General features: G+C 62.8%; 3 protein-coding genes and 1 long non-coding RNA gene across 20 annotated transcripts; 3 read left to right on the forward strand and 1 right to left on the reverse strand.

Annotated features, from left to right (window-relative positions):
* The first annotated feature begins 522 nt into the window (after positions 1 to 522).
* Positions 523 to 64,762, forward strand: PACS2 (phosphofurin acidic cluster sorting protein 2). 8 transcript variants are annotated; one of them, XR_003507559.1, is made up of 25 exons: positions 523 to 679; positions 36,568 to 36,655; positions 39,341 to 39,430; positions 40,716 to 40,841; positions 41,803 to 41,965; positions 42,457 to 42,530; positions 42,882 to 42,962; positions 44,023 to 44,082; positions 47,517 to 47,674; positions 49,142 to 49,232; positions 49,520 to 49,594; positions 50,526 to 50,668; positions 51,847 to 51,979; positions 52,178 to 52,282; positions 52,408 to 52,514; positions 52,607 to 52,761; positions 53,007 to 53,117; positions 53,801 to 53,909; positions 54,513 to 54,545; positions 57,985 to 58,027; positions 59,387 to 59,429; positions 59,728 to 59,863; positions 60,601 to 60,685; positions 60,880 to 60,993; positions 61,688 to 64,762. XR_003507559.1 is itself a non-coding variant. In XM_027521942.1 (25 exons), the coding sequence occupies exons 1-25, from the start codon at positions 561 to 563 to the stop codon at positions 61,804 to 61,806; spliced, it is 2,703 nt and encodes a 900-aa protein (XP_027377743.1). In that variant the 5' UTR covers positions 523 to 560; the 3' UTR covers positions 61,807 to 64,762. The 8 variants fall into 8 exon arrangements, 6 of the variants coding, with proteins under 6 accessions (XP_027377743.1, XP_027377744.1, XP_027377745.1 ...); XM_027521942.1 differs by having other exon boundaries at positions 60,459 to 60,685; XM_027521943.1 differs by having other exon boundaries at positions 44,026 to 44,082; positions 60,459 to 60,685.
* A 333-nt stretch (positions 64,763 to 65,095) lies between these two features.
* Positions 65,096 to 80,041, forward strand: TEX22 (testis expressed 22). Of its 3 annotated transcripts, none has more exons than XM_027521956.1 (4): positions 65,096 to 65,688; positions 65,933 to 66,173; positions 79,613 to 79,762; positions 79,843 to 80,041. In XM_027521956.1, the coding sequence occupies exons 2-4, from the start codon at positions 65,988 to 65,990 to the stop codon at positions 80,020 to 80,022; spliced, it is 516 nt and encodes a 171-aa protein (XP_027377757.1). In that variant the 5' UTR covers positions 65,096 to 65,688; positions 65,933 to 65,987; the 3' UTR covers positions 80,023 to 80,041. The 3 variants fall into 3 exon arrangements, with proteins under 3 accessions (XP_027377757.1, XP_027377759.1, XP_027377758.1); XM_027521958.1 differs by having other exon boundaries at positions 65,125 to 65,516; XM_027521957.1 differs by having other exon boundaries at positions 65,128 to 65,562.
* Positions 80,042 to 83,155: 3,114 nt separating this feature from the next.
* LOC113880005 lies at positions 83,156 to 85,673 on the reverse strand. The gene is made up of 3 exons (XR_003507562.1): positions 85,134 to 85,673; positions 84,672 to 84,820; positions 83,156 to 83,931 (listed from the first exon to the last, which is right to left on the reverse strand). It is a non-coding gene; the product is annotated as an uncharacterized LOC113880005 (long non-coding RNA).
* Positions 85,674 to 86,153: 480 nt separating this feature from the next.
* MTA1 (metastasis associated 1) lies at positions 86,154 to 120,119 on the forward strand. Of its 8 annotated transcripts, XM_027521948.1 has the most exons (22): positions 86,154 to 86,308; positions 98,528 to 98,595; positions 102,065 to 102,158; positions 104,575 to 104,625; positions 105,027 to 105,153; positions 105,326 to 105,389; positions 107,196 to 107,313; positions 110,878 to 110,980; positions 111,626 to 111,725; positions 112,092 to 112,280; positions 113,339 to 113,413; positions 113,495 to 113,553; positions 113,939 to 114,054; positions 114,286 to 114,437; positions 114,542 to 114,731; positions 114,805 to 114,894; positions 115,594 to 115,746; positions 115,869 to 115,904; positions 117,590 to 117,601; positions 118,968 to 118,999; positions 119,264 to 119,415; positions 119,502 to 120,119. In XM_027521948.1, exons 1-22 carry the CDS (start codon positions 86,281 to 86,283, stop codon positions 119,650 to 119,652), a joined length of 2,160 nt encoding a protein of 719 aa, XP_027377749.1. In that variant the 5' UTR covers positions 86,154 to 86,280; the 3' UTR covers positions 119,653 to 120,119. The 8 variants fall into 8 exon arrangements, 7 of the variants coding, with proteins under 7 accessions (XP_027377749.1, XP_027377750.1, XP_027377753.1 ...); XM_027521949.1 differs by lacking the exon at positions 117,590 to 117,601; XM_027521952.1 differs by lacking the exon at positions 104,575 to 104,625.
* The last annotated feature ends 3,239 nt before the right edge of the window (positions 120,120 to 123,358 follow it).

Below are 123,358 nucleotides of genomic sequence, written 5' to 3' on the forward strand. Positions count from 1 at the left end.
GCGGGCAGACTCAGGGATGCGTAGCTCTGGGGGTCGGGGACTCGCGGAGGCCGGGCCGGGGGCTGTGGGGCTCAGGGTCGCGGGCGGATCCTGGGGTCTCTCCAGCCCCTCCCTGCCGCTCCCGGGGGGCGGGGCGCGGCGCTCTGGGCGGGGCCTGTGCGCAGGCGCGGGGGCGCGCTCCCGCGGGCCGCGGGCAGGGGGTGGGCGCCTTCTGGGTCGCCGGCGGGAGGGGGCGCGCGAACCTCACTTCCGGTGAGCCCTCCGCGCGCCGTGATTGGGCACGAGTCGGCGAGAGCGCGCGCGCCCAGCCAATGGGCGGCGGCGGCGCGGCCGGGGGCGGGCGCGCGCGGCGGGCGCGCGCGCGGGCGGGGCGGGGCGGGGCGGCCGCAGCCTGGTCGCCGCCCGCGGGCCTGTCCGACGCCCGCCCGGCCGGCCCCACCGCCCGGCAGCCATGTGACCGCGCCGCCGCCCTCCGCGCGCCCGGCCCGCCCGCCCGCCCGCCGCGCGTCCGCGGCCCGGCCGCAGCCCAGGCCGCCGAGGGAGCGGCGGGGGCCGGCGCCATGGCCGAGCGGGGCCGCCTTGGCCTGGCCGGCGCGCCCGCCGCGCTCAACACGCCGGTGCCCATGAACCTGTTCGCCACCTGGGAGGTGGACGGCTCCAGCCCCAGCTGCGTGCCCAGGTACGCCGCCCGCCCGCCGCTTTGTTCCCGCGCGCACCTGCCGGCCCCTGGGACCGGCCCCCGGGGACCTCGCGCCCGGGCCCCCGCCCGGGCCTGCACCCTCGCCCGGCCTCCCGGGACCTGCACACCGGGCCCGCCCAGCGGGCCGTGCACCGGGACCGTACACCCTGGGGTCCCCGCTTGGGACCGACCACCCTGGGACTCCCACCGGCGGCCTGCCCCGGGGGCCGTCCGCTCCGGGATCCCCACCCCGGGCCGTGGCCTTGGCGCCCCACGTCGGGCGCGCGCTTTCTTTGCGCGCGAACCCGGACGCGTGGATGGTCCCTGAGGTCTCGGTCCAGTGCAGCCGAGGAAGCGGCGCCGGCTTTCTCAGGCCCCGCGCGGTCCCCCGGGCTCTCGCGGGCGCTCACCTGGCTCGCGCACGTCCGGCATCCTTGCACCTGCCTACCCGTGCGGTGCCGGTGGAGTTGACTTAGGGTGTGGTGTCTCCTCTCTCCACCGGGTACCATAGATTTCCTTTTGCGTCCGGCCACACTGTCACGCCTGAGTGGCCTGGGAGTCACTCTCGGGGTGCGCAGTGTCCAGAGGACACGCATATCTCGAACCACAGCTGTACTGCTTCGTCCTTCGTCCTTCTGAGGGTCTGGCCCTACCCCTCTATCCTGCTGGCCGGAGTGTCCGCCCTTTCTCTGTTTGCTCTGTGCTTTGTAATTTGGGGACTTTCCTGGACATAAACACTGCTCCTTGCATCATGCCATCGCCAGAGACGCTGCCCTCTTTACTTGGTGGGGAAGCGTCCTGTCCCCAGCAGTACAGCTGGAGGAGGCTCACCCACGGGGCAGCGCTGTGGCCAGCCCCTGCTTCTCCTGCCAGCTGGAAGCTCTGTGGGTTTTTTCCCAATCAGTGGTCCTTCCTGAGGAAGCTCCCAGGCTGACGGGGAGAGAGACAAGAGTCATGCCAGGGCCTGGTTCTGCAGTGGACACCAGGCCACGAGGGCTGCGGGCGGGCAGCCAGGAAGAGCTCTCCCTGGGGAGACCTTCCAGCAGGACTGGAGGACGTGGCCGTGTGTGTGGAGGGGTGCGCTCTGCCGCGGTGCCTTCAACAGGTGTGCAGGGCAGGTGCTGGGCACGCAGAGGTGCCGGGGTGCCCTCCAAGCGCGGGGCCCGCAGCTCAGGGTGTGGCTGTGCCCAGTGGAAGACTGGGTGCTTCCCGGCCTCTGTGGGCCTCTGGGAGGGTGGGGTGTTCACAGGACGTCTGCCTGCTTGCCTCCTCTCTGGGAGGTCTCACCTGCCCAGGCCTGGTCTCCACCCTCCTCTCTCCCATCTTGGCTCTGGGCCCAGTGTCGGGTCATGCTGGACCCCTCCCCCCCACAGTGCTGCTTCTCTCTGCTGTCACCGTCAGCACCCCCCCCACCAGACCTCTTGCTCTCCCTGGGGGCACAGATGCCCCCCTCCTGGCATGTACATACACCCTTCCTCCCCCCAGAGCTAGGAGTGCAGCCTGCCTTTCCTGCACCTTTCAGCAGCCTCCTGGGGCTCTGAAAAGACCACTGAGGTTTTAACCAGAGTGAGGAGGGGGAGGCGGCGGGGGTCTGGGGCATGGAGCTGGTCTAGGACGCCCACCCTGCTGTGTGTGTGGGGGGAGGGGCGGGATAGGGGGTGGGGCTAGGCAGCGCCAGGGGTCGGGGTTCCACAGCTCTGCGGGGGCTGGGGGGGCAGGGCAGGCAGGGTTGTTCTGTGGGCGTGGGGCCCAGCGGCCGTAGGGTGGGCAGGCACAGAGCACCCCTGCCCGTCCCAGCGCAGCCCTCCCCACGGGTACTGCTGGCCCCACTGCCCTCCGGAGCCGGCAGGCTGTCCACCCTGCCTGTTTGGAGACTGGGCGCAGAGGCGCTGCTCTGACCGTGTGCTCGGCGCGTGCCCGGTTCTAACCGCTGGAGCTGCCGGCTGTGGGTGCTTGCTGGTCCCGATGAGACAGCGGTGCGTCTTCGCTCTGTCTGGGCACTGTGGCTGGCCCCCGGTTTGGACTAGTGATGCGCCCACCCTGGGCCTTCTCGCACTGGCAGTAGCGTTTGGGGGGGGGGGCGTGTGCTTGGTGTTACTACCAGGAGGCTTCCCGGAGCGGCTGTGCCAGCTCACCCCCACTGGCGTCCCCGCTGCTCTGCATTCTTGCCAGCACTGCCTGACTTTTAATCACTGCCAATCTGGTGGGTGTGAAATGGTATTGTGGTTTTAATTTGAATTTCTCTGATTACTGATGTAGGCCACTTGTACTTCCCCGTCAGCGAAATTCTTGTTCATTTCTCTTGCCAGTTTTTTCCTCCTGCTTTATCCCCCGACTTGAGCCTCAGTGGGTTTTTAAGGGCTAGTAATTCCTTTTCAGCGCTGTGTTGAAAGCACCCTCTTCTCTGCAAGGCCATGCTGCCACCCAACAAGGTGCGCCTGGTGTTGGCCTTGGTCTAGTCCTGTGGTCTGTCCTCCCCAGGGCTGTTGGGAGAGCTCTCTGCTCTCCCTGGGAGCTGGTGCTTGGTTTCCTGGATTTCCTTGGGGGCACAGACCACACCCCCTGCAGTGACCTTCAGCCCTGGTGTCCCGCTGCCCCTGCCCCTGCGGGGATTCCCTGAGCAGCCTCCTGCCGCACCCCCCACCCACCCCTCCACCCGCTTCAGTGGGGTCTCGGGCATTTTGAACCCTTGTACTCATCCCCTAATTTTCTGTCCCGTTGAGGTTTGTGAGTTGACGTCACAGGGTCAGATCTCTGCAAGCTTACTGAGTGCTCACGTTCCTGTGCACCCTCCTGTCGGCCTCCTCTGCCTGGCTCACCCTCCGGAAGGGGCTGCAGCTGGAGTGTAAGCTTTGGCGTCTGCGTGCTGGGTCCGCTGCAGCCCACGGCAGGGCGAGTGCCGATTGCCCGGGCCGTGGCCGCCCTGTGGGCCACGTGCCCCAGGCGTCGCCCGCCTGCCATTCTGTGCGGGTCCTGTGTTAGCCCGTCTTTTCACCTTCAGCCACTTTGGAGGCTGCACTGGGTTTCTCCGTGGGGGCGCGCCGGGCGCTTGTAGTGTGCGGGCGCTGGGTGTGATCAAACACGCAGAGCCGGATGTCATCCTGCTCCTTTCCCTGCTGATGTGGCTCTTCCAGCATTAAACCTGCCTCTCCCTCTTGGAAACATAGCGGTGTGCCAGCGTGCTGGTGCCCTGGTCCCCTTCCCGCAGGCAGGCAGATGGCATCAGACTTTGCTCAGGACTTCGCATCTCTGCCTGGGGTGTGTAATCTGCTCATCCGCTGCCCTTATCCGATTTTGATGCCAAGACACCTGCAAAGTGAGCTGCCCCACGCGTGTCTGTGCGAAGCAGGAGTTGTTTGTTCCCTGAACGTCCAGGCGATGGTGAGATTGCCGGTCAGGGGACCTGACTCCAGGTTCCTTTGGGCCAGGGGTAACTCCTGACTTGACCGCTTTAATGGTTGTAGGACCCCCATCCCTGCCTTTCAGTTAGCTTTAGAAATACATTTTTCTGTGAATTTGTCCATTTTTTCCTGATTTTCAACTTGATTGGCAAAAAGTTGTCCCTAATGTTCTTTTTCTAAAAAAGTGCCTGCAGGACTTGTAGAGCTGTCCCCTGTGATCCCTCCCATTGACCGAGTGGGTGGGCGTCCACGCGCTGATCCATCTCACCAAGGGTCCATCAGGTTCCTTTTTAATGAACATTCACATCTTCCTTCCTGTTTACGCTCTTTGTTTTCGTTTCGTGTCCGTGTTCTCATCTCTTAGGATGGATACGCAGCTCCTCCTTTTCCCTCCTTTCCTTCTGTGCTCAGTTTTCTAATCACTCGTGTTTTCATTTGCCTTTGGCCTCGCTGGGCCCTCGTTGCCGTGGGGGCTTCCCTGGTTGGGGTGTGCGGGGCTCCTCTGCACCACGGCGCGCGGGCCCCTCTCTGCAGTGGCCTCTTCTGGCGCCCAGTGCGGGCTTCGTCGCTGAGGTGCTCAGGCTTAGTTGGCCCGCAGCAGGTGACATCCTCCCAGACCAGAGATCAAACCTGTGTCCCCTGCATTGGTAGGTGGATTCTTAACCACATAACCAGGGAAGTCCCTTTTGTAAGATTTTAAAGCTGCAAAATAAGTAATGTTTTGACTGCATTTCACAAGCTTTTATGTGTAGAGTTGTTGAGTTTAAAATCTTCAAAAAATGTTCCGTTTTTCCTTCTTTAACGTGGTGGGATGGATATCTCAGAGTTTCTTCACATCCAGACTTCTCTTATTTTTCCATTGGTGAGTTCATTTCTTCTCCTTTGATTGTTTCTAACTTACTTGTGTTGTGGTCACAGAGGGTGGTCGGTGTGACACCAGGTCCTCAGAATGTTAGGACTTCCTCTGGGGCTCCGTTTGAAGCCAGCGTCCATGCATGCTCTGCTCGTCCTGAAAAGGGCCTTGTGTTTGGCACTTGGTGGTGCCACGTCTGATGCCTGTCCCTGTGGGTCACGCTTGGCTTATAGTGTCTTCAGGTGTTTTACCTTTCTTGTCTACTTGGAAAGCACAGAAGAGTCTCCGAGCCTGGAGGGTTGTCTGTTTCCCCCGGAGCTCTGTCTTTAGATCACACGGCTGCGGAATCACAGGCCCCGAGTGGTCAGGGCTGACCGGCACCCAGTGGGGCTTTTCCTCCAGACAGACTTGGTGACAGTGTAGCGCTCCGCTGTCTGTTGGAAACACCTGCCTGCTATATCTTTCCCCACCTTGTTGCTTTAAACTTTCCTGTGTCCTCACAGGTTGGCTGTGTGTTTTTTATTTGGCACCATCTAGATTTCGCTTTCATTTAATCTGACAGTCTTTATTTTTTAACCAGGACGTTCAGTCCCTTGTTATTTGTCTAAGTTACTGATAGTTGGGTTCGTGTCTGCCACTTTATTTTTGTCCTCATCATCCGTTTATTTTCTAAGTTTCGCTTTTTCATTGTGCCTTACTGTGCATGGGTTTTCCCTTCTTCCATTTCTTACTAGTTTGAAACTCGTCACTATTCCTAGTCCTTACGTGGTTACCGTGTAAATTGCACGCTTGCTGTTGTGGTTTGGACTTAACCGTACATTCTTTTCCTGAACAACAGGGACCTCAGACCACGTGAGTCCGACCTGTCCCTCCACGTCTGCGTGCTTTCGTGTGAGCATTTTAACGTCTTTTTAAGCCCGTATGAGATTATTGTTATTACTTTCTATTGTTAATAGTTGATTAATCTCAAAACTCACCACTTTTTTATTCTTTTTGCATCTCAGAAGTGTGAAGTGAAAGTCGCTCAGTTGTGTGTGACTCTTTGCAACCTCATGGACTCTACAGTCCATGGAATTCTCCAGGCCAGAATACTGGAGTGGGTAGCCTTTCCCTTCTCCAGGGGATCTTCCCAACCCAGGGATTGAACCCAGGTCTCCCGCATTGCAGGCAGATTCTTTACCAGCTTGCCACAAGGGAAGCCCAAAAACACTGAGGTGGGTAGCCTATCCTTTCTCCAGTGGGTCTCCTGCATTGTAGGCCAATTCTTTACCAGTTGAGCTACTAGAGAAGCCCCATCTTCCCTCCTCCTTCTGTCTGAAAGTACATCTTTAGGCTTCTCTTCAGTGAGGGTCTGCAGATAACTCACATTCTTTCAGGGTGTCTGAGATGCTTTCCACTGTCCCAGAGGGTGTCCTGCCGGTTGTGGGGTCCCAGGTGGCGTCTCCCCAGCGTGGCTCTCAGTTTGGCTCTTGTGAGGTCAGCGTCAGTCGGGTGTGACTGGCTTGAAGGTCTGTCCTTTCTCCCCGGTGGCTCTGTGGTCATCTCTTTGGTGTCCAGGGGAGGTTTCTCTTGTGTGCCTGAGTTGGGGTCACTGGGCTCTGGGGTGGGTGGTTCTCCTGAGTTGGGGTCACTGGGCTCTGGGCGAGTGGTTCTCCTGAGTTGGGGTCACTGGGCTTTGGGCTCTGGGGTGGGTGGTTCCCCTGAGTTGGTCTCGCTGGGCTCTGGGGTGGGTGGTTCTCCTGAGTTGGGCTCACTGGGCTCTGGGCTCTGGGGTGGGTAGTTTTCCTGAGTTGGGGTCACTGGGCTCTGGGCGGTGGTTTTCCTGAGTTGGGGTCACTGGGCTCTGGGCTCTGGGGTGGGTGGTTTTCCTGAGCTGTGGTCACTGGGCTCTGGGGTGGGAGGTTCTCCTGAGTTGGGGTCACTGGGCTCTGGGGTGGGTGGTTCTCCTGAGTTGGTCTCGCTGGGCTCTGGGCTCTGGGTGGTGGTTTTCCTGAGTTGGGCTCACTGGGCTCTGGGCTCTGGGAGGGAGGTTCTCAGGACTCCCGGGAAGTCCTCAGGCACTCTCCTCCTCCCAGCTCTCCCCTTGCCTCTGGACTCGGTGGACGTGCGGTTGCCCTCTCCTCTGGCATCACAGACTGGCCGCCGGGCAGGCTCTGCTCCTCCCTGTTTCAGCGGCCAGTCCTCAGTCCTCCTCCCTGCGGAAACGTGCCCATGCGGCTTGGCACCCCAGCCTGCAGGAGGGCCTGCAAGCGGGTGAGATGGGCCATCCCCTCCGCTGGCAGAGCCGTGATGGAGCGGTGCTGGGCAGGTGCCTGTGGCTGAGCATGAGGCCGAGTTTGGAGTTCCTGGGAGGCCGTGGATCTGTTTGGTGGGCATGGATTTAGCTGGAGGCTGAGGCGGGTTGGGTGTGGGTGGGGTCGGGAGGGCAGGTCGGGGTTGAGAGTGGGCTGGGCTTTTGGGGCTCTTAAGAGGCGAGAGCTGCGCTGAGGGAGAGACCGGGGCTTGTGACCTCAGCCGTCTGAGCCTGTGGACTGTGGTCTCAGGGGGAGGCCTGGCCCCTTGCTGCGGTCACCACCTTTCCTGCCCCCACGATGGCAGTGTCAGGCCCCGTGCACACCTGGGCGGTGGGCTGCTCCCCCAGCAGGTGGCAAGGTGGGCTCAGCGCCGAGAAGTGCTGCCTTTGAGGGTGAGTGTGGACGGAGGCAGCTGCTTGGGGCAGGTGGTGCCTCCCGTGACGCTTTGTTCCGGGCAGTCAGCTGCATGGGCCCCGCTCACGGGCACACTGCCCTTCCTGTCTTCCCAGGATCCAGGCACCAGCCCTGGCTCCCCCTCCCCACAGCGAGGTGGGTGAGGGGGGCCTCAGTGCGGGTGGACGGGGCCAGGGTCTGCCCCAGAGAGCAGTCTGGAGAGTTGGGGGCTCTGCACGTGGAGACTCCAGTTCGGGTCTTGGGGATCCCTCGGGAGCCTGAGCGTCACTTGCTGTGGCCAGAGTGACCCATGGCCACCGAGGTAGGGGTGCTCGGGCAGGTGGGTGGCAGGATGGGACCCTCTGAGGCCGTGTCCTGGCACCGCTGCCCAGCCAGACCCCACCGGCCCGGCGTGGCCCCTGCGGGCACGGCCTGGACCCGTCGGACATTGCAGTCCGGCCCCTGGGCTTCCGGCCTCGGTGGGAATTGGCTCACAGCTGTTCCTGCCGGTGCTGGGTATTTTGGGCTCCAGGATACGGAGGGCGGTGAGTGCGTGAGCTGCTGGCTCCTCCCAGCACCTGTGCCTGGTGCCCGACAGTGGCCGAGAGTGGACCCAGAATAGCGCGGGCATCTGTGGAAGCTGAGTCCCGTTCTGCCCCCACGCGGCCTCGGCTGGGGGGCTTTGCGGAGGCCCAGGACGCGTCGCGAGGACCTCCCTGCCTGTGAAACGGGGTTTCTAGTGAAGCTCTGTGTACTCCACGTGGCCCCCGCCCGCTGCTGTGCCCCCGGGGTGAGAGGTTCGTGTCCTCTGGGAGCCCCTCAGTGTGGTGGGCACGCAGCAGCCACTCTGCTGGGCTGGTCTTTCTCCCCCTTGGAGGTCAAGCCGAGGTCTAGGGTCTCCTGCATGGTCAGGCCAGCCTGGGTCCTGACAGCACCTGGAGCTGCGCGGTGACGGGGACGCTGTGCACGGGTCTGCCCTTCTTCCCGTTGGGCCCGTGGCAGCTGGCCGGTCCCCACTGCCCCACTGGCCTTCCGTCCTCTCCCCAGCCAGGCCACGGCGCCTCCCTGCTGCGGGGCCGCCCCCAGCTCCGTTCTCAGGAGGCTGCTCCTGGTGGCCTGCACCTTTGTCCCACTGGTGGGGCGTGGGGAGGCAGCGGAGGGGCTGGGACAGGTGAGGTCTGCAGGAGGGGCTCCTGTCTCCAGCAGCGAGGGCCCCCAGTGCAGAGTGGGGCGCCCTGGCCTGGCCTTTTCTGCTCAGGCAGACATGCCGGTCTCTCAGCCTAGTGGCCGCACGTGTCCAGTCTCCCATCCCGGCTCTGTTTTCAGCATTCATGGGGTGATTCCTGCCCAGCACGGGCAGCCCTGTACGCGCTCGAGGCCTGAGCAGAATCGTGTGGGCTTGGGCGTTGCTGCCCTCGAAGGCAGAGCACTGTAGGCGGGGGTGCCCCTCGGAGGCACTGCCCTTTGCCCAGACGTGGCTGTGACCTTTGGTGGCCTGGGTTCCGGCTGCCTCTGCCCCAGGCCACTTGAACAGGCCGCGTGCCACCTCCTGTTGGCACTGGGCTCCTTTGTCCCCGCCTGCTTTGTCTGTGGGGCACGCGTCCCCATCCGAACAGTGGTGACGCCCCCACAGGGAGGCCCTTAGTGAGGAGCCGTGGACCCACAGCAGCTGGGACCTCGGGCCCGTCTCTTCCCAGAGCCTCGCTGCCCAGCCCTGCAGCCACCCTCGAGGCGATGGTGCCATATCTTCTGTTGGGTGGTGGCCAGTCCAGACCTTTCTGCCTTTGCATGCAAAGGGATGGGATGGGATGGGCTCTTCCGTCACAGTTTGCATTCCGGGGCCTTAGCTTGGGTTCCAGATGTTCTGCTCCATCTGGTCGCGACGTGGTTTAAGTGCTGTCACGCTCTGGCAGGTGAGTGGACCACAGTCACCACCTTGAACCGTGTGCCCTCCTGCCAGCCCAGCTCTGGTGGGAGACGAGCTGTTTGTGGAGCGTGTTCACAAATACCGTTGCTGTCCATGCGGTGCTGGGGTGCACACCAGCCGGCCCCCCCAGAGGAGTGTGGGTGGGACGGGGCCCATCTGGCAGCTGGTGAGGGGGCTCCACTCGGCATGAGCCCCCAGGAGGCTTTCCGGGGTGGGGCTCGGGAAAGGCTGAGTGTCCGGCGCTGATGCCTGAGACGGTGGAGGTCGTCTGGGCCCGTTACTGCCAGCCGAGGCCTGCCCAGGGTGGGGCTGTCATGGAAGGCTTCAGGGGTCTGTTAGTGAGTGACTGAGTTGGGGGGGGCTGCTGCACCCTCGGGGCCATGCTGGGGTCACCACAGCCACAGTGTCATGCTGGCTTTGGGGTGATGGTGGAGGTTGTTCAGGGGAGCGCTGGCACAGAGGGGGGACCCCCCCTCCCCCGCCTCTGTGGGCAGAGGAGCAAGTCTGTAGGGAACCCACGGTGAGCCCGGCTTTCCTGACCTTGGTCCCCTTTCACAGCCTCCTCCTGGGCACCAGCTCCCCGGAGAGAAAGCTGGCCGCCCTCCCCAGGGCCTTGGGCTTGGCTCAGCCAACGGCCAGCGCTCCATCTGCAGAGGCCACACCAGCCGCTGCTTGGGACGGTCATCGGGGGCTGGGGCGCCCTGTCCTGCACGTGCTCTGGGCCCGATGGGAGCCCAGAGCTGCCGTCCACACGTGGAGGAGGCTCTGGGGCCGCCCACGGGCAGGGGGCCAGCTGCGTAGGCCCCACTGGGCCCTCCTGCTGGAGACGGCTCCTTGGGGGGCCCAGTGGGGTTTCCCGTTAGGTTATTTGCAACAGGAGTAAAGAGGAGACGGGAATAAAGAGGAGACGTGTTGGTCAGACCTTTGAGGAGAGCACTTTCGAGTTCCCTTTTGGAGGAGAGCAAACGCAGTCTTCCTCAGGGCCCGCGACACAGCCCCGGTGACTCGGATCAGTGAGGCTCGGTACAGCGGGCTCCTCTGGGGCTTGACTGGGGGTCTGCAGGCTGACCTTGCCCCCACCCCCGTCAGGTGGCCTGGCGCTGGGCCTGTGCGTGCTGCAGAGCAGCGGCGTGCCGGCCAGGCCTCTGGGAGGCGCTGTGGGTCGTGGGGGGCCCAGCGCGGCTGCGGGCTGCACCCCCCCCCCGCCCCCCGCCCCGCCGGGCCCTGGCTCTGACGCGCCCCTCCCCCCACCTCCACACCCCTGTGGCTGGCGCGCAACTCCATTGACGTTGGGGGATTGCCTGCGGTGTCTGCACGTCCTGGGACTGGGTTGGCTGGTGGCCCAGGAGGGACACTGGGCGTCCAGGGGTGTCCAGGGTGTGCGGACCCCCCGCTCACCTGACCCTGGGGCTCTGGGCCTGGGCACCTCCTTGGGACTGCTGCAGGGCAGACGAGCAGAGACAGAGCCTGTGCTCGCTCCGGGGGCTTCTCTGTGGCTGCGTGAGGTCTAGGTGGGCCAGGGGACACCTGCAGCGCCTTCCCACAGATGCGGACCAGGTGAGCAGCAAGGCCTGGCGTGCCTCGCTGAGAACGAGCCTGCGGGTCCATGGTGCGTTCTCTGGGTTCATTCCCCAGGAGCAGGCGCACCTGGCACCCCGTCTCGGGGAGACGCAGGCTCACGGAGCAGGGCAGGGGCCCTGCGGTGGGAAAAGGGAACTTGTCGTGAAGCACCCCAGGGTCCCGGGGCCCCTCTGTGGAGGACAGGCCGTGAGGTGGGGCCCGTGAGCAGATAACAGTGGTGGCTTCACGCCAGGCGAGCGGGGGCCCCGGGCTGACCCTGGGTCTGTGGTGAGAAGCGGCCGAGCCCGGGGCCCCCGCTCAGTGACCCTGCTCTCCCCTGGCTTCAGCCCCGACAGGCCGTCCCCCTCCCAGATGGAAGGCAGTGGTGTGGCTGAGAAGGGGGATGGACCCGGGGTGCCAGGACACAGAGCAGCGGGCAGTCATGCCGCACGGCAGGGCCGAGTGGTTCCAGGAGGGCCGGTGCGGCGGACTGCAGAGGGGCCGGGGCCGGGGGGAGTGCCCTTGGCAGGGGGCGCGGTGGGGGACCTGGTGCCGTGATGGAGGGGCTGGGGGGCAGTGGGGGGTGCCATGATGGGGGCCCTGAGGGGGAATTTGGGGGGGTGTGCCGTGATGGGGGCCCTGGGAGGGCAGTGGGGGGCCAGGGTGCTGTGATGGGGGGCCAGGAGAGAGCAATGGGGGGTGCCGTGATGGGGGCCCTGGGAGGGCAGGAGGGAGCAATGGGGGGTGCTGTGATAGGAGCCCTGGGAGGGCAGTCGGGGGATGGGGTGCATGATGAGGGGCCAGGAGGGAGCAATGGGGGGGTGCCGTGATGGGGGCCCTGGGGGGAGTAAAGGGGGGGTGCCGTGATGGGGGCCCTGGGGGGAGCAATGGGGGTGTGCCGTGATGGGGGCCCTGGGAGGGCAGTGGGGGGACGGGGTGCTGTGATGGGGGACAAGAGGGAGCAATGGGGGGTGCCGTGATGGGAACCCTGGCGGGGCAGTTGGGGGGGATGTGCCGTGATGGGGGTGCTGGGAACCTCTTGTGAGAAGCTGCTCTTCTCGGGTGGCCCTGCTTCCCAGCAGTGATGGAGTGAGTGAGGCTGGGGCTGTGAGCTATCGGTCCAGGGAGGAGGGGGTCCCCGGGAAACCGGGGGGCTGGACGTCTGTGTCTCAGACCTGCATGGCCATTTGGTGCCAGGGGTTCTCTGGGGCCGTGCCCCGTGTCTCTGGTGCAGAGTCTGGGTGAGTGGGAGCCCCAGGAGGGGCCTGAGGAGGGCACACGGGCTGATGATGGGTCCAGTGTGGGGGTCTGAGCGGAGGTGGAGGCACGGCACCTCCTGGGGCTGGGCGGTGCAGGGCGCTCGTGGGCATCTGTGGGACCCTGGGCGCACTGCGTGGGCGTCACTCCAGCTCAGGTCACGGCGGGGACAGGCTGCCCCCCCCCCCCCCGCCTCCGACTCCCCGTTGGGTGCTGGGCTCAGGTCACGGCGGGGACGGGCTGCCCCCCTGCCTCCGACTCCCCGTTGGGTGCTGGGTGGGACGGGCTGCCCCCCCGCCTCCGACTCCCCGTTGGGTGCTGGGTGGGACGGGCTGCCCCCCTGCCTCCGACTCCCCGTTGGGTGCTGGGTGGGACGGGCTGCCCCCCCCGCCTCCGACTCCCCGTTGGGTGCTGGGTGGGGGCCCGCAGCACCCCTGCTCTCCCACTGGCCCCTCCTGAGCACGTGGGGACCTTACAGTGTGGGGCCCTGTCCCCCTGGCCTGGTCCCAGACCCCTCCTCACAAGGGATCAGCCTCCACACGCCCGCCCCCCCAGCTGACGTGCTCTGGCCCTGCACCCGGGGACGGGGGACCCTGGGGGCGGCTCTGACCTGCTTGTGATAAGCCGCCCGCCAGTGGCTCCCCGCGGGGCGTGTGTGCTCTAGCTGCTGGGAAGCACGTCCGGAGTCTGGCTGCCTGGGGTCTGCTGCCACCTGGTTGCTTCCTCCTCCCTGGGACCCCGTGTCTGCCCGGCTCTTGGAGGAACTCTCGTCTGAGGGCCACTTGGACGCCCTGCTTCCTCCCGTCTCTAGTTCCCTTCCTGGACAGGGCCGCACCCTGCAGTGTCCAGTGCCGGCCCCGAGTGCAAGGGCCAGGCGGGCACTCCCAGGGCCCAGGGGCACCCCTGAGCGGAAGCCCTGCCTTTGCTGAGCCCCCTGGGCGGCTGTGGGGGGCCCAGTGGACGCCGCACCCAGCCCTTGGTGGGGGCCTACTGGGCTCCCTGGGGGAGGCATCTCAGCAGGAGCCTCAGGGCACAGGCGGGAGGAGGTGTGGGTAGAGGAGCCCTGGGTATGGGTTCCGGGCTCAGCGTCCTGCTGGACCACAGCCCGGTGACACCCCCTGCCCCCGCCCCCACCAAGCTGGGGCCATGACTCCTGAGTGAGTTCAGTCCTGGGCACACCTGCCTGCTTGGGGCAGAGGGGAAGTCCTCCTAGGAGACTCACACCCCATGTCCACCATAAGCTCAGCGAAGCACCCCGATGTGCGGCTTGGACCCCAGGCCCCTAGTTGTCAGGCTCTGGGGCTTGGACCCCAGGCCCCTAGTTCTCAGGACGCTGGGGTTTGGACCTCAGGCCCCTAGTTCTCAGGACGCTGGGGCTTGGACCCCAGGCCCCTAGTTCTCAGGTTTTGGGGCTTGGACCCCAGGCCCCTAGTTCTCAGGCTCTGGGGCTTGGACCCCAGGCCCCTAGTTCTCAGGTTTGGGGGCTTGGACCCCAGGCCCCTAGTTCTCAGGTTTGGGGGCTTGGACCCCAGGCCCCTAGTTCTCAGGCTCTGGGGCTTGGACCCCAGGCCCCTAGTTCTCAGGCTCTGGGGCTTGGACCCCAGGCCCCTAGTTCTCAGGCTCTGGGGCTTGGACCCCAGGCCCCTAGTTCTCAGGCTCTGGGGCTTGGACCCCAGGCCCCTAGTTCTCAGGTTTTGGGGCTTGGACCCCAGGCCCCTAGTTCTCAGGCTTGGACCTCAGGCCCCTAGTTCTCAGGACGCTGGGGCTTGGACCCCAGGCCCCTAGTTCTCAGGCTCTGGGGCTTGGACCCCAGGCTCCTAGTTCTCAGGTTTTGGGGCTTGGACCCCAGGCCCCTAGTTCTCAGGCTTGGACCTCAGGCCCCTAGTTCTCAGGCTTGGACCTCAGGCCCCTAGTTCTCAGGCTTTCGAGGCTGGAGGCCCAAGGCCACGGCGCCCGCAGGTTGGTTCAGTGTGTCTCTCTGTTGTGTCCTCACAGAGGGGTCTCGAAGGAGCCCCCTGCAGTCCCTCCACAAGGGCGCTGACCCCCTTCACCAGGGCCCCACCCTCCGCCCTCATCATCCCCAGAAGTCCCTTCTGACAGCATCATGTAGTCTCACGTGGATTTAGGGGGAACCAGAGTCGGAGAAGGCAATGGCACCCCACTCCAGTACTCTTGCTGGAAAATCCCATGGACGGAGGAGCCTGGTAGGCTCCAGTCCATGGGGTCGCTAAGAGTCAGGCGCGACTGAGTGACTTCACTTTCACTTTTCACTTTCATGCATTGGAGAAGGCAGTGGCACCCCACTCCAGTATCCTTGCCTGGAGAATCCCAGGGACAGAGGAGCCTGGTGGGCTGCCGTCTATGGGGTCGCACAGAGTCGGACACGACTGAAGCGACTTAGCAGCAGCAGCAGAGTCTGCAGCCCCTCTGTGCCCCAGAGTCCTTGCGGCGCTGGAGCCTCCGGGCAGGGGGCCGCAGCGGTGTGTGCTGGGAGAGGCTGGGTGTGCCCCCAGCCTGGACCCGCGCCTGTCGGGTGTGAGGACCAGCTGCTGTGAGACGTCAGAGAGGCCTGGGCCCCCGCCCTGCCCTCTGGCTCCCGGACCCCTTCTCATCTGACCTGGAGCCCCCTGACCACCCCAGACAGCCATGTCCCACAGCTGGCAGGGCAGGGTCTCTCCTCCCGGGAGCCGGCCTGAGGCGGGGGCGGGGCCTGAGGTGGGGGCTGAAAGTGGGGCGGGGCCTGAGGGCGGGCCTGGGCGGGGCCTGGGCGGGGCCCACAGCGGCTGCGCACGCTGCCGTTCTGGGGGAGCCTGTCACCGAGGACCGTGCTGCCTGGCCTCGGGGTCCCCAGAGCCGGCTGTGGGTCCTCGCTGGGGAGGCCTGGGTCGTGCCTGGACTGTGGGGAAGCCCAGGGTCGTCGCTCTGAGCCCTGGGGAAGCCGGATGCTAAAGGGGCTGGGACGCGGTCCCCTCCTCACCGCCCCCATGGGAGGTCCCGCCGGGGTACGGTACAGGCCGGTTCTGAGTACGTGGCTGGAGGCGGCCATGGGCTTCAGCCGGTGCAGGCAGCGCTCCCGGCCCGCTGGGCTCGCGGTCCCCACATGAGTCTTGCTGCCTGGAGGTGGCCTCCTGCGCCACTGATCTGGCCCTGAGGTGCCTGAGGTGCCCAGCTCGCCTCCACGCCCCACGTCCCTTGCTGACCCTGCCGTCCCCCCAAGTAATGCTGCTTGCCTATAGGGATGTGCTGGGCTCGGGCTCTTCCTGACAGGGCCCCTTTGCCCTCACGCCCGGGGTCTCTGGTCGTCACGGCCCACGGATGGGTCCCGATGGCCTTGTTGCTCGCTGGGCACAGGCCCCATGCTGAGATGGCGCTCTGGTGTCTGCCCAGCCCCTTGGGGGCCTCCCGGCTTCGGACATGGGTGCTCTCTCTGGATGGCTGGGCCTCTGCGGCTTCTGCGCGGCCCCCATGCCTGTCCGGGCCATCCTGCCACAGCCGGCTCCTCCTGTGCGTGGCTCCTCTGACTTTACACCCACCGCCTGGTGCCCCGGCCCCCATGGGGGCAGCCTGTGCTGCGGCAGGAAATGGGGCTCATGGTGGCCCCTGCCAGGGCCCCGGCCTTGGTGCTGAGGTGCCTGCCTGCCCCTCACTTCCTGCAAGGCCATCCCAGCCCCACGACAGCAGGCAGGGAAGCGGAGAAGGCACCTCTGACCTTCTCTCCTGATTAGCAGGAAGCAGCCGCGTCCTGAGGCCTGGGCACCGGAGACAGCCGACCTGGGCCAGCTAGAACTGGCAGTCGCCTCCGGCTGGAGCAGGCGACCAGCACTCGGGTGCAGAGGGAGCTGGACACTGCCTGAGGCTCCTGGCCCCGGCCCCGCCCTGGACTGTCCTGAAAGTAAGCGCCTCGGGGCACCCACGCTGCCCGTGTGCACCTGCAGCCTGAGCCCCCAGGGCGCTGCCTGTGGGCCTGTCCTGCCCCCGGGCTGGCCAGTCCCCGGGGTTCAGGCCGGGCCTGGGGTTGCCGGCCACTGCAGGGCCCCAGCCCCCACTGGGGCAGACAGTGACCGTGCAAAGAGGCTCAGCCCCTGGGGACAAAAGGCCCCCTTGTTTTCCCTCCCACTTACGCACAGTCAGTCCATTTGGGGCCACAGAGGTAGCCCCCCAGGTGGCCGCGGCTTGACTGCTGTGGTCTGAGTGCCGGAGGCGAGTCCTCCTGGGAGGCCAGCCCGGCACTGGTGTTTCTTGGAAGCCTAGGGAGCACTGTCCTTGTCCTTCATGGGCTGCACGCTGTGGGGGCTGGACTCACCAGCCCTGGGGACCCACATGGTCTGCCCTGTGCCAAAGCCTAGCGCTGCTGGTGGGACACGGTGGGGCAGCCTTTCAGAAGCCCGGTGCAGGGTCCAGTGGTTAAGAATCCACCTTCCAGGGCACGAGTCACAGCTTTGATCCCTGTTCAGAGAACTAAGGTCCTACAGGCCCTGGGGCATGAGAAGACTCCTGAGAGTCCCGTGGACTTGCAAGGAGATCAAACCAGTCCATTCTAAAGGAAACCAACCCTGAATATTCACCGGAAGGACTGATGCTTAAGCTCTAATACTTTGGCCACCTGATGCAAAGGGCTGACTCACTGGAAAAAACCCTGGTGGTGAGAAAGATTGAAGGTAGGAGAAGAAGGGGGCGACAGAGGATGAGATGGTTGGACGGCATCACAGACTCAGTGGACATGGGTTTGAGGAAACTCTGGGAGACGATGAAGGACAGGGAAGCCTGGTGTGCTGCAATCTGTGGGATCACAACAGTCAGACCCGAGTGAGCGACTGAATAGCCAGATGCCACAGGACAAATAAGCCTGCCTTCTGTGACTACTGAACCCACATACCGCAGTGAGGACCCAGCTCAGCCAAAAACTGTAAAGTAAAAAGGCCTGATGCAGCGTCCCCACGTGGGCAGCAGACCCCTGTTTGAGAGGAGGAACTGGGCTGGAGCCACACTTGCACACATGTGTTCATGGCGGCTGCCCAGACTGCCAAGTGTGTCCTGACTCCTGCCAGGTGGGTGAACGCAGGGCACGCTGCCCGGCAGAGGAGCTGGCCCCCAAGGCCATGTGTGTGATCCCAGTATAGATCATCAGACCACGCCCACCAGGAGAGCCCTGCTGCCACTGCGCGGTCAGGGTGGTGGGGAAGGGCAGGGACCCCGGGCTGGTGAAGCGGTCCTGGACTTAGAGGCGATGGTCGCTCAGCACCGGGAGCGTGCTGAGTGCCAGTGGCTTGTGCCCTTGGGCGTGGTTAGGCTGGCTGATTGCACGTTGTATGTGTCTGAGTGCAGCAGGGAGTATAACGAGGGTACCGGGACGGTTCTGGACCCAAGGAGACCACGCAGGCAGGCGGGCAGGGTGCCGGGCTCAGGTGTGGAGCGGGCGCCTTGGGAGACAGCCCCTCGCCAGCAGGCAGCGCCCCCTTACTTGGTCTCCTGACGCCCCGGGTTGCCCCCAGATGCCACTGGGAGGGGTCCCTGGTGGCTGGTGGGGGGTGTCTGCTGAGGTCTCGTCCCTTTCTGTGGAGCTGCAGCTTTTCCACTTGAACACCGGGGCGACGGGTAGGGTGGTCAGCGTGGGCCCTGCTGGCCCTGGAGGCGGGGTGCCACGGGCGGGGGCCCTGCCCCCCCGGAGCCGCCTGGGTGCCGTCGCCTGCCTCTGTGGGCCGATTGTCTCCCGGCGGCTCCTCTGAGGGCGCCTTTGTGCCGGGACATCAGTCCTTTGTCTGCCGTCGGCACCGCGACGCATCTCACAGCCGTGTCTGTCTCTGCTCACAGTAATGTCCGTGTTTCCGATTTCAGGAAGGGTTAGAGTCCTGAGGAGCAGGGCAGCCCCTGGGTTGGGTGCCTGGCCCCGTCCTCCAGGGACCTGGGCGCGCCCGGAGCTTTCCTCGGCCCGGGCCCAGTGCGTCTCCTGTGGAAATCAGCAGGCAGAATGGCCCCCAGCCCCACTGTCCCACGTTGGGTGAAGGTTCTGAGGGATTGAAAACAGCGTGTTCTCAAGTGTTCCCTCCCTGGGCTCCTTGAGGCATAGGTCACAGGAGCTGAGAGCGGACAGCCACCCAGGCTGTGTTGCTGTGTGAAGGGAAGAGCAAAGACACCAAGACCACACGGGGACGCCGACCCGGCCACGCGCTCGGTCCACACGGGGACGCCGACCCGGCCACGCGCTCGGTCCACAGGCGAACACTGACCCGGCCACGCGCTCGGTCCACACGGGAACACTGATCCAGCCACGCGCTCGGGCCACACGGGACGCTGACCCGGCCACGCGCTCGGGCCACACGGGGACGCCGACCCGGCCACGTGCTCGGTCCACAGGGGAACACTGATCCGGCCACGTGCTCGGGCCACACGGGGACAATGACCTGGCCACGCGCTCGGTCCACACGGGGACAATGACCTGGCCACGCGCTCAGTCCACACAGGGAGAGTGACCTGGACACGTGCTCGGTCCACACAGGGACGCTGACCCGGCCATGTGCTTGGTCCACACAGGGACGCCGACTTGGCCACGTGTTCGGTCCACACGGGGAGAGTGACCCGGCCACGCGCTTGGTCACATGGGGACGCCGACCCAGCCACATGCTTGGTCCACACGGGGAGAGTGACCCAGCCACGCGCTCAGGCCACACAGGGAGAGTGACCCGGCCACACGCTCGGGCCTCATGGGGACACCGACCCGGCTACGTGCTCGGTCCACACGGGGACAATGACCTGGACACGCGCTCAGTCCACACAGGGAGAGTGACCTGGACACATGCTAGGTCCGCACGGGGATGCCGATCCAGCCACGTGTTCGGTCCACACGGGGAGAGTGACCCGGCCACGCGCTCGGTCCACACGGGGAGAGTGGCCCGGCCATGTACTTGGGCCACATGGGGATGCCGACCCGGCCTTGAAAAGGAAGGCAGAGCTGATAGAGCCCACAGCGCGGGTGGACGTGCTGAGTGATGTGGCCAGTCGCGGAGGCCGGTTGTGTGCGATCCTCTTTCAAGGTCCTTGGCACGGTTGGATTAGTAGACTGGAAGCAGAATGGGGGGTCAGGGAGCTGGGGGCAGGGTTCCAGTTTCACAAAGGGAAAGAGGCACAGGTGGTGATGGGGCGTCACAGTGCCAGTGTGCCTGAAGCCACGGGGCCAGCTGCTTGAAGATTGTAAACTTCACATTACATGTATTTTACCACAGTAGAGAGAGAGGTGGACGTTGGCAGACTTCTTCCCCACAGCTGCAGCAGTTACAGCCTCCAGGGGTGAGGAAGCGTTGAAAGCAGATGCCTGGGGTCTCACCAGCGTGGATCCTTACCGCTGCCTGGCTGGACTCCCAGTGGGGACCCTGGGCGGGGCTTGGGGAGGTCTGCCTAGGGTCCTGCTCAGGGTAGAAGCAGCCTCCAGACCCCCAGGCCTGCCAAGCCCCTTGGAGAAGTTTCCTTGTTCCGCCCCTCACCCCCCTGGGCCCGTGGACCCTGCGGAGCTCCGTCCAGACCCTGCCCCACCTAGTCTCGCTCAGCCGAATGCAGCCCAGGCTCAGGGAACTTGGTCTAAAGGAGGTGCCCACCCTGCTCTGTGGGCACGCTCGTGCCCCTGGGCGGCTGGGCCGTAGGCTCCTGTGTCTGCTTGGTGCCCACACGCAGGATGAGGGGCAGTTGGTCTTCTATGGAGAACTGGCTTTGTGCCCTCTGCGGCGCCCACTGCCCCAGCATCAGAGCGCAGGCTCTGAAGCAGCTGGGACTCTGCGCTGGGAGTGGGCGCAGGTGCTGGCCAGGTTTGGGGGGCCTCGGGGGGACCCTCAGCCTCCTCCCTGCGGCGGGTGACTTGGGGAGGGCTGGACAGACTGCCTTACCCTCGCCCCTGGCGGGGGTTATCCACTCCCATTCTCATCCGTGGAAGCGTCCCATGGGCCTGTGTATAACAACGTCTGCGAAGCCAGGTCCCCTGAACTCTCTGCCATGGGCCTGCGTATAACAACGTCTGCGGCCTGCGTATAACAACGTCTGCGAAGCCAGGTCCCCTGAACTCTCTGAAACATCACTGGTTTTGTAACTCACAGAAACTGAGGGCGTCCGGACACGGGGCCCTCTCCTCACCCCTCCCCGACATTCCTTCCCTGACCTCGGGGACCTGCGTAGCCTGAACCCCTGGGCAGAGCCCTGTCCCTGGCGGTCGTGCTCTGCTCTGCGTGGGCCTTGTCGGGTGATCCGAGGTCCCTCTGTCCTGCTTTCCCATCCCAGGGCACTCTGATCACCTTCTGCCGCTGGCCTGCCTGCTTTCTGTTCCAGGGCCTGGTGTCCATCCACCCTGGCCCTGACCCCGACCCCGAGCTCAGTGACACCCCCCGCCCCGGCCAGGCCCGGCACCCTGTGTGCCAGGCCCCATGTGAGTCCTCCTCGAGTCAGCTCCAGAGAGGACGCGCCTGACCCTCCCCCAGGGTGCTCCCTCCCCTTTCTCTCCTCTCCCTCCACTTCCCCTCCACTGGCACCTCTCTCTTCCTCCGGACTCTGTCCAGAGCCCAGACAGGCCCTTGTCCTGGGCACGGGCGGCTCCATCTGGAAAGGGGCCACATGAGGACCAACCCCAGGAGGCCTGCCTGCCCTCCAGCTGGGTGGGCACCGAGCAGCAGCCCGGGAGCCCCATTCTGTGAGAATGCACTCTGCGGGGCCCACTGACCTGAGGGCACACGGAAACCTGAGCCCCAAGCGTTGCCTGGAGAGACAGAGGCCCCCAGCGTCAGGGGCTTGGCACTGCCTCCTGGGACCCATCTGGTGGCGAGAGGTGCTCTGAGGGGATCACACTGCCTTTAGCCCACTTGGAGCCCAGCCTGTCCAGGTGTCCTGGGCTGTGGGCAGTGCTGCAGCTCTGCTGACTCTCACAGCTGACTCCTGCATGCACTCCTTGGTTTCTGCTTTGCCAGTGCCCAGAGACATGTGTCGTCCCCTGGGTGTCTCCATGCTGGCAGTGGTCACGCAGGCTCAGCTCTGCCTGCACAGCTGGAAATAAAGACCCTGGGATTGGAGTGTGTGTCTGGGGCCATTTCATGCTCATCATGGGCATCCCCTTCTCGTGGGCAGAGATGTCTTCCACACCTGTGTTGAAGGTGGTCCCTGCTGGTGAAGAATCTGCCTGCAATGCCAGATACCTGGGTTTGTTCCTTGGGTTGGGACGATCCCCTGGAGGAGGGCATGACGACCCACTCTAGTGTTCTTGCCTGGAGAATCCCATGGACAGAGGAGCTTGGCGGGCTACAGTCCATGGGGTCAGAATGAGTCAGACACGACTGTGTGACGAAGCACCCCAGACATAGCGGCTCCCCCAACACCGAGCAAAGCCTGTCGGCTGGACAGCCTAATGAGATGCTGCAGGAAGGGGTGAGTGTGCTGTCCATCAACCAGCTGTGAGTCCACCAAATGCAGAAAGACGGAGCAGAAACAGTTGTTCTTCTGTGCGTCCACACTTGGACAGAAGAAGGGGCAGTCCTTCTTGGGACCCTCTGGATGAGGAGGGGCCTGGGCCAGACGGGCCAGGGAGAGACCGGGGGTGGGTAGGCTCAGAGCACGTCTGTGGTGGGGGCTTGTGAAATCAGAGTGCTGGGTGGGTGTTGGGGACCGCCCTTCCTGGGGTTAGGGAACCCTGGCATGGCAGTGCGGCTGCCCTGTGTGGAGGATGGTGGGTGGCCCTGTGCTGTCGAAACCTGAGTTGGTGTCGTGTGGGTTTGACGCTGAACACTGAGATGCCTCATTTTAAATGCAGATGTTAGAGAGTGAGAGACTAAGCCTTCTGCCGTGGGAGCGCCCAGCTCAAGCTGTATAGAGATCAGGGAGAAGCTTAGGATAAAAACAGAGGAATGGAGGTCGCAAGGACCAAAATTTAATGAAATAAAAACAGTATTAAATATTAACAAAAGCCGGAAGTCGACTGCTTGGGGAGACCAATAATATACCAAACTGGCAAAAGTAACGCCAGGCAGAAGCACACGTGCTGGGAGGAGCGCGCGGAGGCAGGGCCGAAGCCACCGAGAGTGCTGTCAGTAAACACGGGAAGTAAGGAGGAGGTTTTTCTAGAAATAATATGAATTACTTAGTAACTGGCTTAGTAAAGTAGAAGATGTGGAGAGACCAGTTATATTAAAATCCCTTTTCTTCTCCAGAGAACACCAGATGGTTTTATTTGTAAATTTTACCAGGTCTTCCAAGAATTAAGTTCTGTCTCATATGAAATATTCCAGAGATTGAAAAGATTTTTTAAAAGTGACACTCTCCGTTTTATGAGGACAATAGAATCATGGAAACACCCAGGGGAAGCGCAACAGTGGGGACCTCATGGACATAGATGTGAAAACCCTGAAGAAAATGACAGGAAAAAAATATCCCTACAAGATAATAAAAGGCAAAAGTATCTCATGACAGAAATTATCTCAGGAGTATGTGAATGATTTATTTAACCTTAGAGTACTAATTATTTTTATCACATTCAGAGTGAAGAGAAAACTCATATGCTGTATCCAGAAAAAGCATTTGATGGAATTTAAGAGACAGTACTGGGGATATGGGCTGCCCAGGTGGTGCTAGTGCTAAAGAATCCACCTGCCGATGCAGGAGACGCAAGGGACGCGGGTTTGATCCCTGGATCGGGAAGATCTTCTGGAAGAGGAAAGAGCAACCCACTCCAGTATTTTCGCCTGGAGAATCCCGTGGATAGAGGAGCCTGGCAGGCTCACATACAGTCCATGGGGTTGCAAAGAGTCAGTCACGAAAGAGCGTGTGTGCACACACACACACACACACACACATATGTTAGGAATATAGAAATAGATAGGAAGTTTAACTTGTCCATAGGCTTCCCTGGTAGCTCAGATGGTAAAGAATCTGCCTGCAAGGTGGGAGACCCAGGTTCGATCCCTGAGTTGGGAAGATCCCCTGGAGAAGGGAATGGCAACCCACAGTATTCTTGCCTAGAGAATTCCATGGACTAAGGGGCCTGGAGGGCTACAGTCCATGGGGTCACAGAGAGTCAGACACGACTGAGTGGCTAACACTTGTAGGTTACCTACTAAAAATCTGCAGACCTGCACGAATTTTAATATATTCACTTACATTTGGCTGTTGATTAATCCATGCACCCACATTAAGGTGTATAATTCAATTCTGTACTTGGCCAGCGTATTTCAAGTGGTAATTACTGACTACCGCATTAAACAGTGCAGTCATAGAACATTTCCATCATTGCAGAAAGATAACGACTTCACTGCTGTACACTTACCATCCTTAAACACTAGAAATATTATCTCTAAAACCAAGAAGAAAGGTGACTGTTATCCTTGAGGAGCTGGACAATGCAACAGGACGTGAAAAGCAGATCAGATGGACAATGCAACAGGACGTGAAAAGCAGATCAGATGGACAATGCAACAGGACGTGAAAAGCAGATCAGATGGACAGTGCAACAGGACGTGAAAAGTAGATCAGATTGGGTCGAAAGAAACAACATTGCCATTTGCGATGGCATCGTCGTTCTAATGGACAATGTAAGAGCCTGTAGAAGATGTCTGAACCAGTGACAGTTCCGGAAGGCCGGCTGACAGAAGATGCCACGCAGGACCAGCAGTGCTGAGACATGCACTTCGCTTCCCCTGGGGGCTTCCATGGTTCTCTTCCCCTTGTAAAATGGGCAGTGTCACGGTTTAGAAAACATCTTTTCAGTCTCTGGAACACTTTATATGAGGTCTGACTTAATTCTTGCAAGACCTGGTAAAATTTACAAACATTTGAAACGAAGAAAAACAGCATAAAAGCAGCTGGTAGCTTATCCATGGATAAGTTGGACAAAGGGCATGACTTTCACCAGAGAAAGGGCTGCCCACTTACTCAAGGACACAAAGCACCTGAGTAAGGAGGCACCAAGGCTCTGTGATGACCTGATGTTACCAGTTCCCCCTAAATGTAATTCAGTTTTATAAAATTCCACAATGGAATTGAACTTGGCAAGTTATGAAGTTTATATGAAGCAGACAAACAATTTTAAAGACAAAGGAGATGTGTTTGTGTTTAGGAAGTGTTTTGCTTAGCAGATGTTTAAGTAAGCTGTGCTCATTAAAACAATAGGCAGTTGGCAGAAATATAGACAGATTGACCCCTGGGACACAGGAAGACACAGAAACACACGCATCTTCAGAGACAGCCTTTAATCTGTAAGGAAGGAGTTTGCTCTTGCAGAACTGGTTGGGGGATAGGTGGGCATCCGTAGAGAAAATAATAAAGTCAGGTCCCTACCTCACACCATACACAGAACAGCTCCATGTAGATTAATGACCTCAGTGAAAAGAGTAAAAAAAAAACAAAACTTTGGGAGGAACGGTGTGAAATCGAAGAATATGATATCCAAGAACCATAAATCATAAGACATGTAAATAAACACTTCCTAGAAACCCCGCGTCCGAGGTCAGGGGCGGCGGCCAGGAGGAGATACCCCACGCCCCAAGCCCGAGGCCAGGGGTGGTGGCTGGGAGGACAAACCCCACATCCAAGGAGCCGTGGCTGTGTGGGCACAGGAGGGCCTAGAGAAGCTATCCCACGTTGAAGGCAGGAAGGGTGGCGGTGAGGAGATACCCCTCGTCCAAGGTAAGGAGCAATGGCTGCGCTTTGCTGGAGCAGCCATGAAGAGATACCCCATGCCCAAGGTAAGAGAAACCCAAGTAAGACGGTAGGTGTTGCAAGAGGGCATCAGAGGGCAAACACACTGAAACCATACTCACAGAAAACTAGTCAATCTAATCACACTAGGACCACAGCCTTGTCTAACTCAATGAAACTAAGCCATGCCCCTGGGGCAACCCAAGACGGGCGGGTCATGGTGGGGAGATCTGACAGAATGTGGTCCACTGGAGAAGGGAATGGCAAACCACTCCAGTATTCTCGCCTTGAGAACCCCATGAACAGTAAGAAAAGGCAAAATGATAGGATACTGAAAGAGGAACTCCTCAGGTCAGTAGGTGTCCAATATGCTACTGGAGATCAGTGGAGAAATAACTCCAGAAAGAATGAAGGGATGGAGCCAAAGCAAAAAGAATACCCAGCTGTGGATGTGACTGGTGATAGAAGCAAGGTCCGATGCTGTAAAGAGCAATATTGCATAGGAACCTGGAAGGTCAGGTCCATGAATCAAGGCAAATTGGAAGTGGTCAAACGAGAGATGGCAAGAGTGAATGTTGACATTCTAGGAATCAGCAAACTGAAATGGACTGGAATGGGTGAATTTAACTCAGACGACCATTATATCTACTACTGTGGGCAGGAATCCCTCGGAAGAAATGGAGTGGCCATCATGGTCAACAAAAGAGTCTGAAATGCAGTACTTGGATGCAATCTCAAAAATGACAGAATGATCTCTGTTCGTTTCCAAGGCAAACTGTTCAATATCACAGTAATCCAAGTCTATGCCCCAACCAGTAACGCTGAAGAAGCTGAAGTTGAACGGTTCTATGAAGACCTACAAGACCTTTTAGAACTAACACCCAAAAAAGATGTCCTTTTCATTATAGGGGACTGGAATGCAAAAGTAGGAAGTCAAGAAACACCTGGAGTAACAGGCAAATTTGGCCTTGGAATACAGAATGAAGCAGGGCAAAGACTAATAGAATTTTGCCAAGAAAATGCACTGGTCATAACAAACATCCTCTTCCAACAACACAAGAGAAGACTCTACACATGGACATCACCAGATGGTCAACACCAAAATCAGACTGATTATATTCTTTGCAGCCAAAGATGGAGAAGCTCTATACAGTCAGCAAAAACAAGACCAGGAGCTGACTGTGGCTCAGACCATGAACTCCTTATTGCCAAATTCAGACTTAAATTGAAGAAAGTGGGGAAAACCACTAGACCATTCAGGTATGACCTAAATCAAATCCCTTATGATTATACAGTGGAAGTGAGAAATAGATTGAAGGGCCTAGATCTGATAGATAGAGTGCCTGATGAATGATGGAATGAGGTTCTTGACATTGTACAGGAGACAGGGATCAAGACCATCCCCATGGAAAAGAAATGCAAAAAAGCAAAATGGCTGTTTGGGGAGGCCTTACAAATAGCTGTGAAAAGAAGAGACGTGAAAATCAAAGGAGAAACAGAAAGATATAAATAACTGAATGCAGAGTTCCAAAGAATAGCAAGAAGAGATAAGAAAGCCTTCTTCAGCAATCAATGCAAAGAAATAGAGGGAAACAACAGAATGGGAAAGACTAGGGATCTCTTCAAGAAAATCAGATACCAAAGGAACATTTCATGCAAAGATGAGCTTGATAAAGGACAGAAATGGTATGGACCTAACAGAAGCAGAAGGTATTAAGAAGAGATGGCAAGAATACACAGAAGAACTGTACAAAAAAGAGCTTCACGACCCAGATAATCACGATGGTGTGATCACTGACCTAGACCACACATCCTGGAATGTGAAGTCAAGTGGGCCTTAGAAAGCATCACTACGAACAAAGCTAGTGGAGGTGATAGAATTCCAGTTGAGCTATTTCAAATCCTGAAAGCTGATGCTGTGAAAGTGCTGCACTCAATATGCCAGCAAATTTGGAAAACTCAGCAGTGGCCACAGGACTGGAAAAGGTCAGTTTTCATTCCAATCCCAAAGAAAGGCAATGCCAAAGAATGCTCAAACTACCGCACAATTGCACTCATCTCACACGCTAGTAAAGTAATGCTCAAAATTCTCCAAGCCAGGCTTCAGCAATATGTGAACCGTGAACTTTCTGATGTTCAAGCTGGTTTTAGAAAAGGCAGAGGAACCAGAGATCAAATTGCCAACATCTGCTGGATCATGGAAAAAGCAAGAGAGTTCCAGAAAAACATCTATTTCAGCTTTATTGACTATGCCAAAGCCTTTGACTGTGTGGATCACAATAAACTGTGGAAAATTCTGAAAGAGATGGGAATACCAGAACACGTGATCTGCTTCTTGAGAAATCTGTATGCAGGTCAGGAAGCATCAGTTAGAACTGGACATGGAACAACAGACTGGTTCCAAATAGGAAAAGGAGTTTGTCAAGGCTGTATATTGTCACCCTGCTTATTTAACTTCTATGCAGAGTACATCATGAGAAACGCTGGACTGGAAGAAGCACAACCTGAATCAAGATTGCCGGGAGAAATATCAGTAACCTCAGATATGCAGATGACACCACCCTTATGGCAGAAAGTGAAGAGGAACTAAAAGCCTCTTGATGAAAGTGAAAGCGGAGACTGAAAAAGTTGGCTTAAAGCTCAACATTCAGAAAACGAAGATCATGGCATCTGGTCCCACCGCTTCATGGGAAATAGATGGGGAACAGTGGAAACAGTGTCAGACTTTATTTTTCTGGGCTCCAAAATCACTACAGATGGTGACTGCAGCCATGAAATTAAAAGACGCTTACTCCTTGGAAGGAAAGTTATGACCAACCTAGATAGCATATTCAAAAGCAGAGACGTTACTTTGCCAACAAAGGTCCGGCTAGTCAAGGCTATGGTTTTTCCTGTGGTCATGTATGAATGTGAGAGTTGGACTGTGAAGAAGGCTGAGTGCCGAAGAATTGATGCTTTTGAAGTGTGGTGTTGGAGAAGACTCTTGAGAGTCTCTTGGACTGCAAGGAGATCAGCCCTGGGATTTCTTTGGAAGGAATGATGCTAAAGCTGAAACTCCAGTCCTTTGGCCACCTCATGCAAAGAGTTGACTACATTAGAAAAGACTCTGATGCTGGGAGGGATTGGGGGCAGGAGGAGAAGGGGACGACAGAGGATGAGATGGCTGGATGGCATCGCTGACTCGACGGACGTGAGTCTCAGTGAACTCCGGGAGTTGGTGATGGACAGGGAGGCCTGGCGTGCTGCAATTCATGGGGTGGCAAAGAGTCGGACATGACTGAGCGACTGATCGGATCTGATCTGAGAAACCCACTCGAATGATGGCCTCCGCCTGGGAGATGACAGGCGTGATGCACGCAGGCCCATGATTGCACCTGGAATAAATGAGGCGCAGTAAGAAGCTGGCAGCAGCCCCCCAGGTTCCGAGTGCCCGGAGTGGACCCGGCAGCCCTTTGCAGGCTGAAGGTGCCGTGTGGCAGGTGAAGGCATGGCCAGGGCGGGTAGTGTCTGCTCACTGCAGCAGCCCGAACGGCCATCACGGGCTTGGGGGGTCAAGACACCGTGTGCCCCTACAGTGAGCAAGTCCACAGCAGGCGTGGGAGGTGCACACGAGTCATGTGAGCACGGCTCTTGAGAGTTGAGGAGGGAGGTCAAGATGCAAGGGCACACTCAGGGCAGTCAGTGTGACTTGAGAAACGTGAATGGGGGTCGCCTCGTCTGTGCAGATGGCGTGAGACTGGGACCTGCCAGTCAGGGCACAGCTGACGTCTCTGACGGAGAGACGTCCCCATCTATTTCCCAGGCTGACGGCTGGTCCAGGGCTGGCTGCCCCTCTGCGTCCTTGGCGTGTGGTTGCCTGGGTCCTGCACCTAGTGGGAGACAGCGAGCAAGGGGCCTGCCACCCGGAAAGAGATCCCTGCGGCTCCAGGGCCTGGCCCACCCGCCCGGGGCAGGACAAGGTCGCTGGCCAGGAGGTCCGCACCCAGCTGGCATGGGGGCGGGGTCTGTTATCAAGGGGCAGCTGGCAGCCTCCTGGAAGGAGAGCCTTCCTCCAGGCGGTGGGTGGGCAGGGAGAGCACACTGGATTTCCGTGGTGACGGGCGCCTCGTCAGTGCTCCTCTAAGGACGTCTGCAGCTACCGTGGAGAGCGCTGCTTCGTCTTTGTCGGTGTGGGTTTTGTGGCTTCACTCTAGCTTTTCTCTGATTTAGAAGACAGACCAGACCCTTGCTTCCCTGGGTCAGGTGTGGAGCTTGGCTGTGCACACACAGGCAGAGCAGAGGGAACTCTGGCTGTGAGCAAGGCCCCCCTCACGTGGAAGGAGCAGGTTTTCACGTTTTGCAGCAGGAGTCCCAGCCTCCGGGATCTCATGCCTGGTGATGCGCAATGGAGTTGATGTTATAATAGAGAGTGCGTGATAAATACAAAGCTCTTGAATCAGGCTGAAACCACCCCCAACTCTAGTCCGTGAAAAAAAATGGTCTTCCAGGAAACCGGTGCCTCGTGCCAAAAAGCCTGGGGACTGCTGTCTACAGGGAGGGCGAGACCCGCTGGGCTGCCTTTAGGGTCCTTGTGAACCTGCCGTTTACAATGCAGAGTGCTTTACGGAATAGCGGTCCTAGGTCGTGGTGAGTCACTGTTTGTGGGGATTTCGCAGTGTGTGTGTTCATGATTTCCTTGAGGGCCAAGCCTTATGCAATAAATCTCGTCCTGGGCTGCCTGTAATCCAGCCCTCAGGCCCGTCTCTCAAAGCCAACCTCGGATGAAACACAAGCAGCGTTTGTTCTGTTGGTCTGGCTCTGTCTCCGTGCAGGTCACCCTTTGATCCTTTTAATGCTGTTTGCACGGATCCCATCAGCTTGGAGGTGCCTTGGAACACACATGTGCACACACACAATCCCAAGTGGCTGCAGGTGTCACAGGCACCTGGGAGCCTCACAGGAAGTGAGTCCATCCTGGGTTGAGACGGGCTCCCTGCAGGCCACTGTGCTTGAGCCCCGTGAGCCCTTTCTGTGAGGGGCAGACGGCCTTGTGGGTGCCCGGCTCTGCTTTCTGGAGGGTGACCTCCACTCTGCGGTCTCTGAACACGGGATTCACCCCTCCCCAGCCACACATGGCATGAGGGATGTCGGCTTCTAGAAAGCCCTGAAACGAGATTGAGACCCTGAGGCCCCCACCCCCAGATAAGGGCTAGGAAGTGTTTTGTTTTATTTTTTATTTTTTTAGTTTTCTGAATGTTGAGTTTTTTTTTATTATCTTATTTTTAAACTTTACATAATTGTATTAGTTTTGCCAAATATCAAAATGAATCCACCACAGGTATACATGTGTTCCCCATCCTGAACCCTCCTCCCTCCTTTTTAATGATTAATTTATTGAAAGCAGGATCCGAATAAGGTGCTTGGTTTGCAACTGCACGCTACATGCTTTAGGTCTGGGTTTTTCTAACTCTTGAAAAGGTACTTTAAAGAGCATACCTGCAGGATAATTCAACCCCTGCCTCCTCTTCTGTCCAAACTCTGACTCCCGTCACCGTCTCAGGCAGGTCAGGACAGCCCAGCCGAGCCTCGCGACGCCCCTGCTGCTCTTTGCCCTGCACCCTCCGCCTGCCCCCCGTGAAGGCACACACGTGGGCAGATGCAGGGCGGGCCCTCTGCGCGCTGCCGCCTCTGGCTTCCCTCCCACACCGTGCGTGTGTGTGTTTCCCTGAACTCGAGTGCCCTTGGCGGTGCCTGGGCTCCGGTTCCCCAGGGGCACTCCCCGGTGTGGATGGCCCAGTGGCTTTGAGGGATGTCTCGGTTTCCAGTCTGGGGTGATGGTGAACTCAGCTGCTGTGGATGTTCATGTCTGAGTCCGTGGGTGGATTCCCAGCAGTGGGGTTGGGGGTCGATGGCCCCAGGCCCTCCACCTGCAGGGTCACGGCCCCGCCTCTCCACCCACTCCCCAGCAGCGGGCCTTTGGATCTTGTTTCCCTGCTGTAACGGGTGTGTGGCGTCTCACTCTGGCTTTAATTTGCATCTCCCTGATAACTAATAGGGACTTCCCGGGTGGCCAGGGGTAAAGAATCCACTTGCCACGCAGGAGACGTGAGTTCAACTCCTGGGTTGGGAAGATCCCCTGGAGAAGGAAATGGCAACCCACTCCATTCTTTACAAGCCAAGTACTCTTGCGTGGAGAATTCCACAGCAGAGGAGGCTGGAGGGCTCTAGTCCATGGGGTTGCAGAAGAGTCAGACACAACTTAGCGAGTAAACAGCAACAGCTAATAAGGTAGAGCATGTTCTAATGTGCTTGTTTATTAGCCACATGGCTTTTTTGGTGAAGAGTCTGTTAAAATGTTTTGCCCATTTTCACTGGACTATTTTCACATTATTGAGATTTGAGCATTCTTCACACATTCCAGATAAAACCCTTTGTCGAAAATGTGATTTGCAGGTATTTTCTCCGACTCTTATCTTGTCTTCTTGTGCCCTTGAGAGGGCTTTTCGCAGAGCAGAGGTCTGCGTGCTGACGCCGTCCGTTCACTGGGCTTGCTCTGCCGCTCCACGCGCCCGCCCTTGGCCACCAGCATGCTGTGTTGAGCTGTCGGTTTAGAGCAAGTCTCCGTCTCGGGGTGAGACGTGCCCGACTACGCTGTTTTTCTTTTTCAAAGTCACTGTGTTTTCTACTGAAGTGCAGTTGACTTACATTATCATATTAGTTTCAGCATAGCGATTCAATAGTGTCACAGATTAAACTCCGTTTAAAGTTGCTGTAAGGTGCTGGCTCTGCCCCGCCCTGTACAGCGCATCCTTCTAACTTGTCTCCTTTATGCCTGCCGGTTTGTGCCTCCGAGTGCCCTCCTGTCTCAGCCCTCCCCCTGTCGCTGCCCCACTGGTAACCACTGGTGTGTTCTAGCTGAATCTGTTTCTGTTCTGCTCTGTACATTCATTTATGTTATTTTTTAGATTTCACATATACGTGATACCTGGAGTATTTTGTTTTTCTCTGTCCGACTTATTTCTAGGTCCCCCAGAGTTGTAAGTGGCAGAATTTCATTCCTTTTTATGGCCTGGTAATGTTGCGCTTTACGCGCGCGCGCACACACAAACACACACACACACGCGCGCCAGGCCCTCTTTATCCACGCGTCTGCTGATGGCCTCCTTCACTGCTTTCATGCCTTGGCAGTTGTCAAGAATGCTGCTGTGAAAACTGGGATACATGTATCGTTTCAAGTTAGTAGTTTTGTCTCCAGCCAGTACGTGCCCGGGAGTGGGTTCCATGCTCACACGATAGCTCTGTTTTGGTTTTTGAGGAACCTCCGTTCCATTTTCCTTGCTAACTTCACCGGCTTTCCTTCCCGCCTCCAGTGCAGGCAGGCTCCCTTTCCCCACGTGCTCTTCAGCGTGTCTGATGTAGACGTTCTGACGGTGGCCTTTCAGACGGTGGGAGGCGGCGCCTCCTCCAGGCTTAGACTCGCGTTTCCCTGACGGTCGGGGCCGCTGAGTCTCCTCACGGCTGTCGTCCGTCTGGATGTCTTTGGAGAAATCTCTGTTGAGGTCTTCTGCTCATTTTTAATCAGATTGGTGGTTTTCTCAGTGCTGAGGTGTCTGAGCTGTTTGTGTATTTTGGAAGTTGAGCCCTCTTGGTTGCATCGTTTGTAAGTATTTTCTGCCACTCCACAGGTTGTCGCTTGTTTCGTCGGTGGTTTCCTCTGCAAAAGCTTTTAAGTTTAATCAGGCCCCATTTGTTTGTTTCTGTTTTCCTTTTTCAAAATTATTTCGATTGTTTTAGTTCCTTCACCTTTCCATATACATTGAAAAGTTACTTAACTAGTAATTATAAAAAAGCCTCACGGGGACTTCACTGGAACTGCACCTGGGGCCACATCTGCGGTCTCATTTGGGGAGAACGAATGTCCTGAGCCCGGCAGGGGCCCTGACAGCAGTCGTGTCCGTGAGCCCGGCAGGGGCCCTGACAGCAGTTGGGAGTGCCTAACATGCAGACCCAGCGTTTACTGTATTAGATTTAGGTATTTGGTTTTTTTGTAAATGCAAGGTTTTTTACACACTGACTCCGTTGCTCGTTGCTCGTATATGGAACTGCGCTGCTTTCCATGTTGGTAACCTCAGTAGTTCCTGGAGCTTGTTTCCACATTCTCCCACATTCCTTGGGACATTCTACATAACGACCCTACCCTCTGCCTCGCCTCCCTCGCCCTGGGCAGGCCTTCGGTGCTGTGTGGAGTGGCAGTGCTGCGAGGATGCGCTTGGCCTCGCTCCCAGCCTTAGGGGAGAATATGCCGTCTCTCACCGTCCAGCATGATGTTTGCTGGAGGCCTTTGGACATGCTCTTTATCACGTGGAAGGGGTTCTCATCTATTCCTGCTTCACAGATTCAGCTCAGTCATGTCCGACTCTTTGCGACGCCATGGACTGCAGCACGCCAGGCCTCCCTGTCCATCACCAACTCCCAGAGCTTGCTCAAACTCATGTCCATCGAGTCGGTGATGCCATCCAACCATCTCATCCTCTGTCGTCCCCTTCTCCTCCTGCCTTCAATCTTTCCCAGCATCAGGGTTTTTTCCAATGAGGCAGTTCTTCACATGAGGTGGCCAAAGTATTGGAGTTTTCAGCTTTAGCATCAGTCCTTCCAAAGAACACCCAGGACTGATCTCCTTTAGGATGGACTGGTTGGACTTTCTTTCAGTCCAAGGGACTCTCAAGAGTCTTCTCCAACACCACAGTTCAAAAGCATCAATTCTTCGGTGCTCAGCTTTCTTTATAGTCTAACTCTAACATCCATAAACGACTATTGGAAAAACCATAGTTTTGACTGGACGGACCTTTGTTGGCAAAATAATGTCTCTGCTTTTTAATATGCTGTCTAGATTGGTCATAGCTTTTCTTCCAAGGAGACAGCATCTTTTAATTTCATAGCTGCAATTACCATCTGCAGTGATTTTGGAGCCCAAAAATAAAGTCTGTCACTGTTTCCACTATTTCCCTGTCTATTTGCCATGAAATGATGGGACCAGATGCTATGATCTTAGTTTTCTGAATGTTGAGATTTAAGCCACTTTTTCACTCTCCTCTTTCACTTTCATCAAGAGGCTCATTAGTTCTTCGCTTTCTGCCATTAGGGTGGTGTCATCTGCATATCTGAGGTTATTGAAATTTCTCCCCGCAGTCTTGATTCCAGCTTGTGATTCATCTAGCCGAGCGTTTCTTATGATGTACTCTGCATATAAGTTAAATAAGCAGGGTGACAATATACAGCCTTGATGTACTCCTTTCCCGATTTGGAACCAGTCTAGTGTTTCATGTCCACGTCTAACTGTTGCTTCTTGACCTGCATACAGATTTCTCAGGAGGCAGGTCAGGTTGTCTGGTATTCCCATCTCTTGAAGAATTTTCCAGAGTTTGTTGTGATCCACACAGTCAAAGGCTTTGGTGTTAGTCAATAAAGCAGAAGTAGATGTTTTTATGGAACTCTCTTGCTTTTCTATGATCCAGCAGATGTTGGCAGTTTGATCTCTGGTTCCTCTGTCTTTTCTAAATCCAGCTTAAACATCTGGAAGTTCACGGTTCATGTACTGTTGAAGCCTGGCTTGGAGGATTTTTGAGCATTACTTTGCTAGTGTGTGAGATGAGTGCAATTGTGCGGTAGTTTGAGCATTCTTTAGTATTGCCTTTCTTTGGGATTGGAATGAAAACTGACCTTTTCCAGTGCTGTGGCCACTGCTGAGTTTTTAAAATTTTCTGGCATATTGAGTGCAGCACTTTCACAACATCATCTTTTAGGGTTTGAAATAGGTAAACTGGAATCCCATCACCTCCAGTAGCTTTGTTTGTGGTGATACTTCCTAAGGCCCACTTGACTTCGCATTCCAGGATATCTGGCTCTAGGTGAGTGATCATACCATTGTGGTTATCTGGGTCATGAAGCTCTTTTTTGTACAGTTCTTCTGTGTATTCTTGCCATCTCTTCTTGATATCTTCTGCTTCTATTAGGTCCGTACCATTTCTGTCCTTTATCAAGCCCATCTTTGCATGAAATAGTCCCCTGGTATCTCTAATTTTCTTGGAGACCTCTAGTCTTTGCCATTCTGTTGTTTTCCTCTGTTTCTTTGCATTGATCACGGAGGAAGGTTTTCTTATCTCTCCTTGCCTGCAATGCAGGAGACCCGGGTTCGATCCCTGGGTCGGGAAGATCCCCTGGAGAAGGAAATGGCAGCCCACTCCAGTGTTCTTGCCTGGAGAATTCCATGGACTGAGGAGCCTGGTGGGCTGCCGTCCAAGGGGCCACAAAGAGTCGGACACAACTGAGCGACTTCACTTTTATTTCTTTTGTGTTCCTAGAGTTTTTAATCAAGTCTATTGCTCTTTCCAAAGACCCAGATGTGGGTTTATCTTTTTCTAATTGTGTCTTTGTTTTCAGTTTCGTTGTTCTGCTTTTATTCTCCTCATTTCCTGCCTTCTCACTTTGGGCTAATTTGCTCTTTTCCTAGTGTTGTAAGGTGAAGCTTGGATCGTGCCCTGGAGAGTGTCTTTCTTTCCTCCTGTAAGCACTGAACGCTGTGAGCTGTCCTCTCGGCACCGCGTTAGCCGCGTCCCACAGTCCCTGACACTGTGTTTGTGCCTTTCATCCACACAAAATGTGTCCAATGTCCTTCCAGCCTCCTTTGTGTCCTGCTGGTGATTTAGCAGTGTGTGGTCGTTTCCCAAGTAGCTGATGGGTTCCAGTCGTCTTCCCATAGCTGATTTCTAGCTAACTCCATTCTTGTCAGAGAACATAGAGTATGTGATTCTGGTTCTTTAACGTGTGTGTGGAGCGTTGCTTCATTGCCCAGGATGTGGTCTGTTGTGGTGAACATTAACTCCTTTCGTGAGTCTCCTTCTCTAGCTTTTTCCCTGGCCCTGCCCAGTCAGAGCAGCCCCCGTGGGTGGAGGGGCTGGGCTGGGGGCTGCGAGGGGGGCCCTGCCACGTGTGGGGTCCTGCTGGGGTCCCCACCTCACTGCGGAGCGGCAGGGACTGTGGGGCGCGCTGTGTCTCCATGCTGGGGCGCGCAGTTGGAGAATTTGCTGCCGGGGGAGGCCTCGTGTCTGCCCCTTGGCGCCTGTGCACCGGGTGGAGGGCGGATGCATCTCCGTGCAGACAGCTGGGGCGGGCGGGACCCTACAGAGGAGAGGGCGGGGCCCAGGTGAACCCTGAGAGCAGGGTCCCCGGAATCCTGCAGCTGGGAGTGCATCCCTGGGGGCTCCCCGGTCTGTGTCTTTGCCGGCTCTCTGCCCTGCCCGTCTGTGGACCCTCTGCAGGGGGGTGCTTGGTCCAACAGCCTCCGCGGCCTGGCGGGGCCTGGGCAGAGCCCCGGGAGGCGCGAGGCCCGTCTCCATGAATGACCAGGGTGTGGGGGCCCGCGGGGTGGGCGCAGGGGCGTCCGCATGCACGGCCGCCGCTCTCCTCGAGTGACCGGGGTGCTGGGGGCCCGCGGGGTGGGACCAGAGTGTGGGGGCCCGCGGGGCGTCCGCGCGCGGCCGCCGCTGAGCCTGCCTGTGCTCTGGCAGGTTGTGCAGCCTGACCTTGAAGAAGCTGGTGGTCTTCAAGGAGCTGGAGAAGGAGCTCATCTCCGTGGTGATTGCCGTCAAGATGCAGGTGAGGGTTCCCTCTGGCGCCGCCCCGGGGCACTGCGGGTGTGCTTGCTGCCTGGGGACCAGACGGGGCCCTCCCCTGTGCAGACCCCCACCTGGCCGCCCTGGAGGAGGGGTCCTGTTAGCCCCGTGGGGCCCCTGGCCCTCTGAGGGGGCCGGGTCCCGCGTCCACTCTCAGGGCGGCTCTCGGCCCTTTGCAGACCCTGCGGCGGGGGCTGTGCTGGGCCCACCACCACGGCCCCTCCTGCCCCAGCGTGGCTCATGGGTGCCCACGGGCAGCTCCTTGAAAGGGGCACATACCCGGTGTGGCCTGTCCTCTGAGGACCTCGGAGGGTTAGCCCCTCAGGGTGGAGTCCGGCCTCACCCCCCGACCCCGGGCTGCTGGTGCCCGTGTTTGCAGCCGACCTGAGCACTCTGACCTTGAGGGTCTGCAGGGCCTCCCGACGGGACCACCGGGAGCACCTCGGGGGCTCGGGGCCAGGCCGCCCTCCAGACTGGAGGTCAGTGTGGAGCCCAGGGCCTGGGGAGGAGAGCCTGGCATCCAAGGAAAGGCTCCTGGCCTGAGGGGCAGTGGCACTCCCAGCTCAGGGGGCAATGCCCACGCAGGAACCGGCCCCGCCAGCCCACGGGTGGCCCGGTCTGCTCGGGGCCCCCTGGCCCGGGAACCTCTCTGGGTCAGAGCAAGGGGATGGACCCTTCCTGGCCCCCGATACCCGCGCCATTGACCTCTGACACAGCCAACCCCCCCCCCCCACGCTGGGGCCCCGTCCCTCCAGCTGCCCTCCCCGTGGTCCCGCCTGGACCCTGTCCCTACGGAACACTTGGCCCCTGGCAGGCCCAGGCCCCCTCGCAGCCGCCTCGCCCGTCCTGCCAGCTCACCTCGGCGCCCGCATTGCCGGCCTGACCCCACGCGGCGTCCTCCCTGGCTTATCCTCGGGCCTCCCATCCCGCTGGGTCGCCTGCCTTTCAGTCTGCTCCCGGCTCGTCTGCCACCCCCAGGCCCTCAGGGCACATGAGCTGCCCCACCGGCTGACCACTGTGGTCACTGCTGCCCCTGCCCGCGTCCTTGCTGGGACTCCTCTTCACCTGGCACAGGCCTGTCAGTTGAGGGCCTGACCCAGACGGGCTCAGGAGTACAGGGAGCTTGGGGGCATGGCTGTGATGGGCACAGGGGCGAGGCCAGGGGTGGGGAGTGCCAGGCCACGGGGGTGTCCTCCCTGTGAGCCTGGCACGGTGCCCTCCCGCTGCGGCTCTGTCAGCATCTTCTCCGGGGCCAGCACCTGCTCCCGCCCTCACCCGTCTCTGCACCCCTTGTCCCGGTTGCACGCTGGGGAGCCGATGTCAGCCACGGGGTGACCTCTGCTCGCCCGCCCAGCCCTGTGAGCCTGTGTCCTCGCGGTGCTCCCCGGACGCGGGGCTGAGCTAGTCCCGCTGTGTCTGCTTCCTGCACTCAGTGGAGCAAGCTCCCGAGGCTGTCTGCATTGGGACAGCTGTTTTTAAGATGATCCTATGGTGAACATCTTTAATCCATTTGGAACTTCATCTGGGCCAAGGTTTGAGGTCGGGACTGGGTGTTCTCTGCGGACCATCTGTCCACGTTATTATGGCCATTTAGTGAATAGCTTTTCCTGTCAGGGGCCTCCCTGATGGCTCAGCCAGTAAAGAAATCCGCCTACAATGCAGGAGACCTGGGTTCGATCCCTCGGTCGGGAAGATCCCCTGAAGAAGGGAAAGGCTACCCACACCAGTGTTCTGGCCTGGAGAATTCCATGGACTGTAGGGTCTGTGGGCTCGCAAGGAGTAGGACATGACTGAGTGACTTTCACTCTCACCTTCCCGGCCAGCCTGCAGGCTCCCTAGTGTGCTACCCACCGGGTCTGTCTCTGCCTCCATCCCTGGGTCCCCGGGTCTGGTTCCGGGGGGTGCTGCCCTCCCCGTCCTGCGGATGTGCTGCTGGGCTTCAGTCATTGACCACCTCACCCATTCTGCTGTGGGAGTCGGGGGAGGACACCCATCATGGTTCTGCCTTCCTGGGGACACGTGGCCTCTCGCACATCTGCTCATCCACCTTCATGTTCATCCCGCGAGTGCAGGGAGCTTGGCCGTGACCCATCTCAGTCTCGTCTCCTCAGGCTCTGGGACAAACCTGTAGAGGAGGTTGTCCAGTTGCTCAGTCGTGTCCAACTCTTTGTGACCCGATGGGCTGCAGCACGCCAGGCTTCCCTGTCCCTCACTCTCTCCCAGAGCTTGCTCAAACTCAAATCCATCAAGTCAGTGATGCCATCCAACCATCTCATCCTCTGGCGTCCGCTTCTCGTCCTGCCTTCAGTCTTTCCCAGCACCAGGGTCTTTTCTAATGAGTCAGTTCTTTGCATCAGGTGGCCAAAGTATTGGAGCTTCAGCATCAGTCCTTCAGTGAATATTCAGGGTTGATTTCCTTTAAGATTGACTGGTTTGATCTCCTTGATGTCCAAGGGACTCTCCAGAGTCTTCTCCAGGACAGGATGCGGGCTGTTTTAAGGCTGGGGATAAACCCCCGGTGGTGCCTTTGGGAGTCACATGCTCAGGCCTCCCGCCCCCTCCCCGTCGGCAGCTCTTCCGCTGACACTTTGAAATGAACTGACTCTGGCCTTTGCCGTTTCGCTGCAACGTGCCCTCTTCTGAGTCCGGCTTCCTTGTTCTGTGCCAGGGCTCCAAGCGGATCCTGCGGTCCCACGAGATCGTGCTGCCCCCTAGCGGACAAGTGGAGACCGACCTGGCGCTGACCTTCTCTCTGCAGGTGGGCCGCGCCCTCGCCCTGTGGCGGCACGGACCGCCCCTCTCCCACGAGGCGGGCTCTCCAGGGTTAGAAACGTGCTTGGGGTGTTAGGTCGAGTCTTTCCTCACATTCCCAAGATGAAGAGAGGGTGGTGAGGCCAAAATTCAGGTGCTCAGGTTCGGTCATCTCATCCGTGTTTAGAAGAGATGCGGGTTGGGGAGGGGCAGAAAGCAACTCGACATCTCAGACAAAAGGAGGCGGAGAGGGGGTGGGGCCGTGGACGGCCCGCGCTGTAAGTTCAAACCCCTCGGGTGTTCCGGGCTGCGCTGCTGGTGGGCTTTAGACCGGGACCCCCCAACCCTGTGTGAAACAGGGGTCTCCCAGGGGGGCGGGTGCTGGGCAGGCCAGCATTCCCCAGGCTCCTCCTCCCCCCACTTCTCTTTGCATAATTAAGACCCGAGTTGTTTCCATTCAGCCGGTGCAGTTCTGGCTGAGCACACCTGCTGCATTAGCATCAGTGGCTCCAAATCCCAGAAACCCCTGTCGCTGTGAGCCGTAAGATGGGGCTGTGCTGCAGCCAGTCTGCGAGAGCCCTGCCAGCCCGGCTACTGCCCGAGCCCCATGGCGCCTTCTGGGTTTTGTGTTGACTTTTCTTCGTGGGGGTGGTGGTGAGGAGAGTCAGGTTCTATTCTTATTTTATTTATTTATTTGGCCATGTCAAGTGGCTTCTGGGATCTCAGCTCCCCAACCAGGGACTGACACAGGCCCTCGGCAGTGAGAGCCAGAGTCCCGACCGCCAGGGAATGCCGCAGGAATCAGGCCTGTCGAGTGTAACTTCCAAAGCGTGCAGTCCGCTGTCTTCGGGCCTGTGGCTCCCCGGGCGTGGACGCGGCTGTGTCCCCTCCACCTCTGCCCCGGCGGAGCGCAGCCCGTGGCCCCCGGCTTTTACAGTAGGCTGTTAGTTGGGACCCTTGAGGAAACGTGCACGTCTGCTCTGTGCACACGCGCGCACCAGTGTGCACAAGCGCCCCGGTCCTGGGAGCGGGCGTGGCCGCCTGGGCCCGGAGTGCTGGGTGGGCACGGCGCCCTGGACCGCCAGGCAGGTGCCCCGCTGAGCAGTTACCCCAGATGCATGGGCCCCTCCTGAGAGCCTGACCATGTGGCACATGTCTGCCACCAGTGGCCGTTCTTGTGTGACCACGGCCTGCGATGACCAGCGGGCCGGGAGCCCCCGGGCTCAGGTGCGTGATCCGTGGGTGTCGAGGGGCGTGGCCGTCTGTGTCACCGTAGCCCCCCTCCCCCGCAGTACCCCCACTTCCTGAAAAGAGAAGGCAACAAGCTTCAGATCATGCTGCAGCGAAGAAAGAGGTACAAGAACCGAACCATCCTGGGCTACAAGACGCTGGCGGCTGGCTCCATCAACATGGCTGAGGTGAGGGCTGTGGCCAGATGGCCTCCTGTGCCTCCTGGTGGGCAGGGCAGGTGGGGGCGCGTCCCTGCAGGCACCCCGCCCTCACTGCCCCCCTGAGCCTCCTGCCCAGCGGGAAGGAGGCTGCCCGGGTGGGTGGTGGGCCAGGGGCGTTGCCAGCCCCCTTTGTTAACATGGCTTCTTTGGTGACAGTGATAGGAGGTGCTGCTTTTCTCAAAAGCCTCATTTTCTTCCTTGACGAAAGAGCTGGCCGCCCCAGCTGAGTCCCCCAAATTAAAAAATAATCTGGTCCCTAAAACTCCAGCATTAGGCTGGATTTGATCAAATGACCGCAAAAACAGCTTCTAAAACGTGGAGGCATTCATTCGCTGGCTTGTCCTGACAAGGCCCGTCCAGTGAACTGCTTGGGCACCTGGGGTCCTGGTGGGGGGCATAGGCCAGTGCCAGGCGGGGGTGTGGGGCTCTGCTGCCCAGAGAGAGGTCTGCTTGATTCTCTCGTGATCAGAGCGGCCCCAGGGCTTCCCCGTCCTGTTGGGCCAAACCCAGGGGGTATCTGCTCTGTGGCACCAGAGCTCCGGCTCACACAGGGGCCTGTCCTCCTTGGCCTCCTGGGGCCTGGTCCCTGGCATTGAGTCCTGAGGCTCGGGCCCCATCTGGGCTGGCCCTGGGGCTTCACACGCTGCCTGCTGCCACGCCGCTTCTCCTCGACGGCCTTCGGCGCTGGGGGGCCTTCGGCGCTCGGGGACTGGGCCTGGCACCGACTGCCCCGCTTGATGTGACAGCTCCCTCGTGGTCCGGCCACTGGCTCCGTGCCCTCTTGTCCTCCTGCCCTGTGCGCCCCCTGCCCCCATGCTTGCCTGGCTGACCGCGGCCCCTCTGGTCGCTGCCAAGAGGAAGGCCTGGCGGAGCCCCGCGTGTGCCCCCGGCGTGGGCCAGCAGGGTCTCCAGAGCCGCGCCCCCGCAGGTGCTGCAACAGCCGGCGGAGGGCGGGCAGGTGCTGAGCCTCTGCAGCAACATCAAGGAGGCCGCGGTCAAGGTGGCTGAGATCTGGATCTTCTCGCTGTCCAGCCAGCCCATCGACCACGAGGACAGCGCCATGCAGGCCGGCCCCAAGGCCAAGTCCACCGGTGAGTGCCACCTTGGGCCGCCTCTCTGCCATGGATGCCACCTCCCGGCTATGAGCCTGCAGGCGTGGGGAGCTGGGGAGGTGATGCGAGGGTCTGCAGGCGGCCCTTGGGCGGTGGGCGTCCCAGCCCCGCCCCCACACTGGGACCTAGCCACTGAGCGAGTCTCGGGAAGCTGTGGTGCCTTCTCGGGTCTGGCACCATACTGGGCCGTCTTCTATCACAGCTGGGGTCACTGTCTCCCCTGAGGCGGGGGTGGACAGGCAGGGACCGGTCCAGCAGAAGATCCAGGACCCTGTGGTGGTCAGGAAGGGCCAGACCATGGCGGGGGGGCACGTGGGGGTGAACCCTGTGAGGGGCAGGAAGACCACCGAGGGGGCACGTGGGGGCTGTCCACCTGCCGTGCCGGCTGTGGGGGCCGTGTCCTCGCGGCTCCCTGCACTCTGGGGGTCGGAATCTCAGGGTGCCCTCCCTTCTGTGTGCTCATTCCGCAGAGAACTACTCGGAGGAGGAGTATGAGAGCTTCTCCTCTGAGCAGGAGGCCAGTGACGACGCCGTGCAGGGGCAGGTAGGGGGCCGCGGGGGTAACGGGGTGGGGGCAGGGGCAGGTAGGGGGCCGCGGGGGTAATGGGGGAGTCCCAGGGGGCAGGTAGGGGGCTGAGAGGGTAACGGGGGGGGACAGGGGCGGATGGGGCCGAGTGGTAATGGGGGGGCAGGTAGGGGGCTGAGGAGGTACCGGGGGCAGTAGGGGGCCGGGGTCACTGGAGCCACGTGGGGCCCCTGAGGGGATGCCAGGACCCCCAGAGCCGCCAGCACGGTGTCCTGAGGCTTGGGCGCTGCCAGCAGGCGCTCTGACACCCAAAGTCCACGTGGGGGGTCCCTGGGCCGTGTAGGGCTCAGGAGCGGCCTGTCTTTGCAGGATTTGGATGAGGATGACTTTGATGTGGGGAAGCCCAAGAAGCAGCGGCGATCGATAGTAAGAACGCCGTCCATGACCAGGGTCGGTGGAGACTGGTTTTACTAACCTGGGGAAGTGGGGGGCGGGGGCCTGGGGTGGGGGCCGAGGGGGCGGGCAGGGTGTGGGGCGGCCGGTCCGATCGCATGCTGCCCCGGAAGCCCGGCTCTGTGGCTTCTCCTGAGGTCCAGCCTCTTCCCCGCAAACAGCGTGAAGGTGGGCGCGGCTCCACGCCATGGCCTCGCCTTGGGAGGAGGGCATCAGCGTGCCAACCCCAGGCTGCGGGCCACAGGCCCAGAGGCAGTGGGCGAGGCCAGTCCCTGAGCAGAGGCCAGTCCCCTAGCAAGCCTGCTGCTTGGCCCGGACACGCCCAGTGTGAGGCCGGCCCCTGTCTCGGCTCTAGGCAGGCGGTCGGGGGCTCGGAAGGGCTGGAGGCCCTTCCTCCAGCAGGGAGGTTCTGGCGGAGCGGAGGCCCGTCCCAGAGTGTCCACCCCTGGTGCCCGCGCTCTCAGGCCAGGCTGTGGCCCCAGGCCAGGCCAGCATGGAGGGCGGCCCAGGAAGCCCCAGTGCTGACCCCTGCCCCAGAGCCTGCCACCTGGCCAGGCTGGGCGGCCACGGGCTGGTTCCCGAACACTGAGTGAACCAGCTGTCTGGACCACAGTGCGTCCGGAACTGCTGGGACAGCATCTGTGTGAGCCTCGGGCCCAGGGCCCGACACCCGGCTTTTGTCGATGGAGCTGGGGCTCCTCCTATAGGGTCGGTGCCCAGAGCTGAGCCCTGTGGCCACGGCTGTACTGGGAGTAGATGGGCCCTCGCACCCTGGCCACCACCGCGGTCCACGGAGGCAGGGTGGGGCCTCACGCATGGAGGCTTCTGAAAGAGCCGTAGATCCCTCTCCATCCCCGTGTTTGGTCCAGACCACCAGCCTGTCGGTGGGCCCGTTTCCAGGTCTGAGCACAAGTGTGGTTTCATGCTTTGAAAACGCCTGCCGCTGCTGAAGTGCGGGCGGCTGGAGGTCACGGGTCTCTGCTGTCTGAGCCGCCCCTGCCCGCCGTCGCTGGGGAGCAGCCCCGCGTGCTCTGACCGCGCCCCGCTTCTCTTGCAGCAGCAAAACTTCAAGCAGAAAGTGGTGGCCCTGCTGCGGAGGTTTAAAGTCTCCGACGAGGTGAGGGGGCGGCCCCCCGCAGCCGGGGCCCTGGTGGGAAGAGGGCCCAGAGGCCAGCTCTGGGCGGGTCTCCAGACGGTGATGTCTTCATCCGGGAGTGTGCACGGTGGGGCCACCCCCAGGGCCGCTCGGGGGTGGGCAGAGGCCCGGGCAGTGCCCATGGTGCTTCCTGAACGATCGCTGGACAGACCTGGAGGAAAGCGGGGTGTTGTATTTGGGGGGGATGACCACAGGCTTTATTTTTTAGGGTAGTTTTAGGTTCACAGAAAAACAGTACAGTTTCCATGTGCCCCGTCACCCCACACGGCCTCCCTGGCTATCAACCGTGTGCTTTAAAATTTCTTCTTTTCGCTTTTTTCTAATCTCCAAATGATGAGTTTGTAGAACTTTGATAACCAGAAGAAAAATGCCTGGTTTTTCTTTAAATGTGATCAGAGGACAGTTCGTCCCCAGGCTCTGGACCCACCCAGGGCATGTGGCATGTAAGTGTCTGAGCCCCAAGGCCTTGTCACCACGTGGGTCCCAGCAGTGAGAGGTTGCTGCTGAGCCGTGAACGATGCTGGGATTCTTGGCCTCCTGAGGACAGGAATTCAATGCGGGGCCAGTGACGAGGCTTGATCGTTCACAGCTTTTGTGTGATAAAGATTTATTAAAGTATAAAAGAGAGAGAGACAGCTTCTGACATAGACATCAGAAGAGGGTAGAAAGAGGGCCCCCCTGCTAATCTTTAGGAATAAGTTACATGCCAATCAGGAGGCTGTTAATTAGAGAAAGGAAATGTCTCAATACTCAGAGACTGGCACCAGGTCTCTCACCCACAACATGCATTTTCAGATAACATTGACACAAAGTGAGTTATCCCGGGCCGTAAAATGATTGACGTGAATCTTGAAGAAAGGCAGGTTTCCAAGCAGATACATGGTCTGGATAACACAGCTTAAGAGAACACCTGCGTGGGTAAAACATACTGGCTTGTCAAGTCTGTTCTGAATCTTTGGTGGAACCGACTTGAAGACAGAACCTAGAGTAAATACATCGTTCATTAACACAGCTTAAGAAAAACGTTTCCATAAGAAAAACGCGTTGGTTAGCTCAAGGCATGAGAAAAGTTCAGGTGGAAGCAGGTGTCGTCATGGCGACACAGAATTTTAAAAGAAGCTTTTAAATTTGTACAGAGAAGGGAAAAAAGTCTGACGCTTGTAATCTGCTGCCTCCTGCCGCTTAAGAGAGAGCAAAAACGTCTGACCCTCGCAGCCTGTTTGCCCGTGTGGAGGCCCCTGGCCTTCCTGCCTGTCGCCCTCCCGACGGCATGCGTGATGCCCGGAAGCGGCAGCCGTGTGTCTGCACGCAGGGTGGCGCCGTCCCTTGCGGCGGCTCCTCACGTGAGCCGAGGTCCTCCCCACACTGGCCTCCAGGTTCACGCGATTCCTGGCAGACCTCCAGCTACCCTTCTGCAGAAACCAACCACCGAGTGCTGGAACTTAGACGTAAATGCAAGGGACCCAGAATCAAGAAGACAGTCGTTGAGGAGGAGCAGACGTGGAGGACTCACGCTGTCTGTCTTCAGAACTTAGCAAAAGCTACCATCCTCAGCAGATCAGTGAAGTGAGGTTAAGTCGTTCTATTAATGATCAGTTGATTTCCAGGCAGACCGTTCAGTGGGGGAAAATAGCCTTTTCAGCAGGTAGTGCTGGAGCAGTGGGATGCCTGGGCACAGAAGAGGCGCCTCCTCACAGTGCACACAAACACCAACCCCAGGCGACTCAGAGCCCTAAGTGTGTGGGCCCAAACTGTAGACCTCTTAGAAGAAAACAGGAGTATTTGTGAGCTCAGATCAGGCAGTGGCTTTTCAGATATGACACCAAAAGCACGCGCAAACAAAAAACAAGAAGGTGGACTCCATCAAAATGTAGGGTCTGTGCTCCAAACAGTACCAGCAAGAAAAGGAAGCAGCAGCTCACAGGGTAAAATACTGTGCAAATCACGTATCTGATAAGAGACCTGTAATCCAGAGCATAGAAAGAACACTTACAACTCAGAACAGCACAGTGAAAAAACCGCCCGCTTTAAAAACTGGGCACAGGATCTGAGGAGATACTCCTCCAAAGAAGAGATACAAAGAAGCCAGCAGGCGCACGAGGAGATGCTTGACGTCGCTAGTCATCAGGGAGTGCAGATCACAACCGCAGACCCCTCTCGATTGCCACTGGGCTGGCCGTCCCCAGGGACACGGAAGATACGTGTTGATGGGGATATGTGACCGTTGGAAGCCTCGCATGCTGGAGGGAACATCCATAGTGCCACCACTGCGGAAAAGAGGCTGAACGGGTTAGACACCCTTGCTAGGCACGCAGCAGTGCCCCGTGATTCCCCGTGAGGAGGAGACTCGTCCACACAGGCCGATGGCGTTACAGGAGCTTCCCTGTAGCCACAGAACCTGGGAGCATTGCCCCGTCCCCACCGGCCGACGGCAGACACGCTGTGACCCATTGTGAAGACACAGTGGCAAGGAGGAGCTGGCTGTGGGCGTACACACAGAGGCTCACACTCTGATACACACACCGCTGGGCTAAGGAGGGGACACTGCATGCCAAGTGGTTGCAGCGCGTGCACCCTCCTGGGAAAGGGCCAGTGTGCGGGCCTGGGGGGCTGGCGGGGGCAGGGGCGCCGGGGAGGGCAGCCTCTCGCATCCGGGTCCTGGGGGGCTGGCGGGGGCAGGGGCGCCGGGGAGGGCAGCCTCTTGCATCCGGGTCCTGGGGGGCTGGCGGGGGCAGGGGCACCCAGGGAGGGCAGCCTCTCGCATCTGGATCCTGGGGGGCTGGCGGGGGCAGGGGCGCCCAGGGAGGGCAGCCTCTCGCATCCGGGTCCTGGGGGGCTGGCGGGGGCAGGGGCGCCCAGGGAGGGCAGCCTCTCGCATCCGGGTCCTGGGGGGCTGGCGGGGGCAGGGGCGCCCAGGGAGGGCAGCCTCTCGCATCCGGGTCCTGGGGGGCTGGCGGGGGCAGGGGCGCCCAGGGAGGGCAGCCTCTCGCATCCGGGTCCTGGGGGGCTGGCGGGGGCAGGGGCGCCCAGGGAGGGCAGCCTCTCGCATCCGGGTCCTGGGGGGCTGGCGGGGGCAGGGGCGCCGGGGAGGGCAGCCTCTCGCATCCGGGTCCTGGGGGGCTGGCGGGGGCAGGGGCGCCCAGGGAGGGCAGCCTCTCGCATCCGGGTCCTGGGGGTGCCGTGGCACAGCTTCTGTTGTGGGAGCGCTGTCGAGTGCCCTGAAGGCCGTGCTGGCGGCGCAGGCTTCCCAGGCTGGGGAGAGAGCCGAGCCAAGCGCCCGGGTGACCGGAGGCCTCCGTGCGATGCCCGCAGGGACCGGCTGGAGGAAGGGTGCCGGGTGGCCGAGCAGTCTCCTCCCGTCTGTCCCGCAGCCTCACACCTCTGGCCTCACGTAGGTCCTGGACTCGGAGCAGGACCCCGCAGAGCATGTCCCTGAGGTCGAGGAAGACCTGGACCTCCTGTACGACACGCTGGACATGGAGAACCCCAGCGACAGCGGCCCCGACATGGAGGATGACGACAGCGTCCTCAGCACCCCCAAGCCGAAGCTCAGGTGGGTCCAGCTGCGCCAGCATCCCGGACGCGGGCACAGCCACCTGCCTTCAGAGCCAGCGGCCGGTAGGGGCGAGCCGCGAGGCGGCCCATCAGGTGGTCCTCGGGGCCGGAAGGGAAGGCGATGTGTGGGGCAGCAGGCCCTCTGGGGTGTGGGCTCTGGGGAGGGGGTGGACAGGAGGCACAGATCCCGAGGGGGCCCTGGGTCTGCGGGGCTTCCAGAGGTGGGGTGTGGCGAAGGGAGAGTCCAGTCTGGAGCCAGCCGGGGTCAGCCCCGCAGGAGGCCGTGTCCGGGAAGGAGGGGCGGGTGGGACGTGGACCTGGGAGGGACCAGTGGTGCCCTGGGGCTGTCCATCCTGTGGGGAGCCGGGGGGGGGCACTGGGGGCCCCCCAGGGGCAGGGGTGTGGGACAGCGCTGATGGCAGGGGGCCGGGGGCAGGTGGGGGGCTGCAGCCTGGCCTGGAGCCGGGGGAGCCTAAGTCAGAGGCAGGAAGGTCTGTGGCCTGGCTGATCATTAGACGTTAAACAAGCACAAGTCAGAGCCCGGGGAGCACCCAGGAGGGGGCTGGCATGCTGTCAACTGCCCCTCGTAGCCTCACAGACCTCTCATGGCAGGATCCCCCCGACGGCAGACCCCTCACAGTGGGACCCCCCTATGGCAGAATCCCCCTCATGGTGGGACCCCTCCACGGCAGCCCCCCCACGGTGTAACCCCCCCACAGCAGGACTCCCCCCACAGTGGGACCCTCCACCGTGTAACCCCCACCACGGCAGCCCCCCCCACCATGGCGGGACCGTGCCCCCACAGCGGGCCCGAGTCCTGACCAGCCAGTGACTGCTGACTTGGTCCCCAGCCTCCTCTTCCTGGAGGAGCTACTGCAGGCTCAGTTTAGGGGTCCCTCTTCCTTTCTGCCCATGCCGCCTCCACTTTCAAGGCCAGCACAGTGGACCCCCCACCCCTCTCTGCCTTCAGGGGGGCAGGTCTCTGCTTCTGTCAGCCACCGAGGTTACCTCCATGGCCCAGCTGACCCGCGCTGTCCCCACTGGAATCTGCTGCAGGGCGAGCCCCCAGCCAGCCCCCGTCCCAGTCCCGGGACACAGGTGTGGCATCTCGGGCCTCACACACTGGGATCCGGCCTCACGTTTCACGCCCGTGTGGCTTCATCAGCAGACGCTGCAGGGGTCCTGGCCCTCCTTACCTTGACCTTCAGCTCCTGCAGTCTGGCCTGGGGGGCCCAGGCCCCCCCACCCACCAGGCCTCCAAGTGTCAGATGCAGCTGTCGCGGGTGCCCCGGGCGCCCCCCGGGGTTGGGGGGCTTCGGGGCACAGGTGTGCTGGGCGGCTCTCAGGCCCGCGGTGTCCCCGCCTGTGCTGTGGTCCTTGAGGGTGGGGCCTGCTCTGTGCTTAACCCTGCTGGGCCCTGGGGGGTTGTGTGGAGGACAACACACTCTCTGTCCCCATTTCCCAGGCCATACTTCGAAGGCCTGTCCCACTCCAGCTCACAGACGGAGATCGGGAGTGTCCACAGCGCCCGCAGCCAGAGGGAGCCTCCCAGCCCGGTGAGCAGCCCCCGCTGGGGTCCTCGGGCGGGCAGGGGCCACCCTGATCCTCCCATCTGAGTCACTGGAGGCTCCGACAAGCCCAAGGCTCAGTGCCTCCCGGTTTGCGGTGTGATCTGAGTATCCTGCCCAGTGACTGTTGTGGGGTGGCCCTGAGCCCACAGTCCAGGAAACGCTGGCCAGTCTCCCCAGGCTGCCTCCAAGGCCAGAGTCCCCTGCCCAGAGGTGAGCCAGCCTAGGTACCATTGCCGGACACCTCCTGATTCCCTCCCGACTCATCCACACAGGCCGACGTGCCCGAGAAGACGCGGGTCCTCGGAGGCAAGCAGCCCAGTGACAGCGTGTCCGATTCGGTGGCCCACGTAAGCAGGCGTGGGGCCACCTTCACAGAGCTCACTTACATGTTGCCTTTCGGGGTCTGACCTGTGCCCTGGAGGTCCTCTTCCTCCCGACATCCAGAACCTGCACAGAGATATGATGAGGTTCCCCTGGACTCTCCCCACCCCGAGGGATGGTCAGGGTCCCCCCTGGATTCATCCCACCCCTGGGGGATGGTCAGGGCCCCTGGATTTACCCCACCCCTGGGGGATGGTCAGGGCCCCTGGATTCACCCCACCCCCGGAGGACGGTCAGGGTACTCCTGGACTCTCCCCACCCCCAGGGGATGGTCAGGGCCCCTGGATTCACCCTAATCCCAAGGGGCAGTCAGGGTCCCCTGGACTCACCCCACCCCTGGTGGATGGTCAGGGTCCCCCTGGACTCACCCCACCCCCAGGGGACAGTCAGGGTCCTTCAGGACTCACCACACCCCCAGGGGATGGTCAGGGTCCTTCAGGACTCACCACACCCCCAGGGGATGGTCAGGGCCCCTGGAGTCACCCTATCCCCAAGGGGCAGTCAGGGTCCCCTTGGATTCACCCCACCCCCAGGGGATGGTCAGGTCTCCCTGGATTCCCCTTACCCCAGGGGATGGTCAGGGCCCCCCTGCTTTCCTGTCAGGCACAGACCACCACGGCTGCTTCCTGCTGCTCTCGTGCAGGTTCTCAAAGAAGGGGAGGGCAGGGGTGGTGCGGGTCTCCCCACGGCAGGCAGGACTGGGAGCTCTGTGGTTGGAGGTAGAGGTCAGCTGGCTTCGCAGGGCAGCATGTGACCATGTCCACATGCATGGAGTCACCAGCCCAGGAGAGGCCTGAGCACCCTCACCCAAACCAAGGCAGCTTGGGCATGGGAGCACAGCGCCGGGAGGGGGCCCCGGGGGTGTGCGTTCCCGACCACTCCATCCTCTGCCTACAGAGCACGCCCGCTCCCGGGGAGCCGCCAGCACCGCCTGAGGAAAGCCCCGAGGTGGAGACCTCTGCCCTGGACCTGTTCGCCGAGAAGCTGCCACCCAGCGGGCGGATCACCAAGACGGAATCCCTGGTTATCCCCTCCACCAGGTGACCGGCCGCCCCAGGGAGGCCATGGCCCAGGCAGTGCCCCTGTGGGCCAGTGTGGAGTATGTGTGGGCGCCCCGTGTTGGGGGGCCTGTCTGGCTGCATGATGAGCATCACTCGGGGGGCCCACCTGGGACCCTCACTCACCCCCATCTGGAGCTGGCTGCCGGCTCCAAGGGCAGGGAAGGCCCGCCATCCCCTGTCCCCTGTCCTGGACCCTGTGGTGCCGTCTGGGCTGGGGCAGGCTTGTGCTCGGTGCCCATGATTCCATGGCGCCTGGTGTCAGCGTGGGCGGGGTGTGCCCGCTGGGCGCGGGCCATGCAGACAAGCAGAGCGGCTCTCACACAGTGCGCAGTCCAGTGCAGGGCCTCTGCGTGGCCGGGGGCAGCAGGCCGGGGTCCCGTGGACGCGGGAGCAGCCTCAAACGGCAGAGCCAGGCGCCCTCCTGGCAGAGGACAAGCCCTCTGTGTCCTCCACACACCCTCTCCCCCGCCCCCTCCACGCACCCTCTCCCCCGCCCCCTCCACGGTCAGACTCCCGGCTGTGCCGCAGCTCCCTAAGCATTGACCGGCCCAGTGCTCTCAGCCTTCTGCATGGTCCCTCCGCGAGGTCGGCCCCGGGCCCCCCACTGCTGCAGGGCCTCAGAGCCCACCCCTCGGCTCACTGTGCCCCGAGGGCCCCCTCCACCCTCTCCCAGCCTCCGGCCCCGTATGGCGGACACTGAATGCGCTGCTCCCCGATTTTCATCCTGCGGTCAGCCCGCACTGCCTCCCTGTACACGCCTCCTCCCAGAAACGGGAAGGGAGGCGACATGCACACGGCCTTTGGAACCGAACCTCCCGACCCAGGCCGCGCCTGGCGGGAGCCAGCAGACAGGCGTGTCAGCCGCTGGCCTCCGTGAGGCCTTGGCTTTGTTTGTTTCTGGGACAGGAGTCTTCCAGGAGCAGGGCTCTGGTGCTGGCACTACCTGGGGGGGCACAGGGGCCTGTGTCAGGACTGGGAGGGGCACCCTGAGCTCCAGGACGTGGGCATGGTCTGTGCCAGGCGCACCTGGCAGGGGAGGGGCTGGGGTCTCCGTCCTCGTGGCCTGTGGCCCAGCTGCCCGACCACCCCCAGCGCAGCCGTCTCACCGCAGAGAGGTTGGGCCCCCAGGGCAGTGAGTGCCCGCGGCTGCCCCACAGGTCCGAGGGGAAGCAGGCGGGCCGCCGGGGCCGGAGTACGTCCCTGAAGGAACGGCAGCCGGCACGCCCGCAGAACGAGCGGGCCAACAGCCTGGACAACGAGCGCTGCCCCGACACGCGGAGCCAGCTGCAGGTGCCTGCGGGCGGGGGGCTGAGGGGAGGGCCCGGCGGGAGCCCATGCTCCTGCCGCCCGGCCCCGTGGCCTCTGTCCACACAGGGGCTGTATGTCTGCGTGCACCAGGGGTTGGGCTCTCCCGCCTGTCAGCTGGGCAGGCGAGGGGCTGGGCACAGCTTGCCTCAGGGCAGCTGCAGATGAGCCCCGTCTCTCCAGATCCCCAGGAAGACTGTGTACGACCAGTTAAACCACATCCTCATCTCTGACGACCAGCTCCCGGAAAACATCATTCTTGTGAACACCTCGGACTGGCAGGGGCAGGTGGGGAGGGGCCGGGCAGGGCAGGGTGGGGAGGGGGCAGTGTTTACTCGGTGGGGCCCTGGCCAGCCCTGCCCACCGTGGACGCGAGCGGGGCGCGCGGCTGAGGGTCACCCCCGCCCCCCCAGTTCCTCTCAGAGGTGCTGCAGCGGCACACGCTCCCGGTGGTCTGCACCTGCTCTGCGGCCGACGTCCAGGCGGCCTTCAGCACCATCGTGTCTCGGATTCAGAGATAGTGAGTCCCGGGCGTGAGGGTCTCTGCTCCGCAGCGTCGCGGGATGGGGTGAGGGCCGCTCTCCTGAAGCTCTGCCCCTCGCCCGCCCGCAGCTGCAACTGCAATTCGCAGCCGCCGACGCCCGTGAAGATCGCGGTGGCGGGCGCGCAGCACTACCTCAGCGCCGTGCTGCGGCTCTTCGTGGAGCAGCTGTCGCACAAGACCCCCGACTGGCTGGGCTATATGCGCTTCCTCGTCATCCCGCTGGGTGAGGGGGTCCCCCGCCCTGGGGCCGCGCGGCTGCCCAGGGACGCCGAGGGCGCTGGCGGGGGCTTGCTTATTTATTAACCTTTCAAAGTTCTCAAGACCAAAACCCCCGTGTTTTGGCTTGGCTGAATGTCTGCGCTGGAAGGGGCGGAGTCCTCAGGGAGACCCCCGCCCCGGGGCGAGGCGGGGGGCGGAGAAGCGGGGGCCACGGGCGGGGCCGCGCCTGATGCCCCTCTCGGCCCCCAGGCTCCCACCCCGTGGCCCGGTACCTGGGCTCCGTGGACTACAGGTATAACAACTTCTTCCAGGACCTGGCTTGGAGGGACCTGTTCAACAAGCTGGAGGCGCAGAGCGCCGGTGAGGCCCCGGGCGCACGCGCGCCCACCTCTCCCGTCCCCCGCCCCTCCGGTTCCCGCCTAGGCCGCGGCGCCCCCCCCCCCCCCCCCCCCGCCCCCACGACCCCCAGCCCCCCGCCCCGCCCCCGCGACCCCGCCCCTTGCGCCCTTCCTCTCCTCCCCTCTTGTCCGCCCGCCCCGCCCCGCCCCCACCCCCACCCCCACCAGCCCTCCCGCCCTCGCGCCCACACCCCCCCCTGCAACCTGCAGCCGCCCCTGCCCGCTCTGTGCCCCCTTCTCCGCAGGCCCGGTCTGCCCTCCCGCCCACTCCCGCCCCGCGCCCCTCACCCTCGCGCCCCTGCCCTGCTGCCCAGCCCATCACACCTCGTTTTGAAAGTCAATGGTTTGCTTTGCTCTGAGACACACTTTATGTATCGGGCCTGAGCGCCGGGCAGGTAGCTGGGGTCAGCAGGCATGGTTAGTGGGGGATGGGCCAGGATGTTTCTCTTTGCCTGTGAGCTGCAAAGCTCTTTGGTGACCGGCAGGGGAGGGCTTTTCAGGATTTGGAGAGGCCTCACTGCCTTCCCCAGGATCCCATGAGGGCAGCAGCCAGAGGAGCCTCTCAGCCGTGCCCAGCCTGGCTGCCTGGACCCTGGGTGCTGGGGTGCGCCATGCCCACGGATCCCTTCTGGTCTTCTTCTGCAGTGCAGGACACGCCGGACATCGTGTCAAGAATCACCCAGTACATTTCGGGGGCCAACTGCGCCCACCAGCTGCCCATCGCGGAGGCCATGCTGACCTACAAGCAGAAGAGGTACCTCCTGGGGCCCGGGCAGGCGTGGGGTGGAGACCGCCATACTTCTGCAGTCTTGGCCAGGCGGCCTGCGTCCTCACTGTCCCAGCTCCTCGGGTCACTGACGGGCCAACGGGATGGAAAGAGACCTGGGATGAGGGAAGCCCCCAGCTCTCCTGACCACTGCACCTTTTCCGGACACAAATCAGAGTTAGGATTAGCTGGTCGATCTTTCTTTATCTTTGTACGCGCTGGGATTTTCTGTAACTGGAGTCACAAGAGCAGCAGCCCCGGTGCTGGCCCAGCAGGGACCTGCCTCCTCCAGCAGCCAGTCTCCAGCGGGAGGCCTGGTCCTCACCCTGCCCCGTGCAGGACGATGGCCAGGGGCTGGGCTGATGCCCGTTGGCATGGGGTGGGGCCTTGTGCAGTCTGAGGGGGTCGAGCGGTCCCCTCGCCCGTCTGTGAACAGAGGTGCGGTCAGGGGGTGGCAGGAAGAGGCAGACCGCAGCAGTCTGAGAAGCTCAGCTGCCTTGCCCCCGGCTCTGTGAGGGACCCCCAGTGGGTGCCTCACCGCCCGAGCGCCTAACAGCGTCCTGTCTCTCTCTTTGGCGGCTCTCTGAAAAGGAGAAAGAACTTTCACTTTGACTTTACCCTCAGGTACCGCTGCCCTTGGGTCTGGCCCCCCCCCGCCCGCTGGCTGGTCTTTAGGGCTGTTTGGCAGCCTTGGGTCTGGCCCCTGCTGCCCGCTGGCTGGTCTTTAGGGCTGTTTGGCAGTGTCGGCAGGTGGGGTGGCTCTCAGGTCTCCGTATGGGGGTCAGGAGGCACAGCCTCCATCAGGCAGGCTCCTGGCGCTGCCCGGTCCCTCTCGGGCGCCCACCCAGCCTCAGGGACAAAGTCTGCTGCCTGGCAGCGTGTCAGAGTGCGGGTTGGGAAGTGGCCGGCGGAACTCCTCTCTGAGTTGCTGCGTCTCTGAAGCCTGGCATTGCCACCGCTGTTAGCCACAGGGACTGGTTCCACCCCGTGAGCCACCAAGCAAGCACTGGCACCGCTCGGCATGGGCTTTGCTCCCAGTGCCCGCTGCCAGCAGCCAGGGAGAGTGGCTTGGGGCAGCTTCTTCGCAGCTCAGTTTTGGGGTTTACCTGGATGGTGGCCAGACCACTGGGACCTCTGCACACAGCGAGGCTCTTTTTTTTGCCCCCAAGGCGGCGTCTCCTCCGTTTGACCGTTTGTCGGAGCCTAGACCCATGGCCCTGCCTGATAGGTGTCTGGCACTGGGCCCCACGGGGCGTTGCTCTGCCTGAGCCTCAGGGCATTTGCTCTGGAAAAGCCCCAGGGCGAGTCCTTGGGTCCCAGGCCGCCTCTGTGCTGGGCCCCGGGATGGATCAGGAGGAGGGGTGTGAGCCTGTTCAGTTGTCCTGCTAAACAAGCCTCAGGGTCTAGAGAAAGACCAGCCGTGGTGTGCCTCGCTGACCCCGAGCTGTCCTGGGGGCCTGCGCTCGCTCCCCACCCTGCCCACCCCCGTTAGCTGCGCCCCGCTGACCCCGAGCTGTCCTGTGGGCCTGCGCTCGCTCCCCACCCTGCCCACCCCCGTTAGCTGCGCCGGGAGCGCAGCCTGCTTTGCTGCCTGGGCCGCAGCGTCTGTCTGTGCCAGGGTGGGCTCCCTTGAGCCACGCCTGTGGCCGGGGCTTGGGAGACCCCGAGCCGCCTCCGTGCTCAGCCCCCAGCCCCGCGTTGCAGTGGTAACACCGGCCCCGGGGTGGGGCTGGTCCCAATGTCCCTGCACCCCGGCTGGAGCCCCGTGAAAGCCAGTGTGCCATCCAGGCTCAGAGCCCAGGGCCGGAAGGGCAGCGGGCTAGCCTTTGTCTGCAGTGACACAGAACAGGCTGCTGTCCACCCGGAGGGGTCAGGAGACCCAGGAGAGGGTGGGCAGCGGGCACAGCCGTCCCAGGCCTCCTCCAGCTCCAGCCCCACGAGGGCGTCAGCAGGGAGGCTCCCATCTGCTCAGCACCAGCTCCTGGCCTGAGGTCAGACCCACTGGTGGTCCTCCCAGGCAACTGTGCGGGCTGCCCAGCACCCCCACCCTGGCCTCTTGGCTAGTGTGGGCTCCCCTCAGCTTCTGTGCCGCCGATGCCACATGGAGGCACCTCCCCCACACACAGGTCTCATGAGCCATGCCCAGGGGCCTTGGCACGGAGCCGTGGGCTCAGGCCTTAGGAGTCCTGATCTCTGTCCCTGCCAGGAGCACGCATGCCCTCCGCATGCAGGGTCCAGGGTGAGGGGTCCCAATGGAAGCCGGTGTTACCCCGTCTTGTGGGCATGTGCGTGTGGGTGTTGTCTGCATGTCCCAGGAGCACAGCTTGGCTTTGATGCTTGTGTTGTGGAGTCTCCAAGTCCCCTCTCCTTGGGGTTCTCCCCTGTCTGCCTCCCTGCGTGCCGATCATGGAGGGGTGGGCGTGCTAGCGGGCAGTGGCTCGCTGAGGTGGGGGCCCTGTGGGTCGAAGGCCCCCGTGCCCTGAGCCAGGGGCGCCGCACACGTCCTGCCTCCTCACGCAGGAGGCCCCCGTGCCCTGAGCCAGGGGCGCCGCACACGTCCTGCCTCCGCACGCAGGAGGCCCCTGTGCCCTGAGCCAGGGGCTCCCACATGTCCTGCCTCCGCACACGCAGGAGGAGGTCCAGGCACAAGGTCTGGGTTGTACCGTTAACGAGAACTGGAATGAAGGGAAGTTTTCTTTCTCAACCGTTTGCTTCTTACGATGGGAAGAAAGCCTGGGAATTTGGTAGGCTCCGTTGGAGGGACTGAACCTGGAGGTTCTTTCATCCAGTCGTTTGCCAGGTCTTTTGCAGAGATGGGGGTGGTGCTGGGTGGGTGGGTGGTTCATGGGTGCCCACGTCCAGGAGTGCCCAGGGGAGGGTGTCTCCTGCCAACTGCTGTTCCCTCACATGGGTGGCGTGCTGGGCACAGCACCTCCTGCCAAGACTGGGACCTGCATTCTGTACTGACCCCTGGGCCAGGGGCGCTTGTCCAGCTGGTGATCACACTTCACGGGAGCACCCCCAGCCCCAGGCCTCCATCTGCCACAGGGACAGGGAGGGGAGAGCCTCCTGCCAAGCTCTGGTACCCTGGGGCTCCTGGTCCTGAGAGCTGGTGCCCAGCGAGCTGGCTGAGCTGGGCCTGGGTCCCCACCGGCAGACCTGCCTGGTGCAGAGGCTTCTCCCTGGGTGGCACCCCCAGGCCGCTGCCCTGCTGGGTGTGCGTGTGTGGACTGCTCTGCAGAAGAGTCGCTCTGTGACTTCAAGCTCAGGTTTGGGAGGATGGCTTGGAGAGGGTGCCTGCCCAGGAAGCAGGGCAGGGGGCACCTGTCTGCCCTGTGGCTGGGGGAGGGACCACACAAGGCCCAGGACCAGTTCTGCCCGTGGGATCCAGGTGGAGGTGAGAAGGGGGTGCTCTCCCAGCCGCCAGTGGAGCACAGACCAGGGTGGATACCAGGGGGCAGAGCGGCACCAGCTGAGCCGCAGGACCAGCCCTGGCCCAGGAGGAGTGGGTAGCTCTCCCCTACCCAGGCCCGGGGACTCTGGCTGCCTTCTCCACCAGCGGTCAGGACAGGTGATCCTGGAGAGGCTGGGCTCTGCCAGAAGCTGTGCAGGGCCTGTGGGCGCAGTACAGCAGCATGCACACAGAGCCTCCCCCCGCCCCCGCAGTGGGCACCAACTTCAGACTGTTGAAGGGAAGTCTCAGCCTGATGGGACGGTCACCCCCACCCCCTGGCGGTGGCCCGGGCTGCTCCTGGGGCATCCTGGGGGCACAGGCAGCCCACCCTCTCCTGGGGCCCCGGGGGGCCAGCAGAATGGCTCCAGGATGGGCCAGCTGCCTGCGCGCCAGGCAGCCCAGAGGGAGGAGCGGATGGCCTCAGGCCGCCCCTCGGGGCTCTGGACCTCATGCGGAGACGCATTCAGGCTTCCTGCAGGTCGGCGGGCCCTGCGGTCAGAGGTCCAGGCCGGCACCCGCAGGAGGGCGGGCACGAGTCCGGGTGGGCCGGGCGCTGCAGAGGGCAGCCCCGCCCCTCAGGGAGGCTGACTGTGTGTTTCCCTGTCTCAGCCCCGATGAGGAGTCTTCCCAGAAGTTCATTCCCTTCGTCGGGGTGAGTACCGCCCAGGCAGCGTCGCCTTGCCCGCCGTCCTGCTGCCCAGCTGCTCTGCTGCAGGGCGGCCGCGATCCGCCAACGTGATCAGCGTGTCGTCGTCTTCATGCGACACGGTCCAGAACCTTCTTCAGTTGGAGCAGACGACTTGCCTTCGCATCCCTCCCGCCCTAAAGTCTCTCCTGCATCGAGTGGGGAGTGAGCCCAGGCGCTGCTAGGACTGGACTTGTGGAAGCAGGCGGCCTGCCTGAGGGCGCGGGGCCGGTCCTCAGCTCTGTCCTGGGCAGCGGGGATCAGCGTCAGGCTCGGCTCTTCAGGGGCCACCCAGGGCCGGCCGTCCTCAGGACAGGCCTCTCCTGGGGTCTGGGGCAGAGGACTGCCTCTGTCCTCTGGGAGCCTCAGGGCAGGCTTGCTTGGCTGGAGCGTGGCCTGTAAGTTGGAAGGTTTTACTTTGTCCCTTGGCCAAAGAGCCAGGGCTGCCGCCTGACGGCCGGCTGTGTGTCCACGGCCTGTGGCCCCACTGGGGTCTCCAGCCAGGGCATCTGCTGGGAGAGGCACGCGGCAGCCAGGCAGGTGGCAGGGCCTCTAGGCCGCTCGCTGTGCTCAGGCTAGGGGTGGCTGCTGGCTGTGCTGGGAGGGAGCGCGTCCGGGGCTGTCCTGCGGAAGCTACTGTGGTGACCGCCGGGCCTGTCCTGCTGGCTGCACGTGAGCCGCCGCCGTGTGACCAAGGCCGTGGCCGTCGTCGCGATCTCGTTCACTTGACACAGCTCCCACCCGGTCGGCGTGGGCCGGGAGCCCTGGCAGCCCATGGGGAAATGGAGCAGGCCCTGGAGCCACCTTGGTGCCCTGCTGGGCCAGGCGCCCTCGCTCCAGCACCTGACTCGCCGCTGCCTGTGCCTGGCCAGTCACACGCACGTGTATTTTGCTGAGGCCAGGGTGTGAGACCTGAGAGGTTCACTCAAGGGGAGAGGGTTCCTCTCCTGCCGGAGGCCATATGCATCCTGAACGCTGGTCACAGGTCAGGGCCAGGCCAGTGGCCAGCTGGCCGGCAGCCCAGGGCCTCTGGGGCCTGTGCCTTCATCCCGGGACTGCAGGATGGCCAAAGCAGGCTGCATCTCGAGGGCGTCTCCCAAACACACCATCTGCAGAGGGCGGGGCCTTCACCAGGGCCTGTGGCACAGCTGACCACATGGACGGTGGCTCCCGTGAGCCCAGCTCTGCCCCTCGCACTGAGGAGCTCGGCCCCGGCTCGGCCCCAGAAGTTCCGCGGGGCAGGGGGATGTGGCAAGTGGGCAGCGGCGGGGAGCAGGTCCCTACCAGGGTCTGGGGCCCCGCTCAGAAGCTCCTGTTGCCTCCTAGGTGGTGAAAGTGGGGATAGTGGAGCCGTCTTCGGCCGCGTCAGGTGACTGCGTTCTCCAGGCCCCGGGCTGGGGTGGGCTGGCGGCGGCGGGGGTGTGGCGGGTGGCAGCCGCGGTGCCTGTCTGCTGCAGGGCTTCTGTTCACCAGGAGTGGCCTCCCTTGTCCCTGAGGCCTGACAGCTCCTGCTCAGCTTTGGGGGAGGGGGTCCTCCGGCTTCCCACACGCGCTCCCCCAGCCCATAGCTGCCTGGCCTCCCTGCCATGTTTGGGTGCAGAGGGCCGTGAGCTGCCCAAGCAGAGCCGTGGGGGAAGCTCAGCACCGCCCCCAACTCCTCCCCTAAGGTGACTCAGATGACGCGGCCCCCTCGGGCTCCAGCGTGCTCTCATCCACCCCGCCGTCCACGTCTCCTGCGGCCAAGGAGGCCTCGCCCACCCCGCCCTCCTCCCCGTCGGTGAGCGGAGGCCTGTCCTCCCCCAGGTAAACGCAGCCACGCAGAAGTGCTGCCCCGAGCACAGTAGGGATGGGGCTGAGAACCAGATGGTTCCTTGGGGTCCCTGACCGCACCCCAGGCTGCCTGGAAGCAGAGGGTCAGGGTAGCCTTGCAGGGGACACAGTGGTGTCGACAAGGGCTCACTCAGACAAGTGAACAGGGGTGCCCTACTGTTCAGTCCTGGCCTGATGTCTCCCCACCTGGCCCCCTGCATTCCTGGGGCCGGAACTACAGAGTCTATAAATATAGGGTGCTCTGGACACAGGGAGTTTTGGAAACTTGGATGTGAGTAGCAGACCTGGGATACAGTGGGTGTGGTTATTGGCAGCCCCTCTCGGGTGTCCTCAGGGCTCTCCTGAGCAGAACCCACCCAGACAGGACTGCCACAGGGTCGGGGAGGCCCACCATAGGACCCCCTGGGGCCTGCACCTATGAGGGGCAGCTGGCCTGGGCCCTCCAAACAGAGGTGGTCCCCGACGTCGGGCAGCACAGGCACCAGAGGGCACCCGTTTGCCATGCCAGCCCGGGGTGCTGCCGTCCCCTCCTGAGGACGGAGGGGTGAGCCTCCCTCGTCTTTCACAGCCAGGGCGTCGGCGCTGAGCTCATGGGGCTGCAGGTGGATTACTGGACGGCAGCTCAGCCTGCAGACAGGAAGAGAGACGCGGAGAAGAAGGACTCGCCCACCACCAAAAACACACTCAAGTGCACCTTCCGGTCTCTCCAGGTCAGCAGGCTGCCCAGCAGCGGCGAGGCCGTGGCCACGCCCACCATGTCCATGACCGTGGTCACCAAGGAGAAGAACAAGAAGGGTGAGGAGGGGAGGCGGGCTGACCGTCGGGCCTGGGGGCCGCTTCGTTCCCACACCCCTGGGCAAGGGCCCGCTGGCGGGCGGGTGGTGGCGGTCAGGGTTAGCGTGGAAGGAGGGCCAGAGGAGCGTACAGCCTGCGCTGCCCCCAGCCCTGAAGGAGCAGCAGGAGCACAGCACGGCCCCCTTTCCTCCTAGTGATGTTTTTGCCCAAGAAAACCAAGGACAAGGACGTGGAGTCCAAAAGCCAGTGCATCGAGGGCATCAGCCGCCTGATCTGCACGGCCAAGCACCAGCAGAACATGCTGCGGGGTGAGCCGAGGCGCCCCCGCGGGCGGGGGCGGGGCCTGTGATCAGTGGGCGCGGCTTGGGGCGGGGCCTGTGTCCAACAGGAAACGGAAGTAAACCGGGGCGGGGCGGGGCCGCTTGTGGAAGTTCCCCTCCGGAAATGCTTATTTGGCTGTGATGTCATGTTACGTAGTCTGCGCTCAGAGCACACTGGGGCCAGCCCACCTGTGTGTGTGGAGTGGCTTTTCAAATTCTGAGAAATAATTTCTCAGTCCTTTCTGCTTTATGTCAGAATTTTTATAGAAGATATTCTGCGACTGAGTGGTTGAGAACACGGAGCTCTCGAGTTCTCTCTTTGCCGTGGGCTTGGGTTTGACTACAGTGGCCCAGAGCCAGCCTTTCTCTTGATTTTCTGGCTTAAGTGGAGGGTGTTTCAAACCCAGTCTGCAGACCCCTCCGAGGCAGACAGGCTGTGGACACCAGCTCCCCTGAGGTGGCTGGGGAGAGGCTCTCGGGCCATGGGGATGGGGTGGGAGCAGGCGGCAGGAAGGCCAGGAGGGGAGCTGGGGGTCCGCGACCTCCTCCCGCAGGGCCGGTGAGAACCAGCGAGTGTCTCCCGGGAGCCTGGGGGTTCCCACGGGTGTCAGCACCCCCCACCTTGTTCTCGGCCGCGGCCTGCAGCTAGGGGCAGGCGGGTCAGGCGGTCTTGTCCCCACAGTCCTCATCGACGGCGTGGAGTGGAACGACGTCAAGTTCTTCCAGCTGGCGGCCCAGTGGTCCTCCCACGTCAAGCACTTCCCCATCTGCATCTTCGGACACTCCAAGTCCACCTTCTAGCCCCGCCTGCCGGGGGGCCGTGCCAGTTTCTGCTCTGCAGCCCCACGATGGCCGCGGCCGGGAGGGCCCAGCTGCTTTTCTGTTCACACTTCAGTTTACCACAGAGACAGACCCTTAAAACCCCAGAGAGAAACAGTCTTAAGTATGAACGCGCTCACAACCTGGAGACTAACGGGGCGGCCCCCACCGGGAGCCCATAACTGCTCTGCTTATTAACCAGAATGTCCTGGCGGGGGTGGGAGGGCAGGCGGGATCACGGAAGGTGTGTTTTGGCCTCAGGACTACCCCCCCACCCCCACCCAGTCCCCCCAGCAAGAAGGGTTCTTGCCTTCGTGTCCTGTCCTTTCTGAAAGCCAGGACTACTCTGCTTCCTCAGGGAGCGGGGGTCCTGCGGGTGGCCCCGTGGACCCCAGGCTGCCTGTGCGCAGGCAGCGAGCTGGGGGGCCAGCCTTCTGTCAGGGACGTCCTGAGCGGAACACAGAGGCCAGTCAGCCCCGCCCTGGGCCCCCCGCCCACCAGCCGAGAGGGCCCCAGCGCCGCCGCCCACTCTGGATCCCAATGAACTCCAGCCGTCAGGGGCAGTGGAGGTTTTATAGTAGCGGATATTTTTAATGCTTTTAAATACATGTTATAATGTAGCTGCCAAACAGACGTTGCTCTTCTGAAATCCCAGCAGCCCCTGAGGACTGAGGCAGAGCCAGCCGTGCCGCCCCGGTCCCACCCCCGGTCCCACCCCCGCTCCCCGCGCCCTTCGCTGCCCCCGAGGCACCGCTTTGCTTCTGCGAGTCATCCTGCCCCGAACAAAGTTGCCGCCTCAGCTCCACCGCCTGCCCCAACACCGGCCCCGCCTGCTGACTGGGGGTGTCTGGGCCAGGCAGTCAGGTGTCTGTCACCTGCACCACTAATGTGGCCAGTGAGGCTCAGGCAAGTGGCCAAACCGTAGGGGCTCAAGCCCCGTTGGAGCCATGGGTGCAGCCGGGGCCCCGCCTGTCTAGGCTAGGCTCCTCAGAGCAAGGGATTTGGGGTTTGGGTCCCCAGGGCGCAGGGAGTTGGGGGTGAGTGGAGCACCCTGCCATCCCCCTCCCTGTGCAGTTAGGCAGTGGCTGTCCTGACCCGAGGCCCGGGTCCCTTCCAGTCCTCCTGCTCAGCCCCAGCCCTGCCCCCAGGACTCCCCAGGAAGAGCCCACCCTCTCCACCTGGCCACTGTGGCTGCAGGCCCGGGGTGCCCACCCAGGGGCTCTGAGCCCAGTTTTCTAGGGCTGAGAAACACACGGGCTGCGCTCAGAAAAACAGTGCCAAACGCAGCCAGGCTGCAGGTCTTCCCCGCTCTGTTGGAGGACAGGACTTCCAACAGCCCGTGGCAAGGAAGGGTCCCCCTTGGGGGTGGAAGACAGTCCATTTTTCTTACCTGTGACCTACCTGCTTACCTCCTCCCCCAGGTGGCTGTTCAGGGTGTGAGTGTCCATGGCCAAGAGCCCTGGGTCTAGCAGGTGGACAGATCTGAGCATGCCCTTGGACCAGGGTCCTTGGATGGGAAGGACCTGGGTGAGAGTGTAGGCCACTGAGCGGAGGAACCCTTGGACAGCTTGTGCAGTGTCCACCTGTGTCTACACCCAGCAGCTGCCTGGGACCCGTGAGTTTCCCCGCCCTCGTTGCCACCACTGGCTTCAGGGCCCTGAGTACTGCTCCTTGAGTTTCCTTTTCAGAGGTCACACTCAAAAGGAGGTGTGGCTGACATGCCCTTGACTCGGCTTTCCAGCTGCAGAGCTAGTTGTAGAGGAAGGGGCCGAGAGGGGCTGTCCCGTCCCATCCAGCTGTGAGCTGTCTTCATACCAAGCAGGAGACACCCAGCACCTCCACCCTGGGCAGGCCACACTGTTCCTGGGCCCCGGAGGTCATACAGACAGCCCCAGCCACCATGACTCACTTAGAGACCTGGGCTCCGGTGCCTTGGTTTCCCCATCATCTAATCGGGGATGTAAACACTTCCCCTGCCTACCTCATGGAGCTGTTTTGAGGACACAGATAAAAGCACTTTGTCCCTCAAAGGAAGATGACTCAGAAGCCAAAGCTGCCTGTGACTGAGGCGCAGCCCTGAGTGCACGGAGGGCAGTGTTGGGGCAGCTTGTGAGGAGTGCAGGGCCCAGACCGTGACCCCCAGGACAGGAGCAGCCCCTGCAGAGCAGGAGTTCTCCGCCCACTGGGTGACCAGAGGTCACTGGGACTCAAATGCTAAGCCACTCGTCTCGTTCAGGCAAGGCCAGGCTCCTCACAGGCCTGTGGCACAGTATGGGCAGGCTCCACCCTCACTCAGGCCAGATGGGAGGTCAGCTCCAGCCCTGTATCCAGGCCACTGCTTTCTCCCTCTTTGTGTCAAGTCCCTAGGGTCACCGTCTCCTCAGGGCACGCAGGCCAGTGTCCCGAGTGTCATGGCCGCAGCTCAGGGAGGAGAGGGGCGGCAGGATTAGAGCGGCCAGGGCCAGCTAGGCTGCGCTGTCCTCGCTGGCAGATACCAAGACCTGCCTGGCCTTCGTCCCAGGACGCGTTCCTCATGACAGGACTGCGCCGCTTGCTCCCAGAGGCCAGTTGCCTGACCCCTACATGTGTGCTTTGATCCCCTTCTAGAGACCCCTCCTATCCTGTGGCGGAGAGGAAGCTGAGTTCCTGGGGGAGGCCTCAGGGGCCGGGCTTAGGGGCCCCTTCCCTGGGTCTGGCGCTGCAGGCCAAGGGGCACCGCTGCGTTCCTGCAGACCCCGTCCAGTTTTTGTGCGTTGTTTGGTTTCTAGGATGTACGTGTTGCTAGCTTTTTTTTTTTTTTTTTTAATGGAAAACAGGATTAATGTAAATAGCGTTTTGGGAAACAGATTATAATCTGTCACGTATGTGACCACGTGGACTATTTTAAGGTGCTGATGCGACACTAATAAACCCGGGGAGCACTCCCAGGCCCTCCCTCGCCTGCTGTGTGATTCCTCTCGAGCAGCCTCGCCCCTCCATCCGTCCAGGCGCGGGCGCCGCCCGGTGTCCAGGCACCGCAGGCCGACCTTCCGAGGCCCCCACACGCCGCGTGGACCCAAGGGGACCGGGGGGTCGGGGCGCGGACAGCTGGGGGCATCCCCGAGGAGTGCCTCTCCAGGCAACGCGGGGCCGGGACTCCGCGCGGCCCCGAGATGAAGCTCCGGGTCATGGACGCCGGGGCGGGACAGCGTCCGCGTGGACAGCGGAAGCCCGGCCGGCCCCTGAGGATTGAGGCCAGAGCGCAGGCGCGCCCCGAGCCGGAAGCGGAAGCGGCCGGGCGGAAGCTGTCGAGCGGAAGTTTCCTTAGGCTCGGCTCCGCCTTCTCGGGCCTTCTGGAACCGCTGTGGGCCCCACCCTCTGACCCGCCCGCCACAATGGGCCCGCCCCGCTCCGCCCCCAGTGTGCCCGCCCCCTCCTCTCATCCCCTCCCCCGGGTACCCCTACAGAAGCCAGCGGACCCACCCATCCCCCGCCCCTCCCTACAGCGTGTGTACCCCGCCATGTGTGTACCCCACTTCTCCCTGTCTTCGTGCCCCCGATGTGTCCCGCGCCTCCCCGACGGTCGCTGCACCCCATGACTCCCTCCCCTTGACCCTCTCTCCTGTTCCCTGACCCCTGCCCTGCCATCCCTCCGCGGAGTGGAGACGGGCGGGCTGCCGTCCGCTGCGGCCCCTTCACGCGTAGTCGTGCAGGTGAAGGGCACGGATCCTGGGCCCTGGGGTGTGGCCTGGCGTCGAGGTGAGGTCACAGGGGTCCGAAAGAACAAGGCGGGGAGAGCTGCGGGGGGCCCCTCCTTTCTCCCCTGGTCGTTCTGCCCGCAGGCAGAGTCCCCAGAAGCTGCCCATCCGAGGAGCTGGAGCCACGGTAGGAGAGGGGACGTTCCTGGGGAGCCTGAGCGGGGGCAGGAGCAGGACGATGGCTGCAGCTGCCCTGGCCTGGGGTGACCATGTGGAGAAAAATGGATGCAGGAGCAGGGGGACCGAGGACACCCTAGGGGATGGACCCTTTGGGGGCTCACTGGCTGAGGTCACCCAGCACTGTCTGGCCAATGGCTGGAAGCTGAGCTCAGCAGACCCTAATGTGACCTTCCTCTGCCTGAGGAGCCCAGGTAGCTGTGGGGACTTCGCCCCAGAGGTGCAGGCCAGCCACCCAGGGGGCTGCAGATGGACAGCAGGGAGTGTTCGCTTAAGGTTCTCTTGAGGAAGAAGGCAGAGTTGCAGCCTTCCCAGGAGAAGGAGCAGCCTTCCCAGGAGAAGGGGCAGCCCTCGGGGCCACCAAGCCCAGCGATGGCCTGGGGCCCACCAGGTGCCCAGAGCAGCAGTCAGCAGGAGCCGCAGACTGAGGACTGGGTAAGCTAGAGGGGGCTCCTCTCTGTAAACCTGGGTCCTGGCGGGCGAGTGTGGGTGGAGAGAGGGCCTCTGGAGCCCGGGGAGGGCCAGAGGGCATCTGATAACAAGCAGGTGCTGGACTGGGGGCCACGCAGAGTGTCAGCATTCTCTCCCCAGAACCCTGGGTGGGCACCAAGGTGGGCGCGCCCCTTCCAGCCTCCCACAGCCGTGGGCGGTCCACCTCTGCGGGCCACCCCAACCCCGGCTGCCGCCACGTGGAGGGCGCCTGGTCGGGGGAGGCTCTGTGCACAGCCGGGACAGTGTCCTACTGACCAGGTAGGCGGGCAGTCAGCAGGAGACCTGTCAACCAAAGTCAGGACTGAAACGTTCCTGGAGGCCCTGCTTGGTGCTGGCCCCAATGTGGAGGAACCCGTCTCACCCCAGCCGGCCAGGTGGGCCGCTGTCCGGTCACCGTGCAGCCCCGCGTGCACAGGCCGCTGCTCCCCTGGCCCCGGGCAGCTTCCCAAGCAAAGGAAGCCAGGCCCCAGAAGTTCCGCACAGCTCCCTGTGCTTCAGGGTCAGAGCCAGGCCTGATGGGTCCAGGCTGAGGCAGGCCAGGCCCAGTGGAGCTCGTGCAGCCGTGTGTTTGGACCCGTCTGTGGGGGTGTCTGCAAGGTCCCGGGTTTCTGTGGAAAGGCCGTAGAGGAGGGAAGCGGGCTCTAGGTGCCGTACCAGCTGCGCCCCCGCCCGAAGCCAGCCACTGCTTGGTTTCTATGTTGGCTTCTATGAGGCCAGCTTCTTAGGACAGGCCATCTAAGACATAAACACACAAGCGTGTTGCCTGTCAGGGGCGAGGACTTCTTGGGAGGGGCCCTGCGGACGGAGGGGCTGGACGACGCCTGGAGAGGGGTGACCTCCTGCGTTTGCAGTTCCAAGAGGTGGAGGTGGCTGTGGGGGAGGGGTGCATGGGGACGAGGCCGGGAGGCGGCACAGCGGAGGGGGTTCTGGGGGAGGCAGAGAAGCGGTGCAGACCCCTCTCCACAGACTGCCAGGTTTCTGACTTGGGGGCAGGGAGTCCCACAGGGTCCCCCAGCCTTGGCCGCCCTGTTGTGCTCTCCTGCCTCATCTCTCTACTGCTCCCCGGCCGCGGGCAGCGTCAGCCGTTGGCTGTGGCCTCGAGGGTGCGCTTGCTCACTCTGACTGTCCTGCTGCGTCCGTCCTCTCTGTCCCTCCCTGCTGTGCCGTCAGCAGGGAAGCTCCTCCTCCAGTCTCCCCACATCGGGACGTCATCGTCTTTCAGGGACGAGCCTGGCTGACAGAGGTCAGCCTCCCAGTCCCTTCTTCTCCGGCCTTCCCGGCCCAAGCCCATGCTGGGGGACACATGCTCACAGGGCGGTCTCCTCAGGCTGAGGCCCGGGTCTGAGGAGACAGTCCCCCCCAGCGAGGGTCCCCAGACAGAGGGCCTCGCACAGAGGGCCAGGCACACCTGTGCCCGTTCGCCTCCCAGCAGGCCCACCAACATGGCTGCAGAGGACCCTGAGAAAGGCAAGAACCCGCGGCACCCGATTGGGTTGGATGACCGGCCCAGAGGAGATGGTGACCCCTGTCCAGTGTGGCCATGGGGCGGGCAGAACAGAGGGGTCAGCTCCCAGCTGCGCGGTAGGGGGCGGCTGAAACAGGAAGCTGCCCTTGCGGCCAGGGCCCAGCCCGCCAATGTTGCTATCAACTTAGTCCCTGGGGTAAACGTGAGGAACAGCTGAGGGCACCAGACATTCTGAGAAGATCTCTATCGTGAAAGAGAGCAAGACACCTGGAACAAAAAAAAAGAGAAGAGCCACAGTGCCAGGCGGGTCAGAGCAAAGCTGGAGGTGGGTCACCGTCCCCAGCGTGGCCTGCACCTTCTCAGAAGTGTTGGCCCAGCAGCCGAGCAGGGGGCACGGAGCCGGCACCGTGGGAGACGCGCCTGCGCCCCGTTGGTGCGGGGGGTGCACTGGAGCCCGTCCACAGCAGATGGTCCAGGAAGGGGGTGCAAGCGACCGCTTGGAAATAAGCAGCCCTCGCAGACAGATGCTGGGAGACAAACGAGTGAAAAAGGCACGTTTGACAACCGGAATAGACTTAACAGGAGATAACGCAGACCTGTTTGAAACTTTAAAACACCACAGAGCGTTACCAAGAGACTTGGTAATGGGAAGACACCATGTTCTTGGAGAGCACAACTCATTGGCACAGAGGGTTCTCCCCGGCATTTCACAGCCCACTCTCAGTAACGGTACAAACTGGTAAACCTACATCGTCCCTTTCTTCTTGGGCAAACTGGTCACGTGGAAGAATAAGCGTAGGTGTAGCTCTAACAGTTGTGAATTCATATCATAAAACTTCAGTTATCAAACTATAGTGTCCTGTCGTGTCATGAGTAACAACAGAGCTGAATAGGAGATCTAGAAACTTACTCCAGTGGGTGCAGACACTTAGTGTAAACTGAAGATGGCATCTCAAACCCATGGAGGGGGGCGTGGGGGGTGCAGGATCTTAGTCCCCTGACCTGGGGTGGGACTGGTGCCCCTGCAGTGGAACCATGGTGTGTTAACTACTGGACCACTGGGGAAGGCCCATGGATGTTTTGGTGAATGCTGAGACGGTGTGTAGCTGTCTAGAAGAAGAACTTGTAGGCATACCTCTCACTGAGTACCAGGATGGAGGTGTCAAAGTTTTAAATGTACAAAAAATAAAACCATAAAAATGCTAGAGACTTCCCTGCTGGTCCAGGGGCTAAGACTGTGCTCCCAATGCACGGGGCCCAGGTTTGATCCCTGGTCAGGGAACTAGATCCCACATGATGCAACTAAGACCCAATGCAGCCAAATAAATAAAAAAAATAATAATTTTTTTTAAAGTGGTAGAAGAAACCCTGGACAGATCCCTCTGGCCGTGGAGTGTTAGTCGCCTAGCCATGTCTGGCTCTTTGCGACCCCATGGACTGTAGCCCTCCGGACTCATCTGTCCATGCAATTCTCCTAGCAAGAATACTGGAGTGGGTAGCCATTCTCTTCCCCAGGGTATCAGACCTCATCCAGAGATCGAACTTGATTATCGTACATTGCAGGCAGATTCTTTACCATCTGAGCCACCAGGGAGACCTATGACCATGGAAGTAGAGGTGACCTTTCCAGTCAAGCCTTTGCGACCCCATGGACTGCAGCACACCAGGCTCCTCTGTCCTCTATTAGCTCTCCCGGAGTTTGCTCAGGTTCACGTCCACTGAGTCGATGATGCCATCCAACCATCTCATCCTCTGTTGCCCTCTTCTCCTTGTGCCTTCAGTCTTTCCCAGCATCAGGGGACTCGCAGTCTTCTCCAGCGCCATAGTTGGAAAGCGTCAGTTCTTCGACGTTCAGCTTTCTTTATGGACCAGCTCTTAAATCCATGCATGACTACTGGAAAAACCATAGCTTTGACTATGTGGATCTTTGTTAGCATAGTGATGTCTCTGCTTTGTAATACACTGTCTAAGTTTGTCATAGATTTCCTTCCAAGGAGCAGGCAGCTTTGAATTTCCTGCCTGGGGTCAGCATCCACACTGATTTTGGAGCCTAAGAAAATAAAATCTGTCCCTGCTTCCACTTTTTCCCCTTCTCTTTGTCATGAAGTGATGGGATCAGATGCCATGATCTTAGTTTTTTGAATGTTGAGTTTCAGGCCAGCTTTTTAACTCCTCTTTCACGCTCATCAAGAGACTTTTTAGTTTCTCTTCACTTTCTGCCATTAGAGTGGTATCATCTGCATATCTGAGGTTAATACTTTTCCTGGCAATCTTGACTCCAGCTTGTGATTCACCTAGCCTGGCATTTTGCATGATGTACTCTGCATATAAGTTAAAGAACCCTTAAAACCCAACTACAACAAAAAACCAAGAATTTGACTCAAAAATGGCCAAAGGGCTTGAATAGACACTTCTCCAAGGATGCACAAATGGTCAGCGAACACACGAAAAAAAGGCTCAGCGGCCTTAGTCCCAGGCCCAGGGCCAGGGCAGTGCAAATCAGAACGCAGTGGACACCACCTGAGTCTTGTTAGGATGGCTGTAACGATTTTTAAAAAGGACAAGTGCTGGCAAGAGTGTGGAGAAACTGGAACCTCGTGCTCTGGAGGGAGTGTGAAATGATGCAGCCGACGGAGTTTCCTCAGAAAGTGGAGCACAGAAGTATGGTGTGATCCAGCAATTCCAATTCCGGGTAAATAGCTGAAAAAAATCCAAGGCAGAGAAACAAACAGATACTTGTATATCCACGTTCCCGGGGGGATGCAGTGGAGAGTAACCAAAACCTAGAAGCAACCCAAGTGTCCTTGGACAGATGAAGGCGGTGAAAACAGAGCAGAGCATAACTCAGCCCTCAGAAGGAAGCACACTGTGACACACGGCACAACGTGGGTGGGCCTTGAGGACACAATGCTGAGCGAGATTTCGCAGAACACAGGAGGACAGACACGGGCCCACGCACAGGGTCCCTCGGGTCAGCTTCAGAGAGAGAAAGTAGAGGAGTGGGGTAGGGGCTGGGGGAGGAGTGGGAGCGAGTGTTTCGTGGGGACAGAGTCTCGGTTTGGGGAAATGGCAAGTCCTGGACATCTTGTTGGTGACGGTTGCACAACAGTTTGGATGTGCTTATGCCAGTGAGCTGTACACTTAAAGATGGTCAAAGTGGTCGATTTTACGTTACGCGCATTTTATCACAGTAAAAAAAAAAAACCAAAAACAAAACATAAAGGGAGGGAAAGAAAAGGAACAAGAGGTCATCTGATGGTGCATCATGTAGTCTAGCTGTCTGCAGGGAGCAGGGGGAAGCCAAAGAAGCTCCCCCAGGCCCAGAGGTGGAGCTTCCTGGAGTCTGTGCCCGCCCAGGAGGAAGGGCTGGTAAATGGGGTGGCCCCGGGGAGTTAACTGAGGACACAGCCCAGCGGCTCGGATGAATGGTGGGCGGGGAATTAGGGCTGGAGGCCGAGGTGAACTTGAGCGCGAGTTCCAGGACAGGAGAGAGGCTGAGTGAGGCCGAGCTGGCCCTGCAGGGCTCGGGGCCAGTCTGGGCTGGATGGATGCCCTGGGCAGCCGGGGCCAGCAGGTTGCAGAGGAAACAGCATGACCGCGAGGAAGCCCGAAGTCCATCCCTGCCCCAGCACCACCCCCAGACAAAGGACCCGCGTGAGGCTCAGAGGGGCACCTGACACAGCGGACAGCAAGCGGACCGTGGGCACACACGCGCACACATCACGCATGCGCACACCACACGCGCACCCATCACGCATGCGCACACCACACGCGCACACATGCCTGCAAGAGAGGCAGATGGTCCCCAGGATGCACAGGCTTTTCACAGAAAGGGAGCCAGAAAGAAAACGAAAAGATATTTGATATCAGGGAAATAAATTGATGAAGATGCGAGAGGCCAGAGTGTTGGACAAGACGCGCGGGGAGCCGGCGCCCCTCGGACGAGAGAGCCCTGGGGCGGCCCAGGCCGGGCCTGAAGAAGGCCAGACTCCAGCCACCCCGCAGGAGCGCGCACGCGGCCCAGACCCGCCTGTGTCCCTCCCCAGAGCGGGGGTGGTTCGGGTGAGGGCTCCCGCGGCTCCTGTGCTGCAAGCACAGCAGTGCCACTCGCGGGACGAGCCCCGGGAGCCCACGTGGAGATGTCTCGAAAGCAGGTTGCGGGAGCATCGCGGGGGAGCACTCTGTGCCCTGAGGCTCTGGTCACACAGCCCGGCCCTGCGTGGTGTGTGGGCTCGTCGAGGAGCCTGCCCGGGACCAGATCAACGCGGTTTCTTGGGGGAAAGACTGGGAGCAAGTATGGCACTGCTCATTTTGGATCATAGATTCCCAGGTTTTAAAATACACTTTCCTGTGCATGTTCTCACGTGGTTACTGTCCCAGTTTTGAACCAAACGCGTGCCTGAAGCCAGGCTGGGGCAGGACAGCCCTTCCACTGGCAGGGCCTGGCGAGCGAGGTCTCCCTGCAGTGGGCACAGGCCCCCCCTCACCTGCGGCGACTCGGCTGCCCCAAGCACAGCCAAGGCCATCGGGCCCCGAAGCCCCTGGCCGGCAGCACGCACAGGGCGGGGACGTCACCGTGCAGGCTCGCCTGGTGGGGAGATAGCAGAGACCCTGAACCCTGCTGATCTGAATCCATGTTACAGAGGGCTTTTCAGGACCCTGAAGAGACTAAGAGCAAAGGAAACTCTAAAGTGAGCCTGGATCTTCCCTAATGAGGGTTCGTGGGTAGGTGTCCCCACGCCCAAGAAGCGAGTCCTCTGCGTTGACGCGGTCCTCACAGCCCAGAGCATCACCCTGGCACCCGTGCCGGCTGACGAGGCGGGGAAAGGAGTGGAGCGATGCCCTCTGACTGAAGCACAAGTTGGAAAGTCCAGAAGTAAATCCAACCACACGGCAAACTCCACGACCACAGAGGGTAGCCTGGTGCAAGACTGCAGGGGCCCCGCCCTCAGCCCTGCCCCTGGCATCCAGGAGGGCACACGGCACATAGCAGGTGCTCAACGAGCATGCCCTGAGTAAGCGGACTTGCATGAATGCAGGAAAACTGTGGCCCATGGATGAAGTGATTGGAAATCTCCTAATTATGTTCACTGAACTTCCCTGGTGGCCCGGTGGTTAAGACTCTGCACTTCCACTGCAAGAGGCGAGGGTTTGATCCCTGGGTGGGGAGCCACATGCCCACAGTGTGGCCAAAAATATTTTTTTTTAAGCAAAAACATTTTCTTCATTAGCAAAAGAAGGAAGATCACATGATTATTTCAATGGATGTAGAAAAATAATGTTGATATATTCCAGTCTCCTTCCTTAGGAGAAAAAAATAAAAACTATCCATTCTTAATAGGTAGGAAGAAATGGACATTTCTGTAACCTGGTGAAGGGGAGCCGAGAGCCCACCGTGGTCGTGTTTCCCAAAGCCGCAGCTCGGCCGTCACTGTGATGCCGCTGAGACAGCGCATGCGGCCTGCGCCAAAGTCGGGGGAGTGGAACGGGCCGTGGAAAGACCCAAAGAGCAAAGATGAGCAGTCATTTGCTGTTTGTTCTTCAGTTGCTCAGTTGTCTCTGACTCTTTGCGACCCCATGAACTGCAGCATGCCAGGCTTTCCTATACTTCACCAGCTCCTGGAACTTGCTCAAACTCGTGTCCATCAAGTTGGTGATGCCATGCAACCGTCTCATCTTCTGTCGTCCCCTTCTCCTGCTGCCTTCAATCTTACCCAGCATCAGGGTCTTTTCCAGTGAGTCGGCTCTTTGCATCAGGGGGCCAAAGTATTGAAGCAGTCACTATCTGTAGCCAATATACTATCTACCTAGAAAGTCCATGCAGGCCAATTCAAATAAAAGATCACTAATCAAGAAGGCTGGATATATGATCACTGTTCAAAGCGTACTAGTTTTCTAGTACACTAAAAATAACCAACCAGGAAATGTAGTAGAAAGGAGGATCCATTCACTTTAGCAACAGGAACCAGGGTTTGTAAATTCTAGGAATAAGTCTTCTTGTTCTTGTTCGATGCCCACACAAAGGACACTGTAAAATGTGGCTCAACGGCAGAGAACTCCTAAGGAAAGTTTGTACCATGTCACTGCGTGGGAAGATTTAGTGTTTTCAACCTGCCAGACTGCCCCAAAATGAATAATTCAGGACAATCCCAACTTTAAAAAACAGTTTTCATGAATCTTGAAAATTGTATCTCAAAGGTATGCTTGTTTCTGGCAGTGTATTAGTTATCTGTTGCTGCGTAAGGAAAATCTCCAGGACCCAGCAGCTTCAGCTGGTTGAGTTCAGTTGTGTCCAACTCTGCGACCCCATGGACTGCAGCACGCCAGGCCTCCCTGTCCATCACCAACACCTGGAGCTTGCTCAAACTCATGTCCATCGAGTCAGTGATGCCATCCAACCATCTCGTCCTCTGTCGTCCCCTTCTCCTCCTGCCCTCAACCTTCCCAGCATCAGTAGCTTAGAACAGTAATAAATATTCTCATCCCAGTTTCTATAGATCAGGAAACTGGGAGTTGCTTAGTTGGGTGGCTTTGGCTCAGGGCCTCTTGAGGTTATTCCAAGACACCAGTGAGAGCTGCAGTCACAAGGAAACTCAAGAAAAGCTGGAGAAGGTGCCTACCCGGTCTGGCTGGCAGGTCAGTCCTTGATCCCTGGTGCTGACTGAGCAGCCCTTGGAGACCTGGGTGAGCGGGCACCACAAGTTTCAGTGGCATCACAAGACTGGGAAGTGAGCGCCTCTGAACAAGTGGAGGGGACATGGGCTAGAAACAACACCCGATTGAGCCAGAGGAAGGGGGCAGAGAAAGGCCCTGACACGGGCAAGGCCAGCAAAGCCGGAGACACAGCGGCAGGAGGGGCGGCAGACTCAGTCGAGTCAGAGGCAGCCGTCGTGAGAGTGGACTGAAAACGGCAACCGGCCCCGCCCCCCGCCCCGCCCACACGCAGCCGGTGCGGGGGGCCTGGGGCGCTCTCCCGGGCGGGAGGGGCAGGCGGCACACGGTCTGCCTTAGTTCAGAGGCCTGTCGCTGCCAGGCTCGGCCAGTGACCATGGGCTCCAGGGTCAGGGCGGGTGGGAGAGGAGCAAACAGTGGGGTGCCCGCATGAGGGGCTTCCTCTATTCAGGGCTCAGAAATGTGCAGAAGGAAACAGCATCGTTGCAGAGTAACACCACCATTTGAAAAATAAAGATTTAAAGTTTTTTTACTTGGAAGAGAAACCAGGCAAGAGTTTCAAAACAGGAGCAGGGCCTGGCTCGCCTGCTCTGAGCAGAGTCGTGTGGCGCTGGGACGGACGCTGGCCAGGAGGCCCGTAGCCCGCACAGACTACCCAGACACGGACCCCAGGCTGAATCTGGGAATTTAATCCCCAGTGGGGACACACTTTTCAGTGAATAGCATTGGGGTGGGTGACCGGCCATCCATCTAGAAGATCCCCCAACCCGTCAGACACACACAGACACACGAGCTGCAAGTTAAACCAATCCAGAAATGCCCGGAGAAAGGGGGCCGTGGTGAGAGTCCAAGGGGGAGATGCCCAGGCTAGGCCAGACCGTAGAGTAAAACCCCGACAAACCTGACTGCTGAGTGTGAGGCTGGCACAAAGACAAAGGGCGGCGTGGGACGGGCTGGGGAATGCCTGTAACACTTGGAACATACGAATGTCTCCCATCCAAACGTGTGAAGAGAGGCTTCAGAGCAAAGAGAAAACAGTTTTTAAAACTGAGGAGAAAAGTGTACTGAGTCTGTGGACATACACAGTTCACTAAGAAGCAGCAGGGACCGCCCTGGTGGTCCGGTGGCTGAGACTGTGTGTTCCCGTGCGGGGGGCCAGCTTCGACCCCTGGCCAGGGCTCTATTAATAGACGCCACAGGCCACAGCCGAAACTGGGCGCAGCCAGTGTAAACGAATATTTAATGGAGAAGAAGATGGGCACTAAACACGGAAAGATCGGCAAAATGACGAAGGTGGAGTTGACGACGTGAGGAAGAGTCGTTCTGCTTTAATGGTTTTTCAAAAAACCAGTTTTCGATCACGTCATTGTACTTTTTTTTCATTCTGATTTACTCACCAGTCTTTCCTAATTCTGTTTTGAAACTTTGAGAGTACCTCTTTCGTTTTTGTTTTCCTAGCTTCTTGAATTATTTGCTCGGTCTCTTGTTCCATGGCTTTTTCCCTAATTTTCCAGCATTTAAAGCTGCCTTGTGTCCTCAGAGGCAGCGCTGGCCTCCCTCGTGGCTGGCCGGAGTCCTTCTTGTCCCCTCCTGAGAATCGGGTCCCCTTCCGCTCCGGCTTCCGTGCCTGTGGGAGTTCCTGGTGCGGGTTCCCAGGCGGGCCCACGAGGGGTCTCCTGCCCACGGCCTGAGGCTTGGCCGCTGTTGGTAACAGTGATCCCGTCGGTGAGCACGTGGCCCCCGTGCGTGCCGTCAGGTCGCTCCAGTCCGTAATGCCCGTCTCTCCTCGTAAAGCTGTGCGCCACTCTCGATATCCCACGTGAGCACAGAGCTGAGAAGAGCTGCCCACCGGCCCGGAGGGCTCAGTGGAGCCTCCCACCCTGGGGACACGCATTTGCTGTCTTCCCCGCCCACAGACACCTGCCTCTCCGCAGGTCCTGCTGCCGCGCGCCTGCTCCCCAGCGACCCTGGCCCGGAGCCGAACATGGGCAGCTTCCCTCCGCTGTGAGCGTCACCTCTCAGACAGCTCCTGTGTCTCCTGGAGGTGATGATGGTGCCCTCCTGTCCCTTCTGCATCTTCTGATCCCTCCCAGACTTCCAGCACAGCTGTGGCCTTGTCTCACAAATGCGTGGCACCCCAGGCCCCGGGTCTCGCTCCCGCAGGGTGGGCTGGGCCCCTCCCCGCCTCTGGGAGCTCCTCAGAAGGCCCCGCAGGTGCTCAGTTCCAACTGGACGTCGCTGAAGACACTTTGTTCTGCCTGCACAGCTGAGTGATGCTTGGGTGGGGACACTTCTAGCGGGAAGCCACCTTCCCGCAGGACTTTGGGGCCGTGGGCTCTCCCGGCCCTGGGGACTCCTCACCCCCCACATGTGCCCGTTTCTCTCTGCCTGGTTCTCAGATGTCCCCCACTGTCTCCTCTCTCCGTCCTGTAGGAACCCTTCCAGCCTGGAGCCTTGCCCCTTTGTGGGGTGTGTGCGTGTCCGTGTCCATGTGTGTGTGTGCGCATGTGTGTGTATGTGTGTGCGCGTGCCCGTGTGTGTGTGCGTGCCTGTGTGTGCGCGTGTGTCCGTGTCCGTGTGCATGCGTGTGTGTCCGTGTGCGCATGTGCCCATGTGTGTGCGCGTGCCAGTGTGTGTGTGTGCGTGCCTGTGTGTGTGTGTCCGTGTCCGTGTGCATGCATGCGTGTCCGTGTGCGCATGTGCGTGTATGTGTGTGAGCGTCCGTGTCCGTGTGTGTGTGTGCATGCGCGCGTGCCCGTGTGTGTTTCGTGTCCGTGTCTGTGTCCGTGTGCATGCATGCGTGTCCATGTGCGCGTGTGCCCATGGTGTGCATATCCGTGTGTGCGTGCCCGTGTGCATGTGCGCGTGTCTGTGTGTGCGTGTGTCTGCGCGGCCCCTCTGTTCTCTCTGAAAGCTGTTGTTGGCTGTTGGGCCTGCATGTCTGATTCTCCCGTTTCCTCGCGTTCCCTCCCCTTGGCTTTTGGGGTTTGCTGTGGGTCCTGTTGGCCTTTGCTGTGATGATGCTCTGTGACAAACGACTCGACAGCAGACTTGTCTGTCTGCTCACAGGCCAAGGTTGGCGGGTTGGTGCGTCCCCTGCATCTCACCACCGGAGGGCTCCCCGGGAAGGCTGTGCTCGGGTGGACACACGGTCACAGAAGGCCCCCCTCAGGCCACATGGGCCACCCCCGTGCGCCGCCAGCATCCTCGGACCCGCCCCACATCACAGGGAACCCCTGTGACAACGCCTAAAGGCGCTGTGGGCGTCAGTCACGGGGCAGGGGGCGATGCGGGCCGGCAGGCCACCCCCACCCCCCAGTCTTCTACGAAAGCTTTGGTTCCGACGCCACATTCTAACATTGAAGAGCTCGTCACTGCCCTCGCAGCAGCCCCTCTTTGCTCTGTCCTCTTTCTGTCTCATGAGTCCGTGTCGTCCAGGAGGCGGCGGGAGCGGGGAGGTGGCGCGCTTCCTCCCACTCCCGTCGGAGCCTCTCAGGCCCCGGCCAGTGGCTCTCCCCTGTGTTTCTCAGACCATGGGGGCTGCCCTGGCTGCACCCAGGGGTGGGCCCGTGGGCTGGCTGGAGGCTCCGTGTGCTGAGGGCAGCCCCACCAGCAGTTGCGAACTTCGTGGGGTGATCGGGCAGGTTTCTGGCTGCTCTGCGTTGGACGCCCCGGCTCTGTAGGGCTCTTCTCTGGGGCTGGTCTTTTTCCCCAGAAAGGACCCCTCCCCTCTCATAGGTGGAGGGGGTGCTTAGCCAGGCTGCCAGGGTTCTTGGTGCAGAGTGGGAAGAGGGGCTGGGGACTTCACTTTATTCTTTTCCTTTTTTTTTTTGCTTAAATAACAGAAATATATTGTTTTGCAGTCTGGAGGCAAGAAGTCCAAAATCTAAGGGCTGGCTCCTCCTGCTGACTGTGCCTCCTGGGCCTGTCCACGCTCCCTTCCCTTGTGTTGCTCACACTATCTTCCTTCTGTGTGTGTTTCTGGCTCCAAGCGTCCACTCCCCCCACCATATCCTGACCATTTTGAAGTGTAAGGTTCAGTAGTGTTAAGCACTGGGCTGGCCAAGAAGTTCGTTTGGGTTTTTCTGTCCCATGGAGACTGGACGTCTGGGCCAGTCTGCTTGTACTCGCCTCACTGTGAAGCCTGCAGCGGCTTCCATCCTGCCGCTCTGAAACTCTGTCCCGGTTAAACCACACCCGCCCCTCCCCCAGCCCGGGCAGCCTTGGTGCTGTGTTCTGACTCTGCGAATCTGGTGACTCCAGGTAGCTCACACGAGTGGACTACACAAGACCTGTGTTCTCTTTGCCCATGTCTCTGAGGTTCATCCATGTTGCAGCTTATGCAAAGTGTCTTTCCTTTTTAAGGCTGGATGATACTCCGTCGTATGGACGGGCCACACGAGGCTGATTCATTCATCCGCTGATGGGCATTGTGGTTGCAGCCACTTGTTGGCTACTGTGAACAGTGTGGCTCCAAACACGAGTGCAGAAATATCTCTTTGACTTGCTTTCCATTCCTTTGGATGTATAACCAGAAGTTGGATTGTTGGGTCATATGGTAGTTCTATTTTTAGTTTTTTGAGGAATGGGGACTGAGTTTGTCTTAATCCTCCTTTTATTTTTAGCTTGGCACCTACCCCAGCCGCCATGGCACTCCAGAGGGTGACCTCCTGGACCCCGCAGGGAGGCAGCCAGTTGGCCCCTGACTGGGCAGAGCGGGAGGGGCTCCGGAGCCCTTCAGAGACAGCCCACCTGGGCAGGAGTGGGGTGCGGGTCCTGCAGGATGCCTCCCGGCCTGTCCTGTGAGCCTGTGGAGCCCTGAGCATCATCTCCCCCAATGCCTCTCTGTGGGCATTTCAGAGGGGCCTGGGAGGAGGCTGACCTTTGGGCCCATCTTTCTCAAGGCACCCACAGTCTGGCTGCCTGTTCTGGGGGCCTCCCCAGAGGGTGGGCAGACTGTGCCCAGCCAGGAACAGGCACTAGCCGAGGGCCACGACCTGTGCTGTAACAGCCCCCAGCATCCAGAGGGACAACCCACGCGCAGGAAAGCAGGGCAGGTGCTGGCCTGGGTGTCCAGGTGCTGAGCCACTGAGCAAAGCCATGCACTGCCCGAGCCACGAGCTGAAGCTCTGCCCGCCCGCCGGCACTGGGGTGGCTGAGCGCACCGCCCTTTGTCGGGTGCAGAGGGTTGGCGGGTGCGGGACCCCGGGTGGGGCCGGCGCAGACCCCTGCCTTATCCCCCCAGGTGTGCGAGCCGCAGGACAGCTGGCGCCGGAGCCGCCGCCGCTGGAGCGTCAGCATAGATGAGCGCCGGAGGCTGGCCGTGCTGGGCCGCGGCGAGAAGCTGGGCCGCGGCGAGAAGCTGGGCCTCGCGGGGGCGCCCCCCTCCGGCAGGGTGCGGGGAAGCGCGGGAGCGCCGGGTCCCGCCCCTCCCGACCTGGTCCGGCCCCGCCCCTGACCCCGCCCTCCCCGCAGGACCTCGCGCGGATAGTGACCCAGCTGGTGTCCGAGGACGTGGACAAGGACGTGCTCTTTCCCCACCCGCCGAGGTCCTCCGAGTCCACCAACGCCTTCCAAGCCTTCCTGGTCCGGAGCAAGCCTTTCTGGCACAACGTGGCTCTGGAGGCCCCGGCCTCGAGGTCGCCGCCCTTCTAAGAGCCGACTCAGCCCAGTGTTTTGTCTTCCGGAGTCTTTCCTGCGGGTGCTGGGGAGGCGGGCCCTGCGCCCTCCCTGTAGCCCTCCAGATAGCCGCCACCGGCCCGGGGATACGAAAACAGGCCTGGGAGGACGTCTGGCTGCCCCCTCCTCAGGACACTCACCCTTGGAGGTCACCTCTGGTTGGGGTGACTTGGCCCAGCCCAGCCTCCAAGAGGCCACCTGGAGGGTCTGGGGGACAGGGCAGAGTGGCCCTCCAGGATGGCCCCCTGGGCTGCCAGCAGAGGGTGCCCATCCCCAGCAGGGCCATCCTCCTGGGACCAGCAGCAGTGGGTGGCCTGGGAGGGCGTGAGGCTCTAGCAGCTCCTCTTCTGGGCCTGCTTCACAGACAGCTGTCAGCAGCCCAGGTGGAAGGGGTCGGGGCTGGGGAGCCTGGCCCCTGAGGTGACTGGGTACCTGCCAGCTGGCGGGCTACAGTCCATAGGATTGCAAGAGTTGGATACGACTGAGGCGACTGAGCACGCATGCACGTGGGCAGTGCGTGGAGCAGTGAGGTGGGGCCACGCTCCCAGCAGGGTGGAGGTTTGGATGTTTGAACTGCTCGGTGCTGGCGCCGCCCAGCCCAGGAGCACCGGGTACTGGGCAGGCCCATGGGGAGGCGATGTGATGCGGAGAAGGCCAGAGGCCGTGGGTGTCAGGGCGGCTCCCACACAGAGGGAGGCTTCCTGGAGGAGGTGGCGCTGTCCCTTCTCTGCACAGGGAGCTCGTAGGTGGACCAGGGCCCAGGAGGCAGGGTGGGCAGGGGGCCTGGGGTAGCTGTGAGGAGCTGGCCCTGGCCTGCCGTGGTGTCTGCCTTTGCCTCAAGTTCAGGGGTGGACAGGAGGCTTCTGAGCTGCAGGTGACAGTGACCTGGGGCTGCATCTGGGGAGACCAGGCTGGCAGCAACGGGAGGTGGAGAAGGGGAACAGGGAGGGGGTCACAGGAGCCCAGCCCTGGGGCAGCGGGAGGCTGGCATTGGGCGGGTCATCTCCTGCACTTGGTGACTAACTGACAGCTAGGGGCTGATGGGAGCAGTGGGTGGGAGGGGGGCTTTGGGCAGAACGAGGTGGTCCACTCCACCTCCAGGCCCAGGATGTGGGCAGTGCCCAAGTTCTGGCCTCGCTCGCTCAGAGAGTCGGCTGCTGAGATGACCCTAGCTGCCCGTCCTGGCCTCCTGCTCTGCTTTACCTTAAAGCTCAGCACAGGTTCCTCCTCCGGGAAGCCATCCAAGATCACACAGGTAGCCCCCCAGGCTGCACTCTCTGAGGTCCCGAGTGTACTGTTGTTCCAGGCCTGTGGATTTCCCAGAATCCCCAGGGTGCATGGAGAGGCCCAGGGATTGTGGGGGTGGTGAGTGGGACTAGGGTGGGGTGTCCTAAGAGGTGGAAGAGGAGTGGTGTGAGGTCTAGACAGGGCCTGGGGGGCCTCATGACTTTCCCCTCCTCCTCAAGGACCCCTGATAAAGTGGGGGACAGGTGTCAGGGGCCAGAACCTGCTCTGGGCCAGTCTCTATGCCGGCTGGGAGGACTCCCTCCAGCCCAAGCTGAAGTGTCAGCAGTTAAGACAGGTGACAAGTGCTGTGAGTTCTTTGCCCCAGAGGCCTTAGAGGACCCCATGTCTTCACTGAAGACCTGGGCCTTGCTGGGCTCGCCCGGCCGTGTCTCCTGGTCTCGCCTGGGGGCTCTCCGTAGGCCGCGGTTGGTGGCGTGGGTCCAGCCTTGGGCTGGCCGGCCCGCTACCCTGCAGGCGGTTTCAGGGCCTCTTCTCTGCACCGGTCTCCCCTTGACCACCCGGCTCTCCCCAGCACAGCACAGCAGCCATGGGGGGCCTCGTGGGGACCGGCAGGCAGCCTGTGGCCCTCTCAGTAGGGCGTGGAGCCTGGGGGAGCTGACAGTGCCTGGAGATGGCTTTGTTGTCGCCCTGGGTGTGTGGGTTTCCTATTGCTGCCCTAACAAGATTCCACAAACTTGGTGTCTTCACACAAACTCATGGACGGTAGATTCTATAGAAATCCGGAATGGGCCTCACTCGGCTACGAGCGGGGTGTGGGCAGGGCTGCCTTCCTCCTGGGGCTCCAGCCATTCCAGCGTCTTAGAAGCTGCCCACTTCCCTTGGCTTGTGGCTCCTTCCTCCGTCCTCAGAGCTGCAGAGGAGCCCCCCTCCTCCGCCTCTTCCTCCACGTTCAAGGACCTGTGAAAATGGGACCTGTAAAGATGTCGGGCCACCTGGATGACCCAGGATAGCGTTTCAAGGTCACCTGGTCAGCCACCCTAACTCCTCCCTTGCTGTGTAGCCCAGGATGGTCACAGGTTTGGGGAAAATGTGGCCGTCTTTAAGGGAGGGGCACTCTGCCTTCCACAGGGGTTCCTGGCACTGAGTGGGTGGGGGCTGGGGATTGCTAAACATCTCAGGTGCACTGGACAGCCCCTCACTGCTGAGAACCATCAGGCCCCAGATAGCACCAGGGGCCTGTCTGGGAGCCCCTGGAAGAGAGGAGAGTCTAAGGGAGCCTGGCAGCCTGGATGAGAGGAGGCGGCCGGCCTGGGAGCAGACAGGTCAGGCAGCACCCACTGATTGGGACACCACCCGTCACCGCCGACAGTGGGCACTGCAGGGCACCTTTACTCCACTTCCCTCCCTGAAGGCACCTCCCCAGACTCACGGGGACACCCCCAGGCAGAGAGGATGGCCCCCCCACTGCGTGCCCCCCTTGCACCCTGGCACCCGTCTGTGCTCGAGGGTCGGGGGACTCAGAGCAGGAGCAGAGGCTGCTCTGGACACCCCAAACAGAAAGGGGTGCCCTGCAGCCTAGTTTGCAGGGCGCAGGCCCCCAAGCCCAGCAGGGTACCTGAGCCGTGTGGCCTCCCAAGGGCTGCAGACACTCAGTGCCCAGCGTTGCCCATTGAGAAAGATGACTTCATTGGCTTTGCAAGAATATTTGCTCACTATTCAGCAATAAAATTTAAAAAAAAATCTCGCCTACAGTTTCATCACCGAGAGGAATGCTGTCAACGTGAGGTGAGGGTGGTTCCGATACGTCTAAGGGCCCAGGCAGAGGTGTGAGGGTACATGGAACTACAGGACAACTGTAGAATTCTTTCAAATTTTTAAAAATTTAAGGGAAAACACGATGCTGAAATTAGATGAATGTTTCTTCATCCGAAGTTCACAAGATTCTCTTACAATTATTTTTAGAAATTACAGCAAACACAGAGCCGGGTGTTGACTGGGTCTGTGTGACGCCCGTCCGCCTGCTGCTGGGTTTTGGACGGTGAGGGGCGCTGGCAGCTCTGTGCCCGCCCGGCCCCCTGTGCCCTGCCGTCCGCCGGAGCCCTGTGCCTGGGCAGCGAGCTCCCCAGCCAGTACTGCCCTGCCTTTGTCTCCATTACAGTCTTATTGGCTGCCTCGAAGGTCAGCTTTTACATTTTTAAAGAACCTTATTTCTCAGGTTCTAGGTTTAAAAATGTTTGCCCAAGGCCTTTAGAATCTCATGGTGGGACCTCTTCACCCACCATTAGGCTCCCAAGGGTGCCTGCTTCGCCAGTGCCCCCACTGTGATCGCCCTGTGCCCTGACCCTCATCACGCTTGTCTTCAAGGCCTCAGCCACCCTGTGTATCATTTGCTCCCTGCTCCCCGCTGGACGGCACCCTCCGCAGGCCGGGGCAGCATTCTTTGGTAAAGTGTTCTCGGCCTCCTGACTTGGTCTTCAGGTCTCAAACGTTGCTGTGGGGAACAGGGCTAGCTTTTGTCCTTGCTGCATGTGACATGGGTTTTCTGAAGAGCATCTCTCTCGTCTCAGGCTGAGTGAGCAGGCGAGGTGGGCTCCGTGTGACTCAGCCTGCTGTGGTCCTGGGGGCTCCCAGGTGATGCTGGGGAGAGTGGCCTGTGGTGGGTCTTTGAGCCTTTTTCAAACTGCAGCCTCCTGCGCCCTGTGCCTCCCACTGGGTCACTGGCCTCCACACACTGCTTCGGGCCCCATCCCTCAGCAAGTGGCCGCCAGGGCCAAAGGTCAGCTCAGGTCACCCGGAGCCCTGCAGGCCCTGCACAGGGACGCTGCCCTGTCCAGTGGCCTCTGGACCCTTTCACCCACCATTAGGCTCCCATGGGTCCCTCCTCACCAGTATCCCCGCCTCTCTAAACAAACAGTGCCCCCACGTGAGCGCTTGTCCCCTGACCCCTCTCATCACTTTGTCCTCAAGGCCTGGACTGCTGTATTTATCACTGCTTCCCCGCTTCCTGCTGAACAGTGACTGCCCCTCCCCCCGGCCCCCAGCATCTGAAGTGTGTGGCTTGAAGTGGGTGCTTAGCAAATGAATGACGAAGCGATCGTGCTAACTGCTTGGTCTCGCCCCAGCCCACCTCCAGGCTTCCCCGTGCTAGTCACTGCCACCCTGGGCCCCTTGGTTTCCTGTCCTAGCTATGGCGTGACCCTGACCTGTTTCCTCGGCTCTTACATCTCGCTCTCGCTCTGCTGTCTTCTCATCTAACGTCTGACCTCAGATCACGGGGCTCCTGTAGAGGCGACTCCCATCGTCCCTCGCCCCCGCTCCCCACTCTTTATGCTGCCCTTGTGGTCTTGGACATGGCTGCCCCGTCCCACGTGGCATACCCTCGGGGCTCTTTCCTGAATGTCTTCTTGCTCTGCCACTAAATGCGAGAATTCCGAAGTCTTTTCTGCAAGGTGCCTGGGGTCTGTTGCCGTGCCTCTGGGCTGGTGTGAGGTCTGGGCCCTGCAGGCAATCCCCCTTTCTTGTTAGCCTGCAGAGGGGAAAGCAGTGTGACGCCAGAAGAGCAGCGCGCTTTAGTAGACATCGCTCTGCTTTGGGAGGGGGAGACCTGGAATTCCAGCAGCTTCCCTGAGACTTCCGGGGAAAGGCAGCCCTGCCTGCCACTCTCCCCCATCCCCCACCCCGGCCGAAGGAAGGCAGCCTCCGCCCTTCGTGGCTTCGCCCCGCGGCGGGCGGGGGGTGCTGCAGGTGGATGCCCCTCTTGGGGAGACAGGAGCAGGCACTTTACAGGCGGGAAGTGTGGGGCTCTCTGTGCTGCCTGGGCATTTATCTGTGGTTCTTACTGTTTGGTCAGCTTGTTGGGTGCTGGTGGACGGAGGCTTCATGGTACAGCTTTGCTGTCCAGAGAAGGAGACGCAGGTTACTGAGTTAGGATGGGCCGTGGGGAGGGGGACGTTCCTGCCCCCCTCCCCTTAGGGGGGGGCCTGCCTGAATGGCCTCAGCGCTAAGCTCCTGCCTTCTAGCCACCTTCAGTCTCCACGACGTGCGGGGCCTGGGGCCTGTCCTGGGCTCTGTCCCCTCGTGTCCCACAGGGATGTCCCCAAGCAGACGGAGCAGTCACCCTGGGCCCCTCACCTCCGTCCCCTGGTCCCCGAGCAGCGGGCTGGTCTAGAATCCCCACTGGGCCCGCTCGCGGCCAGTCGGGCCGCCCCCTCCACCCTCCGCTTTCCCCTGCGGGCAGCACCCGGGCCACCGCCATCGTCAGACTTAAGCCCACACAGCGTGGCAGGTCCTGCCGGGCCTGCGGAGGGCAGGCCGGTGCCTCATCCACGGCCCTTCCACCTCGCTGTCCTCGCACGGACCGCCAGCCCGCCCCCCCATAGCCCCCGCCAGCCCCCCAACACCGCCCCCGCCCCCACCATCCGCGTCGGGTTCCCCCTCCTGCCCCGCTCCCGGGCGGGGCCTCCCAGAGGGTACTCTGGGCACGGCCACCCGGTCCCTTGGCCGGTTCCTCGGGCCGCAGTCCAGGGAGGAGGTGCCCGCGCGGAGGTGGGATGGGGGCCCGCCACCGTCCAGGCGAGGCCGAGGGGCAGGACCGGGGGCAGGGACAAAGACCCCGGGGCCGGGCGCTGGGAGCCGGGGCTCGCGGGCGGCGGAGGCCAGGCGCGGGGAGCGGGGACGCGGGGCGCGCGGGCGGCGGAGCCGGGGGCGCGCGGCGCGGGGCGGGGCGCCCGGGAAACGGCCCCGCGGGGGGCGCGGCGGCGCCCAGGCCCCTCCCTCGCGCGGCCCCTCCTCTTCCTCTCCCGCCCGCCCGCGGCCTCGGTCCCTGCGCGGCCTCGGCGGCCTCGGCGGCGGCGGCGGCGGCGGAGCAGCGCGGCCCCTTTAAACCGCCCGCCCCCGCGCCCGCGCCGCGCCGCGTCCTCCCGGCCGCCCGCGCCGAGCCCCGCGCCCGCCCGGCCCAGCCCGCGGCCCCCGCCGCCGCCGCCGGACATGGCCGCCAACATGTACAGGGTCGGAGGTAAGGCCGCCGCCTGTCCGCCGCCGCCGCCGCCGCCGCCGCCTTTATGCGCCGCGGCCGGGCCCCCGCTGGGCCCCCACCCGGAACCCCGCCCCGGGCCCCGGACCCCCGCCCCGGGCCCCCCGGACTCCCGGACCCCGGCCCGGCCCCGCCGTCTCTGCCCCCGGCCGGCCTCGGTCCCAAACCGCCGCCCCGGGCCTCGCCATCCCCCGGGCCGCTCTGCACCCCGCGCCGCGGCCCCCGCCCGCCCCCTCCGCGTGTCCCTCCCCCGCCCCTCCCCCCCGCCCCCACTCCGGCCCCCTCCCCCGCCTCCGCCCCTCCCCCACTGCAGGCCGGCCTGCCGGGCCGTCCCTCCTCCCCCGGCCGCCCGCACCCCTCGTCTGCACCGCACCCCGTCTCCTCCCCACCCCATCGTTTCTGAGCAGCCTGCCCTCCACCCCCACCCCGGCCCGGCCACGCTCACTGCGGCCCGAAAGGGCCCCTGGGGCCGCCCCGCGGGAGCCGGCGGGGACCGGGGCCGAGCTGGGGGGGAAGGGGCTGTGCCCACCTGTTGGGGGCGGCCTGTGGTCTGTGAGGAGCTGTGGGGAATGCCACCACCCTTCTGTGAGGGGGTCTGGCCGGAGCCCCGCGCCCCCAGCGGAGCGGAGCACATGGTGCAGGAGGCCCCGGCTGCCCTCCCGGGGTGGGGGCTCTGGGGCGCTGGAGAGAGGAGGGCCCACGGTGTGCGGGGCGGGCTCAGGTCTGGGGTGAGGGCCATGTCCCCTCTGGAGCCCACTCCGCTGAGGGCTTGGGCCTGGAGTATGCTTAGGGGCTGTGTTCTGGGGGATTCCCTCTCCAGAGCCTTAGTAGCCTGTGGTCACCCCGAGCGTGCTTTCAACACACCCCAAACTTTTTGCTGCCTCCTGTTTCCCCAGGGCGGCAGGGAGGTGCTTTGCAGGGGTGTGGATGAGCCAGGTGGTCCCTGCTCCGGATGCTGAGCTGGCCAAGGCCCTGGGGCTCCCCTCCTGGGCTATTCCTCCCCACCTCGGGCCCCAGGAAGCCCCTGGCGTTGGATCTTGCCCCACTTTGTGGTGAGGGGGCTCCAGGAGACTGCACTGCTGGTTTCCCGTGGGGTTCCCAGCTGGTCCATGAATTCACAGGGAGGCGAGGTGCCCTCTGTCTCTGAGATCCTGAGAGGCCCACGTGCCCAGCTTTGGTGGAGCGCGTCAGGCCTGAGAGCAGCCCTGGCCTTGCTGTCCGAGCCACTTCTGTGCACGATCTGCCCTGTTGCTGGCCAGCTGACCCTGAGGGCCAGGCCAGCCTCGTGACCTTGGGTGCACACCCCCACCGGGGCAGTGGGTAGGCAGGACACCTGCCGGCCTGTCAGGCCCTCCCCTGCCCTCTCCGGCTCACAGGTGGTCGCAGGAAGGGGGGCCCGTGCCCCCTGTAGCACAGACCCTTGGTGGACATGTGGGGATCGGGCTGGGGTGCAGCGGCCCTTCAGGGAGGGGCCTGTTCGTTTCCCTCCTTGCGGCAGGAGGTCCCCCGGACCGACTCGCCCCCTCTGTACTGGCAGCCCCAGCCTCCGCCCCCTGCCCAGGTCCCCCGGCCGCCCCAGCAGCTCTCCTCCTGCACAGTGTCCTCTCGGACCACTTTTCCGCATGCAGGTCTCCTCTTTCCCGGCGTGAGACTCCTCCGGTTGGCCCACCCTTCCGGCTTGCCCCGTGCCCCTGAGGTTTACCTGGCCAGAAGCCCCTGCACGTGTGGTCTCCTCTGCCCTCCCAGGCTTCTGCCCTGGGGCCGCGTTGGGGTGTTGAATAAATGAATGAAAAGAGGCTCCCAGCTCCCGGGTGGAGCCTGGAGGGGGAGGCAGTGGGGTGCTGGGGGCCCTCCGCTGGCCGCCCGCTGCACCTTGGCTCCCTGCCACTCAGGGTGGGACCCCCACTGCGTGCTGTCTCTGCCCTCCCAGGCCATGGGCACCGCAGCCTGCACTCACGTCCCCACTGTGATGTGTGGGCTCCAGGCCTCCTGGCCGTGCAGTCAACTGGGGCCTGGCCGCACTCAGGCCTTCCTGTGCCTCAGACCCCGGTGTGCCCCGCAGGTCCCGGAGGCCCGCTTCCCCTTGGACTCCAGGTTGGTCACTGCTGCTCCGTCCCCCACCTCTGGACGGGATCCCAAGGCGCTGTCCCCTGGGTCCGCAGGGCCGGTGGGCAGGGTGTCGGCAGGTCGGCGTCCTGTCCCGGGGAGCTGCTGGCTTGGGGTTGGGGGGGCGCCGTCAGGGCCTCTAAGGACCCAGACGGGCAGATGCGCACCTCTCCCTGGGGCTGGGCCCCACTGGGCGGGCTGCCCGCCCTTGGCGCACCGCAGGGATAGAACCCGGGGAAGCCATCTCCACGTGGGACGGCCCACCAGAGCCGCTGGATTCAGCACAAAAAAGTACAGGATGCCTGTTCGGTTTGCAGTTCAGATACAGCACGTCTTAGCATCTATGTGTCCCCAGTGCCGCAGGGGAGGGACACAAGAAGGTGGTCCGCGGCACCCAGCCTCTCCTGGGCATCCTGTGTCCTGCCTGGCAGGCTGTCCCGAGGCCCTGCCAGGGCGTCTGGGCGGGGCGAAGGCACGGCTGCAGCTTCGTGCCAACTGACCAGCTGGGCGGAGTGGGTCAGCCTGGGAGGGACCGGGCCTGGTTCTTCCCCAGGAAGTGGCCCGGCCTGGACAGAAGGCCTCTTGGGTGGCGCGTGGCGGGCAAGGGATGCCGGTGGTGGGGTCAGGGTCCGTGCCCTGCTGCGGGGTCGGTGCTCTGCAGGAGGGCGGCGGGTTCCCGTCCGGGGTGGCCCTGGGCTGCGGGCACCAAGGACACCTCTTTCTGCCTCTCCGTGAAGGCAGAGCTGACCCGTCAAGCTCTGGGACAGACGGAAGACCGGCGGCCCGGAGCCGCAGGCGCCTCGGTCACCGGGCAGTGGGCGGCTGTGGCTGGTCCCGTCTCCTCTCCTTTTGCTCTCGTTGTGCGGTGTTAACAGCTGTTCTCCTGGACAGCCCGACTTTCAAAAGGTGACAGGGGTCCCCCGCCCTCTGGGCCGCTTGACGGTGCTCCTGCCGCCTCTGCTGCTCTTGCCAGGCTGCGTTCTGCCCTCCGGTTGGAAACGCTTTTGTGCTTGCTTACCTTTCTACGAGGTAAGACGTCGCCAGTCGGGAAAGCTGCACACGCTTCAGGGGCAGTGGGGACACGCTGGGGATCGTGGTGAGGGGAGCGGCAGCCTTGGGCTCTGGGCTGAAGTGGGTGGAGCACTGTCACGCGCACACTCACCCGGCAGCCCACCCCCCGTTGGGGGTCTTCTGGGGCCTTCACGTTCCTCTGAGAGGAAACTGCGGCCGTTGCAGCCTGGGGTTACCTGGCGAGGAGCTGTGGCTCGGGTGTCTGGGGCAGGTCCTGGGTTGGGGCCAGGCAGGGCGGTGGGCGCCCTCCTGTTGGTGGTGGCCTTGCTGGGCACCTGGACGGGTGGGCGTCCGTGCCGGACTCGCCAGGGCTGAGGGGGGCTTGGTTGAGGTTGGCGCAGGACCGCCTTCTGGGGCTGAAGTTGGGGTGCCATGTGGATTTGGGGGGCTGCCTGCGACTCCGCAGCCGGCCTTCTCTCGAGTCTGGCGTTCTGCACCGTCCTCCGCCTCGCACCTCTGTGCCCCCCAGCACCCCTGCCCATCTGTCCTCGGGGAGCAGGTGGGCTGGAGACTGATGGCAGCAGGCCCGCTTCCCTGGGTCTCCAGGGGCCCCGCGTGGACAGAGGAGGCCGCTGGCGCTGTCCCGTCCGGGGCTTGGGGTGGTGTTGTGTCTGGGGGGGCCTGGCGGCCGTGTTCCTGCCCTCCCGGGCCTTGCAGCCCCCTGGCTGCGATCACGGCAGCCTGAGGAGACGACCTTCTGAGCAGCAGGTCTGCCCCATCTCCTCCGCTTCAAACTGCAGGGTCGACTCCCAGCGCCTTGAGGGCCCATCATCTGGCCCTGCCCCCAGCTGGCCCCTTGCAGGCCCGGGTCCCTCTGGCTGACCCATGCGACAGTGACTGCTGGATGTGGGGGTGAGGGCTGCGGGTGCAGAGAGCCCGGGGGGGTCCATGCCCGGCACCTGGGGGACAGGCCTACTGCCTCCCGCCCTCTGCAGGGTGGGCATCCAGGCAGGCCCCTGGGCCCCTGGAGCTCTGTTTGTGGACATCGGGCAGAGGGGGCTACCCTTGGGGAGGGGGAGGTCACCCCTGAGAGGCGGCCACATCCCGTGTGAGGGGACCAGGGTCAGCACAGGGCCACCGGGGTGGGGGGGCATGCTCCAGTGGGCACCGTGTGAGCTCAGGCCTGCAGGTCTGTGTGTGGGTCAGCGTGGGGTCCACAGGGCCTTTTCTGGGGTCCAGGTGGGTACAGTTCTGCCCCTTTGTCCAGAGAGAGCGCGGGGCATCTGAGCTCAGGCCTGGCGCTGGGCCCAATCCCCTGTCACCTCCATCCTCTGACCCCCTGGATGGACGCCGGCCCCTTGGTCATCGGCCACTTCAGCTCCGGGCAGGGCCTGGCCTCCGTCCAGCGGGTGTGTGCACGGGAGGTCTGGCTGGAGAGATGGCGCGGTCAGCACTGGGCCCGAGGGGGTGTTTGTGCCAGGCCCCGGGCCCATGAGGCTCGGCAGGTGAATGTGGACGCCGGCCGGGGCTCGGGGTCGGGCTCCCACAGGCTCCCAGCCCCCGGGCTGAGCCTCTGTGCCCCGCGGCCCTCTGCGGGGTCTGCGGCCGGGGCTGGTGGGAGTCCGTCCCCGAGGTGCTGGCGACCTGGCCCTTCGGGGGTTGCGCTTCCTTCCTGGGGACCTCCCTTCGTCCCGCCCTGCCTCGTCTCTCCTGCCTGCTCGCCTTTGCGAGTCTGCGGGTCCCTCAGGGTAACGCTGCCGGCGGAGCCGCGAGCGAGCAGTCCCCTGGCCTTAGGACTGTGCCGTTGGAGGTTCCGTGCTTTTAGTCAGAGGTTCCCGTGCTTCAGTGGGCCCAGCCACGCCTTGAGGTGCGTCCAGGGTCCCTCAGGGCCGGCAGGCTGCAGCCGTGAACCAGTGGTGTGACGCGAGGCAGGATGCGGCTGTCAGTCTCTGAGCTGAGCTCCGAGAGCAGGTGCTGGGCTGTTGATCCCGGAAGAAAGCCTGGCCGGAGGCTGCAGGAGCCTGACCCTGGCCCTGGCCCTGACCCTGACCTCGCCCTGGGCCAGTGGGTCAGCTCAGGAGAATTCAGCGTTAGTGATGACCTCAGAAATGCGATCACCGTCGCTAAGGGAGTGAGAGCCAGTTCTGCTGAAGTGCACGCTTACACACCCTTTGCGGCTCAGCTCTTTGATTTGGACACGTGTGCACAGCGTCTGTCACACACGCTTCTAGGTGTGTGGTCTCAGCAGGCCGGAGCGGGGGGACCCCGGCGGTCAGACGGCTGGCACGACCCGCTGGCTTCCCTCTTGCCTTTTGGTCAGCCCCCCACACCGAGCTTGGCTCCGCAGCCCCGAGGGGACCCTGTCGCTCCCGACGCCGCCTACAGGGTGTCACGCAGCGCGTCCAGGGCTCGCCCAGGTGTGGGGAGCGCCTTCCTCTGCCTTCCGATTCGGTTCTGTCGAACGGACATGTCGCGGTGGACTCGGCAGCTGGGGGATGTCGGGTCTGGAGGCCCCAGCCTGAGGGCTGGTCAGCAGCAGAGGCGGCTGCTTGCAATTCTGGAGGCTGCAGGACCCTGGATGCGGTCCAGGCTGCCCCCTGCAGACCTGATATCTTGGGAGAGCCCACTTCCTGGCAGGGAGCTCCAGGGGTCTCCTGTAAGAGTGCGAACCCCCGCTTCCGGGGCTCACCCTCAGGCCTTCCCAGAGGTCCTGCCTCCAGATAGCTGTCTTCAGGGTTGGGATTTCAGCGTGACACTTGAAGGGCACGTTCGCATCACCGCAGAGTCATCTCCAGCTTCTGGTGGCTGTGTCAGTTGTCATGAGAGTCCCGGGCCGGGGGGGGCCTGGCGGGGCGGGGGCACCCCCTGTGCCCCGGGCCCTCCGCACCCTGGCTGGCTGGGTCTCGTCGGGCCAGTGTCTCTGTCGAGGGTCTGACAGGCGGGCAGGGCGCCTCCAGTCTCCCTGGGTCGAGGCGTGGGGCATCTTTCCACCTGTCGATGGCCTCCTAGCGTCTGGCCAGGTGTCTGCACGAGCCCTCTGCCTGGTTTCTGAGATTGGGAAGAAGCTCGCCACCGAGTTGTGACGCTTTGTTTTATGTTGTGTATTTTAGTGCTTTATCAGATATGTGTTTTGCAATTTTTTCCTTTATAATTTCCATATTTTGTGTATAAAATCTGCCAACCCCAAGGTCACAAAGATCTTGTCCTGTGTTCTCGTAGAGTGTTTATAGTTCCGGGTTTTACTTGTAAGTGTGTGACACATTTTGAGCTTGAGGCGAAGGTCCTCGGCTTCTTTCTTGGGCCTGTGAGTGTCCTGTGGCCCGTCGCCACCTCTCGGCCTTGCGACCCCCAACCCGGGGGTGTGAGTGTCCTGTGGCCCGTCTCCACCTCTCGGCCTTCCGACCCCCGACCCGGGGGTGTGAGTGTCCGGTGGCCCGTCTCCACCTCTCGGCCTTCCGACCCCCGACCCGGGGGTGTCCGGTCACCGCTGTTTGCCTGCCCGCACCGTGTGGGCCACTGTGACCCCACAGCAAGCCTGGGTCGGGGGGGGCGTCTCCGAGTCGTCCTTTTCTTTCAGCTGCACTTGAGGCTCGCGAGGTCTTAGTTCCCCGACAGGGGTCACACCCGGGGCAGTGACAGTGCTGAGTGCTAACCAGTGGGCGGCCAGGAAGTCCCTGACTTCGTGCTGTTTCCAGATGGTTTCATCTGTTCTGCCGTCTTAGCTGTCCTGTGTAAAGTGCAGGATTGTCTTAACTGACTTTTCTACAGAAAACACTGCGGAGTTTTGATTGGGATTATGGTGAAACTGTGGCTGATATCAGTTTGGGGCAAGGTTGGCATCTTTTCCAGGACTAGTCCCTCCTGCAGGGCCTGGCAGGCTGTGGCCCGCTGACTGTTCTCCTGTGACTCACGAGCTAAGAATGGTTCCTACGTTTTTAAATGGTTGAGGGGGAGAAAATGAAAAGAATACTTTAGGGCAAGTGAAAATTCTGTGAAATACAAGCCTCAGTGTCTCTAAATAAAGTCGTGTCGGGACACGCCATGTGGGTGTGTTTGCCCGTGTCCCTGGGCTGCTGTGGGGTCTTGGCGAAGTCGAGCGGTGGGCGGTGAGGCGGCTGCCCGTGTGCCCACCTGTCCGCCCATCCGGGGGGCCGTCACTGAGTCACACACCCACGTCATAATGTCAGTGTCCCAGAGAGTGGAGCACTGGGCTCAGGAGGGTCCTCGCGGGGCGTGTGTGTGGGGACAGCATGTGCCGGGACAGCGTGTGTGTGGGGACAGCGTGTGTGCGGGGACAGCACGTGTGTGCGGGGACAGCGTGCGTGTGGGGACAGCACGTGTGTGTATTGGGACAGCGTGCGTGTGCGGGGACAGCGTGTGTGTGCGGGGACAGCGTGCATGTGGGGACAGCGTGCGTGTGGGGACAGCGTGTGTGTGTGTTGGGACAGTGTGTGTGTGCGGGGATAGCGTGTGTGCATTGGGACAGCGTGTGCACGCGGAGACAGCGTGTGTGTCGGGACAGCGTGTGCTGGAATAGCGTGTGTGTGTGTGTGGGACAGCGTGTGTGTGGGGACAGCGTGTGTGTGTTGGGACAGCGTGTGTGTGCAGGGATAGCGTGTGTGTGTGTGTGCGGACAGTGTGTGTGTGAGACAGCATGTGTGTATTGGGACAGCGTGTAGTATTGGGACAGCATGTGCGCGCGGGGACAGCGTGTGTGTGTGTGGGGACAGCGTATGTGCGGGGACAGCGTGTGCTGGAATAGCGTGTGTGTGTGTACGGGACTGTGTGTGTGTGCGGGGACATTGTGTGTGCGGGGACAGCATGTGTGTGCGGGGACAGCGTGTGTGTGCGGGGACAGCGTGTGTGTGCGGGGACAGCGTGTGTGCGGGCACAGTGTGTGTGTGCAGGGACAGCGTGTGCTGGAATAGCGTGTGTGTGTGTGTGGGGACAGCGTGTGTGTGGGGACAGCGTGTGTGTGGGGACAGCGTGTGTGTGCGGGGACAGCGTGTGTGGGAACAGCTGTGGACCTTCCAGCTCAGAGAGGGCCCGTCACAGCTGACCGTCCTCAGCAAGTCCATGAAGAAGACGTGATGGGGTCTCCACGGAACTTTGGTTGGAAAAGCCGGTCCCTGGCCATGACGTCCCTGTGTTGTGCTGGCGGTCGGCTTCCCAGCCTGCGGGCCTGGAGCCCCGGGGTCAGGAGCCTGGCTATGTGAAGAGTCTGCTTGCAGGCACAGCCAAGATGCTCAGGGAAGTTGGGAAACACCAGCCTGGTGCAGTGGAAGCGGGCTCTGCTGGGACGTTGTGTCCAGGGCGGGCTCAGGGCGGCCGGGGTTGTTGTCCTGGGGTTTCCGCCAGGGTGCTTTGGGACAGGTCAGCGCTGGATCTGAGCCCTCCCCACCCGGCTGCGGCACTGCGGGGAGCGGCCGGCTCCTGCTCTTACCCGTGTGTCCGGCCCCTCCTGCCCTCGGGCGGTTCAGGGGCTCCCGGATCTCAGGCTGTCAGACTTGGGCTGACCCTCACCACCAGCCGTCCTGGCCCCTGGCTCACGGACGGCACGTTGTCTGACCTCTTGGCCTCCGTATCCATGCGAGCTGGCCGGTGGGACAAACTGCTGCATGTGAGTGTGCACACACGCGTGTGTCATGCACACATACGTGCCTCTTCCTGCCGTTGGCTCTGCTTCCCTGGAGAACCCTGGCGGTGGCAGACCTGTCACAGGTGACGGGTCGACAGTGGGGCGTGGCCGGACACTGGGCAGAGTGCGTGAGCACGCCGGGCAGCTGCTCAGCAGGCGTGTGTGCAGAACACGGGGTCTCCTGCCTCACTCCACCTGTGTGTCCACCACGAGCCGCGTCCGCCTGTGGACTCTGCCGTCGTCAGCTCTGTGGGTCGTATCAGAAGTGGAGGCTGCATATCTTGACTCGCCCTGCTCAGGACGAGGGGAACGGCTCTCAACCGTTTCTCAACCGTTTCGAACGCAGACTGCCTTTGGACGTTAAGTTTTGCTGTGGCTTTGATGATGGTTCTCTATGAATTCGTCTGAAAAGGACATAAAATGGCACTTACTGCAAATTTACACATCCATTTTGGTGACAACTGACGTCCGAATCACCGACGGCTCTGTGCAGGTTCCTCCTGTCGGAAGGTGAGGCGGGACCTCTGCTCGGACCCACGTGTGCAATGGGTGTGTTTTCTGAGCTCAGGCTGCGGTGCGGGGCGGTGGAGGTGTCCGGGTTTCAGAAGCCGCTCCGCCGCCCACCTCTGAGGTGCTTTGGGTCTGGTCCTTCGCCGACAGGACTCTGAGAACTCGGCGGAGCTGCACTCGAGCTTCAGGTTAGGATCCTTACAGCAGAAGGATGCACACCACAAGCAGCAGAGGAAGAAGGTCACGCTTCCCGCCCGTCTCTCCGGGACTACAGACAGTGTGACCACTCACACCTTGGTGTCCAGGGTGCTCCTCCCAGCTGGTTGCACAGCCAGGGCTGGCCTGGGGCCTGCTGGGCTGACCCTTCGCTGCACAGATGCTGAAAGGAAGGGTCAGAGAGGAAGCTCAGCAAGTTCGACACAAATGTTCTCAACTCGGCTTTCGCACCGGCAGACAGACACTGGTGCTTCCTGTGTGGAGAGACGCTGAGACCGCGGCACGGGTCGGTGTCAGCAGGGACAGGGCCCTGGGCTTTCGTGATGAAGCACGTGAACTTTGAGCCCTGCTTAAATGAATTGTACCCCCCCAAACAATTTCTTAGTAGACTAGTATTTTATCAGAAAAAGTGTATTCAATTACTTAATTTTAGATTTCATTGGCAAAACGTTTGTGGAAGTGTATCCTGCGAATAAATAACCTAAAGGGGTATCTTTGGTTTCGCTTCCTGTCCTGTGAGGCCTGCAGTCTTCACTGTTGGGCCCTTTACCGGAAAAGGCTCATGGTCTGTGTTCTAATGATACCTCGTACGTTACTACTCATTTAGACGTTGTTGGTTTTTCTCACTAGCGTTTTGTAGTTTTCAGCACACAGATCTTTGCACAGGAGTTTTGATCTTTAAAGATTCGTAGATCGTTAAATTGATACCTCGGTACTGAAGTATTAAGTGGTACCTAAGTTTTTTTATTTATCAGTGTGCTGGGTCTTGGCTGTGCGGGACCGTGGCTGCCGCCGGCAGGACCTCTCTGGCCGTGGCAAGCGGGGCTCCTCCACGTGCTGCACGGTCTCACGGCGCGCCTTCTCCTGCGGCACGTGGGCTTAGCCGCCCCGTGACACATGCCGGCCTCCCAGACCGAGGGTGGACCCTGCGTCCCCTGTGTTGGCTGGCAGATTCTTAACCACTGGACCGCCAGGGGAGTCCTGTAGATGGCGCTTCTGATAGACTTTTGTATCCTGTGAGCGCGTTAAATCCTCCCTCCTGAGCTGCTTTCTTCTAACAAGAGAAAGCAGGTTTATAGAGCAGGCCACCCTGGCCGCGGGCAGCTGAGGTCCTTCCAGCAGGCTGGGGCGGCCCCAGCCTCTCAGTGCTGGCAGCTGTTTGGTCGGCCGGGAATTTCTCTGTGGACAGCCACGTCGTCTGCACGGAGAGCGTCTCTCTCTTCTTTCCAACCTGCACGCCTCTCGTGTATTTACTCTTTCTGCTCGTGGAGCCAGCTGGGTCCTGTGGGTGAGCGGCGGCGGGCAGCGGGTGCCCGGTGCCGGGTCCTTCGGTAAAGGTGGCGTACCGTAGGTCTTGGAGAAGCCTGCCAGCAGGCACGGACGTTCCCTGGACGCCTGGTCGGGTGGTGGTGACTGAGGTGGCTAGGTGGCTTTCCGTCTTTATTCCACCACTGTGACCTCTGGGCTGGGGGTGTGGCCCCATCTAGGCTGCCAGCCTGGCTGTGCAGAGGTTGCGCCCTGGGGTGGGGGACTCCACACTGTGGTCCCCGGGGTGCTGGCGGGGGTGTCGGGGCCTCCTGAGCCCCAGGCCCCTCCTCCAGTGCTGCGGGGGGAGTGTGAGTGGACCTGTGGTCAGCCTTCCCTCCGTGTTTGGCGGGCAGTTGTGGGGGTTCTTTTTTCTTTCTGTCTCTGCGAGGCTGTTGCTTCTCAGTTCAGGTCCTTGGTGGGTGTCCCTGCAGCCCCCTGCCGCCTCGTGGCTGCTCAGGGTCAGGCTGCTGGGCCCACCCCGTCCTGCCCCGTGTTTGTGCTCACCTTGAAGCCCGCCCTCGGGAGTGCGGGGCCCTGGGGGTGCAGCCCCCACCCCTGTCCGGGGAGCTGGGCGCTGCCCCGGACACACGGCACCCGGGGTGTGTGGGCCGTTTCCGGTTCCTGACACATAGGAGCCATTCTTTCAGGTTTAATTTGCTTGTTATCTGGTTTCTTAGAGTGAAAGCTTCGATGGTTGATCTGAGGCCTTTTTGTAAAAACGGCTTTACTGAGCAAATCAACATGTGATAATGCCCGCCCACTGCATGGCCAGCCCGCCCTGGGGCCTCCGCCCCATCAGCGTGGACGGGCACACCCCTGCTGTGACCCCTCTGGGGTACTGTCCATCCGGGGTCAACTGGGCCTCGTGCAAGCCTCAGCAGAGTCCAGCGGGGCAGCCGTCCCCTGCGGGCGCACGAGGGCCCACGGCTGGGCTGGCAGCCGGTGGCCTGCTGGCTGTCCTGGGCTTCCCTGGGCAGGCCCCCCACTCCCACTGCAGGCCTCCCTGCGCCTACCTCGGGGCTTTGGGGAAACGAACTTCTGTGAAGGGAGTTTGCATGACCTGAGGTCTGGGACCCCACTCCCCTGGGTGCCCGGCCTCCTCCCGCCCCCGCGGGAGTCCAGGACCCCGTCCAGCATGTCCGTCTTTGCAGGGAAGGTGGTGGGTTGCCAGGGCCGGGACTGGTGTGCATGGGGTGGGGTGGGGTCCGGCAGCCCTTCCCTGTGTTGACGTCCTGGGGCCCCACCCATCCGACCCAGGTGCCCCCCCACACTGCAAAGATGTCCTGGGGGCGGGCTGTGGACTCCCGCCCGGAGCGGCAACCCTGCCTCAGCTTACCCGCCCCCACAGTGAGGACCCCAGGGTGGGTGGGGGGCTCTGCACAGCTGACATGCTCTCCCCCGACCCTTTGCAGACTACGTCTACTTCGAGAACTCCTCCAGCAACCCGTACCTGATCCGGAGGATCGAGGAGCTCAACAAGGTAGCGTGTGCCCATCCCTGCCGGGGGTCCTCCTGGAGCCCCTTCCTCGGGGTCCCTGCTGGCTTCGCTGAGGGGGGGATGCAGTGGGCAGGAAGACTCTGGGTAGGATGCCCCTGACCGAGGAGTGACAGCGGAGGACGCCCCTGCCCATCTCCCTGCCCGCTCCACACTGGGGCGGGTGCTCCTGAGCCCTTCCAGCCCCGGGGCTGCGGAGGGAGCGGGCTCCCGGTTGGAGGAGGGGGCCCTGTCCCTGCAGAACGCCCCAGCCCCGGGAGCCGCCCCGCCTCTCCTGCCGGCCACCTTGTTGGCCGCACGGGCGGGGCTGCTGGGGGGCCGCCGAGCGTGCCTCCTCCTCAGCCACCGTGGAGCCCGGTCAGCGGCCCTGGGGCTTGCTGCTCCTCCCTCCCAGGTTCCCGCAGGGGTGGCTGCGGCCCCTTCCCCGAGCAGCCCTCCAAGAAGCTCCATGTCGCCCGTGGAGGCGAGGGGCTGCCTTGCGGGGCCTCTACGCCGGGCCAGTCAGGGCACTTACCCACCAAGGATCAGACTTGGCTGCGGCTGCACCCCAGCCCCACGACCACGCTCGCCACGACCAGGCGTGGGTGGGAGGTCGGGGCCCTCGGAGCCCCAGGCTGGGCTGGCTGCAGTGAGCTGGTGCTCCCGGACGGTCTCAGGCTGGGGCTGGGGCCTGGCCAGGACGTGCTGTGGGGCGGCCTCGCTGTTGGAGCCTGGGCCCTGGGCCACCTCCCCTGCCTCCTGTTCATCGCCTGCTGGGGCCACAGGGCAAGAGGGCTCCCCTGTGCCCGCTGCTGTGACAGGAGCAGGTGGTCACCCCCATGTGGTGGGCACTGGTGCCGGTTGGGGGCGCAGCTCAGGGCCAGGCCTCTGCCCCCAGTGTCTCCTTGGCTGGTGGGGCCGTGGCGGCCTGGGTCTCAGGGCGGCTATGGTGCCCTCGCTCTGGCTGTGGCCCTCCCCCTCGATCTCCACCCATGACAGCCACGAGGCACGCGGACCCCGGGGGCTCTGCAGGTGGGGCGGGAGGAAGGCGGCTCCCAGGAGCCAGGGTGCAAGGCTGTCTGGCTGGTCCTCAGCCCTGTGCCCTGCCCGCCTCCCCGCTGTGGGGCACTGGTCTCGGTCCCGGCTGGAGGCAGTCGCAGCCCCGGCAAGTGCAGCTCAGGCAGAGGCTGCAGACCGGTCAGCCGGAGGGCTCTCACCTGACTGGCTGGGACCCTGGCAGCCTCAAGCACCTGGGGAGGTGGAGAAGGGTGATCTCCGGGGCCAGACCTGAGCCGCTCTCCCTGCGAAACGCCTGCCCTTGGCCAGCGGCCTGGTGGGCAGGAAGACGGAAGGGCAGCTTCCTCGTGAGGCCTGTCACGACGGCTGGGGACAGGGCTGACATGGGCGCAGCTGACGAGGGAGACAGGCCAGGTGCGCTGGGCACCCTCAGGGACATGGCCACTGCTGCGGTTGGTGGGGCTGGGAGACTCAGTGAGAAGTAACCCCTGGAAAGTGCTCGCGGAAATGTCAGCCAAGTGGAGGCTCCTCCGGGGGCCCAGCGGCCAGCCAGCAGGGCTCAGAGGGACAGGGACCTCGCAGGCGGAGAAGTAACCGAGGAAATGCTCCCCTACCCCACCTGCCCCCACGGCCTTCCTCCCAGAGCCGCAGGCCCTCCCAGCCCCAGGACAGCGGATGCCCCCACGGAAGGGCGCCCTGCAGGCCCTCCCAGCCCCAGGACAGCGGATGCCCCCACGGAAGGGCGCCCTGCAGGCGGCTGGCCTGTCTCCATGCTGTCCCCCCGGAGCGGCCTGAGGTGGTGTGGGGGTCCCAGCAGGTGGAGCAGACCCTGGAATGAACTGTGACTGATGGGAGGGGAGTGGGTCACGTGGCAGGCAGGGCCACCCCCACGCTTTCCCGTAAAGGAGAGCAAGTGGACAGTGAGCTTTCTTTAAGAAAAGCGCAGTTGCTGTCATCCCATGGGTTGGGGTTTGCATCTCTGCTGGTTCACCCCTTCCCCTCCGCCTCCCACAAAGCCCTGACCCTGCAAACCCTCCTCAAGCTGCGCCTGCCATCTCCTCCCCTGGCCCTCCTGGGACTTGGGGCTTTCATGAGCTTGCGAAGGGATTGTTGAGTTTTCTCCTTAGAAGTTTGATTGGGTTTGTATCGGATCTGCCTTGCCTCCATGGAAAATGAAGTCTTTCACCACTGGAGCAGATTACTGTTTTGAAAGGACAGGGAGAGGCCTGCTCTGGGGGTAGGGAGGGGCAGACCCTCGAGGCGGGGGTGAGGGGGGCCCAGCGGGCTCCCCCCAGGAATTAGAAGGCAGATTTCAGAGTGAGGTCAGAGCCTGGGCGCGGGAATCTCCGCAAAGTCCAGCAAGGGGCACAAGCAGGCACCGCCAAGCCCGACAGACGTCCCCCGCGCACCGCGCTGTCTCCTGGTGGAGGGCCCTGAGGGGCGGCTGCTCCCGGGCGGGCCCCCTGGGGGCGCGCTCTGCGATGGAGCGCTGAAGACTTGAGCCCGGGTGCTCTGTGGTCAGCCTCCCCGCTCCGTCCAGTCTCTTCTGCCGTCCTGTTGAGGTGCCGGATGTCTGCCTCTGTCAAAGGCCCCTCGTCCTTCCCAGCTCAGCAGACGGCCTCCAGACCGTTTCTAGGGGTGGCTTTTTGGCCTGGGAATCAGCGCGCAAAACTCGGGATACCCGTGTCCTGCGGACCGCGTCCCGATGGGCCGTGCTCCCACGCTCAGGACAGGCGCACCACCCGCGAGCATTCTGGACCGTAGTTTTCCCTGGAGACATCTTGGTTCTCATCACGTCCCTCGTGGGCTGGGGGAGGCTGTGTGCCCTCCGAAGTCTCTGTGGCGACCTCGTAAAGCAGCAGAGGGGTAACACTTACTTTAGTCAGGAACGCGCAAAGCCTGGAAGACTTTCTTGAAAGGTTTCTGGTCTAATGGAGTTGAATAACTAGAAGTTAAATGCTTTGTATAAAGAGAGTTTAGCCTAATGTGAAAAACGCTGCAATGTTTTAAATTCTATAAAGATTAGGATTGTGATACAGCCCTTGTATTATTGTTAAAAATGTCGTAAACGCCTGTTAGTTTAAAAACAGTCTTCTCCGTGTGAGGTCAGCACCTCTGGTTTTGCTGCGTCCTGGCTGCTGCTCGGTCGGCGCCTCGTGGGCCTTGACAGCCTGATTGTCCCTGGCCGCAGCGGCCGCTCCTGTCCAGGTGCCCGCGTCCCTGGAGGCTCGGGCTCCACTCACGGGGCGGCAGGGACCAGCACCCTGTCCTCGGCCATGCCCATCTGGTGCCCGCACGCAGGGGCGCAGGTGGCTTTAGGTCAGCTGTGCGTCCCCCCGCCCCCCGGCCCTGGCCCCGCCCCCCGCCCGGGGCCCCGTGTGCGCGGCCCCGCCCCCCGCCCGGCGCCCTGCGTGGGGCCGCCCCGCGAGGGCGCTCAGAGCCCGCCTTGCTGTTGCAGACGGCCAGTGGGAACGTGGAGGCCAAGGTGGTGTGCTTCTACCGGCGCCGCGACATCTCCAGCAGCCTCATCGCCCTGGCTGACAAGCATGCCAGTGAGTCCCCCTGCCTGCGCCGCCCCGGCCCTCGGAGGGCCCGCGCTCCCGTTCCCTGGGGCCTTCAGCCGGGGGCGAGGTGGGGGCTGTCCGTGTCCTCGATGGGACCGTCCCTTGCACAGTGCAGGGGTCCAGGCCTGGGCTGAGGCCTGGGGGTGGGCCACGCAGGGTGGGTGCCTCCGGTGGGGGCGGGCTCCACCTGTGGGTTCCGGCCGGCGTGCATGCGTGCATACCTCCCATCCACAGCGACCTTGTGGCAGGAGCCTCCGTCCAGTGCAGGACCTGGTGCTATGCCCAGAGGGGCAGGGGCGGGGTTCAGGGTCACTGGGCCCTCCCAGAGCCTGTGCCTACCAGCTTGGCACTGCCTGCAGCCTCCCGGTGCTGAGCAGAGGAGCCGGATCCTGGGGGTGTGGTGTTAGCGGGCCGGCCCCATTTGCGCCATCCCGTCGGTCAGGGCCCTGAGGCCGGCCGCGGGTCTGTGTGGCCCAGGCGTAGCCAATGGTGGGCAATCTCCCGTGTCCATGCCCAGCCCTGAGTAACTGCAGCCCTGGCCCTCCGCACACGGTGGTGGCCGTGTCCACGGGCCCAGCTCTTCTGCCCTCGGGCCCCAGGGGAGCTTGTCCAAGCGTTAGGTCACGAGACTTGCAGGGAGTGGGTCCCCCCAAAGGCGGGGGCTGGCAGGGCTGGGGAGGCCCCCAGGCCCAGCTCAGGGCAGGGCCTCCGTCTCCCCCGGACTGTCCATCTCATGGGGCTGGGCTCTCTGAGCCCGCTGCGGCCAGGCTGGGGGGATGCCGGTCCACCCTGCTGCCTGGGACCCGGCCAGCGCCAGGGGAGTGGGAAGGATACTCGGGGGCTCTTCTGGCAGGAGGGATAGAGGCTGGGTGGACGCCCACTGTGTGGTTGGATCTGCTGCTAGAGCTGCTTCTCGGCCCAGAGCCTGAGGCACGAGCTTGCGCCCCTCCCTGTTAGCACAGATGCCCTGGGCCCGTGGGCCTCCCCAGAGCAGGAACGCCCTCACCGGGTCTGCAGGCCTCGGGCTGCCCGCCTGGCCCTGCTCACAGGTGCGTGGGCCTCCCGCAGAGCTATCCTGAGAGCCGGACCTTGCCTGAGGAGTAGTGGGCATGGGACAGGTCCTTCCAGGAACCCCAGAGCAAGTGCGGGGCTCAGGGGAACCGGTGGGGTGTGTGGGTGAGGCCCCAGCTCTGAGCCCAAGGCCAGGACTCACTGGATCCCAGAGAGAGGGGCTTTGGCCCCAGGGGCTGCGTGCCCCTGGGTTCCTCGACGCTGGGCACCACAGCCCACTCATGTCTGCGGGTCCTCGGAGAGTGAGCTCCAGAGCCGTGCAGAGACTCCTGGTCTCCTGGGGGCAGGAGGCCAGCCTGGCCGAAGCCCTGGCTGCCCCTGAGACCACAGTGTGGCCCCTAGCCGCTCCTCGTGATGCTGATGGTTGGGAACCCTGGTGGGCCTGTGTCACCGTGAGGAGGGCGAGGTCTGCGGCCGTGACACGGGCCCCCAGGGCCTGTCTCTGGCCCCGGCTCCTTGCTGCTCTGCCGGGCCTGCCAGGCTGCCCCTGGGTGGTATGAACGCGATCAGTGTGGGTTGGGGGCCCTGTCTGAGTGTGGGTGATGCTCTCACGTGGGGCTGCCCTGGGGTCCCCGGGGGGCAGGGCGTGACATGGCTGCAGTGTGGGTACCCAGGTCCCTGTGGCTCCCACCCAGATAGCCTGGCCCGGCCTCCTCCCCAGCTGCCCGCCCCCTGGCCCTGCCGGCTTCTGTGAGCTGTGGACGCGTTGGGGGCGGCACGGGTCCCTGTACGGCCGCCACAGGGGGGCAGCAGAGGGCTGCAGGCCGCACGGGGCCCGAGCGTGCTCCTCGCAGCCTCCTGGGGGCCTCGGGGTGGAGGGTCATCTGGCTGCAGGCTTGGCTTTCACTGCCCCCTGCGTAGCCCCAGACCACCGCTGCCAAGGGCACCCCCACCCCAGGCCTGCCTGTGCTGAGTCCATACCCTGGAGGCCCCCCACTGCCCCCACATGCCAGACTTCCAGGTTCTTCTTGTGGGCACCAGTGTCCCAGCCATGGGGGGTGGCCGAGGACCCCGGGCAGGAAGCTGTGCTGCTGATCTGGCTTGGGGACCCGTCCCGCCCCCACCTGGCGCCCCGGGCCCGCTTCTCCGGAAGGTCTGGCTCCCTACGACTTGGCCGGGACAGGCTGGCCCAGGCTGGTCTGGGGTCTGCTTGGAGGCGTGGGTGGCGTGGACGTGGGGGTGGGCAGGGCCGAGGTCAGCTAGGTGGGACGTCCTCTGGCTTCGGCCGGGTGGTCTGCGGCCCCCTGTCCACCTTGCCTCCCAGCCTCACCCCCTCAGCCAGGCCGGGCCCTGAGGCTGACCTGCTGTCTGGGCACTGTCTGTCGTTGTATAGCCCTGTCAGTCTGCTATAAAACCGGATCGGGGGCCGACACCGGTGAGGAAGGTAAGAGCCGCCCTTGCGGGAGGGTCCTGGCGCCTGTGCGCCGGGCTGCATGCCCGCCCCTGCTTGCCCAAGGCGAGGTGGGCCCGCGGAGGCCCCTGCAGCTTGGCCCTGAGGGGGTTCCGGTGCAGGGAGGGCACGGGACATGGCCCTGGGGTCTCTGCCTCCCGGCCCTGGACATGCAGCAGCGGCCGCCTCGTCTCCCCCGTCTCCCCTGTCTCCCCCCGCGGGCTTAGGACACGTCCTCCTTCCTGATGAGACACCCTGGCTGCGGGCTTCTGGGGCGGCTGGGCTAGAACTGGCGCTGCCCGAGCGCCTGCTGGGGCCCCCTGGGGGTGGGGGCCGGGGGAGCCAGCGGGTGGGTCTGTTCGGTGGCCTGAGCCCGTGTCCTCTCTGTCCTTCAGGAGAAATAGAGGAGGAGATGGAGAACCCGGAGATGGTGGACCTGCCCGAGAAGCTCAAGCACCAGCTGCGGCATCGGGAGTTGTTCCTGTCTAGACAGCTGGAATCTCTCCCCGCCACGCACATCAGGTACCGTGGGCCTGGGCAGGGAGCACAGGTCAGGTACCGCAGGCCTGGGCGGGGACCACACGGGGCGGGGACCACACGGGGCGGGGACCACAGGTCAGGTACCGCAGGCCTGGATGGGCACGGGGGGCACCCGCCTCCCCTGATGGACGCCCTCCTGTGTCCTGCCTTGCAGGGGGAAGTGCAGCGTCACTTTGCTGAATGAGACCGAGTCCCTCAAGTCCTACCTGGAACGGGAGGTGAGGCTCCCCTGCCCCCCGAGGGGCACGACTTGTCCTGCTGGGGGTGGGGAGGCCCATGGCAGCTGCCCTGGTTGCTGTCTGGGCTTCCCCAGCAGGCGGGTGCCCACCCAGCCATCCTGGCCGCTGTGTCCCGGCCACACTGTGCCGACCCAGCATTGCCAGCAGGGCAACCGGAAGTGTCTTGAGTTTGTGAAACAGGAATCATCAGTGCTGCCGGGCCCAGGGGACCAACCTCGTCCCACGGGTAGACGGGCCTCACGGTGACGCCCGAGCCCCTCACCCTGCGGCCGCTGTCCTTCCCGCCGTGACCTTCAGGGCGGGTGGTTCTGATGGGCTCGCCTTTCCATTGCTCCCTCTCCCAAGAAACATGACTATCAGAGCCGTCTCCAGAGGACACATGCGTGTCCCCGGAGCAGCAAGATGCATCTTCAGGGAAGCCAGTGGGCCAGCAGGGGTCACTGCAGCAGGGCTCTGGCGTCATCCTGCGAGGGCAGGTCAGGGTATGACCAAGGGTCAGGGTCCCCTCCACGCATGTCCTAGCGGACACCCGCCTCTGGCTCCCAGGGGACCTGCCCACGGATCCTTGCAGCTCTTGCAGGAGTGTCATCGCCTGCGGGCGGCACCCTCCCTAGGCAAGGCCAGGCTCTCCAGGGGCCCAGAGGAGTGAGCGGAGGGGGCGGCGTGGACTGGGAGCACAGGCGGCCGCCGGTGCCAGCGGTCCAGCGATCCAGCGAGGACAGCCTGGTGCGTGGCCTCCCTGACGCCTGACTCAGGAATTGGAGAACCGCCAGGCGACGGCCTGGAGTTGGCGCAGAGGAGCCGCTGGGGCAGCCCGGGCCCCCAGGAGCCCCTGCCTGTGGGAGGCCTGGTGCGGCCTGGGAAGGTGGCGGGCAGAGCAGGGCCGTGGCCCCAGGCAGCTTCCACTGGGGAGCAGACGCGTGGTCTACAGTTTGGAAAGGTCCCCCGGTGGCAGCCGCCCGAGCAGTGACGTGGACAGCTGACCCTGAGCAAAGGCGGCTGTGAACCAGCCTCGGGAGGCGTGTTGGCCCTGCTCTGGCACCTGCGTGCGTCTCTAGGGTGCACAGCGGGCGTTTCCTGCTGTTCTCCTTCACCCATCTGGGGAGTGGGTGCCTCTGAGGAGCGGGAGATGGCCCAGGCGAGGGGCTGGCAGCACAGGCGCGCAGCTGCAGCCCACGGGACCTACACCCAGGAGCCCTTGGCCCTGACGTGGGGGCAGCCCCTGCCCGCTGCCGCCTGGGGGGTGAGGGCTGTGGAGGAACAGCCACAAGGGAGTCAAGAAAGGCACAGTGGGGGCACGGGGCCAGGTAGACCCTGCGGGATACGGTGAGGCCCCAGGGGAAGCCCCGGGTCGGCAGGCTTGCTTTCGAGAAGCGGCCCAGGCCAGCTCAGCGTGGCTTCCTGGGGGCCGAGGAGGGTGCGTCGTGCCCGCCGACCCCAGGTGGGCCTGGAGCCGGCAGGAGGGTGCCCACGGGCTGGAGCCGCCGGCTCTGGGCGCCGGGCCCGGGACGTCCTGTTACGTGGTCGCTTTCTGTGCGTCTCCTGTGACAGCTGCACGGGAGCCCTGCCGTCTCCTTGGAGGCCGCGCCCAGAATCTGTCAGATTTGTTCCCAGATGTCTTCGGAGTTTTGTTGCTGTTAAATGCTTCTATAAACTAAATTTTTAGACTCGCTGCTGACGGGCTTGAGGCAGTCTGGGGAGCTGCCTGCAGCCGCCTGGCCTGTGCCCCGAGCCCGCCTGGCCGTGGTGCCGTGTGCTGACAGCCCCGCCTGTGCTGCTTTCCAGGACTTCTTCTTCTACTCTCTGGTCTACGACCCCCAGCAGAAGACCCTCCTGGCAGACAAAGGGGAGATCCGGGTGGGGAACCGGTACCAGGCGGACATCACCGACTTGCTGAAAGAAGGTGGGTGGGGTGCGGCGGGCCCAGCACCCCCAGCGCCTGTCGCTGGGCCCTCCACGCTACCCTGAGACTGTTTCTTTTTAGCAGTTATTTTCATAACTTTTTAAAAACTCTTTCTCTGTTCAAAGAGCTTGTTTGAGTGATTGCCAGTATCACTGACTTCTGGTGGATGGTGCTGTCCGCCAGGCCACCGTGCTCGGGGGGCAAAATGCCCGGCTCCCCTGCCCACTCAGGCCACCAGCGGCCCAGGGGTCATGGGCGGGCCTGACCCCTTCCTGCAGCTCAGTCTGTCCCCACGCATGCAGCACAGGGAACTCGGGCCCCGGTGACCCCCCCCAGGCCTTGCTTCCTGCAGGGGCCCCGTGGTTGGCAGCAGGCCTGACGTGAGCGGCCCTCATCCCTTGGGTGGTGGCCACGGCCAGGCAAGTGGGGCTGACGCAGGGGGCCGCGGGGTCCACGCTCGTGGGCATCCTGTCCTCTCCTGTCCTGGTCATGCGGCTCGGTGAGGCAGGCCTGGCGGCTGGACCGCGCACGCCCTTGGCCTCAGGGCGTTCGGGCGCCTGGCTCTCTTTGGAGTCTGTGCCCCTGCAGAGCTGGCCCTGTGTGAGGTGCCCAGGCCGCCCGGGGTCCCTGGGTCCCTTGTGGAGCACGTGGCCGCTGCTCTCTCGTCCTCAGGTGGCCCTGGCGAGCGTCTCCTGCGTCTGTGGGGCGTGGGCCAGGCCTGGCTCCCCTTCTGCTCTGCACCCCGGGTTCCTCTGTGCAGGAATCCCCAGAAGCTTCCTCTCTGTGGCCACCGCGCCTCCCGATCCCCCAGCTGCTCCACTCGTCCTGGGCTCTGCCCTTGGCCCGTGTGCACGTTTCCTGTTGCACACGTGTGCACACACCTGTGGCACACCTCACTCGGACCTCACCCACACACTCACACCCACCTCCCTGTTGGGGCCTCAGTCTCCGTCTTGGGGCGCCTGCTTGTCTGGTCAGGTGTCAGGGAGGCGCTGAGCCAAGCCCATGGGAAGCGGGTGGCGGGGCGGCTCCCCCGTCTGCCCTGTGTGTCCAGCTCCATCACGGGCGGGCCTGGCCGCTCCTCCGTCCGGCCCTGTGAGCACTCGCATCATCCTGGGCCCCCGCACTGCGTTGGCCTGGCCGCTCCTCCCTCCGGCCCTGTGAGCACTCGCATCGTCCTGGGGCCCCGCACTGCGTCTCCCGCTCCTCCCTCCGGCCCTGTGAGCACTCGCATCATCCGGGGGCCCCGCACTGCGTCTCCCGCTCCTCCCTCCGGCCCTGTGAGCACTCGCATCATCCTGGGGCCCCGCACTGCGTCTCCCGCTCCTCCCTCCGGCCCTGTGAGCACTCGCATCATCCGGGGGCCCCGCACTGCGTCTCCCGCTCCTCCCTCTGGCCCTGTGAGCACTCGCATCATCCTGGGCCCCCGCACTGCGTCGGCCTGGCCGCTCCTCCCTCCGGCCCTGTGAGCACTCGCATCATCCTGGGCCCCGCACTGCGTCTCCCGCTCCTCCCTCCGGCCCTGTGAGCACTCGCATCATCCTGGGGCCCCGCACTGCGTCTCCCGCTCCTCCCTCCGGCCCTGTGAGCACTCGCATCATCCGGGGGCCCCGCACTGCGTCTCCCGCTGAACCTCCGGCCCTGTGAGCACTCGCATCATCCTGGGCCCCCGCACTGCGTCGGCCTGGCCGCTCCTCCCTCCGGCCCTGTGAGCACTCGCATCGTCCTGGGGCCCCGCACTGCGTCTCCCGCTGAAACAGAGCCGGCCGCGCTGGCTGTGGACTCCCCTCCGGGGTCAGGCATCCTTGGGGGTCCTGGTGAGGCCTCAGGGATGCTGGTGGCTCACGTGTCCAGAGTGCTCACGTTGCTGCTGCCTGGGTGAGCTCACATTGCCCCCTGCCTGGGTACCCGGCGGGGCCGAGCCTCTGTCCTCAGGTGCCCTGGGCTGGCCCTGCCCACAACCCAGGCCTTTCCCACTCCTGACTCGGGGGCCCTGGCGAAGGCCTCAACTTGCTGTCTCCCCGCACCTCCTGGGGCGTGGGCCCTGCCACTGTGAAGCTGTGCCCCAGCCGTGCGTGTATGTGGCGGCCACAGAGCGTGCCGTGATGCTGCCTGCCAGCCGGCGTGGCGCTGGGACAGGCATGCCACTGCACCCGGGGCTCTGGGCTTGGCTGCCTGGCCATATCGCTTGGGCCTGGATCCAAGAGGAGGGTCCCCGCCTTACCCGGGGAGGGTCTCAGTGCCAAGGCGCCGCCCGGAGGGAGCGCAGCATGCCCATCCTCCAGACGCCCCATCGCGTCCCACAGCCCCACACCCCAGGCTCTTGGATCTCCGCGCTCCATCCCTGGATCAGCCCTGCATGTCTGCGGTGCCGGGCTCCCTCCCGTGGGCCCCTGGCCCAGCGCGCCCCTGTAGCCCGCCAGGGTGACCTCCCCAGGGCGAGGGGGCACGTGTCTCTCCAGTGACTTTAAGCTGTGGCGGCTCTGCTGACCCGCACCCACCCCAGGCTCCATGGGCTTCCCGAATGCGCGGGGGTCCTGGCCCTGGAAGCAGCTTCCTGCCGAGAGTGACCGTGGCTGAAAGCGTCTGCAGACGTTCAGCTCGGGTGCCCGAGTTGAATGTGGGTGTGACGTGTCCTCCATGCCAGCCCAGCCACGCCGGGTGGGCGTTCTGCAGGCCCTCCTCGTGGTCCCATCCCCACTGCTGACCAGAGCACACCGGCCCTTGGCACAGGTGCTGCCCAGGACAGAAGCGTCCACGGCCGGGCCCTGGGCTGCCCTGTGCCACCCACAGGCTGAGGGAGAAGATGCCCTGAGACGAGGCCTCCGGCCTCAGGGCCCCGGGTGGCGGGCGAGTGTCTGTGCTGAGCCAGCATCAGTGCGCTGGTGGTGAGGGGCTGGCACGGGGGGCCAGGCGCAGTGGCACCTGACCCTGTGGCGGCTCGGGGTAAAGAGCTCGACCGACCATACCCGAACCGCCCGCCCTCCCCCAGCGGCTGTGTTGCTGCCCCTCCTGGTGGCTCCTCCAAGGGCCTGGGGGCCAGACCCGGACCCCATTCCAGAGGCGAAGGCGCGCCCTGTGCCATGCTCGCCCAGACCCGGACCCCATTCCAGAGGCGAAGGCGCGCCCTGTGCCATGCTCGCCCAGACCCGGACCCCATTCCAGAGGCGAAGGCGCGCCCTGTGCCATGCTCGCCCAGACCCGGACCCCATTCCAGAGGCGAAGGCGCGCCCTGTGCCATGCTCGCCCTGGAGCGCTGACCAGACCGCGTCCGTGTGTGTGTGCCCGCATTCCTGTGTGTGCGTGCTTGTGTCTGTGTGCACGTGCGTGTACACGTGTGTCTGTGTACGCGTTTCCGTGTGCTTCTTTGTGTGTGCACACACGCGTGCTGTGTTCCCGCCCCGGATTCACTTACCCTCTCCCTCCCTGCAGAAGGGGGTGCTCCACCCCTCACCCCAGTAGGCCAGGCCCTAAGGGGACCCCTGGGCCCTGAGCTCTCACTAGAGCCTCGGGGCTCCTCCCGCGGCCCCGGCGGCCTCACCCCGCGGCACCCCTTCTCCGCAGGCGAGGAGGACGGCCGAGACCAGTCCAAGCTGGAGACCAAGGTGTGGGAGGCCCGCAACCCACTCGTGGACAAGCAGATTGACCAGTTCCTTGTGGTGGCCCGGTAAGTGCCGGGCAGGCAGGGCACAAGCTGGCACGGCCTTAACTGCTTGCCCACCGTGTGGTGGGTTCTGGGACATCTGTCCCTCGGGGTGTTGCCCAGTGAAGGGCACATGAGGCCGGTGGGGCGGGGCCTGCTCTGTCGCGACCCCTGTGTGGTCCCTGGGGAGGTCTGGCCCTTCCTGCACGCGGAGCTGGCTGAGGGCTGCTCAGAGCCACCCCCCAACAGGCCGGGGCTCTTTCCGAAGACTGCGGGGTGGGACAGGGTGCCCGTCCAGCTTTGGGACTGGGCGAAGGCCGCTGGGGCGGATGTGGCTGAGGTCTGGGCCTCCTGGACACGAACGGATGTGCTCTGCGGAGCTGTCTCTGCTGAGGCCGCCGCCCTGGCCCCCGCGGGGCAGGTCTGATGAGCACTCAGGGCTGCATGCTCCCCCACCACCCCGCCCTGGGCCAGGCGCCATCCAGCGCTGGAACCCAAAGGCTGTCTCATGAGAAGAGCTCTGCAGAGACAGGCAGAGTCCCCAAGCTCCAGAGCAGAGCACTCCTCCCCGAGACAGCCGAATCTGGGCCCCTGTGCGTGTCCAGCTCGGCCTGCCTGGCCTCCTGCTCGTCTGCTCCAGCGGTCAGTGTCTCTTCCTGCCCCCCCCAGCTCTGTGGGCACCTTTGCCCGGGCCCTGGACTGCAGCAGCTCCGTCCGGCAGCCCAGCCTGCACATGAGCGCCGCGGCCGCCTCCCGGGACATCACCCTGGTAAGCAGGTGCCAGCCGAGCAAGGCCCAGCACGTTTGCTTAGGTCAACCCCCTGGGCACGGCCCCACCCAGGGCAGGGCTCTCGGTGCCCTGGCGTGGCAGCCCCGTCTTCGCACAGGTTCAGGCTGACCTGCCCGTCCTGGGGCCGCCCTGCTCCTTCCTCCCACCCCATCTCGGGCAGCAAGTCTCCCAGAAGGAGGCTCAGGTGCCCCAGGCTGGCCCTGCCTGCCCACGGCTCTCTCCCCACATCCTCCCCAGAGGCCCAAGCCTGTGGCCTTCCACACGTGACCCGGGTGTGTCCGCCACCCGGGCTGGGGGTGGGTCCCAGCGCAGGGCCCAGGTGACCCTGCCTCCCGCCCCACACAGTTCCACGCCATGGACACGCTGCACAGGAGCGTGTATGACGTTGCCAAGGCCATCTCAGCCCTGGTGCCGCAGGGTGGGCCCGTGCTCTGCAGGGACGAGATGGAGGAGTGGTCAGCCTCAGAGGCCAGCCTTTTTGAGGAGGCCCTGGAAAAGTACGGGAAAGACTTCACAGACATTCAGCAAGACTTTGTGAGTACCGCGGGGCGGGCTCAGGGCTGCTCTGCTCCCCAGGTCTCTGTGTTCCGTCCCCTCATCTGTTAGAGGTGACGAGGAGGTCCAGCTCCTCGCTGACCCTCGGGCCCTGGGCATGTCCAGGTCCTCGCTGGCCCTCAGGCCCCGGCCGTGTTTGAGTCCGGTGGTTTTTAACCAGCCGAGCTTCCGCATAGGTCCTTGGAAGTGTCCCCAGTGAGCACGTGGGAATCAAGTCTGCAGGGACCCCTCCTGCTCTCACAGTCCCTAAAACACACTTGAGCTCATCTGAAAGGAGGCGAAATGCTGGTCACTCAGAGGAGCACGTCTGTGCAGAGAGGGCAGCAGGGTGGCCAGGCCGGCCTGACCACAAGCCCCAGGGAGAGGCCGGGATGCAGCGGCCTTGCCTGCGTCTGATGCCCAGCAGCATCTCCACTGGAACAGATGAAGCTGGTTCCGGGCTCACCGCAGGAGGTGGAGAAGAGGTGTGGCCTGGAGGCCCTCAGGGCCCTGCAGAGCCCTGGTGCCACCGGTGCAGGCCGAGCCCCGAGCCGGCCCCTTGACCGACTTGGTAGAGTGTGCTGAAACCTCAGCAGGGCGGCAAGGCCTCCTCACCAGAAATAAGCGGAGTGCGCCCCCTACAGGTCCCAGGCCCCTCGTGCTCCCGTGTGACGGGCCAGGTGCAGGAGATATGTGCCTGCGGTCAACTCACCCCAGCGGGTGTCGTGGGTGAATGTGCTCAGGGAGGCAGGCCCGCAGGTGGCCTGCGAGCCCGGGGTGACACCAGAACAGCAGGAGCAGACGGCACTTGGTGTGCAGCCCACAGCCTGGAGGGGACGGGGACCTGGGTGCCTCCTCCACCCGCCTCATCCCCGGGCACTGCACCAGGGCTGGAAGCACCTACCCAGCCAGCCAGCCAGCAAGCCGGGCGCAGTCGCTGTGGCAGGAAGGGAACCTGGGGAGGAGCTTCTCTGCCGTGTGGTCTGCCCAGGAGAGGGCGAGCCTGGGCCCTGACAGTGGCCTGGGCGGGGCCCCACTGACATGCCTCCCTTCCACAGCTTCCCTGGAAGTCACTCACCAGCATCATCGAGTATTACTACATGTGGAAGACCACCGACAGATACGTGCAGCAGGTGAGGGCCAGCCGGTGCGGGCGGGGTCTCCCCTCTACAGACCCAGCTGCTGGCCTCTGACCCTATGTTCTGTGTTTTAAGAAACGCTTGAAAGCGGCTGAAGCGGAGAGCAAGTTAAAGCAAGTTTATATCCCCAACTAGTAAGTGCACCCCCAGAACGCCGCCCCCGTGTCTCCATGTCCCTGGGTGGGCCAGGCCCGCCGCTGGCTTCACGTGGCCAGGTGGTGCCTCCCTGGCTCAGGGTCTGGGCGAGTCAGGGGCCTGTCCTTGAAGCCCAGGATGGCGGGGGCGGCAGAAGGGCAGGACCCAGCCCTGGCTCTCCCTCGGCCAGTCAGGCAGCACTGGGCATGGAGGCTGGAAGCCGTCCCGCCTGGGGTCAGACTCTGACCCGAGTCCGCGGGGAGAGAGCTGGGGTTGGCGGCTGCCGTGTGGCCAGGCGGATGTGGACGGGGCTGCTGGGGTCCCAGAGCCGAGCTCCCGGGGCTCCATGATCCCGTGACGCCCTCCCTCTCTCCCTTACCCAAGTAACAAGCCAAACCCGAACCAGATCAGCGTCAACAACGTCAAGGCAGGTGTGGTGAACGGCGCAGGGCCGCCAGGCCAGAGCCCTGGGGCCGGCCGGGCCTGCGAGAGCTGTTACAGTAAGTAGCCCCCAGGTGCACCCTAGTCTGCGGCCCTGGGCACCCCTGCACCGTCCCGGGGACCGGCCTGGGGGCGGGGATCGCACTCTGCTTGGAGGAGCCCTGATGGGGAGTGAGGGGAGCGCGGTGCCCAGGCCCAGGGTGGTGTGGGCGGGCGACAGCTGTGGAATGCTCTTTGCCGTCACTGGTTCTGCTTAAGAATCCGTCTATTTTCAACTTTGTTGTCCGTAGCCACCCAGTCTTACCAGTGGTATTCTTGGGGTCCCCCTAACATGCAGTGTCGCCTCTGCGCGTCTTGTTGGACATATTGGAAGAAATATGGTGGCTTGAAAATGCCAACCCGGTTAGATGGAGAGAGGCCGGGACCCAACCGCAGTAACATGGTAAGCCCCGCCCCGTGCCCCGCCCCGCCCGCCCGCGCGCCCCGCCCCTGCGGCCCGGCCCGCGGTCATGGCGCTGTGTCGGGGCGGCGCGCCCCCTTCCGCAGAGCCCCCACGGCATCCCAGCGCGGAGCAGCGGGAGCCCAAAGTTCGCAATGAAGACGAGACAGGCCTTCTACCTGCACACCACCAAGCTCACGCGCATCGCCCGGCGCCTGTGCCGCGAGATCCTGCGCCCCTGGCACGCCGCCCGCCACCCCTACATGCCCATCAACAGCGCGGCTATCAAGGCCGAGTGTGAGTGTCCCTTGGGGCGGGCGGGGTGGGGGTGCTGCCGGCGGGCGAGCGCACTGACCCTGGCCCCCCTCAGGCACGGCTCGGCTGCCGGAAGCCTCCCAGAGCCCGCTGGTGCTGAAGCAGGCCACGCGGAAGCCCTTGGAGGCCGTGCTGCGGTTCCTCGGTGAGCCCGCCCGCCCCGCCCTCCGCAGGGTCCGCCCCGCCCGCCCCCACCCCGCCGCAGGCTCCTGTGAGGATTCAGAGTGGTCTTCCCCATGCTGTTCCCGTTGGGGTGGGCTCCGGGCTGGGTGGGAGGCATGCCCTCCAGGAGGGACGCAGAGAGGGGCGGCCTGGGGCCTTGAGCACCCCATTCGTCCGCGGCCCTTCGTTCTGCTGGTCTGGGCTGGGCTGGGATTCGGTCCCTCCCCCTGTGCCCGCGTTCCCTTGTGAAAGACTCTGGGAGCTGGCGGGCGCCCAGGAGACGCAGGCGGCTGTGGCCCCTCCTGCTGTCTGGGCTCTGGCCCCGGAGAGCCGCTGAGGGCTGGGGCGCTTGGCAGGTGTAGGCCTGCGCCTCCTGGAGCCGGTCAGCTGACAGAGCCCCTAGTTCATCATCTGGCCAGTGGCCAGCCTGGGCTGCCAGCTTGGTGGCCACTAAGGGGACCTGCTCATTTGTGGGCACCTGGAGCCTGTAGACTGGTGGTGGTCGCTGGTGGGCCCGTCGGCTGGACCGAGGGGTCTAGCCCCAGCCTCTGTCGCTGCCCTCAGGGTGCCCAGGGCGCCACACTGGTGTGCCTACCGGGGCCTGGGCTGCTCATGCTCTCCCGGGTGGTGGGGCTGCTGCTGAGGAGCGGCCATGTGCCCACTTGCTGTGTTGGCCCTGCAGAGACGCACCCCCGCCCCCCCAAGCCCGACCCAGTGAAGAGCGTGTCTGGTGTGCTCAGCGGCCTGACCCCCGCCAAGTCGGCCCCTGTCATCAACAACGGCTCCCCTACCATCCTGGGCAAGAGGAGCTACGAGCAGCACAACGGGGTCGACGGTGAGTCCGGGGGGCCTCGGGCTCGGCCGGTGTGGCTGTGGGCCTGGGGTGCCTGGTGCCCGCTGCGCCCGCGCCCGCTGACCGTGTGTTCTCTCCTCTCTCCTGCCGCCGGGCGCTGCCAGGCAACGTGAAGAAGCGCCTCTTGATGCCCAGTAGGGGTAAGGCCCGGCCCTCCGCGCGGGCCTGTGTGCTGTGCTTCCGTGTGTGCGGCGGATGGCTCAGGGCACGTCCAGGGCAGTCCACGCGGGCTGGGCTGCGCCCCGCCGCCCCTAACCCAGCGCCCACCTGTCACTCGGCAGAGGCCCTGGGGCCGCCCCCCACCCCCACCTGGGTGCCCCGGCTCACAAAATGCCTTTCCGTCTGGGCCCAGCGCCGGTCAGTGGACTGTCCTCCGTCAGGCGGCCCTGGTGCCCCCGCCGCCCGCCCGCACTGGCTGCACTGCCGCGTTGTGCCCGCCCGCATGCCGTCAGCCTCAGCTCGTGTGCCGCCCACCCTGTGCTTGTGACCTTGCCCGTGCCCTGCCTGGTGGGGGGCTGTGGGACCCTGGCCCCTCAGGTGCCGACGGGACAGAGCTGTGGTGCGGCTGGCATGGCTGGGTGGGGGTCTGCAAGGCCCAGGGAACGCCCAGGCCAGGGCCCCCCGGGGAGATGCACCCCGGGCTGAGACCGCGGGGCCCTGTCCCAAGTGGGGGTGCACACGCTGGGCAGGCCACCGTGGGGCCCCCTGCTGTCGGGTGTGGCTGGCGTTGGCCTCTGGAGTGTGGCTCCCTCGCCTGCCCAGGGCTGGCTTTGGCTTTCTCAGTGGGGGAGGGGCATTTGTGGTCCCAGGCTGCTCTAGTAGGGGTCACCACGGTGCCAGTGAGGGGCATTTCAGCCTTGTGGGGGCCAGTGCCCCCAACGGTCAGCCTGTTGCAGGACGGGTGAGGGGGAGGTGAATGGAACCAGCAGAAGGGGAACTTACGGGAACTCACTCAGAGCTCCTCCCGCCAGCCCCTCTTAGCAGCAAGGTCAGGTCCAGCGTGGGTACCCCCACGCTGCATCCCGGGCAGCCAGCATGGACGTGGCCAGAGCCCTCCCCTGGTCTCAGGACTGGAGACCTGCTGGCCCAGAAAGGCTGGCCTGGGCTTGGTTCTTGGATCTCTGGAAGGTGGTGGGAGGCAGTGGCCATCTGGCCCAGCCCGGTCCCCTGGACACGCCCGTCTCAGTGTGTCCGAGAGCCTGGCAGGCACGTGCTGGGGGTCAGCTGGTGGCACTGAGGTCCAGTCCTCTCACTCCATCTGGACCCAGGCTCTTTCTGCCCCAGGCCCCCTGCTGCCTTGCCTGCAACCCCTTGGTGGGGCGCCAGCTCACTCTAGCCTCGCCTCCTCGCTGACCTCCCCCTTCCCCTGGAGCCATCCTTAAGGGGTTCCCACAGTCCCTGGCCTCAGCAGAGCGGCCGGCCCACTCGTCTGCCCACATCCCATGGGAGGGGAAGCGGGTCTTATCAACAGGGCTTGGGGCTTAGGGCTTGACTTGTAAAGAGCTCTTGATAGCAGTGGGATAAACTCCATTGACTTAGGTCAGTTTTTCCAAAATCCACGTGTTCCCGTCGCTACTTCAACCCTAGCCCTGGGTCCCGGGTGGGTGTTGGAGGCCACATTCAGGCCCGCTGGGGTGCCGTGTGGTGGGCGGAGCAGCAGCGGATGGCAGGAGCCGGCTCTAGGCCAGGGCCCTGCTGCCAGGGGTCCTTCACTCCCTAACCTGGCCCTCCGTGGCCTGTGGCTGCCTGCACCCCAGGGCCCCACATGTGCACCCCCCACGCTAACCGTGTGCTTTCTTCTCTTTGCCACTCGTCCCTCTGGTAGGCACCTACCTGGGTAAGTAGCACAGAGCCTTGAGCGCTGTGTACGGCTGTGTACACCCGTGGACAGCTCGTGAGCGCTGCAGGCTGGGTGCCAGGGCCCCTGCCCCTGCCTGCTGGGGTTGTGGGTACCCCAAGTTAGAAGGTGCTGCAAAGGGGGGCTGGACAGCTATTCCAGGCTCATCTAGAGACAGACCTTGGTCAGGAAGCACTTTTGGGAGGAGTTAGATGTGTGCAGCAGGATGCAGGCGATGGAGACTAGCTCATGTGACCACATAGATGCACACTGACAGGCTCACAGCCACATGCACTCACGTGACCCACACTCGCGGGCCCATGTACGCACAGCGACACGAGCTCGCGGGCCCATGTACTCACCAGCACATGCTCACGGGCCGTGTACTCAGATCAACATGCTCACAGGCCCGTGTACTCACACCAGCGTGAGCTCACCGGCCCGTGTACTCACACCAGCGTCAGCTCACCGGCCCGTGTACTCACACCAGCGTGAGCTCACCGGCCCGTGTACTCACACCAGCGTGAGCTCACCGGCCCGTGTACTCACACCAGCGTGAGCTCACCGGCCCGTGTACTCACACCAGCGTGAGCTCACTGGCCCGTGTACTCACACCAGCGTGAGCTCACTGGCCCGTGTACTCACACCAACATGTGCTCACAGGCGCGTGTACTCAGACCAACATGTGCTCACAGGCCTGTGTACTCACCAGCACGCCCACAGGCCCGTGTACCGATGCTCTCACGGCCACGCACGTGCACTCACTGCGTGTGTGTTTGGGAGTTGCGGATCGTTTTGATTCCCGTTGAGGGTACAGCCTGTCACCCGGGACGATCCTTTTTTGAGCCGCTGGTGGCAGCTCTCACCTCCAGCCCCCCAGCCACAGAGTGGAGCCGCTAGCTGGAGCCTGGCCTACTGACCTCTCCTGGGCACTCCCATCAGCTTCCCGCAGGGCACCTGGCCCCAGGTCCACGCTGGGGACTGGGAGCCCCTTGGGAGGAAGTCTGGTGACGTCTGAACCTGGGGAGGGCCTGCCCTGCGGGGGGGGCTCCCTGTTGCTGTTGTACGTGTAGCTGTGCCAGCTGTCACTTGGCTGCTCTGTAAACCAGGCCACAGTGGTCCTGGCTCCTCGAGAAGTGAGCTCAGATCTGAGGCTCCTACACTGCCCCCTCCCCCCCACCGGGGCCCCTGAGAGCCACCTGGGCAAGGCCAGGACTCGGGAGCTAAGGCCCACCTGGGTGTGGGCTGCAGTTCTGGGGAGATGGAGCTCCGGGCTTCCTGCGTCTCCGCTGTGGGCCCTTGGCACGCGTGTGGGCGCAGCACGTGCCTGCGTGGCCTCACGGCCTGTCCTCCTTCCTCCTGTCAGGTTTGGCGAACCACGGACAGACCAGGCACATGGTGAGCGCGAGGGCCCTGTTCTCCACACGCTTGCACACACACGCTCCGTGGGCCTTAGTAGGGAGGCCCCCAGCCCTGCCAGGCGCTGTGGGAGCATCTGGAAGGCCCCTGGGGACTCGAGGAGGGGCAGGTGTCCAGGTCTTCATGGGGTCTTCGTGGCCCTCCGGGCACCCCTGCCCCCACTGCCCCTGGGACGGCCACCATGGGGCTTCTGGGTGCTGCGTGGAGGCCCCGAGCTCCCCTCTCAGGCCTGCCCCACTGCAGGGACCAAGCCGGAACCTCCTGCTCAACGGGAAGGCGTACCCCACCAAGGTGCGCCTCATCCGGGGGGGCTCGCTGCCCCCCGTCAAGCGGCGGCGGATGAACTGGATCGACGCCCCCGACGACGTGTTCTACATGGCCACTGAGGAGACCAGGTGGGGCGGCTGGGCGGGCGGGGCCCGCGGGGGCGGGGGCTCCGTGCCGCCTTGCGTGCCCGCCTCACTGCCCGGCTGCACCGCAGGAAGATCCGCAAGCTGCTCTCGTCCTCCGAGACCAAGCGCGCGGCCCGTAGGCCCTACAAGCCCATCGCCCTGCGCCCGAGCCAGGCCCTGCCGCTGCGGCCGCCGCCGCCCGCGCCCGTCAACGACGAGCCCATCGTCATCGAGGACTAGGCCGCCCGCGCGGCGCGCTGACCGCAGCCCACGCCCAGCCCACGCCCGCCCGCCGCCCGCCGCCCGGTTTCGGTAGTGCCCCTTCCGCCCTCACCCGCAGAGAAGCTGCCCCTCGGCCGCGCGGGGAGGAGCCCGACCCACTCCAGACCCGCCGGGAGCCGTTGTTTTTAGCTTTGTGTTTACTTTTTGGCCAGAGCGGAGCTGAGGAGCCGCCCGAGTGCCCGCCCCGCACGCGGGCTCCAGGGCCGGCCGGGGGTTTTGTTGTTTCTGTTGAAGGTGCCATTTTAAATTTTATTTTTATTACTTTTTTGTAGATGAACTTAAGCTCTGTAACTTACACCTGGAATGTTAGGATCGGCGTGGCCAGCGGCCGGCCGAGCTGCCTGGTGGGGTTGGCCCCTTGTCTTTTCAAGTAATTTTCATATTAAAAAAAACAAAGAAAAAAAAACTTACAAAAACAAAAATCCGACTAGCCCTTCCTGCGTCTGTGTCCTCAGTTCCTCTCTCTGTCTTGGGCCCACCGCACCCCCGTCGCCCTAGAGGAGCCCAGTGCCCCACCCCCCACCCCCTCCGTGGGTCTGGAAGCCACCCCCTGCCCGGGTCTGTCCGGCGTTGGGATGTCCAGGGAGAAGCCTGGGCAGCAGCATGTGGCCCCTGCAGGCTGGCCTGGGGGCACCCCTGCTGCCTCACTTTGGCCCCGTGCCCGTCACCTGCCCCATGGGGGCAGAGAAAGGTCCATCAGGGCTTGGGGCTCCCATGCGGGGAGCCGACAACACCATGTCTGTCCAAGGCAGGGGTGGTCCGGGCCTGGCCTGGGACCCAGACTGGCAGGTGCCAGGCTCCCCTGCTGGGGCGGCCAGGGTGGCAGGGTCAGCCGGGCTGCTGGCCGGCCTGGCAGAGCCTGCTGCAGCTGTCCATGGATGGCTGCCAGGAGCCACGGGGCCGCCTGAAGCAGGTGTGCCGTTTCCTCTGGGAGAGTTTGCTCAGATTTCAGCAAGTCCGTTCTCAGAAACCCTACCTCGGTCCGGCCCCCTGCACACCCGCTCCAGGCCCACTGGACGGGTGCACCCAGGCCAGATGCCAGAGGGAGGGGTCCGCAAGGCCCTTGGAGGGGCCCCTTCCTGAGCTCTGTCTGCTGTGCCTCCAGCCCCACTGTGATGTGTGGACATCTCGGCTGGAGAATTAAAATAGAAGCCACTCTGCTGCCTTACCGGGGACAGATAAGCGGTGTCCCGGCGTCCAAGGGCCTGCTGTGGGCCCCACTGGGTGGTGGGCCAGGGTGTCAGGAGGGGCTGGCCCACACCCGCCCATCCCCCAGCTCCAGCGGTGGGGCTGGGAGGCCGGGCTGGCGACCTTGACAAAGGTACTACCTTCCATCATACGGTGGGCAGGGGAGGGGCCTCCCCCCAGCCAGCCCTCCCCCCGCCCAGAGACAGGCAGGGCCTGGACTGCATGTCTGAGAGGTCTGTGCCAGGCCTAGAAGTGGGGTGGGAGGTGGCTGCTGGCAAGGAGGAGTGAAGTTTTAAGAACCCGGCTCCTGTGGGCCCAGCAGGGGCCTGCAGCATCCAGCCCCCAGGGCCAAGGGCATCGCAGGTGGGCCCGTCCCCGTGAGGGACTCAGCATGCAAGCCTGCCCCGCCTGGGACCTCCCACTGCCCACCACTGGGCACAGCCCTGGGGGCCCTGCGGGGATGTGAGCCTGGGCTCCTGTGTGCCATTTGCTGCCACCAGGACACTGCTCCACTGCAGCCTCACGGGAGGGACCTGCCCCCACGCCTGGCCAGCGGGGCCCCGCCTGCTTCCCTCCAGCCCTGCCATCACTCAGCCCCATGGCCCGTGCCTGTCCCAACCTCTAGCTCTGACATGGGGCTCTGTGTCCACTGATCAGTGCCCCTTCCCAGCTGGCCCCGCACAGCCCAGCGCATCAGCCCAAGCCTTGCAGCTGGGAGGCAGGGTGCCCGCGCCACCCACCCCTGCCCAGGGCCTCTGCCAGGGCGGAATGCCATTCCTTGGCTCCACCCCCTCTCTCCAAGCAGGGCTGGGGCCCACAGGTAGCTTCCTTGAGAGGGCTCCTGTGCCCAGCCAGCCTGCCCTCGACAGCAGTCCTGCAAATTTCAGGGTGGGGTGGAGTCACACAGGCTGATATCCTGGGGTCCGGGGGGCTCCCAGGCTCAGAGCACTTGGCAAGGAGTGCCAAGTGGGGGCCCATGAATTATTCAGAGACACCGGACACCCAGCCTGAGCCAGGAGCGGCTGGGGGGCTGACCTGCGGGCCACCTAGCCCAACAGGGGGCCCGCGGAGGCCTCCTCTCCAGTCTCCACCCTGGCTGGCTCAGGGCCAGAGCTGAATGCAGGGAGAGGGCGCCTCCCCACCGGTCAGCAGCTTGAGGGCTCTTGTCCTCACTCATGGAAATGGCAGTGGCTGAAGGGTGTGGGGGGTGGGGGCACCTCAGGGGGGGTTACCTCAGGGAGGAGGGGGGCACCTCAGGGAGGTGAGGGGCACCTCAGAGAGGAGAGGGGGCGCCTCAGGGAGGTGGGGGCGCCTCAGGGAGGAGGGGAAGCACCTCGGGGTGCCTCAGATGGGGGGCTGCTGTGAAACTGCCCTGCGAGACCAGCTCCCTCACCCACTCTGAACACACTGGCACCAGGGGCCAGAAGCAGGCCCTGGACACCGCCAGGGAGAGGAACTGGGTGTGGGGGGACCTGGTGTCCAGCAAAGAGCCTCAGAGACACAGGGCAGGGGGTGAGGGAGCTGGAGCCCGCTGCCCAGACTGGACCCAGTCATCTGGGCTTAGGCGTCTGTCCATCTGCCAGACCTGAGGCTCAGCCGGAATGGAGGCCCAGGAAAGAGCCCTTGGGAGATGGCCGCCTTGACCTCCGGGTCCCCAGACCCTGGGGCTCGGGCAGGTTCTGCATGGCACCAGGCAGAGGCAGGGAGGGGTGGGAGAGGCCAGGCAGTCCTGCTGGGAGGGGCTGGAGGCCCCCTGGGGAGAGGCCCTGACCGCTGGCAGATCTCTAGTTCCCCAGCCCTCCAGGAGGCTCTGGGGCCAACAGGCCGAGGTCAGAGGCCCTGGGCCCGATGCTACTGGGTCTGGAGGAGAGATGGGGCGGGCATCCAGGGCGGAATGGCATGGAACGCAGGTGGCAGCGTCTGCCCACGTGGCCGCTGCGCCCGCAGAGGGGGCACCCTAGGGGCCCCACGCCTTCTGTCTCCCGGCTCCCCCGCCATCGCCCTCGGGTGGGAGAGCTTGGGGAGGGCGCCTTCAGAGCCTGCAGTACACACGGCGGGCCCCCTCGCTGCCAGGCACCCTCTCCCTCATCCCCTTCCAGCAGTTTCTCTCGCGCTGTTTTTGGGAGTGGCGGAGGCCCTGCCCTCCTCCAGCACCACTGACAGTGCTAGGCGGGGCCGGGACCCGGCCTGGCCCGGGTGGCGCTCCCGCCCGAATCCCGCTCCTGTCCCAGAGCGAGGCCGTTGCTATAGAAACCGAGCAACAAAGGGAAGAGGGCGGCGGCACGCAGCAGGGTGGGGTGGGGTCCTCTGGGGACCCGGACGCCAGCACCGGGCAGGGCGGGCTGCTGCGCCGTCGGGGCGTCAGTCTGCGTGTCCCGACGCCGCCCTTCCGGGCCGAGGCCCCGCTGGCCAGGACGCCGGCCGTCAGGGGGCCGCGGAGTCCCAGCCCCACCCGCGGCCCAGCCGGTTGCCCCGA

Source organism: Bos indicus x Bos taurus, chromosome 21, assembly GCF_003369695.1.
Source record: "Bos indicus x Bos taurus breed Angus x Brahman F1 hybrid chromosome 21, Bos_hybrid_MaternalHap_v2.0, whole genome shotgun sequence".
NCBI classification, from domain to species: Eukaryota; Metazoa; Chordata; class Mammalia; order Artiodactyla; family Bovidae; genus Bos; species Bos indicus x Bos taurus.

What these genes read in the sequence shown, in the direction of transcription:
- PACS2 (XM_027521942.1), top strand. Translation starts at nt 561, where the DNA reads ATGGCCGAGCGGGGCCGCCTTGGCCTGGCCGGCGCGCCCGCCGCGCTC. An exon ending in GAACGCCGTCCATGACCAGG is followed by an intron (nt 42,963 to 44,022) that starts GTCGGTGGAGAC and finishes CTTCTCTTGCAG; the next exon opens with CAGCAAAACTTCAAGCAGAA. An exon ending in GCTGGAGGCGCAGAGCGCCG is followed by an intron (nt 53,118 to 53,800) that starts GTGAGGCCCCGG and finishes CTTCTTCTGCAG; the next exon opens with TGCAGGACACGCCGGACATC.
- TEX22 (XM_027521956.1), top strand. Translation starts at nt 65,988, where the DNA reads ATGGACAGCAGGGAGTGTTCGCTTAAGGTTCTCTTGAGGAAGAAGGCA. An exon ending in AGCCGCAGACTGAGGACTGG is followed by an intron (nt 66,174 to 79,612) that starts GTAAGCTAGAGG and finishes TTATCCCCCCAG; the next exon opens with GTGTGCGAGCCGCAGGACAG. An exon ending in GGGCGCCCCCCTCCGGCAGG is followed by an intron (nt 79,763 to 79,842) that starts GTGCGGGGAAGC and finishes CCCTCCCCGCAG; the next exon opens with GACCTCGCGCGGATAGTGAC.
- MTA1 (XM_027521948.1), top strand. Translation starts at nt 86,281, where the DNA reads ATGGCCGCCAACATGTACAGGGTCGGAG. An exon ending in CCTCCCGGGACATCACCCTG is followed by an intron (nt 111,726 to 112,091) that starts GTAAGCAGGTGC and finishes CGCCCCACACAG; the next exon opens with TTCCACGCCATGGACACGCT. An exon ending in GACCCAACCGCAGTAACATG is followed by an intron (nt 114,438 to 114,541) that starts GTAAGCCCCGCC and finishes CCCCTTCCGCAG; the next exon opens with AGCCCCCACGGCATCCCAGC.